We start from the raw sequence: 138,579 nt of genomic DNA, 5'->3' as shown, positions 1-138,579 counted from the left end.
AGCAAAGATAGCTTTGGACATGAAGTGACACAGACTTTGCCATCCGTCAACCGCTGAGAATTATCTGAGGAGTTATCATAGCAATTGAGAAGTGTACCCAAGGAAGAGATCAGCATGGAAAAATTAAAAGTGGTAAGGAAAAAAAAAAGAAAGAAAGACAGCACCACATAAACAAAGATGCGGGTTGCTACATTATTTTTCATTGAAAATAAAATAAGAAGTAATTGTAATACCCAGAAAGAATGAGGAAATTAGCTATTTTATAGTACTTTCACTTGAGAGTATATTATGTAGCCATTAAAAATTATAATAATGAAGTTTTTATAGCAACATGGAAATACTTATGCTTAATGTTAAATAAAAAAATAAAATGCAAAATTTTATTGACATTATGCTTATCTGCAATATAAATATATGTGTGAGTGTGGATGCAGACTGAAATAAAACATGCAAAAACTAAAGCAGTGATTGTGATTGAGTGGGAGACTTATGGATGGTTTTTTTCCCTTTACTCTCTCAGCTTTCTATAATATTTTCTATAATATTTTTTTCCATTTCATTGTTGTATTAGTTTTCTATTATTATTATTATGATGAAACAAATCACCCCAAAACCTAGAGGCTTAGACAATAAGCATTTGCTTTCTCACAGCTTTGCCAGATTCTTCAGTCTCAAGATTGCAGTGAGCTCCAGCCTCCACCAAGGGAAGGTTCACTTCCAGGCCCACTCTGATAGCTGTTGACAGGATTCAGTTCCTTCCGTTGTCATATGGAGAGCCTGGGTTCCTCCCTGGCTGTCATCCAAAGCCTACCCCCATCCTTGTCACATGGTCTCTCCGTGGGGCAGCTGAAAACGTGGCAGCTGGTTCTCATCAGAGCAAACATGAGAGAGCAAGCAAGGGCAAACATGATGAGAGCCAGTGTCTTTCTGCAGCATAATGTCAGAACCAAAATCTCACGCCTTTGCCTTATTCTGCAGGGTAGATGTGTGTTTCTGGGACCAGTCTGCACTCAAGAAATTGGGAATCATTAGGACCATCTTAAAGGCTGCCTACCACAGTTCTCATAAAATAAAATACTTATGAATAAGAACTCTTCTTTTCATCATCCAACAGTGTCTAAAATCAGCCCCATGAGCCATTTTTCTTTGGGACTAGGACTTAGCAACTCTATTTTAGCACAATTAACAACTCTTTTTTAGCACAGTTATCAGTGGGAGCCAATTAGAAGTATCTAAGTGTACTGTGAAGTTTATGCTTCTAGTCATATCAAGAGACCCCTCAAGACTCTTTCTGAAAGGGCTGCAGTGGAGGTGAAGGCTGGTAGGGAGAGAAGTGTAAAATCAAGCTGCTACTGGCACCCAAAAACGGAATGAGCTCCTCCTCTCCACCTGCCCCCTGAGAGTGAGGATTTCATTTTGTTTTTTCTTTGACGTGTCTTTGATGCTTTTGACTTGGGAAAGACCACCTTATATTTTTTTAAAGGGTTGGAAGGAGAATGAAAAGACAATCAAGAAAAACAACACTAACCAAGCCCCATCTAATAGTTTATCACAGCTACATAGAATTCTCCTATAACAGCTGCACAAGGCTTACAGGATGATAACATATAACTTTTCATACAGAATTATCTGATATCCATGGTAGACCAAAGACATAAGTAGGGATGAGAAAAGAAGAAGAATGGAAAATAAAGATGACCTCCTCTCCCCAGAGAATCAGAAAGAGCAAGAAAAAGATTCATCAATTATGGGGTGATGGTATCTAATTATATCCCACCTATCAATCAAAGCCACACTCCACAAAGTTGCCCACCCTGAGTTTCCCAGTCCTGAGGTTACTGTCTTTGCATCTCAAGCAGGTCATTGCAATGTGAATTTAAGAGAAAAGGGAAACATGCTGAGCTCTTTTCAGCCCAGGTCAGGTTAGAATGACACTTTTTAAAACCATTGCCTGCAGACACCTGCAACAAGAAATTGTTTGTCCTGGCTTACTGTCTGAAACACTAGGTGAGCCCTCAGAGGACTTGGAACCCTGTTCCATCTCACTGTCACAAATCTGGGAACTCTTCCTGAACTAGATAAGTCTCACTTGGAGTTTGTGATTCAAAAACAGTTGCTCCCGGGGCTGGGGATGTGGCTCAAGTGGTAGCGCGCTCGCCTGGCATGCGTGCGGCCCAGGTTCAATCCTCAGCACCACATACCAACAAAGATGTTGTGTCCGCCAAATACTAAAACAAAAAATAAATATTAAAATTCTCTCTCTCTCCCCCTCTCTCTCTCTTAAAAAAAAAAAAAAAAAAAAAACAGTTGCTCCCAATCCTCAAACCAGATGACAAATCTCCAACTAAGAAAGGTTTTCTATTTTGCTTTCTTGAAAAAAAAGAAATCTATTTTCTTTTGTTACTGTCGTTGTTGTTTGATTTGCTTGTTTTCTGTAATGAGTATGTGGGAAGATTTTTTTTCAGCCTTGTGGTAGGCAAAGATGTCTACATCCTGATCCCTAGTATTTATGACTATGTTGTGTTACAGGGTGACAGAGAATTCAAGATGCAGATGAAATTATGTTTTCTAATCATCTGACCTGAAAATAAGGAGATTATGCTGATTTATTCAATAATTGCAAGGGTCTTTAAAAATGGAACCAAATGGTGTGATGTGTCAATTACCTGGCTAATGCTAAACTTTGAAGATAAAAAGGTCTAGAAGCCAAGAAATGCAGTACCTCTAGAAGTTACTAAAGTGAGGAACAGGTTCTACCCAGTGCCTCTAGGAAGGAATGAAGCCCTGCAGACACCTTAATTTTAGCCCCCGTGAGACTCAAGTCAGACTCTGACCTCCAGAACTATAGGAAAATAAACTGAGTTGTTTTAAACTACTAAATTTATGGTAATTTGATAAGATAGTCCCAGACAATAAATACAAGCCAAACAAATTGCTAGAGTATATCTAATTCAGTCTCAGGTTGAATGGTTGTTTTCCTGGGAGAGGTTTCAGAGAAACATCAGGATGGTCTCAGCTTGGTGTAGGAATACCGTCAAAACAGGCTGAGCCTACCCCCTCCATCATTAGAAGTAGTTGTAGAAACTGCAGTCGTAAATTTCTCATCGACTTTTCACACTGAGTTGTGAGAGTAACTTTCATCTACCACAGAAATTGATTTCAGTTAGTGAAGAAATTGGAAAATGGAGGCCTGTTTATTCAATCAAAATGAATGGAAATATAAAGACATTTAACTTCTACTAATACTCTGAAAGCAAAAAGCCTGTTCTTGGCTTTCTTTAAGAATTCAGAGATATTTTGACTATTGTGGGGAAAAAAAAAGGAAGAAGTTCTTTAACATCCATGTAAATGAAAGGGGCTTAATTTTTAAAAACTTGTCCTTCATAAAATAAATTAGCTGAAGGGCTGCAGTTGTGGCTCAGCAGTAGAGTAGTCACCTAGCACATGCAAGGCCCTGAGTTCTATCCTCAGCACCACATAAAAATAAATAAATAAATAAATAAAAGTATTGTGTCCAAGTACAACTAAAAAATAAATATTTTAAAAAGTAAATTAGTTGAAATCCTATTAGTCTACTCTAGAAAGATGAAGAAATAATTCATCCTCCAAGGATAAGAACCTGTGGTTGTGGTTTAGCCATTTTAAAGCTAAGGCTGTGGTGTGTAGAACTGGTAAGTGTAGAGAGATGGACTCTTCTTCTTTAAAAGCCTTGATAATTCCATGGGAGTGTCTATCCTTTCCCAGCCCCCTTCAAGAGTCTGCCAAATGGAAGACTGGCAGATGAACGTGGATGTTAAGAGGCATATTCTTCTGAAGATGTACTTGCTGAGCTTCCAGTAACACTTAGGGGAATTATGTGCAACTATCAATGGGAGAATATGTCCCTAGTACTCTATTTTTAATTTTTTTCAATTAACAATTATGTTTAGTCAATCCCCAGCAGGATTTGCTGGTGAGATTGCTGGCTTCCTAATGCACATTTCTTTTCAGTTAGCTGAGCTAATGTTGATGACCTGTTTTCACTTGAGGATGCACTGTGAGATATATCCAGTGTCTACCTAAATGCATTTGTGAATTAAATCTTGTCTGGGAAGATTTGCTTATTCAACTTAGGGATTAGAAATTATATTGACCCAAGAAGCAAGTCTTGCTATATTTAGTCTGGGATCCATGCCAAAAATGCATAGCCAGACCAAGGGATTAAGGGGCCCTGATATTTTTACTCCAGCATCTTATAAAACATCAAGGTTAACAATTATACCACAGCGCTTGAAAGACACAATTCCCACGTTTCATTTATTTGAAAAAAAAATATTTTTGAAATTTCCTTTTCAGTTCAATGGTATTCAGTCTTGAAGGGAAAGGAAGGAATTGGAAAGGGAAAAAAATAAGCCCTTAAGCAAGGACCAGTTGATATTTTTATTCCCATTCTGTAATTTAAAAAAATACACAGAGAGGCTAATTAAGGAAATTACAGACAGGAACAACTAACTGAGTGGATAGCAAGATCAGTGTTCCAGCCTGTGTCTACCTGACTCCAGACCCCAGGCACTTATCTCTTTGCTGCTAATCCTATTTTGGTGTGAGAGAAAAAGGGGTATGTATGCTTCATTTCAGTTGGAAAAGTAAAGAAGTGAGACTATTATAATAATAGAATGGGTTCACAACCTTTCAAGGGCAGCCAAATAGCTTCTGACTCAAGCGTCCATCCCTTTTTTAGACCATCATTTTCCTCCCCTTCTCTTTCGACTTTCCTTCCTAAGAAAAGCACTGATTAAATTAAACATGAAAGCTCTAGGAGAAAAAAGTCTTCAGGAAGGCACAGATTGTCATTTATCTTTGTATCTCCAGTGTCTGGTACAATACCTGGCCCAGAATAGGTGCTTGTCACTGGCTCATCATAAGAAAGAAAGCGTGTGTTCATAAACCAATGAATCAATGATGATTGTTCTATTTATAATGCTTATTAGAAATGCTGTTTCACTTTCAAATGTAAGAAAGTATTTTGTTATTACGTTAAGTCAGATCATTTGAATATGTTAAATAATTCAAATTTCTTCCTTGTGTTACAAAAGACATAGACATGTATTTTAGTCAGTTTTTTTTTTTTTTTTTTTTTTTTGCTGCTGCAGCTAAAAGATCTGACCAGAACAATTTTAGGGGAGGAAAAGTTTATTAGAGTGCTCATGGTTTCAGAGGTCTTAGTCCATGGACAGCCAGCTCCATTCCTCAGAGCTCAAGGTGAGGCAGGACATCATGGTGGAAGAGTGTGGCACAGAGAAGCAGCTCACATGATGATCAGGAAGCAGAGAGACAGACTCCATTCTCCAGATACAAAATATATACCCCATAGCCATGCACCAGATGAGCCACTTCCTCCAGCCTCACCCCACCTGCCTTCAGTTAATTTACTTATTGGGTTAAGGCTTCCATAACCCAATCATTTCATCACTGACCTTTCTTGCATTGTCTCACACATGAGCTTTTGGGACACAGCTCACATCCAAACCATAACAACATGGAACTTTTTCCTTCTCACTATACACAGACATGCACATACATTTAGTACTGTCTTTTATTGCAATTCCAAAACAGATTTGAAATAGTGGATATTCAGAGGCTTCAGCACTCTGATCTCCTATGTAACATTCTCAGAGAGGATTTCTTTTAACTTCGTTAATTTAAAATAAAGAGATCTCTAAAAACAATAGTATTCATAGTTCTCTCTAAAATGTAGAAACCTCTGGGATAGAATTTCTAATTGTTCAACTATAATAGAAAATCATTTCAAAAACTTAGGTAGATGTGAATTAGCAAAAAGTTTCTTTTAAAAAAAAGTCACTAATATTTAAAATGTGGATGTATTTGAAGCAGTTGTTGTACCTCTGCTTGTACAACCCCAAAGAATGGTAAAACCTTCCAAAAGTAATCCATAGTGATGCTCTGAGAATTGTCAACATTTACAGCTCATATTTCTCACATTAGGTTTTCTTTAGAAGAAAACAAAGCATCTTAAGTGACTTTCATGCAAATATCAAACAAATTTTAGAAGTTTTCTTCCATAACATTCTATAAAGTATCTTGTTTCCAAGTGGAGAAAATGCTTAAAAATTGTAAAAAATATAAATTTTCCTTCAATACACATTTAGTGCCCAGAATTTTCTTGTTATCAAAGTGTAGAACAACTTTGCAAAACATTTCAGTCTATATTCTTCAGAATAGAGATTTTTTTTTTCAGAATATCACCTTTGGCAGATGTATTGGTATAATGAAAATGTCGATACACTTAGGTCATACGTGAGGTGTGTTTGGATTGATTATGTGTTCTAATAGCATGAAATCTAAATGAAGACGTTTTTTAATAAGAAGGTAATAGGACTATAGAGATCTTTGTATGGCATAAAAGCACATAGGAAATTATGTTGTAATGTGAATAAGACTAATTGATCATCTTATTAGAGAAACACTTATCTTGAGAATGAAAAATTACCACACTGTTGTTTGACATTTGGATTGTCAATGGTTTGACCAGAAGAAACCTTAGTTAAACGCTCCAGAGACAAAAGCAGTTCAAGGGAACAGTTGTTTGCCAAAGGTCACTGATGGAATAATAGGGTTTTTTCCTTCACAGTCTTAAGAAAGTCATCTCTTGCTGCTATATCCCAATGAGGGAAAAATAAAATGATGGCCAAAAGTCTTCCTTTTATTAAAAATAACAACACCATTCAATGTTACAACCAACACGACAGGACTAACCCAAATTTCTCCATGACAAAATCCCTAAATAGCATATGTAGGCATATCACCTATACTGTGTTCATCTGTAGTACATCAAAAGTAAAATATTGAACTGGGCCTGGCAGTATATACCTGTAATCCCAGCAATTCAGGAGGCCAAGGCAAAAGGATCGAAAGTTTGAGGCCAGTTTCTGCGACAGTAAGACCCTCAACAACTTAGTGAGACCCTGTCTCAAAATAAAAAAATGAAAAGGATTGGGTTGTGGCTCTATGGTAACGTGCCCCTGGGTTCAAGTCCCAATACCAAAAGAAAAGTACAATATCAAATTATTTTATTTTTGAAGAAACATAGGCTAAGAAAACAGTCAAGTTAAATCACTAGTTTTCTAGTTTAATCATCTCATCAAGTAGAATTTTTAGGATAAGTTTAGAATTCACATTTGTTTTAAAATTTCATAAGAAAAAGAGATTTTAGGTAGGCTTAAAAGTATTCATAACAAGAATATTCAATGGGCCCCTCCCCTCTACCTCAGAGCTAAGATTTTCAGACAGAAGAGTAAGGAGTATATTTTTATTCAATGCACCTTTGCTAATTTCAGTATGTCCTGAAGCAGCTCAAACTAAGAACTTTAATTTTTCAAATTGTTTGGGATTTTAGTATCACATTAACAAATACCACACAGATGAATTACTTAACAGATGCTGGCAATGGTGCTGAGATGCACTAGTGGACGACATGAAGCACTCTAAATCTTAGGCGTCTCACTCTACCAAGGAGAGGATTTCGGAAAACTAGTGATCTTGCCTCCTAGGAAGTGATACAGAATCTAGGACCATCTCTGGTAAAGTATTTTTTCTTCACCACCTCTCCAGCCCAGAATTTTTGCACAGTGGATTTCAATATAAACACATAGTATAGGCAGATGAGAGCAAAATGAAGTCAAAACAATACAGCATGAAACCTCAATTGTGTGCAGAAGGGAAAGAGGCAACTCCATTCCCCTTTTCTTTGACAAATTGGCTGTTATGGAGCTTCAGTGCCTTAACACTTCTCCCATGCAATAGATACCCACTCCTTTTTTGCCCATTTTGATCACTCTAATATCAAAGGGCTCTCCAAAAACTATTGCTCCAACTCATTCGATCCCCATGGACTATCCTAATAATTTATCTACTAGAATTTGGTGAGAAACTAGATTGACCACCAAACATTTTCTATCCACAGCAATGCAAAAAAAAAATTTTTTTTTACTTCTCTTAGGCAAGAGTAATTATGTTTTGTTTTTTTGTTTTGTTGGAGCTGAGGATTGGACCCAGGGCCAAGGATGAGATAAACACACACTACTACTGAGCTAGAACTCCAGGCCCTCTTTTTGATTAATGGAATTATTTGTCAGTGGGCTCTGAAAAACACAGTACAGTTTGGGTGGAAACAAAGGTTGACCTACTAAATTACTGTGAGATTCAAATTGTCACTGGCACTTCATTTATGATGCCTATGCCATCCCTTACAGCTTGAATTGCATGAGAAAAGCTCAACAACATCTTACCTGTTCTCTTCAATCAGGAATCCACACTTCTAAATCCCAGAGGGAAATGCATGGATGTCTGAACGAGTCTTTCTCAGATTCTATGAATACAGTTCTACGAATTCAGTAAAATTAGCCTATTTCTAACATTATGTTTGCAAATTGCTCTGCTATTAAAGTGTTACATGTAACCACAGATTGCCAAAACATCATATAACTTCTATTTTTCCCCCCTGATTTGGGGGATTGAACCCAGGGCTTTGTGCATGCTAGGCAAATGCTCTACCACTGGGCTACATCCCCATTTCTTATTTTTTAAACATTTATATTTTAGTTGTAGATTGACACAATACCTTTTTTTTATTTTATTTATGTGGTGCTAAGGATTGGACCCACTGCCTCACACATGCTAGGCAAGCACTCTACCTCTGAACAACAACCCCAGCCCCCCATTTCTTATTTTATTTTGAAACAGGGTCTCCCTAAGTTGCTGAGGCTGGCCACAAACAATCCTACTGTCTTAGCCTTCCAATTAGCTGGGATTATAAATGTGCATCCAGTTTACCTCATAACTTTTTATGGGCCATACATTAGATATAGCTGTAGGATCTTCTGCCATTCCAGAAATAGATCTGAGTCTGGAGAACCAATTTTCTTTAGAGATAAAAGATAGCTTAAACCTAGAGTGTCATGAAGTACCAAATTGAATAGTGGGATCTAGGAGCTGGGCAAAATAGCACACACCTGAAATCCCAGAAGCTCTGGAAGCTGAGGTAGGAGGATTGCAAGTTCAAAGCCAGCCTCAGCAACTTAGTGAGATCCTAGGAAACTTAGAAAGACCCTGTCTCAAAATAAAAATTAAAAGGGTTGGGTATGTGATTCAGTGGCTAGGCACACCTGGGTTCAATCTCTGGTACCAAAAAAATAAAAATAAAAAATAAAAGAAATTTGGGGTCTACAGAAAAATGGTAGCCTCCAATCTTTTGTTTCTACTTTTTAGTTAACTTTATAAGTTTTTTAAAATCCACATAATTACTTTCTGAACCTATCATTTCCTGGATTTTGTGTGTGTGTGTGTGTGTGTGTGTGTGTGTGTGTGTGGTGCTGGGGATTGAACCCAGGGACTTGTGCATGCAAGGGAAGCACTCTACCAACTGAGTTATATCCCCAGCCCTTCCATCTGATTTTGATGATGGTTTGCATCTTACTCAAATTATTCAATTGTTTGAACAATTTTATCATTGTCATCTCTGAATCACAATCTGTCATCTAAAAATGGCAAACCAGAGCTCCCAGAAGGTCTCTGTCTACCTAGTATAGGCTTTGTCATCAACTTCATCAATGTTTCTGCATAATCCTTAGGAAGAAATCCATTTAAATAATTTCAATCTATCTCTCCCTCCACATCTTTCTCTTGTCCACTACTTTTTCAGGAGTATAATAGTCACAGTATTTAATAATCATGTTCTCAACAATGAATATTTTACTATGAATGAAGAAGAGGCTAAATTTAATCTAGATTCAGATGCTCTCATAGCAGAATCAGGTAAACTTTCTGAACCTATCATTTCCTGGATGTTTGATCTTGGGAAAATTATTTAAACTTCTCTGGAATTATTTTTTTCATCAATAAAAGGTAGCTAATAATGCCTCCTTCGCTCAGTATGCTGTAAGGATTAATTGACATGTAATAAAGTGACTAGAATATTATTGGCATATAAGAGATATTAAACTTTTTTAAACAAAATTCAAAAATATTTACATATATGGATGTGTTATTCTTTTGTCAGAAATTTATTCACTGTCAAATTATCTTTTTTTATCATTAAAAAATGGAAATAATCAAGCTTATTTAAAATTCACATATTAAGGGCTGATTTAAAATGGTTATGTAAATATAATGCTACATTGTTTCTACTTTTTAGTTAACTTATAAGTTAACTTATAAGTTTTTTAAAATGCACATGATTACATATCTTTAGCATATTGATTTTGTGCATTCAATATTTCCATAGGGATATATATGATAATTCTTTCTTTCTGCTTTCTTTTTCTTTTTTTAATTTTTTGGTGTGTGTTTCGGGGGGGATGGGAAGGCAGGGATGCTTGTTGGGGATCAAACCCAGGGACTTGTGCATGCAAGGCAAGCACTCTACCAACTAAGCCAAATCTCCAGCCCTTTTTTTCTTTTTGCTTTCTGTTATTAGACATGTAGTTTGTTTCTTGTCTTTAGTGTTCACATCAATAATATTGGAAGGAAAGGGAAACTTTGTGCACAAGTTTATTCTAATTTGTTATTTGTTCATTTCTTAGGATATAGTTCCAGAAATGGATTACTGAATCAAAGAATAGGAGCACAGTTTTATTCTTTTTTATTTTTAAAATTTCTTTAGTTGTCAATGGATCGTTTTATTTTCATTTATTTTTATGTGGTGCTGAGGATCAAACCCAAGGCCTCACACATGCCAGGCCAGCACTCTACCACTGAGCCATAACCCCAGCACGAAGAACATAGTTTTATGGTTTTGATCTATTTTGTTGATTTTAAATGCAGGGAAAGAGGAAGCTACTGTGAAGTAGTGTAATCAGAGATCTGAATTTGCAGATTTGGAAGATAAGGAAAGGAATATTTCAGGAAGAAAAAAAAATGACTGGGAAAAAAAAGAACAAAACAAGGTAAGAGTTTACTATGAATAATAGGCAATAGGAAACTAACCAGACTGAAGTAGGAGGTTTGTTTTGGAAATAGAGGGAAATCAGTTTGGATATGTTGAACAGGTTCTCATTAGAGACCCTGAGAGTTACATCAAAGAGTCCGAGCTTGCTGTAGTATGCAGCCAGAGCAGCAGCACAACTCGGAGAGGGAGATGGTTCATGAAGAATCACTGGCAACAGGATTTCATCTGGATCAGATGAAAAGCACATTGAATCGTGGAAGCTTAGCTCTAATCAAAGATTCACATGTGATGTGGAAGAAGGGGGAAATGGAAAACAATTCAGATAACTTGAGAGAAAAGTAAATAAAGGACTTAGAAAGTAGTTAGTGTCAGAGGATAAAGAAAAGTATACTTCCCAATGGTTCTCACCTGAGTGACTAGAAGGGAGAATCAGGTGCCACTCAGGTGCCAATCAGGCAATTGGAAAGGGTCATCAGTTGACTGGAGGTGTGAAATGGGCAAGGAATATTGATTTTTAACAGAGTGTAGAATATTCAGAAAGAAAGGCCAAATATGTGTTGAAAGTGCTTACATATTTCAGGACTCCATCAGTTTAAGGAAGATTCCTTCAAAACAAGGAGTTCATATTGCACTACAAGATGTTTTACCAGAAAATTGGGAAGGAAGTATGGAGTTTCTGAGATGGTGAGATTAGCCAAGGCCTGGCAAATCGACCTATGGCTTGCTTCCTAGGACAAAAACATGAGTTCATAATTTCTTTTCTTTTTCTTTTTTCAAGAGTGAAAGAAGTAGAGTTATTCAAGTGTGAAGAATAGAAATAACTCTTGCAGAGGCAAGAGGGGACCTGATGGCAGGTTACCTATATTTCAGAATTTCCTTAGAAATCATGTCCCATTGCCCAGATATAGTGGCACATTCTAGCTCCTAGGGAGACTGAGGCAGGAGGATTGCAAGTTCAAGGCCAACCTGGGCTTCTTAGCAAGATCCTGTCTCAAAACAAAACCTTAAAAAGTGACAGAATGTAGCTGTTTCAAAATAATTTTTTAAAAAAAATGGTTGGCAATGTAGTTCTGTGATAGATTGCTTGCCTACCTGAGCAAGGAAACACTGGGCTCAATTCCCAGTACCACAAAATAAATAGATAGATAAATAAGTGAATCAGTGAATGAATAAATAAATAAATCATGTCCTTTTGCTATGTTCTTAATGTTTGGGTTCTCCCTAAAGATCATACATTGGAATTTTTATTTATTTTTGGTGCTGAGGATTGAACCCAGGGCCTTGTGCTTTCAAAACAAGCACTCTACCAACTGAGCTACACCCCCAGCCCCATACATTGAAATTTAACACCCAGTATAATAGTATTAAGAGGTGGGGCCTTTGGGAGGTCATTAAAGTGATTCATGCTCTCATGAAAGAGACCCAAGGAAACTTGTTTGTCCCTTCCACCATATGAGGACACAGGAAAAAGGTACCATCTATGAGGAAAAGAACCTTTACCAGATACCAAATCTGCCAGTATCTTGATCTTGGACTTCCTAGCCTCCAGAACTATAAGTACTAACTTTTAATCATTTTGAAGTCACTCCGTTTATGGTATTTTTGTTACAGCAAACTGAATGGACTAAGACATCTGTTGTCTAGTTCCCACATCAAATATGCAAACACAATTGTAAAACCATCAGGACACAAAAGAATAAAATTTTGAATTATTTGTTAATTATTATTATTATTAAAATAATAATTATTATAATTATTAAAATTATTAATTTTCTGTAACACTAGTAGATACAAAATTTACAACACTATTACAGACACAACTCATTTTATTTGGAGGTCAATGATATATAATTCATGGATGAGTTTTTATTTCAGAAGGTACCTGTGTGAAAAGACTTCTTTCAAATATATATAGAAAATCTTGTCTTAAGAGCAATATAAATAGTTTTGAAGATATTACACTATAGTAAAAATCTGGCAGGCCTCATACCTGCAAAACTTGCAGATGGGCTTCAGTGTCTACCAGGCAGTCACAATTCTGGATTCATCTTTTAACTACAGAAAATTCCACAAGAAGAAACTAATAATCCCCTGGGTCATCCCAACCACTGAACACATACTCTGTATTCTAAATATAATCCTTTGCATTTTTTCCTCAGAGGAATACTAATGACATGTGTGGACCATATGTTGCAGTCTAATATCTCCCTAATCAGCAAGGAATTTCCTTGGATTTTTTCATAGGATCCCTGAGGAACCAGAAATAGACAGCAAGAGAATTCAGTTTGAAGAAACTCTTAGATTGAATTAAATATAGTCATATCTGTAATGGTATCAAGATTTGGTAGAAAAATTTGGGTGCAGTAATTGTTCTTGAACTTGCATTTTATTTATTCTTAATTATCATTTTTAGTTTATGGGGAAAATATCCCCTTAAAACATTTTATATAATTCAAAAACCACAAATAAGACCATTTGCTTGAATAAAGCCTGGTTGCTCACCTCAAAAAAAAAAAATACATCATCTTATAAATGAAGACAAAATGCATCAGAATATTTCACAGCCAGTGGAACCATTTATAGCCCAAGAGGTCCCAAGCATAGTCTAATAGCTAAACATTTTCTTCTTTTCAGAGAAAGAAAGCTCTGGAAATTGCCATTGGTGAGTTACCCTAAAACCCTATGTCAAAATCAAATCATGAATGTGTTAGATACATGAATCTCCCAAGAGTTTTGAGCTATAGGTCTCCAAATCCTTTCGAGTACAAAAAATGATCTGACCCAGGATATTCTGCTTTCTCAAAATCTTCAGAGCTGGAGTGGGGAGAGAGGGAGGGGGAGTGGGATCACAAGGAAGTATACTTGCCTATTACCAGAGGTTGTTTTGATTCTTTAAAATTGATAGAAGATTCTAGACTATTTTTTTTTCTTTTCTGTAACTCCAGTAAATATGTTCATTGCAATTAAATAAGATTTTGCAGTCCATTACCCCGTAATGATGTAGCCTTTGGGTATTTTTGAAAACTAAAATTAAAAGAAAAATGAGCAAGTAAGTGTGTTGATTAATGCATCTATGAGGAACTTACACTATCTTTTAAATAAGCTAATGAACATTTACAACAAAATAATAACATGAAAATAAATATACTGTGTATTTTTAATGATAACCTGTTTTTCAAAACAACCACCAGTGATTTAATATTGTCTACCCCATTTCAAAGATGGAGACAATAATGCATAAAGAGACCCACCTGCTATTATAGCACACAGTACTTTAATGGGAGCAGCAGCAGCCACTATCTGACCAGATAGATGATAGTGATCACTAGGGATTCTTTCAAGAGTTTCAAAGTTGTTGCTGGGCATGGTGGTGCATGCCTATAATCCCAGCAGCTCAGGAGGCTGAGGCAGGAGGATCGAGAATTCAAAGCCAGCCTCATCAACTTAGTGAGGCCATGAGCAACTTAGCAAGATCTTGTCTCAAAATTTTAAAATGAATAAATTAAAAAGGTCTGGGGATGGGGCTCAATGGTTAAGATTGGTAGCTTCCTTCAGGGGTTGCTTCTACTTGATTCACACGGCCTTTCAGACCCTGTGGTAGGGTAGGAAAAGTTTGGTGAACCTCATTTGGGTCTTCTTACTTTCCCCATCAGGACCACTTCAAGGTTTCCTTTCAAACCAAACCTTGCCCCTGTATTTCTCCTATCCTGGAGTACAACAGATTGGAACTAGGTGGGTGTGGTAGCCAGCCTCCAACATGGCCACCAATGATCCTCTATTCCTAGTCTTCACATTCTTGTCGAGATCCTTGTCTAGTCTAGACTCTGGTCTTCTAGACCATGCATTGTCTAGACTCTTCCTACACTGAATCAGATTTTGCCAGTTCAGTCATTAGGTCAGAAAAGTATGGCAGCTTCTACATTAGTTTCTTGGATTGCTCATTTTGGAGAAAACCAGTAGCCATGTTATAAGTATACTCAAGCAGTCCCATAAAGAGGTAAGAGAACTGGAGAGAGCTGACCTGCCAGACTTGTGAATGAACCACCTTGGAAGTGACTCCTCCAGATGCAGTCAAGATGTCAGCTCAGCTGCATCACAAGTTGCATCACAGCTGATATGACTATAACTTATTGCAAGATCCTGAGCCAGAACCAGCCAGCCAAGCCATTCCAGAATTTTTTTACCCACATGAACTGTGAGATGTCAGTTTGTGTTAGAGCTCAGTGGTAGAGCACTCACCTAGAACATGTGAAGCACTGGGTTCAATCCTCAGCACCACATAGATAAATAAAGGTATTATGTCCATCTATTACTAAAAAACAAATTAAAAACTCTTAGATGTAACAAATAATTGTTGTTGTTTTAAACCATTGTTTTGAGGTGATTTTTTTACATGGCAACAGATAAATAATACAGGAAGTAAATATATAACCCCTCTAAAGGGACATTTATACTTTAACCAAGTTTTCTTACTAAAACAAACAAAACCAAAAATAATGGAATAACAAAGTATGGATGTAGGTGAAGATATCCCCCTGGCAGTCTGTCCCTCCCTACTCTCCGCCCTCCCCCCCCACCACCACCACAGCCATTCCTCTAGTTCTGCCTTCTCATAAAATTCACCCTTCTTCCTACTGTGGGGAAATAAAATGCAGAACTTTTGGATCAGGTGACATTTTTCTTTTTCCCCTCAGACTCTGGCAGAGAGATTCTTGATTATAACCTGGTGTTCTCCCCTCCTTCTGGTTTTAAGAAACCCCGAGGAATAAAAAGCACATTTAAGTTCTGGCATCTCCAGTCTTGGCTTTACACTGAGCCAGCAGTAAAATGTCTCTTGGTCTCATTTTTTTTCTCAAGACTAAAATGAGCCGTGCATGGTAGCATGTGCCTATAATCCCAGAAACTCAGGAGGCCGAGGTAAGAGGAATGCAAATTCAACTTATCAAGACCTTCATCAACTTATGAAGACCCTATCTCAAAATAAGAAAATCAAAAGTTCTGGATGTAGTTCCGTGGTAAAGCACCCCAGGTTTAACCCCCAAAGTCAAAAACAAAAAGACTAAAATGAAGGATGATTTACATATATTAAGTGTGTACTATATTCTAAAAACTATCCTTAAACAAGTTTTTAAATCTTGTTTTATTTAATAATTACAACAACCCAGTATGGTAGATACCATTTTGTCCTTTTCCCCTGTGGAAACCAAAGCACAGAAGTTAAATGACCTGTCCAAGCCAGATGTCATGGAGCACACCTGCAATCCCAGAGACATAGGAGGCTGAGACAGGAGGATTACAAATTCAAGGTCAGCCTGGGCAACAGATTGAGACCTTCAACAACTTAGCAAAACCCTATCTCAAAATAAAATTTAAAAATAGACTAAGGATGTAGCTCAGTGATAAAGTACCCCTGGATTAAATCCACAGTTCCACGAAAAAAATTAAAAATTACCTTCCCAAGATCACACAATAATTTAAACCCTGACCCTCTGGCTTCCAAACTCATGCTCCCTGAGTAAACTAGAAAATCTCTTTTCAACCCAAACAGGATTCTGGACAAGAAGCTCTACTTTGTCTCTCTCCTTGCCTATTGCCACATAAGCATCATTCACCTTTAGCAAGGTGTGATGGACCATTTAGCCACCCCACAGTGCTCATAGCCAATCTAGGTAAAGAGGAGGTTTGGTAGAACCCAAGTCTGCACTGGCCATACATGCCTCAACTCTTCCTTCATCAACCTGCTGTTTTCCTGAAGTTTCTGTTTCTACCTTGACACCAGAACGCATTTGTGGTCTATTTTGTTTTTAATCCCTGGCTAAAAAGTTACATCCCCAGCCTGTTTTTAAATTTTATTTTGAGATAGGGTTTTGCTAAGTTATTGAGGGTCTCACTAAGTTGCCCAGGCTGACCTTGAATTTGCAATCTTCCTGTCTCAGCCTCCTGTGTCTCTGAGAAATGCACAACAACCCCTTGTCACCATCTTTGACTTGTTATCAGAGAACACAGTTCAAAGAAAATAGGAGACTTGATAAACACATGTCAATCTAGGGGGAATTTAAGGAAGACCTGAAAATACAATATTTATGGGTGTTGAGAGGCAACTTTTACAGTGTAAGAATACCCAACAAGTGGGCTGAGAGTCTCTCTCTCTCTCTCTCCATACACACACACACACACACATACACACACACACACAGATACACACACACACATACACACACACACACAAAAACTCACACCATGCACACTCTGGATACAAAAGAAAAATTTAACTTCAATTATCCATAGTTTGCAATTAGAAATCACAGAAAAAAATCCTATTTTTATTTAAGTATGTACTAATTTGGTGTTATCTTGAAAAATATAGATTTATTTTAAGCAATTTGTAGAAGGCACAACACAATAATTGTTGACTTGAAAATATTATGCTAAGTGAAAAAAACTAAACACAAAAGAATAGGTAAATTATTCCACTGATGTGAAGTACCTAATGTAGTCAAATTCATAGAGTGGTGGTTATCAGAAATTGGAAGGAGAAGGTAATGGGAGATATCACCTAGTGGTACTGGATTTCAATTTGGGATAATAAAAAGGTGCTACCATTGGACAGTCATGATGTTGCACAACAATGTGAACATATTGAATATGTGAACATATTCAATGCCACTAAAGTGTAGTTAAAATGGCAAAAATAATACATTTTATTTTATGGATATTTTCCTATGATAAAAAAATTTTTCAATCATTTGTGAAGGTTGAAGTCTGAATCTTGTCTTATCCTTTTATTTCTCAGTCACCAACTCCCTCCATTTCTCCTCCAAAGTGCCTGTTTTATGTTTTTCTGTCTTCATTGTCTCAAGCCCTCATCATCTCTCATCAAGGCTATTGAAATTAATCCCTAAATGGCCTTGCTGACTCTCACCTCTTCCCCTCTAATCCATCTTACAATGTTGCTTTCTATGTCATCCTGGTGTTTAACACTCTCAGTGCCTCTCTCTTGCCTCTAGAAGAAGCTTAAAACATAGTAAAATGTCATCTTTCATTCAAAAGTAAATCCAGTATACGTAGGGATGAACATACTTTAAACATGTACATCATTTCACTTCCTTTGATTGTGAAATATAGCATGACCGGAGAGGAATGAATTAAATGCACCCATACAGTTTTAAAAACAATCATAAGCTGCCACTTGCCACAACCAGGTTAAGATAGAGCATGGCTGGTTAGTGCTCAGAACTCACTTAATCCACCACTGGCCAGAAAGTATGGATAGGTCTATAGAGAACAGCAGCAGAATAAACCTCAGACAAAGAAGAGACAGAGATAGACTTTCACACTTCATCATTTTAACCCAAGCATGGGTTGCAGTACCTTCTAGCAGGACCAGAGTAGGGCCCAAAGAAAATTCTTTAAGAAAAACAATCTGTTCAGTAATTATGATTATAAAATTCAATATCGTACTAAACAGCAAAAAGAAATATGGTAGAGAATTCAGTTAGAACAATTAATATGTTACAGCTTTTTCCTTGGAAGAGATAGACATGGATGTAGAAAACTGCAATAAACAGCACTCATTCCAGAACAAAGATGTGTACAAAATGTAATGTAGAACACGGAAGGGTTTGAAAATGAAATTAATATTAATCAACCATGAAACAAAGCCAGAAGCAACTGGTACTGGGATCTTTATCATCACTTAATCCAAAATTCCCACTTTGAGCTGAGAAGGTTCTTGAGAAACAAAAATGATGGAAGGAAAAAACATAGACTCCACTTCTCCAGTCTCAGAAGCAACCAGCGGTAAGCTCCCAGTGGCACTAGTGGAATTCCCTTCTCCAGAGATCCTTATGATCGACTGAAGCCCTATGTATTCAAGGGCTGCCAAATTTGTTAAAGCAACTGGAAGCTGGCCAGACTGCCACTCCATTTTGTGCTGGGTAGACAGAGTCTTAAGCATGTGAAGCTCCCATAAAGCACTTAATGTTATTTTTGGACTTGTCCAATCTTCCTTACTACTGCTTTTATAAGTTCCTTGAGGGCAGTGCAGTACACTGGGTTCTGAGAACAAATACGAAACCCACTAAAGCTAGTTTAAGCAGGAAAAAAGGTGCTGGGAGTGTAGCTCAGTGGAAGAGTATGTGCTTAGCCTGTGCAAGGCCCTAGGTTCCATTCTCAGCACCAATAAATAAACAAACAGAAAAAACTAATTAAGTTTTGTTATTTCTAAGGGGACTAGGTTTGGAGGAAACTCCACAGCCAGAGTCGGCAACCCTCTAAATTTAATGCGGACACTGCCTCAGAGCTGTACAACTGGCAAGAGAGTCAGTTATTCTTTGTCAAACTGAAAAAGTGAACCGCCTTTGGGAAGAATAAATACTGTACAAGCTAAAAGAGTGCAGCCATGGAGTAGATGCTCCACAAAATTTTAATCATTTTGGCCCAAATGAAGATATTTAATACAGTTAGAAAAACACATATTTTTTTAATCTCCTCAGATTTACTGAGGATTATTAAGCTGATAATGAAATAAGTCAACTTCAAAATAAAACCAGTGAAAGAACCAGGATTTTCTCATCGCCATTAACCAATTCTTACTAGCTTCTGTGAGGCTTAACTCACAGACCACTGTTGAACTTTATGGGTCTTTGCACAATGGAAACGAAATTGAGATATATATATATATGTATGTGTGTGTGTGTGTGTATATATATATACACACACACACACACATACATACATACAGATATATATATATATGTATATATATATATATTTTTTTTTTTTTTGCTGTTGCTGGGGATTAGAACCCAGGACCTTGGGCATGCAAGGCAATCAATCTATCAACTGAGTTCTATCCCAGGCCTTGCACAATGGAAATAAAAAAATATTTTTATATTATTTTCCAGAAGAAATAAAAAGCAAAGTTTATTTTGAATAGTTTTCTTCCAGGCATGGTGGTGTACACCTGTAATCCCAGCAACTCAGGAGGCTGAGGCAGGAGGCTCACAAGCTTGAAGTCAGCCTTGGCAAATTAGTGAGGCCCTAAGCAACTTAGTGAGCCCCTGTCTCAAAATGAATAATAAAAAAGGAGTGGTGATATGGCTCAGTGGTAAAGCATACATGGATTCAATCCTTAGTATCATATATATATATATATATATACATTCTGATAAAATGGTTACCTATATTTTTATAAACTTTCTTTTAACATTAAAGGTTTCATTTTTTAAGACTGGGGTTATAGCTCAGTGGCGAATGGCTTGCCTAGCATGCACAGGTATTTCTTTAGTTTTCCATTGTAAGTATGAAAAAATGATCATTTGAAGCATAATTTCCATATTTCAAAGAAATATGGAAATGGCTTCTCCATTTGAATGCAGCTAAAGGTGTACTTTTCTTATTCCTTTGCTAATCATGAATTCTGCTTTTATAAGCACAATTCAGAACTTGTTTCCAACTGGTAGGATGAAAATGGAACATATGTGACACCCAAATGCTGAATTCCCTGTTGAAGAAATGAATGATAGACCTTATCTATCATTTATTTGACTCATGTGTACACCCATGTATGTTACAGACATTTTTATTTAATTATTCAAGAATTGGCACATGAGATGCATTATCTAATTCCTCTGAGGCTTTCCATTGGCAAAAATAAATGCAAGGGCTGTGGCTACCAAATGCATTTTTCTCCTTTTTTATATTTGAAAGTGATGACTTTATTACCTCTACATTTAATGATGCACTATTTTAAAATTTTTGAGCAATACAGAAAGACACCACAAAGAAAAATATCAACAGAATCCTCCTGTGTAGAAATAACCATCAGTAACATTAGGTGAATATCTTTCTTGATATCTCTATGGAGACACGCATGGAGACACACAGATGTGAGGAGTGATAGAGTTAACTGAACACAGTTAACTTTGTACACAGAAATAATTTTTATAAAGTAGGTACACAGATTGTATGCTGTTTTTAAATTAAAATATTAAACTTGCATCTACTGAAATTCATCGAGAGAACCAGATGAAACTAACAGATCATGATTCCTTTTTTAATTTTTATAAAAGTCTCTCACACTATATAATCTTAGTCAAGGAAGCTAACTTTATTTGTCCTGTGTTTCAAAGGATAATTTTTTTTTGGTAACTAAAATTGAAAGGGGCAGAACTGGAAAGTCTGAAACCTTTATTCTTTATTTACGAATAACCTGGAGCTATATTCGTCATTGTGTTAGAGACATTGTGTTAGAGGCAGGTATAAAATAGTATCCTTTATCATTTTTATTCATGAAGCTCATTGATGTGAAGAAATATATAAGTTGCTATTGTTTGAAATTATATGAAACCAGTTTTTATAATCTTATAATATCTTTTTAGAAAATATGTAAATTTTTCAAATCAAAAACCAAGCCAAAAGTTATAAATCTTCCAAAAAAGTGGACTTTGATAATTCTCAGATAACTTCCCTATGTAACAAATTCTGAAGCATCTTCAGAGATACTAACACAGTTGTTTTTGAAGTGTTCAAAAGAACCATATGCTGCTAAGAAAAATTATTATTCTGGTTGCATATATGCTTTTATTTACAGTCAATAATAGAAGAACAAATTGGACTTCTTGGCAAATTAATCCCAGGAAGTTTGAATTGCTTTTTAAACTCAGTTTAAGATTTTTCCCTGATTGAACCCAGTGGCACTCTACCACTGAGCTAGTGCCTCAACCCTTTTTTATTTTTTTTATTTTTATTTTGAGACATTGTTTTGCAAGTTGCCCTGAGAAGCTGGCCTCAAACTTGTGATCCTCTCTCCCCAGTTTCCCAAGTAGCTGAGTTTACAAGTATGTACCCTCTTCCCTAGCCTCAATTTAAGGTTTGTAGAGACAAACAATATACTATCCTTGTCTGAATGAGAAATATTATAATTTTAATTTATCCTTTGGAGTTCATTTTATTTATTTACAGTGAATCTATCTTTTCTACTAGTTTCACAAGCTCATAGTTTCTTTTCCTGTCCCATATTTAAAACCAACACACTTCATTGTTTGAAACATGTCTCAGGTTTCAAATGTAAGAGGAAGTGTCAGAATAGAGTAATCTCTCAAACGGTCAACTAAGTGCTAACACTATTTTGACAATTTGGTCATAGGTAGTTAGGAAATAAGTAATATTTTTATAACTGTTCTTTGGCCATTAATTAGACTTTGAAGTGTTCTTTTTGTATCAAGCTTTTACTTATTTCAGTTTAAGGGAAATCTTTCATAAACCTGAAATAGAAATAATTGTGGTTTTGTACATAGTTTAGAAAATTCATACTTCTCTCCTGTCACAGTGTGTAGAAGAAAGAATTTCTTTTTCCTGTGGAAACAGAGTTGAAAATGTGATGGACTGTTCCCAATTTAACTTTGATGTCTACAGACTACAGCAAACATAGTCTGTATTCTTAAGAATGATAAATTCAACCCTGGGGAGTGCTACAATGTTGGAAACTGATGTAAATCATCACTGCATTTTATTTTATGACACCTGACCCCCAAAATACCACATATGTAAATTCACATGTCCTTGTGCATGAAAGAAAATTGAACAGAGGTGTGATGGATTTATCTTTTCTCATTGCCTGAAACGACCCAGTATACTAGAAGCAGTGTTTAATGGTATAACATCCCTTTCATCCTTTATTTCTCCCAAGCTTCTTCTAAGGTCTTAGACTCTTAATTCAGTGAGTGTTCACCCATTGCATTCATGAAATATTATATTAGCTTTCTATCACTGTAACAAAATACCTGAGGCAATTAACATGGAAAGAGGAAAGTTTGTTTTGGGTTACAGTTTTAGAAATTTCAGTCCCTGGTGGGTTGGTCCCATTTCTTTGGGGTTGTCGTGAGGCAGTACATCACAGCAAGGAACAAGTAGTTAAGCAAAGTTGCATACCTCATGGTCAGAACATGAGATTGAGAGAAGGAAGAAACCAGGGTTCTAAAATCCCCTTCAAAGGAACACCCCCAATGATCTTATTTCCTTTTGATAAGCCCTACCTCCTGAAGGATCCACTACCTTCATTCATATAGGGCCATAGGTTGCCAACCAAGCCACTAATACATGGGCCTTTTGAGGAACACTTATCTGAACCATGGTAAGTATCCATTAACTGCCATTTCACTTTCTTCTGTTACCATGTACCACAAATATTTTGCCAATGTCATCAATAACCCTAGACTTTATTCTCTCCAGATTCATATCCTAAAATTCTTGTTTCTTTCTCAATATCACTTTAATCCAGTTGTTAGTAGCCTATTCATGGCACTTGGGAACTCAGTAAATATTTGTTGATATATATTTCTCTCTCTGATTCCTTGTCTTTCCATGCTAGATGTCTATTGCAAGGTTTATCGCCCATCCTGTCTTAAGCCATCCACAAGTATTGTCTCTGTTCATCCTCATAGACCAATGAAGTAGAGGTGCTATTGTCCCCATTTTTAGAGAAGAAGTACAGCTGAATGACACTGAGTTATTTTCTTCCAGGATTTGTACCCACGCCTGTCTGTTTCCAAGGTTTACTCTCATAACCACTACATTTACTTGTCTCCAGATCTCTATTAAACAACCTCACAATTGGGACAAAGATGTAGCTCAGTGACAGAGCACTTTGCCTATCATGTGCCAGACCTTGGGTTCAATCCTCTGTACTGAGAGAAGAAAAAGGAGAAGACAAAACCTTACACTTGACCTCATTTGTTTAACGTCTTCTAAAAGTTCTGTTCCCATGAAATACTCCAGCCACTGTAGCAGGTAACAAATGCAATATACAAAAAGCTGCTAACAACAACCAAAATGCATTGTTAATTACACTCTGTAAGGATAAAAGTGATCATTTTAGATAACATTTATACTCTTTGTTGGTTTGCAATATATTCAATCAAAAGAATGTGCCATAAGTACAAGGAGGAAAATCTACAATTGTCCCTCTTTTGGCTTCCTAGCCTCCTACTTGTATTTTATAGTGTAGTCAAGAATCGCTTATTTAAATGATGAAATATAAAGAAGAGTTAACAAATAAGTCCTTATAGTTTTCTGTACCCTTAGAAGATACCATTATAGGACAGTAAGCCTTGATCTAAAATCAGGTTCAACATTCAACAAATAGTGTAGGTCCATTATTATGTATGATGTCTACTATGAGAGATCAATTGTATATGCATAGAAATAAGTTAGTAAGAGGTGAAGGGAGAAGGAAAGAGGGCAACAGATCTCATAATATGGCAGGAGATTCTGAGTGCTGAACAAGTAATACAAATAACAAATACTACAAAATGTTACACAGAAGAGTTCACTTTAAATTTGGATGGTACAAAAAGGTTTTACAGAGGTGATGGAATTAGAGCCAAGTAATAAAGAATGAATTTGGCCTAGGGATGAAGCTCCAATGGTAGTGCCCTTCCCTATTATGTAAAAGGCTCTGGGTTCAATTTCCAATATCACAAAATGAAAAAATAAAATAAATAAGTAAAATAAAAGATGACTTTGGATACACAGGGAAAAGGTGGGAGTAATAATGAGAGACAAGAATATATTAGAAAATGTTCAAAAACAGAAAGGCCCAAGTTTCTACAGGAAGAGAATGAACAGACCCCAATAAGAGTGGTGAAAATTGTTTGTCAGGCAATGATCTAAGATTAACAGGGAAAAGATGATTGCATTCAGTGAGTTTCTTGTCCTGGCATCCAGGAGCTACTGAAAGGTTGAATTGAACAAAAATGAAGGCACTGCTTTCAAATGGATTGATTTGGAAAAAGAATAGAGGCAAGAAAACTGGAGGCAAGGAGACAAGTAAGGCCATCAGTTGCATTCCTGACTGAGAGATGATAAAGCTGGAGCCAATGGAGAAAGAAAAATGGTGTAAGACATTTTGAAGAAAAAATAGGACTTGATGACTAATGAAAAGAAGGAGAAATCTGATTATTCACATCTCTTTTTTTTTCAAAGGCACAGAGCATCCACTTTGGAGTGTGTATGTCTGTGTGTATGTGTATTGAACCCATGGTCTTGCATTATGCTAGGTAGCTGCACTATCACTGAGCTACATCCCCAGTTAAAAGTCATATATTTTAAAGAAAGAGAAAGAATTCAGAGTCTTCTATCTTGAAAGTTTTCAACTTTAAAATATGAAATTAAAGGCAAGAAGTTTGAAAATCCAAGTGTGGAGTACTTATATCCATTTGAAAGGTCTCTTACTAGACTCTGTTTATCTTTTGAAGAGCAGTGGTAACTTTGGTTGTGGGGGAGATTATCACCATAGGTAACTTTTCATTCATCAGGTCAACAGGTCAACATGATCTTGTTCACATACACACTGTATAGCCAGATAGATTAATTTCTAAATCCATGGATAGTACCTTAATAACAGCTTCTTGTGGATGTTCATCTTACAGAGCAATAGTATTATTAAGTAATCTTTTCAGTAATAACCATCAGAATAAAGGACTGTGGAGGAATTCTAAATTCTAAATTCTCTGAGACCAGAGAATTTATTTTTCCTATTAATTAGAAAACATAACAGGATGAGTCATATTCTTTGCTTGAAGTCCTTTACCTCAGCCTCAGTGATTTCATGCTTTTAGGAAACACTCAGAAGCTAACAGTCTGGCTATGTTGTCTCCATCTAAATCTTTTTCTTCTGTTTGTACCTATGGGGACCTCCAGAATGAGGTGGAACTCCCATTCTCAGACAGTAGCCCAGAAGAGCATAGTGGTGTTGAAATGCTTTGAGAGTGCAACAGGGCATCAACTTGCCCTTGTCCCCACTATCTACTATGTGATGCATTTGAAGAAAGCAAACAGTGGCTCTGACTCCATAATGTTGGAGAAAAGCAATTATTGTTATCAATTTATAGGCAATGACTGCGCAGTAGGGAAAAAGCAACTGTTTCAGAGAAGGAGCTAAGAAAGATGGATTACCATGAACCCAAGGAAAGTTGAAATTCACTTTTTTTTTTTTTTGAGACGTGGATGCTAAGGCTGGCCTCAAATTCCCACAATCCTCCTGCCTCAGCTTCCCAAGTGTCTGGGATTACAGGTGTGGGACACCATGCCTCTCAGGGCCTTGAGCATGCTGGGAAAGCCCTCTACTATTAAGGTATATGAGCAATATCCCCTTCCATAAACTTCATTAACCTGTCCTCAGAGATGCTTTGGTAAATTGTATACATGATTTTGTATTTGTTTTATTAAAGAGGTCTCCCAAATTATGTAAGATTATGCTTTGCAAAACCCCTGAAAATGTGATATGTTAAATGGTCTTGTGTGCTCTCTGGAAATGCCTCAAAAGTATCTGTTACAAATCCAAATTATCACTGTTTGGCCCTCTGTATTAGCTTTTCCTCACTATGACAAAACACCTAAGATAAATAAATGAGGAAGGCTCACAATTTTAGAAGTTTCAGTCCATGGTCATTTGGCACTGTTTTTTGTTTGTTTGTTTGTTTGTTTGTTTGTTTTGTTTTGTTGTTTTGTTTTGTTTTTGATGAGGCAGAACATCATGGTGGAGAACATGTGGTGGAGCAAAGCTTCTCACCTTGTGGCAAACAGAAAGAAAGAGAGAAAAGGGCAGGTGTCCCAATATACTCTTCAAAGGCACACCCACAATGACTCATTTCTTCCAACTAAGCCCCACCTAAAGGTTGTACCACTTCCCAATAGTGCCTTAGGCTGATGACCAACCCTTTGGCACATGACCTTTGGGGAACACTTCAGATCCAAATCATAACACCTTCCTTTCCAAATTATATCAATTAAATTATCAAATGTAGAAGAGGTAATGCTAAATTCTTTGAAGCTAAGTAATAAAACTTTCTTTTATATCAATATTAAGGATTTCTTTTCTGTGTCTCAGTAGATTGGGTAGAGAGAGGTGATGGGAGGAGAGGAAAGGGGAGGGGAGGGATAGGGAGGACAGCAGAATACAACAGACACTAGGATTGCTGTATGTATATACGTGGCTGTATAACCAATGTGATCCCGCAATCTGCACACATGGAAAAAGGAGAATTCATACCCCATTTGAATCAAATATATGATATGTCAAGATCATTGTATTATCTTGAGCAACTAATAAAAAATAAAAATTTTTAAAAAAGGATTTCTTTTCTATTGGCTTGTTATTTAATTTAGAGTTTCTGTTGAAATTATTTTTTGAATAACAAGTATAACTTAAGAAACAAATTACAAATGGCATGTTGAATTGGACTATTTTGCATATTTGTTGCATTTTCATGCCTTGGAAACATGATAGAGGTAAAAACCATGAAAATCTTTATTTCTACTTAGATGGAGATGTATCATTATTTGTGAGATATGTCCACCATGGTTTTACTTTAAAACCACAAATAAAGTTTTAACAATGGGCATTTTTCTTGTTGAGAGGTCTGTGGTCAGACTCAACATCTCTCTGAACTGATTAGATCCTGAGGTTTTCAAATTCAATATTCAGCAAATACAGGGCATTTATTTGGCCATAAGAATAATTAAGAACTTCAGAGCTAATGCAACTCTCTTGAGCCTGCTTCTTTTTTCAGATGATATAGTCAGATGTAACCTAGTCTAGTACTGGTTCTCGCCATATTTGAGTTGGAGGCAGAATAAATCACACATAATTAATCTTTTGGAAAACTAGGTGATATTGCTTTAGGTTTTTACATCAGCAAAGCTTTCACTTGTACTCAAGTAATGGAAATTTTGTTATTAAACATTTTCTTTTTCCTCACTCCCAATTATCCTGAATCCAGAAAAGTAGACACATGGTCATTATGTGAAGACAAAGGAACATTGAATAGTTAATTACATAACAGCCAAAACTGTCCACTGTGTATTCATTCTTGTAACAGATCGCTGGAGAGTGAATTAGCATATTTAGTTTAAAATCTTGTAAAATAGAAATGAGTTTGTTTTAGCAGCTTAACAGTTTGCATAATAACCTCACACTGCATGGAGATCTTATGCAAAATAACACAAAGTTCTGAATAATGGGAAGGGGAATGTTCTGTAAAGGATCCATGTGACAAGATGAATTTGATAATGTCTAAAATCCACTTTTCTTGCATAAACGCAGTATCAATGTAATCCTAGAGACTATGTTTGCTTTCCTACAACCCAACTCTCTTCCAACGATAGGCCTAAAATAAAATATGTAGAAGTCATTGAATTGTTTGTGTAACATTTTCACTGCTAAAAGGGACCTCCAGAGGTCACCTAGTTCCTCCCAATCTCCAGCCAGGACTCTTCTTAATACTGAATATAGCTGCATAGTGATCTGCATTAAGAAAGCTTTTAAGGATCCCTGGGGTTGGTCAAAAAATAGCTAATATTGGCCTGATTCACAAAACAGCATTATACGTACATCTAAATAGCCACCTTCCTCAAGGAAGACATCCATCAGGGCTGGTAAGTGCTAGTACTGGCTTCAAAAGGAAAAGCTTTATTTTCTCAGAGAAAGGGTGGCAGATTAAGGAAATGACCAAGCATGCTGGTATTTTTTTTGTTTAGGTGTACATTTGAATGCTTATCAAAAAGGAAACATTGTCATGTCAAACACCACTGCAGGGGAAGCCCAGGAGGTGGCTGGAAAGGAGCAGATCACAGGTCTTTAAACAAGCCTTTTCAAATAGTTGCAGGGCTCAGAGGGGAGTTGTTGTTTTAAACCAGATCTGATTAGCATGAAGTTACTGAGGGACAGATAATGGAACAGAAGAATAATATTGGCAGACTTACATTTTAAGTGATGTCTTTCCATTTAAACAGCCGAGTTTGTTAGAGCTGATAATTTTATTTCAACTCTATTAGATTGTGGGTGCAGATGACAAGAATTTAAATATAATTTCAAACTTCTAAGACAACTAATCATGTTACTGTTTCATAGGAAAAGTCATCCTCCACTATTCTGTAGACATCTAAAGTATTAGATTTGAGGCACTGCTCTGGAATCTAGAAATCTAGCTAAAAGGAGAGCTGAGGTTTTTATCTCCCTTGTTTGGGCCTCTAAGCCTTTCAATTGAATTAACTATTCAGAGTTTAAAGATACAAACTGGTGAAAATGACCTAACAATCGTCTCAAGAATCCACTTGTTTTTGGGTCTTGGCATTGTTGTTTCTTCTTTTTTTCTTTTCTCCTTCTTCTTCATATTTCTGTGATGTTACACAAAAGTCTGGTCATCAATGACTTTAGGGATGAGAACTGTGGGGCCAACTTAAAATAAGATTAGAGAGATTTTGGTTTGCTTATTGGTATACCCTCCTGTCAACTTTCAGATTCTGTACCTCTTGCGAAAAATTGAAAATATTTCATTTTTAAAAAATGGAAAGGCACCCCCTGTGCTCTCTCTTAACCTGGGTTACAGGAAGTAGTAGAATGTGCTAACTACTGGCCTCTCCCAGCCTTCTTTCTAATTCTTGACTTTGGAAATGGGAATTCAGCCACTAAGTACTTTTTGATGTGCAGCTGTCTTTCTCAGAGAGCATTAACCAAGACAGTGTCTTCAGGTCTCCTTTCTTCTTCCTCTGTGAGGAAAGAAGAAAAAGGAACAGAGCTCTCTGAAGTATCTCCCTGGCTTCACAACATCCCCATAGTGGGCACCTAATCTTTGAGGTAGTGTGCAGTCCACATGCCTGCCATGAAAACTAAGGTACTTAAGCAAAGTATTTCCTTATTTACTTGGATATTTGGCAGAGTTTTCTCCCTTAATTAATAATTCACCATAATTTGCTGTGTGTGCTCCACGTGTAAGCATGGTTATTTTAAAAAGTTGTCAACATAAACATTCCCATAGCAGAATCAAGGAATTACAAATAGAAGAAATTGAATCGACTTCAAAGAAAAAATCAGGATGAAAAGGGTGTAAAGAAAAGCAGAGTACTTGATTCTGTAATTTTTATTACAAAACAAAGTTCAAACCCTTTACATGCTGACATTAAATGTCAAATAGAAGTTCATCACAAGCAAACCTTTTTAAAAAATATACATACTGTATATATTTACATTCAAGTTTGAATAAATGATGTCAAGGTGTAGTTCAGGTTCTAATCTTCACCCACTGTGTAGATTTGTTTAACTACAAACTAAATAGTGATTGTATCTTCACTCAGGCACATGGAGAGGTAGAAACTGCTTTTTAAAAGAAAAAAAACTGGAGTGCAAATGTAAAGATCATCATTGAAGCAGCTGAGCTACAACAAGGAGACTCTAACTGGCTTTGGTCATTCAAGAAGCTGAATATATGTAGCCTGTCCTTTAAATTAAACTAGAAAAACATTAGGAAGATGCACTTCTGAGTACATCAAAGGGTTGACAGAACTCAACAATTGAATGGCCTGCCACCCTGCACCCAAACCTTGCATATGATTAATTTAGGCAACATAGCAGTGGAGCTGGGCTGGCAGCTGGGCATCTTTTCCCTGATAAGATACAAATAAGATGCAAACAAGTTGCTTAAGAGACATCAAATATCTGTATACACACCGCCTGGAATTCAGAAGCCAACTAAGGTATTTCCTTTCCCAAGTGAAATCTCTATTAATTTTTGCCCATACCTGCCTCCATCCCAAACTGAGCTCTAAGTCTATATAGAGGTGGGGGCACCCCATGACTTCTGCTGGCCAAGACTCCTCAGACTCAAGACTGGACCTCATGAAGGCTCTTGGGCCTGAGAAGGGCTCCCCGGGCTCCTGCCAGACTTTGTGGGGCTTGTTCCGGTTCTTGAGAGGGGGAGTTGGAGGGAGGCCACAGAGGTGGCTGTGGCCAGAAGCCCTTCTCGTTCCCTTTTCTTCTGTTTCATCCTGCGGTTCTGAAACCAGATTTTGACTTGAGTGTCATTGAGCTGCAAGCAGTTGGCTATCTCGATGCGTCGGGCTCGAGTTAAGTATTTATTGAAATGAAACTCTTTCTCCAGTTCTGTCAGTTGTTTGGTGCTGAAATTCGTGCGGACAGCGCTGGAGGGGCTAGCGGCTCCGTACTCAGCGAGTTTGCCTGCAACGTAAAGACAAGGCGTTAGCGGGGAGGGCAGAGGATGCAAAGACTCCGGCTAGCAGTGGGGCTAGAGTTAGAATTCAAAGTCATAGTGCACTCCTCCTGGTCTCCATGAACACAGTTGTGCCAGGAGAAATACTCCACAAAGAGCTCCTTCCTCTAATATTCTCAAAGCCCGGCACATTTTCTGAGCCTGGGCACGCTTAATGAAATTGGCCCGTTTTAGAGAGGCATCAGAACGTATTTCCGATGGGAGGCACCGCCGCAAAACGCTCCCAACGCAGTTCCGCGGGGGAGGCTCTTACCCCAGCCCCAAGTGCCTCCATCCAGAGCCCAGCGACTTACTTTTCTTAGGGGCGTTCCTCTTCACTTTCATCCACTCGAACGTGCTGAAGGCGGCCGGGAGGCCAGAGGTGGGAGAGACGGACTTGGGATAGGCGCCCTGGGCTGGGGACGAAGAGTGGAAGGCCCTCGGGTGGCCATCGGCTGGCTCTTTGAGACAGGCGGGGAAGGAGCCAGGCTCGCTGAAGGGCGCGTAATCCACCTGTCCGCTGAGGAGAAGGGAGCCTCCACGGGAGAACACCGCCGAGGTGGCGTAGTGGACGTGCGCCCCGCCATCGTCGGCCGTTCGCCCGAGAGCGCCTGGGAAGTCATAGGCGGACCCGGGCCCCAGAAAGCCGTAGTCCGCGCCCCCGGCCGTCGCAGCGGCAGGTGCAGTGCCAGGCTCGTAAGCACCCTCCAAGGTGCATGGCGCGTACCTGGGCGCAGTAGGGGACGGCGCGGGAGGCTGAGCTGGGGCGGCTGGGGGCGAAGGCGTGGGTCGGGCAGCGGCCAGGGGCAAGCAGCTGACAAACGCGCCGTCGCCGCTGCTCAACGGGAAAGCGGGCTGCAGGGCCACGGGTCGGGCGTCGGCGCGGCAGAACTTGGGTGCGAAAGTGAGCACGTCGCTACCGACCCCACCGCCGCCGCACGACACGTACTCCAGGTAGGAGTTCATGGTTCCAGCACACTGTCCTGAGGAGTCAGGCCAGGATCCGGGTGAGGAACCCAGCAGAAGCCGGGCAGAACCGCCGCCGTCTGCGCCTCTCCGCCTCTTCTTTCTACCCGAGCTGCCCTCGCCGAGCCATGGCGAGCGAATCGGAGGTAAATAGTGGCCTAATATACTAGCCGGGGCGGCCACGTGGCACTGGCTGGCCAATGGGCGCCTTCTCCGCTCGCTCGGGTTCCGACAGGCGCGGCTCTCTGCGCCTGCCCTGCATCCAACTTAGCCCAACCAGCCAGGGGCCGCCGCCCATCGCCCCCAGCCCCAGGGAGAGCGGGCAAGGCCGTGGGGCTGCTTGTGGAAGGGCGGGGCGCCTGCTCCCAGACAGGTATTGGGCGAGGGAGGGGGAGGGAGGCAGGACTGGCCGCTCTGGAGAGGGCCAGGGTTGGAGCGGGTTGAGAGCTTGTTCTTCTGGATTGTGGGAGGCTCTACTCTCGGGTGTGGATTGTAGGTGCCGCTGGGTGGAAGGGGTTAAATGGGAGCGTGACTTTCGGCCTGTGGGACTGCTGTCAGCCCTTCCCCAAGGAAGGTAAAGTTACTTTCTACCCCTTTTCCTCTTCCCATGCTCTTTCGGGTTTTCTTGACACTGGTGTTATCCCTCTCCAAAACCTGGAGCAGATGTTTGGTTTTCCCTCTTTTTCGCCTTGGTGCGATTCATGGGACTTCCAGCTGTAGGTGCAGAGGAAATCTTCACTTTTTGACTAAGATTTCTTTTCACGTTGCGTTGCAGCATTCCCTTCAGCTTCCTCCATCCCTTTCAACTTGTGACAGCCTGATAAGGGCACATATAGTAGTGCCAGGTTTGGGTATGGACAGAAAATAAAGTTTCTGCCTTGTAGGTCGTCACAATAAAGAATCACCCTTGTGGGGGACCGCTTCTTGTGCACCTCTTTGGGAGGCTGGCACATGCACCGTGCTGCTCAGGCTTTCAATGAGGCTCTTGGCTCAAGGGCGTAAAGGTTTCCCAGGGACAGGTCAGAGCTCAGAGGTTTGGATGGGCTTGTATCTTGAAGCAATTAAAGCTTCTGTTCCATCAGATAAGTGCTGCGTTGTCTCTTGCGAGTGAAATCTGAGGGCTTGCAATGTTAATGGGCTCACATCTTTCCCTTGATAATATGGTTTTGTTTACTGAGTGTAGAGAGACGGGAAATAAAAGTGCAATTGGCACAGGAAACCAAGAGTAGAAGAGTTACAAAGAGAAGCTTTACATTGACAAACTTTCCAACTTCCTTGAGCATTTTTTAAAATGTGTTCTTCTTTGGGGCTGTGGGAAATTACGTTAAATAAACAAATAAAGGTTACTTGCACACATTACTAATGAAAGAGGATGGTTTCTTAAAACCTTGTATGAATGAGAACTCTAAAGAGCCTACTCTTAGCTTATTCAAGTACTCTTGAGTACTTGATCTATTATAGCCTCTAAGTTATGGTGACCGAGGTTTTATTATTGTTTTACTGGTCCACTTGTCATCAAAGAGTTATTTACCCTTGCCCAAAATTCCATTTTGAGGCAGTTTGAAGAATTGAAGCCATGACAATCCAGGGAGCCAGCTCCTGACTTGTGAATAAACAAAGCCACACCAAAATGTAGATGCTGGTGAGGTTAAAGGGTCTCCAGGTTAAGTGCAGGATGGACAGACACCCAAGGGTGAACACAAAACTTAAGGGATCTGGGTTCCTGCAGTGCTGTAGTTCTTGGGTTTGATTGAAAAATGGAGTCCTATGCTGAAAAATAGCTTTCAACCTTGAACTAGCCACACTATTTCCCTGAAGGAAGCACAATTTTGGAGATTTAGTAAGTAGAAAGTGTACTAAAAGAGGTTTTTTTAAAAAAATTTTTGTTTTCACAGCTGTGGTGAGAGTGGGGAGTCAGGAGTGGGGGTTAAAGTAAGAGTTGATATTTGTTCAGACCCAGTCAGCAGTTCCCAGATAATCCCATACAAACAGTTACATTCTGATTATCATTCTTGCTACTCTCTTTAATCTCTGAGTCCCTGGCATATCAGACACCTCAGGGCTCAGAGTTGCCATCTCCATTCCTGGATAGGTTCTTGACTTACTCAAGAAGTCCAGATGCTAGTCCTCTCATACCATGATTCAATACATGTTTGCCAACTAAGGTTAGGCAGGAAGTGGGGTGGGAGGAAATACTCTCAAACCAAAGAATCAAAAGATCCATTTTTTTATATAGGTCTTACCTCTACTATAAATCTACTCCAGAAGAATCTCTTTTGTATGTGTTCTGGGAATTGAACCTGGGGTTTCACACATGCTGGTCAAGTGCTCTACCATGGAGCTATGTCTCCAGCCCATATTCCAGAAGAAACAATCTTTAATTCTCTCAAAAGAGATTGGGAGATAGTATTGGGGAAAATGTATATAGGAATGTGAATATAGTGTATTTTGAGTAACTTTAAAGTTTGTCTTAGATGTTCACAGTGTATGAGGAAAATGTCTTATTAATTTTAATACTTGTTCAAGCCACGATTTCCCAAGGGTTACTTCTCTTCTGGGTCCTAATGGTGTGGGTTCTCTGTGGGAGGTGATAGAAGAGGAGCCAGACTGCCAGGTTGTGTTTGATGTAGGAATGCTTTGAAATCTCTCCTATCCTGCTCATCAGAGCAGCCACACCTTACTCATTACATACCCCTCTCCATGCCTACATTTCTCTCATTCTAATAGCAAACTTCTTTTCTACAAACAGAAGTGATGGAAGGTGGCAACTTAGTCTCATGTGTGTTTAAAGTTGTTCCTAACCAGCCCCTGGCAATTCCCTTCCACAAGACTACTGGGCTACCCCTTGGAGTCATGAGCACAAACCCTTGGCTCCACAACCCCAAAACATAGAAGGTCTTTTGCCTGTTGGGGTAAATATGGGTGGAGGGTCTTTTTTCTTCTGACAGATAAAAGGAAATGAGATTAAGATGCAGGTCTCTGTAGCACTTTTCAGACATCTGAGGATAGAGGTGGGAATAAAAGGAGTCCTAAGGACAAGAATTCTAAACCAATTAGAAGTTTATTAATAACACAACCTTCTCTGAGGAAAACACTTTAGAGTGATGTGCCTTTATAGAGCTTTATAGATGAAAGACTCAAGGGTCAAGCTAGTGTTTGACATACAGTAAGCACTCAATGAGTGTTTCTTGGACAGAAATAAAGAATGGACACAGTGGTATGCTTTACCATGACTGAAACTGGTTAAAGGATATCCTTGGATTATTGACTCCTAAAACCACTTTAGTGGGTAGGAATCACCACAGAAGCTTGTTTAAAAGTGCAGATTCCTTGGCCACTCCCAGAGATTTTAATCCAATAGGTCTGACTCAGGAATCTTTATTTTTAACAAGCCTCTTGAAGGATATTCAGCAAGGTTATTTGGAACCACATTTTGCAATTTTCTGCTTTGGGAGTTGGAGGGATGCAGTATGGTGAGAAAGGAGATGTTTGTGTGGGAAGAACCATGAATAGTGAAAACTCATGGCTAGCTAATGCATGAGTACATCTGTAAAGTATTCAGAAAGCTGTAGAATGACAGGGCAGAGAGAGAGGTCAATGTCAAGGGTAAACTTTGGTCCAAATGGGCTAAGGTTTCAGAAAATTTATCCTGAAGTTGCAGTCTGTAGGTATTTCCCAAGTTTTATGGACCAAACAGTGCTTTGCAGAGACCGGGCTCACTTCTGCTTCTTCCCATGTCTCTGGCTTGGCTTTGATAATACCAGTGGTTGGGGGGAAGTAAAAAAAAAAAAAAAATGTCTCTTTCAGTCTCACCAGAGAAAAATTAGAGGTTCTGAAGCAATGGCAAGAGGGAAGGAGTGAGAATGGTGGTCTTTTACTCTCATTTTCTTTCATTTCTCACTCAACCCTCATTTCTTCCATCTCTCTCATCTGGCAGGTACATTTGAGCCCCAGGGATACAGAAGGGGTAAAATGTTTTTGGGCCTAAGAATTAATTCTTGTTCTGGTTAAAGGCTGATCTTTCACAGTCTAAGGTGGCAAAGGTAAAAGGCACATTAAAGATAAACTACATCAAACTCTTGATTTTAGAGAGGTAGTCACTTTACTCAGAAGGCACTGCCATCCTGCCAAAAATAAGGGAGTTTTGACTCTCTACAATCTATTGCCTTTCTACATCCGGCAAAGAGGAAGAAGTAAGGCAGGCATCCTCTGTTCTGTGGCAGGCCTCAATCTGAGCAAACAGGACAGTATTAAAGGAATCATCCTTATTTCTGGGAGACCACACAGTAGGGCTGACTGAGAGGCCTACTGCCCTCCCTTTGGGATTTGTTTGCTAAACCCCCACCCTAGACTTCAGTACTTCTACCCTGAGTCTTCTACAAGACAAGTCAGACATAGACCTGGGTCTCTACCCTCTCCACCACCAAGCAAGGGTAAAATAGATCCCCTTTTCTATTGAGTTTGGCCAGCATCAGGGACCTGGAAGGACAAAACAAGAGGTGTCCCAAGATTAATTTCAATGAATAGAGCAAGTACAGAAAAGACATATATGAAAATGCACAGGCATACCCAAGTCAGTTATACTTGTACTAATCATTTACAATTTGTTCTTGTATCTTTAAAATAGGTAATAAATCCACATTTATATGGTTCAAAATTCAAAGGAGTATGCTGTAAAAAGTCCTTCTCCCACCCTTGACCCTAGCTGTCTAGTTCACCTTCACATCAGTAACCAATTGTCTTAATTTCTTGTGTATCTTTCCAGAGATACTTTACACCTGAACAGTTCATCTCCCCCACAGTTTTTTACACAAATGTAACATGATAAACAGATTCTATAACACATGCTTTTTCCCCTATAGTATCTTGAAGATCCCATATAAATACATACAGAACTTCCTGGCTGATTTTACGACTTCATCCTGTTCTACTATACACCTGCCACAATTTATTTAGCCAGTCCCTACTGATGGGCACTTAGCTTGTTTTCAACCTTTCACTATTACAAGCACTTATTCAAGCTTCTACCTATTAGAAAAATTCCTATAAGTAAAATTACTAAGTCAAAGGGTATGTACACTAGCAACTCATTTTGCCAAACTGTTCTCCTTTAAAATGAATCAGTTTATATTTCTAACAGTAACTTGTGAGAGTTGGTTTCCTCACACCCTTACCTAACAGTGGAATATTATGGTTTATTTTTTATAACCTGATAACTGGAAAAGAGTAACTTTTAGGCACTCTTAGAGCATCTCCCAGAATGTCATTCTTCCTTATCTTTTTAGTTCTGTTTTACCAATGGTAGTATATTGACACAGAAAAGGTAAACAGCATGTCACATCCAATGTAAATAGTCAAGGCCAGATGTCCAAAATTATTTTCTATACTATTCTGTTCCATATAGGGATTAAGGAGGTTCAAAGAGAGGGGGTGACTTCTAGTATCAGCTCTAGACATATGACATAAAAAGCACAAAAGCTTTTTGACGTTGGCTAAGAGGTCTCCTCTTAGTGGTCTGATACCAAGAATAAATTTCTGTTGGAATCCTCCTAAGAATACCCTTGTGGAAGCAGAGGGACTCTGATTAGCAGTCCAATGTGATCTAGCCCTAACCATTATCTTAGATTCAATATCTGGGAAGCAGTAGGGTGGTGGTGTAGTTTTTAATTTCCCTGAGACTTATTTATATCTGGCCACCCAGGATCTAAGTATTGATCAGCATGAAGTAGGATGTTTCCCCTAGGTTTTAGCTTTATATAGGATACTCACTTGGACCTGGTAAAGATGATACCCCCCACCACACATACACTTCTAATAATAAACCTATGAGGTTAGATATCTTTATTGACTGCTTCACTGATGAATCTGAAGTCCAGAAAGATTAAGTGGATTGCTTAGGGTCACACTATGTATCCGTAGCAAGGCCGAAAATACAATGTAGACCTGAAACTGAACTCCTTAGATTCCCTTGCAGTCTCTTCCCCCTCTGTTCATTCTGGTGAATATCCTGACTTCCAAATCAGACCCTCAAAACAGAAAACTAGGAATTAACATCTACAGCTCCTCTTTTACTCCTCCAACTGATCACCAAGCCCTGTGAGTTCTATCTCCCTTCAGTTTTATTACATTAATTCCTCTGTACTGGAATATATCAACAGCATCCTTATTTGTTCTTCTTGCCTTCTGTCCTTTTTCCAATCAAATACAATACCCCCAAAGAGTTAGCTTTCAAAATAGATAACATGTCCCAGCTTAAAACCTTCCCTGGTTATCTAGAGTAGATCCAGACTCTCTAATGAACCTCTTTTCAATCAGAACTACTCTCCTTGTTTTAAGTCCAGATCCTGTTCTTTTTTTCCCTCTTCATTTTTGCATGAGTTGCTTTCTCTGCCTAGCATGCTCTTCCCTCCTAGGCCTGAAAAACTCAGTCTTTAAGGGGAACCTCAATTCACCTCTTCTGAGTAGTCTTTTTGATACTACAGTACTGTTAGTGGTTTCTTTTCTTTATTTCAGGAACAGTTTGAGCACATTTGTTAAAGCACCTATTACATTGGTTTGTTTTATTTGAGTAGGTTTTTTTGAGGTTCTGTGGTAATGGGGATCTAACTTAGGACCTTGTGCATGCTAGGTAAATGCTCTACCACTATGCTACACCCGAGCCCTATGACATTATTGTAGGATTATTTCTCTGTTACTAGACTGAGGGGTGCAAACCATTAATGACTCAACTTTGTATTGCAGAGCCCAGCACAGGGCACACAAGACCTGTTCAGTGGTTTTGCTGAAAGGCAGGAGGAAAGAGACAGACTGAACCAAGAACTGCAAGACCAGAGTTTTCATTGCTCAGTGATATCCGGATACTGTGTAAAGCTTAATGCTTCAGATAGTCAGATGTGACAGGAATGGTGGTGCATGACTATACTCCCAGTTACTCAAGAGGTTGAGGGAGGAGGATGGAAAGTTTAGGACAGCCTTGGTGACTTAATGAGGCCCTAAGCAACTCAGCAAGACCCTGTCTCAAAATTTTTAAAAAGTGTGTGTGTGTGTGTGTGTGTGTGTGTGTGTATGTGTGTGTGCGCTAGGAAGTAGCTCCACTGTAAAGCCCCCTGGGTTCAATCCCCAGTACAAAAAAAAAAAAAAAAAAAAAAAAAAAAAAAGCTGTTTTCACCCAGCAAAAAGAGTGACTTGGCCAGAACTTTTGTATCTTTTACAAAGATGACATGTGGCACTCTATAAGGGGTATAAGAATACTTCACCACCTACTCCCCCTAGACCCTCTTTCTTGCAAACAGCTGTAAAGTTAATGATTGCCCCCTGAAATGTCCAGTCAATTCGTATACGGTGCTTCTAAAATGAACCTAAGAGAACTGAACTAAAAATACTCAAGAGTCTTTCCCTTAGTGTAGAAAAAGGAGACCTTTCATTGTACCTGGTGTTGTGTTTTTATTGTTATTTTAAATGGCATTCAAGTTTATCCCAAGTTCAACATTGGTCTTGTTACCCTACTTCCTCCCACCCAAGTACTCCTACAAGCAAACAGAAACTTTTAAACAAGAGTCTGCAAAAAACCTTCTGACCCTTTGGGATTTTTCTTGTATTGCCTTCAGAGATGATTTCGTCCCTTTCCTGGGAGAAAGCAGCTTGTAAGGGCTTCTGTCGCTGGGGCAAGCAGTGGGTGGAGAGGAGCTGGGGGAATGCAGGGTGTGTGGGGGGGGTGCGAATAAGTCGCCAGGCGCCTGGAGTAGCTCGAGGGCGGGGCTGGCGGGCGGTAGCTCGGGTCCCCGGAGTGCAGATCCCGCTGCCCCGTCTGCACCGCTCCCCGGTGGGCGGGCGCGCGATGGGTCGCGCCCTCCGTTAGCGCTCAGCCCGCGCGCCTGCGTCTCCCCAGCTTGCGGTTTCTGGTCGGCTCCCAGCTGGCCCAGACTTGCTCAGAAATAGGAGGAACCGCTGTCGAGCGAAAAGTGCACACCGGGTGATTGATGAACTCTTAATAGGACTAACCTCTCCCGCCCCCCACCCTGGAGAGACACACACACACACACACACACACACACACACACACACTGAAATCCACCCAGCCCCTTCCCGGGCCTCATCACGGGCGATAGGGGACGCGGTCGCCAGCGGGTAGGGTGATTAACTCACCGTTTGTCTTTCTGAAAGTGTTCCAGGTGGATTCAGGACCTCTACCCCCAGCCCGCGCGCACGCGCGCGCGCGCGCACGTCACGTGCTGCGCGGTCCAAGCGGGCTTTGTGCGGCGCGCGGGCCAAACCGCCCAGCCACCCCGGCCCGCTGCGCCTATTGTTCCCCGCGGGGGACCGAGGAATGCTCTGACTGGGGTCCGCACCAGTCCCCTCCTTGTGATGCCTCCAGGTCCAGAGGATGGGTCGGGGCTTCCTTTGTGTGTTCTCTGCGGCCACTGGCACGGCGTCGTCACTGCCCCCAAGGGAGCAGGGACGTTGGTGCCAGCTCCCTAGAGCACCGCTTGTCCGACCCCGTCCCCGCGTGGCCCTGGTGAAGGAGATAGGGAGGGCTATGGGATTTGTAGGGCGGCGCTGTGAACAATGGAGCCATTAGAAGGCCTTCTCCCATCTCCTCACAAGCCAGGGACGCTCGTCTCCCCACCTAGCCCAATAGGCCCTCCTGGCCTGGATTTAAGCCCCGATTCTCGGGCAAAAACATTCCATCTACCAGAGCTTTCCATGAATCCTGATTTAAACTAAGATCTCCTCCTCCCCTGGCCCTCACTAATATTAAAACCGCACTTCTTTTGTGCTTTTCCCATATCTTTTTCTTACATAAAAATGAGCCAGATAGCTATAGAAACTTGTCAAGTATATTATGTTATGGGCTTTGAGTGTAACTCAGTGTCAAAATGCAACCTGGGTTTAATCCCCACAACCAATAAATGAACAAAAATATATTTTGTCACAAAATCTAGACCAAGAGGACACATGTTCCTACCTCACAGATGTCCTGGGAACCCCTCACCCACCTCTGCTACTGCAAGGTACTGAACATTTGGCTCTTCATGTGTGGAAACCTTTTGGTTTTCTTCACACTGGATCTGTCCTAAAAATGGATCTTTGAACTTTACAACTTGCCAAGGTGGGTGTGAGACCTGAGAGAACTCCTTAAAAATAGGCTTCATGCCATTAATACAAGTTCATTTGACACCAACCTTGAACCCCACGAAATATGGACCTTTGTAGCTAGAGTAGAAAACAAGGTTACAATAGAAATAAGGTTCCATCCTCGGGGTTGACCTTTCTGTTCACCATCCTCCACAGCACCAGGAATGCAGTAAATGCAGGGGATTCATCTGCCTAGTCTTTCTCTCTCCATCTGGGCTTTCTCCGGTTGAAATCTGTGAGAGCCAACACTCAAAGATGGGAAGGACTGGGCTGCAGACAACCCAACCTCAGTTTCCTAAGTGTCTCATGGGTCTAGGAATAGGTATGCTTACCAAGGCCCTAAATATATCCTCTGAGAAGTTGCTGTGCCCAGGAGTAATTGGACTATAAGTCTCTGGGGACTGGGGCTTTCTACCTTTCATCTTGCCTACTCATAAACTTCTCTTCTCCCCATTTTTTTTTCTTTCAGTTCCTGAAAGAAGGATCAAATGCCAAGAACTCCCACATGAAGAGGACCTTCCTAGATCTGTAACTGGGATTAGCCACTTCTTGAATTCAGCAAGAAGTTTCAGCTAACTCTCAGGATAAAGCCAAAACATGCCTGTGACTGTCCCCCAGGTCAGGCAGAGGAGCACTTGTTACTAGAAAGAAAGCTTACTTCTTTGTTATTCAAACACACACCCACACATATCCTCTCCATCACTAATGAAAAGTCTCAACAGATGGAAAGCCTAAGCTCCCAAACCTGCAGGCTGAGATGATACACTTCACTCAAGGGCAAGTCAGCTGGTCCAGACTGGGGGAGGAGAAGGGAGAAGTAGCTAGTATAGGTAATCACTATCTCTTAATACTTCTTACAGATAGAAATTCGAAAAATCTTGTTCAACAAGGTTAGCAGCCTCTGGAGCCTTGGAAACCAATTTGGCTGAAGTGTCTCTGATAGGGACTGGGCTTCAGGCTGCACCAAGGGGAACATACTTGTTATGTATTCTCTTTCTCTTTCTCTCATTTGAAATCTTGTACAAAGAAATGGTATAAATGGATGGTTAGCTTAATGGTTCCATCAGAGGTGGATTTTTCTCTGTCAGTTCCCTGGATGAGGCTGAGGTCTGAAAGCCAAAAAACAGAGTATGTTCCTAATCACTCTTTCTTACCTCCTTACCAATGGCCTGGAGAGTAATCCTGGCCAAGTTCCTCTGCAACTTCCCCAAACTCCTGAATAGATCAGTAAGGTCTGGACACACCACTCCAAACTGAGTACTGATTTTTTTCCCCCGTTGTTGCAAGGAAAGCTCTCCCTCCACCTAAGTCTCTTCCTCTACTCCCATTGGTAACAAGCCTTTCCATCTGCTTCACTGCTACCCGGCCTTAATTTACACTTGATTGCCTGGACAGAACAACCAGGAAGCTCTAACGACTGCCACCCTTCATCTACACCCGTAGGCCTAGGCTTGTAGCCCTGATCTCTTCCGATCTCAAGAAATCCCACAACCTCCCTGACCCCACCTTTCTCAATACGTTCTCTGGAGTCAAAAGCAGAGCTGGCCAAGACTTAGCGAAACACACATATCCTCCCCTTGGGCAAACGAGGTATACCCCCCAGAGGCCAATGCCCCGAGCAAACCCAACCCTTCCCCGCCTCCAGGCGTCGGCCAGCGCTGCTTATGTGTGGCCTCCTTCGCAGCAGAACCTGTAGGGAAGCTGCGCACATAATGGCGTGCCTGCTCCCCTCGGACGGAGCTGCTCAGGGCACCCTCTACACAGTGCTGGTCGGTGACGCCTCCAACAACCTCGATCCTTGGTGCGCTCCCATTTGCTCCTAGTCCACTCGTCTCTGGAGAGACAGGAACTGGGGTGGAGATTTCCTTCCCTGCCAACTTCCTCCTGCAGGTCCCGTTGCGGGTCCTCGGCAAGAGGAGAGGCCAGGGCCCAGGGCGCCATCGCCGGCCGAGCTCCCCTCCCCCACTATTCTTTCTTTGCTTCTGAGACCCGGGTGGGAGGAGGCAGGCGCCTCCGCGGATAGAGCAGCTATTGTGACCTTCCCTCTCAGAGCGGGAACCCAGCCGAGTGTGCACCGCCAGCGGTGGCGGGGGAGGAGGCTACTGTGTGCAAACCTGGGATGCAGAAAGGGTGGCACTGAGAAATGAATGAAGGTTTGCAACTCGGGCAATTGGACCCTTCAGAGAGCGTACGGTTTTGTTTAGATTTGGGTCTTTCCTAACACTAATTGCAGGTTCAAGAGGAGCGGAATTTATGGCGAAGGCCAAGGCGGCTTGTTTATAATTTATGAAGTTTTAAATGGTTGTGCCGCGGGCCCAGCTCTAACCCGGGCGGGCGGCCGCATGGGAGCGCGCCCTCCCAGGACTCAACGCCTCCCCCAGCCTCTCGGAGCGACCGAGTGTTCCCCATCACATGACTCACACCAGGGACAGGAAAGGATGGAGTCTCAGGAACCTCCAGAGCCTGGAGATGGCCGCAGATTTAGTGAAAGGGAACCCTTGCACCCCCACCCCACATACTCAAAATGAGGGCCTCGGGAGGCTGTGGCTGCCTGGAGAGGGAGCCCGTATGTACCCCGCACTTCCTTGGAGCTTGAGTATGAGAGGAAGCTGTTGTCAGCCCAGCTAGACACCTTTTAAAGTCTAATCCATGAAACCCTAAGCCACAGATGACGCTTGGGGCTTTCCAGACACCCGCAGACTCAGCAGATACTCCTGCGGTAACACACCGCGCTGGAAAACGCCTGGAGCCGTGATGCATTATGTATTTTTATTATTATTTATGGTAGGAAGAGGAGATGAGGGAAAACCGGGCTGAATCTAAACAGCCTGACAATTCATCTATTTAATATTTAGCCAGTTAAGAAAGGTGGTTGTAATCCCTGCAAGGCAGCGAGCTTTTCTTTGATTTCCCTAATAGCTTAAAAAATAATTTCTTACAAGACAATTAGAAATTTTGCCTATGGATGCAAATTTCATATAAAACAATGTTAAATCTTGAAAATGGGTAAAATATGCCTTCGTTTGAAGTCATTTATTCTGTTGATACACTTCTACAACATATATACTTTAAACCCCGCTCAGATAAAGTGAAATTTAGCAAAAAGATATCCCCTCCCACCACAACCTAACATGCCATTTTAAAAACAGCACAAAGGAACAAAAAAACCTAAATATTATTTTGAACCATCATTACTTAGCGAAACACAAACATCCAAATAGAAACGATTGTTGTTCCACCAGAAGAAGTTAAATTATTTCCACACGATAGGAATTTCACCTCCTGTCACCGGGGATGTAGTAGGAGTTGCATTATTTGTCAAATCAAACAGAGATGCCTGGGTCGACTTTGCTGAAATACAAAAGAATTAAACCTTATCTGAATGCATTTTCCAAGTGCCCCCCTCCCATGGAATTGGGTGCAAATTGTCTGTCCCTAGCTTGAGCCACGCTAATATTTACAAAAACGGTTATAAATCTTTGAAGACATTTTGCCCCTTTTGTACAAAGAAACAGGAGTAAACAAGGTGTTTATACGTGTTATGTTCCATTAATGAAACTTTTATTACTTTACATCGTGGAGAACATTTGTTTTTCTTTAGAAATGAACTACAAACTACCACAAAGGAAAAATTTATGACAACGCTTCCTAGAGAAAAAGCTTGGGTGCCTGTCTCCAAATGATCGGATTTTTTCCCCCATGCACCTTAGCTTTTTCAAAGTACAATTCTTCTTACAACTTCTCTTGTATCTTGTCTTTGATTGTCAGTTTTCTTTCAAAGTTTATTTTTTATTACTTAATGCAGAAAAATGAGCTCTGGCCTCTCTAATGTAACATTAGATTGTATCTAGAAAGAAGGTGGTAGAAACAGCAAAGCAGGCTCTGCTTTAGCAAAACCCTATCCCAGTCATCCCACCCAGAACATTTCTAGGTTTGCATCCTCAGATCCCCCCACCATATCAATAGCTGGAATGAAATAATGGAGTACCTCCCAGACCAACTAGTGCAGCAGATTCCAAATTAATAGAATGATGTTTTTCAAAGGGTCAGTCTTTCATAAAGCCTTCCACTGGGATTGTGTGAAAGATATAGGCAAAGTGATCTGCTTGCAAGTGTGTGTGATTAACACAGATACACTTCCAACTGAGAAAATTTTTTATTCTAAATATTTGTTCAAATAGTACCAGACAATTTGAAATCATTAAACTGTGTCGAGTGGTGAGGGCTGTGGCTGTTGAGAAATGGCTGTTGAGAAATGACTAACGGGTGTCATGCCATGCCACTGGGCTGCCTGACTCTACCCATGAAGGACAATTTGTGGTCTTAATCCTTTACATCAACTACAAACACCAGCCACGGTTACAACTGTTCAAAACTACTCTCTCAACTAGTTCAGACCAAGGGACTAAAGAGGTGAAATGTGGCCCCCACGGCCTGGGAGCGCGTTCCTAAGCTCGGCTGGAGAATTCTACAAATATACATATAAATACATTAAGACGAGGATAAATAATCAGGGAAACGAAATGACTCGCTTCAAATAATAAATACAGATCGTTTAGTCCGATGCAATCCTTACAGGATGGGAAGGAGCATATAAATTAAGGTCTCAGAAACTAAGCTAGACGCGGGCCAGGCCCAGGACTCTCCAGGCTCTAGTGCCTCTGCAGGGCGCGCCGCCGATGGGTCTCAGACTTACCTTCGGGGCACTATTACCAGATTAGAGTCCCTCGGTCCGCAGTATATGGCACTGTCAGGCTTATGGGGGGAGTATTCTTGCGGCTGATTTATGGCGAGTCACCCAAAGGAGGACGCGCACGGAGGGGAGGCCCGGTCACCTATGCCTCTGGCCGCTGATGGTTGGGCCAGAGCGGGAAAGGGGGATCTCCGAAGCCCCCTGGGCCCCACTCGCCACCCCTCCCCACCACCACCAAAGCAAAAGAGGTAATTGCGCCGCGAATTCGGGCCCACGGCGACCGCTACAGATGTGTCAGTTTGGGGGCCTCGGGCAGGCGTCCCTGAGACGAGTGGTGGGCGGAGAGATCTGTGTAGGTGGGATGAGGGTCGCATGGTCCATGGTGGTGGTTGCCAGGAATTTGCGCGGCACAACTGTAGTCCACGCTGGCCGAAGATGGGTGCGAGAGGTGACCCAGATTGAAGACCGGCCCGGATGCGGGCGCCATGGAGTCGACGAAGTTGCCTCCCACATACACTGGGCTGCCCTGCAGGTTGGCGCTGGCAAAGCCGCCGCCGTTGCTCGCCATGGGGTGGGGCTCGAACTCGGGCGCCGCGTAGCGCTTCTGCTGTGGCAGGCAGCTGCTGAGCGGCGCCGTGTAGGCGGCCAGGCCATACATGTTGGGCTGCGATTTGGCGAAAGCGGGCGGGGAGGGCGCGTCGTAGGCCAGGCCAGGCACCGGCGGCAGCTGGCCAGAGTATGCCACATGGCCCGCGGCGCCGCCGAGCGGCGGGCTGCGCTCTGGGGACTGGCCGGCTGGCGAGTGCAGGATGCCCTTGGCCTTCTGGTCCTTCTTGTACTTCATGCGCCTGTTCTGGAACCAGATCTTGATCTGGCGTTCGGTGAGATTCAGCAGGTTGGCCATCTCCACGCGACGCGGCCGACACAAGTAGCGGTTGAAGTGGAATTCCTTTTCCAACTCCACCAGCTGAGCACTAGTATATGCTGTGCGCACCCGCTTGGACGCTGGGCCAGGCGGGCTCTTGTCCTCGCAGCTCTCTCCTAGACAAGGGAGGGAAAGAGAGTGGGCGCTGAGCGAGGGGATAAGGACCCTTTGGAATGGAGAGGGGTGCTTCCCTGGCTTCATTTTCCTCCACTACTTCCTTCATTTCCAATCCTGGGGCGAATAAAGGGCTGTGAGATTCCGATGGGGAGCTCGCTTTTCCGCATCCAGGCCTACCTATCAGTCGCACCTGAAATCTCCATCCGCCTTCTGAGGTCCTATTCACTGGGCCCTTCCTTCCCACTCCATCCTAAACCCATCATCTCATCTCCACCCAAAGGCCATGAAGGACTTTAATGAGAGATTAGGAGCAGCTGGTAAGGCCTCCCCCGTGTTGAAGAAAGGCCAGACTTCTTTGAACACTCCTCCCACCCTCTGCTGCTCCTGGGGGTGGGGGGATCTCCAGCCTGCCTTGCTTAGAGGCTGGCTCCTGGGCAAAGCACCCTGCGGGAGTAAATAATGGGAGCAGGGATCTTAATACCTCATTGTATCCCAGCTGCACCCAGAGATAAGGAGGTGATAATCCCACCCCCAAAAGTACTAACATACTGCCCCGGAGTTTTAGAGGTCCCAAGACCAAGCAGGAAGCATTTTGAGCATGGCAGTGCTAGGTGCAGTGCCTGGACACTGGCTTCCACCACCCCTGCCACCTCTCAGCTGCTTGTCTACTCCCTCACTGGGAAGACAAATGGATTTCTCCTGGGAGGGAGGGCCTGAGCCTGAGCCTGAGCTGAGGAGGGAGGAGCAGAAGAAGGAGCTTACAGGCAGGAAGACACCTTCCCCCTAGCAGTAGCAGCCCTAGGGAGCAGCAGACCAACCAGAGACCTGATAACAAGCCACATCCCAGGGTTCAAACTAGCCCTGGACCTGGAAGCATGTTCATCTATCTAAAAATAAACCCTGTTAGAGAACACAAGGCCAGAACATTTCAGGAACCAACCAGTCTGAGAGAAAAGGAGCAGGTGTCAGAGCTCCTGGCCATGCCCATCTTCTACATGCCCTGGATGGACCTAGAGAAAACCTTCTCAGTTCCAGGGTCTTCCCTTTTAAGGAGTGAAATCCAAGGCTGCTCCTGTTTCCCAAAATATCCTCTCCCCCTAGGACATGAGTTTCCTCATTATGGATTTGCTGGAATAGGAGAATTGGGCTGGGATAAGCCAAGTAGAGTCTCCTGGCTTTGCCTTATAGGCCTAGAAATCAAGTGGATTCAAATCCACCACTTTACAGTTTTGTGGACTTGGGCAAGTTGCATTTTTGTCTAATGATTTCTTTATCTATAAAAAGAGAATGTTACCACATACCTATCCTCAAAGTATTCTTTGAAAACATTAGAGAATGCTTGCAAAGTACTTGGTGTGGTTCTTAACACTCTTTAGACATTAACTCATGTTAATTTAAAGGAGTAGGATTCATAGGATATGGGCTACATAAACACCTGGACTTAGGAATCATATTACCTGTCTACAATTTTTAATTTTCTTTTCTTTCTTTCTTCCTTCCTTCCTTCCTTCCTTTCTTTCTTTCTTTTTCTTTTCTTTTTTTTTTTTTTGTACCAGGGATTGGACACAGGAGTACATAACCCCTGATCCACATTACCATCCCTTTTAATTTTGAGGCAGATCTTGCTAAGTTGCTGAGGCTGGCTTTGAACTCTCAATCCTCCTGCCTCATTCTCTCAAATGGGATTACAGTGCCACCATGCTCAGCCCTTCCTTTCTTTTAAAATTGAGGCAGGGTCTCACTGTTGCCCAGGCTGGCCTCAAACTCCTGGGCTTAAGTGATTCTCCTGCCTCAGCCTCCCCAGTAGCTGGAACCTCAGGCAGGTGCCACAGCACCAGGCTCTGTCTTCAAAATTTAAAGAGATGTTGGATGGAAGTGGGTGGGAGCTGAGTTATAACCAGAAGCTCAGGAGAGCAGATAATTTGTCAGTATAAGCAAAAGCTCTTATTAATAAATATGAGACCTGTCCAGCAATGGCACTAGCAGCCCAGAGTGGAAGTGAGCACCTTGTCACTGCAAGGGTATGACCCCAATCATAAACATTAAAAGGAGTAGGATTTTGGACCTTGACCTCCAAGGTTGCACTTAAAAGTCCTGAGTCTTCTGGTTCCTAAGTGACTGGGGCTTCCTGGGGCCATTCTATAGGGGACCTGGTCTAGGGGTGGTCCCCTCAGAGAGCTACCTGCAGTGGCACAGCTGTTCTTCTGCTTGGAGTTCTGTCGAGACTCTTTCATCCAGGGGAAGATCTGCTTGCTGATGGTGGCTGAGGAACTAGAAGCATTGGGCCCACCCTTGGCCTTCTTAGCAGGAACTCCTCCTCCAGGATTGGTGGGTGAGGAAGGGGGCAGGGTGGGTGGTGGAGGTGGGGGTTGTGGGGGCTGCTGCTCTGAGTTCAGACCAGGAGGCTGACTGCCACCACCCCCACTCTGGCTGTTCCCAGTGCCAGGTCGCATGCAGCTGCCATTGAGTTCAGCCCCCTTGTGGCCTGGGACTCGAAGAGGTGCAGAGTTCTGGATGGAGCAGGCAGAACCTGGATAATCAGTGTCCAGGGAGTTGGCAGCAGTAGGGGGTGGATAGGGCTGATGAGGGTTGCTGTAGCCATAAGTATCAGTGGCTTTGCTGTAGCCATAGCTGCTGAAGAGTCCTGGGTTTTCATAGTATGCAGCCTTCTGCATGGTGCACTCCAGAAGCTCCAGGGCCTGCTGACCCTGCTCAAATAACATTGACTACCACTGTGTCCTTGGCCACCACTTCCAGTGTCTGCTGAATCCTGAGAGAGCTGGGCCAGGCCCCGGACTCCAGGTGACCTGACAAGAAGAAAAGTGAGAGGCCCCAGAGGAACTGTCATTGGCAAGACCAGTCAATATAGAAGGACTAGCCCAGGTTCTCTGCCTCCTACCCACTTTGTGTTGGAGGAATGGGCAAGGTTCTAAATCTGGGATTTACTTATTTGAGCCCTAGAAAAGTCTAAAGGAATTTCACCTAAATGTAAGAAAAGATCTTTTCTTCCCTTTAGTTCAACTCTAGGGAAGGGGCTTCCTCCCACCCCCAGATATAATTTTCTTTCTTCAACACTGTCAATTCAGGGGCTGGAGTTGTGGCTCAATTCAGCCTTTGAGCCTTCATGAAAATAAACCTATGGCCTCATACATTTTACTATCTCATTTAAACCCCTAAATTGTGAGCTTCTTGCAGGCAGGGACTGTGTCTCATTTATCTATGTAGTTATAACATCATCTCAATGCCTTGCATATGCTAACTGCAATAGATGCTTGTTGAATGAATCAGTGAATGAATGGGTGAATCAATCAGTCATTGGGTAATCTCTCTCTTTGTATGTTTCCTGCTAGGGATTAAACCCAGGGCCTTCTGCATGCTAAACAGGGCCCAACCACCAAACTACACTACACCCCTAACCCATAATCCTAGTGTTTTAATGCACAAAAGAAGCCCTACAACACACTCAGAACTGTCAAAACCCTCCCCCCAAAGTATGTTACCCACCTAGATTCAAAATCACCACATCTTTCATGAAGACACAGAAAATTCACTTTTTAATGACAGGGTGAGAATTCGCTCAATTAATTCTGTGGGTCAGCTCTGTGAGATCTACAATGCAGAAAGCTAGAAGATAAAAACCAAGAAGAGCACTTAAAGATTCCCAGACTTATTTTGAGGTTAAAAAACATTCCTTTTATCTACATTTTTCTAGACCTGATACAGTATGTTCCTACTACTTTTAAAGGGACACCATGGAAATGGTTAAAGGGTTTTCGAATTTTAAATGGATGTAGCATGGGTAAATGGAGAATAATTTATATTATAACTTTATCATATTTACCCTGGATCTATTCTATAAATAGATATAATTGACCTCTGCTCTGGATTATCTATTCCACCTACTTTTCACTCAGTCCACACAACCAATAAGAGAACCTGTCATGGCATAATTGAATGGACCCAGAATTAGAAGAAGAAGAAAAAGAAGAAGAAGAAGAAGAAGAAGAAGAAGAAGAAGAAGAAGAAGAAGAAGAAGAAGAAGAAGAAGAAGAAGAAGAAGAAGGGAAAACACAAAACAAGAAAAAGTCTACCCCTTTTGTATCCCCTGACTTTTGATGGGAGATTTCTCTCCTAGATCCCCCCTCCCTTCTTCTTGAAAGACCCCTGAGGAGTTAAAGTATAACTAATACCATTCAAATACTTTTGTCTGTTTGATAAAGAAAACTCACAGGTCAGCTCCCTGGTCTTAATTCTTGATCTCATCCTTCAGACAACTTTCCAGAAACTCCCCCTAGCTTCATCATGATAGACCACATTCTGTAGACAGCTTATGTGGCTGAAGTGATTTGACCATATACCAACATCACTTCTCCATGCACTCATTTTCCTTCCACTTTCACCAAAAAGCCTAACCAATTTGAAAAGTTCTTCAAATTAGCTGTTGTTTAGTAGTATTGTCCCCCGTTTTGTTTTAGAATCTAAATGAATGTGCCATTTATCTTGATGTGAGACAAGTTTTTTCTCAATGGGATTCTAAAACACTAAGACATAACTGTTGTAGGAATTGTTTCCATTAGTGTTTGTAAATGTACACAGTTAGGCTATCTATTTAACAAAGCTAGATTTAATTCTTTTGATGAATTTTCTTAGTCTCTGACTGTTAAAGTTACTGAATATCAAATGGATGCTAACTCCTCATTCTGTGACTAATATTTTCATGTGTTTTCCCCCAGGGCCAAAAGACTAGACTGGTTACATTTCAGGACTTTCCTAGGATGTTGCTTCCAGTCTTAACTCTCTGGAAGTCTAAATGGTCACATCAGACACCACCAGAACTTGTTACTGCTTCTGTCATTCCACTGACAACTTTGGAACCAAAACATCCCCTTCCTGCCTCCCAACTTGACCAAGTTTGCCTTAATACGTGGATCAGTCACATCAAAATAGCTTATTTATGAACTGAGCAGGTCTATGGATAGATAACTGTGTTCATATTTCTTCCTGTAACATATGCCTGGAGAAAACTCTGTGTACAGACCTCAAAAGTACAAGCCCTGGGTAGCTTCCTGAGTAACCATAGTCTGTTCTTCTGCCTGTTTGCATGATCCACTACCTTATGTCCATGGTCCATGTCCATTTCCCCATAAGGGCACAAGTTGTGCTGTTCTCACTGGGAAAAGACTATGCAGTGTCCCAAAGAACTCCCCTCTCCTAAAGCAAAACCTGAGATTATTGTTATGAAACTGGTTGAAGGGCTTATTTCTTTCCAGAAATCACTATTCCTTGTGAACTCTGCTTGAACCTAAAAAGCAGGAACGGGTCATAAATCACTTGGACAATGGTCAACTGTTCAGTGGCTCATCTTTTCCATCACCCACCCCCAGCCCTTTTTTAAAGGCTTTCTTTTCTCGCCCTTTGGTACCTTTGCTCACTTGGGATCCAAGACCCAAATGCCTTGGGGTAAAGACAAGCCCCTGGGGGGAGGGGTGGATGAACCGGGATTGGTATTTTTCCCAAAGTCCTCAGTTGTCCTTTCCTCTCCCTCTTCCTCCTCCTTCTCTCTCCACCCCTCCCCCAGCCCAAGGAATGGGACGTAGCAATCGCCCCAATCCCTTCCCGCTCAACCCCCTGTCCCTGTTGGGGAAGAATGCCAAATGGGTCTGGCTAGTCCTTTCTCCAGGTCCCTGGAAATTGCTCAATTCAGTTTGGAGACCTAACCGCAGGCCCGGAACCCAGGGCCAACCGTCTCCAGCCAGAAGAATGGCGTCTTCAAAGCCACCATCACCCGCTCCCTGGCCGCGCCGTCCTGCAGTTTCCGCCGCTACTCCTAAGCAGCAGAGCCCCGATACTTGCTCACTGCACTTAATTCTGCCCAGGATCAATACCTAATATGATACCGAATAAATAAAAGGCGCTCACAGCGGCCAGGGGACGGGGTTATTAAGCAGCTGGAGCTCTCACGGTGCATATCAATGCACCTGTCATTGTGGTTTGTAACAAAATTTATGACTGCGACCACGGCGGCAGTAAACGCTTCAGTAAGGAATGAAAAGAAAAACACTTCCCAAGGCCGGGCACTTTTCAGAAGTGGAAAGCAGGCTCCGCGTAGGAGGCAGCGCAGCAAAAGAATTCCCTACTCCGCACTTTTCCCGCTCATGCATCCTACGAGCAGCGGGATTATATAAAGTAGCCGGCGCCGGCCTCTGCGAGCAGCTCTGCTCCTCGGCCGGCCGGAGTCGGGATGGGATGCGCAGCTTCGCAGAGGACCAAAGACCTGCTGCCCGCCATGGTCTCGGACACCGGGAGGCACCACCGACACGCACCGAGGCCTGCTGGCGATCGCTCGCCCGCGGTGGCCGTGGGAAGGCCGGGGGAGGAGGTTTGAGAAGGGAGGGGATGACATACAGTCGCCGGTTTTGTCTCCTGTTGCAACCTAGTAAATTCGGACGGGTACACTCAATCTGTGCAAGCCGAAAGAGAAGGAGGAGGTGATGGTGTGCTGGTTGAGTCAGTTTCTCTCAAAATTCTTTAAGGTTCGAGTTGGCCTCCGGCTTCTCTCCCTGCTCTGCCTATCCCAGGGCCTCAGAAGCCCGCGGATCTCTTTCTGACAGCCAGTATTCTTGATGGACATCCCTGTTAAATTCACTGGAACCGAGCAACGATTCTCCTCTCCCCGATGGCCTGGCCACTTCAGGTTTTTCGAAACCACTCCTTTCCAGGTTTGCTCAGAAGGAGGTTTGTTTATGTTTTGTCCAAGTTCTCCCTCTCTTGCAGCCCAAGCCTCTTCTGTACTATGGGATGCACATTCTAAATCACTCTTATATAGCCCAGATAACTTAATACTGTACTATACCCTGCATTTAAGGCAGTGTGCTCACCCCATTAAAGTGCCATAAATTTGAAGGCAGATGATCAGTTATCATGTAACAGGCGACAGTTCACACTGAGGTGATCCACTTCAAAGCTGCCCTTTGTTTTATGTCTTGATGTATGAATCCTGAGATGGCTACTTGAGTTGTAGGACAAATGAAAAATGTAGTGGAAATTATTTTTTAAAATCATCCCCACTCACCACAAATTTGTATGTGTGTTTTCTTGAATTTTGTTTCTAACTCTTTTTGTAGGCTCTTCAGTTTCTTTTGATATTCTGTGGAGGCAGATCTGGAACAAAATGGAAAACTCAATAGCAGCCGTTTCTTTCTTAGAAACACACGCGGAGAAGCTTTACCCCCTTTAAGAGTGCCATAATCAATGTGACTATTGTATGTGGTGCCTGCAGCCATTCCTGAAGCCTTTTCCCCAGCAGAAAGAAGACTCAGTGGGCTCCTGGGGAGCTAGAGGCCTTAAACACCAAAGTCCTTGGCTGAATGGGGGACAGCTTGGACCTGAGGAAAGTGCCAGACTCTCTGTCAGGGGGTGACCCTAGTGGGTCAGAGGTGTGCCATGGAGTGGTGGGGGAAGCAGTCAGCTCTCCTCCTGCCCCCACCAAGCTAAATGCTCCTGCTTCCAAACCCAGAGACCAAGCCAACCCTCTAAGGAGCAGAAGAGAACTGTGCAGAATCATGGAGGGAGAGAGCCAGGCTACAGCTTAGGACAGCAGGAAAGGAGAGTAATTCTGTAGATGTATCTGGGAGCATCCTAGTCAGGGGCTACACTATTGAGAAGGAGTTGCACACTGTTTCCCACGTTTTACATTTTAATTTTATCTTAAATGGTTTTCCAGACATTTTTCCAGTAAGTACCCACCACATGCTTGTCCTGGGCTGCTCACTCCAGTATTGGGATTAGGCTGCAAACCACCAAAGATACAAACATCCTTTCCACCTACACTCTCAACACAAGAACAGTCTAACCACCACCGCTGCTGCTCAGCGGGTGTTGGCCCCCTGTCAGGTGAAAGGAGAGAGACTCAATATCCCTCTTGCATCTGCCCTGTGCAATTTGTCGACTCAGTAGTTTGCAAACACTAAACTGCACCCGGGAAAGCCCCCACACAAAGCGTTCAGGGCGCTCTAAAGACCAGAGCACGCAGCCATAAGCCTTTGAAGTGACCTTTGGCTCGCACCGCAATAACTCACCCCTTAATGAACACCCAACGGAAGCGCCTCGGAGAGATCCCAGCCCGGTAGGACTCCTAACTTCACGCCCCGGCTTCAGCTTCCCAGACGACCCGGGGCCCAAGGGCACAAGTCACTCGATCGCTCCCCACCCCCAGGTGGTTCGGCTGGGCCGGGCCCTGAGGTCGCCGAGGCAGAGGTGCAAAGTATCAGGGCTCTCAAGCCCGCGGGTCCTGGAGCCGCTTTATATAATACATTCACGTGGGCGGACGTCAACTCTCGACGCTTGATTATTTTTTATTTATTTTTGAAAAAAGGGTTCTTTAGAAGTAGGAGCGTCCCCTCAGAAGAGCAAAGTTGGGAGGCCACCTAGGGCGGTGATCCCCCTGCGCCTCTAGCTAGATTTTGTTTTCCAGCTGCGGCGGAACAGGGTAAGTTTGCGCCTGGGTGTTGGGGGATGCGCCGGTACGTTCTGAGCTCCGAGCGCAGAAGGTTTGGGAAGGGGAAGGGAAAGAGGACCCTAAGTTAGTCAAAGTTGAGCCTCCAGACGAACCCCCAGCGCCTTCTTCAGCGCTTCTTCCCATGCCCACTTACCACCCAGCGTTGACCCAACTTTGGCTTCTGTCGTGCCCTAAATCCGAGCTTAACCCAGCTGGCTCTGGGCCACCAGTTGTAATACCTTTTTCATAACCAGAAACTTGGAGAACGGGAGGGAGCCCCCGTCCTCCAGTTGTCAACCAAAAGCTAGCTCCAGGCAACCCCGGGCTCCATAACCCCACCCCCCAGCAGCACCCCGGGAAAACACTTTAGGATAGGGCCAGCGTGGAGCCTTGGTGGGGATTATTGAAATTTTCGGGGAAGTTATAAGTGAGTGCTCCATGGGGCCAAATGAAATGCTGCTAGCAGTAATTGGATTCAGCTGACTAAGCTGGCAGGCGCGCAGCTCCAAGGCAGTGAACGAAGAAAAATGTTCACCGACTTTAAGTTCTGATGGAGCCAAGCTCAAGCAATTGACAAAACAACTTTACTGCTCTCCTTTGATGGTGAGGCTCCTGGAAATCAGTCCTCCCAATGGGGCCTGTCCCAAAATAGTCTTTGGGAGTGCTCCTAGCTTTGGGGGGTCCCTTCCCCTTAAGGTTCAGTCTGGTTTGGCTCAGTGGCCTTCTCTTGAGTACACAGCAACTCACTGGATTTCATGAAGCAACTCAGTCTGGCCTTAACAGGGTAAGACCCGGGCTGAGTTGTCCTGTCTTCCCCCAGCAAGAAGCCTCAAGGAACAAGTAAACAAAAGGATAGGTGGGATGCAGGAATCAATACATGATTTAGCTTTCACTCGGGGTTCCTTGGGGAGAAGGACCCAGAAACACTAAACCTTTTCTCTTCCACTGTTGCAATCAAACCCCTAGATTGGTGAGAAGGAGAGTGGAGAAGCCTCCCAAACTCTTTAGGGTAGTTTGGGGGTTCTTTCAAATTTGCAGGGAGAAGGTTGGGAGCATTTTACTCCCAAGGGGGGAAAATACTAAGCCAACAGCAAGAGGCAAAGAATGAGTGTGTGGAGCTGGATTCCAGAACAATGCAGGGAGCTGGCTGGCTGGCCACTGAGTTTATTTTAAATACATATAAATCAACCCGCCTGCACCCAGCCCGGCAGCCCAAGACACAGAATTAATATGATGCTCCATCTTACTTTGGCAGTGACAGTGTAAAAAAAAAAAGTTTCTTTTTATTCATTTCATTTTCAGCTCATTCTCATAACTGCATGTTACTTTCAAAATACTAACTCCGGCCCCCAACCCCCTCACAGAAACCCCTCCTCAAATTGCCTCCACAACCCCCAGTACTGCCAGCCACCCTCCAAGCCTGGCAAGGTAGTGTCCTCCTAACCTTTTGGTAGGCGGGGAACGTCCCCACAAAGCTCACCTCCTTACGATTAATCACAGTCCTCGATGTATATGTAGAAGTGTATCTAGGTCTACGCAGGCTGCCTCACCAATTGGCAATAATCAAGATCACAGATTACACAGAATAAATCATATTTAGTATCCCGCTCAGGGCAGCAAGCAGCCCGGTGCCCAAAGATTTCCATTTTGTCATGCAATTGCTTACCTGTATCCCAATTTATCATAAACCTGGTGTCCTCGGCCTCAGACTGGGCGCCAGTGGGGGGCAGAGCTAGCCTTCCCCCTTTGTCTGCAGACAACACTGTCCCAACCCTCGTCTTGCGCTCTCGCAGACGCGGCCATATACCCGAGCTCACGGAATTCCCGGTAGAACGGAACCAGTCTGAGGTTCAACTACCAATAAACGCAGGAGGAACGAGTTCGCAGTCCCCGAGCTGGCTTCGCCTGCGCTGCGCTCCGGTCGGTCCACCCACCCACCGGTCAGCTCTCGGGCCCAAGCGGTGGCCACTCGCACCCCCACCCACTCCTAGGTTCCTGCCCAGCCCTCCCAGGCCCCCCAGAGCTCAGGGTTTGTTTTGCTTTCGGAACGTAGTCCTTTCTGGATTTGGAGAGAGCCCCGGAAACCCCCTCACAGTCGGGAAATACAGACGCTGCCTTCAAATGTGAGCATATTTGTTCACGTGACCCCAAGGGAAGATTGTACTGATTGAGGCTGAAACTTTCACGCCATCCAGCCCCGGAGCGCAGCCAGGCCTGGGGGGATAGGAGGAGGGGCGCAGGAGGCGTGGGACACGGGCTTCTTCTTAGCGGCAGACTCGAGTGGGTGTGGGACGAAGGGAAAGTCTCTCTTTCTCAGGTTGGGGCTTACCCGGCCACAGCCTGGCTGCATGCAATGGGATGGGGACTTGATAGTCTCCCCTCAACGATAAATGACCCTGGCTTGGAGTTCCGCCAGACTAGTTCGGGGGTTGGAAATTAAAAAAAAAAAAATTATCTTCCTTAGAGGCATCTATGGAAAGGGCTGTGAAGCAGCATTAATTTTTAGGATTCCCTTAGCTCCCCGGTCGCCTTGCCCGGTATTTGGTATTCGGTATCCAAATGCACCGGGGCAAGACTCTCTCCTGTCGCCTAGGAGGACGCTTGGATCTTCCCAGTGCCTTGGTGAGGCACTGAAGTTGTGGCACAGCACAGGCTGTGGGATTCGCTGGCTCTCATCCCTGGCCGGTCACCCCGGGGAACCTTGCTACCAGCACTATTCCCTGGGGCCTTGGCTGCTTCCGCGGACTCCGCAGGCAAACCACCACTTCGGAGACAGAAAAGTCCCCTAGCAGCTGGCCAGGACCGTCTCTGAACCTTGAGCACCCCACCCGGGTCCTTCGAGGCCTGGAGTTGCCTAGGCGCTGAGCCGCAGCCCGGGGTGACCTATATACATCTCCAGATCTGAGCAAGGCCTGCGGATCCCGCAGGCCCAGCGACAGCCAGGCCGCGACTTCCCCGCTTCCTGCGGTGCCTCCGGGAAGGCAAGAGGGTTTGCGGAATGAGTCCCTGCTGGGCTTACCTGGGGGACAAGGAAACTTCTATTTTATGAATATTAAATCATAACAGAATCCCACCACGCTCTAAGAGGTTGGGTGGGATTCACGGTACCCATTCTGATTGTAGGAAGAAGAATTAAGCACACCTGGGCCAGCGGCCAGCCTCCAGTCTCCACCTCCTGGATTGTAGCTAGCTCCCAGGGATCTCCATTCTGCCCGATCCACATCCCAGATCCCTCACTAAGAAAAGCTCTTCACCCCATCCCCGAAAGGGATTTTCATTGCCAATGTTGCTTCTCAGCGGCATCAGCCATGGAGCCCAGTTGCTGCTTAGAAGGTCTCAGACAAGGGAAAGTGCCCAAAAGCCGTAGATGAGCACAGGAACAAGGGAAGACCATCCTCCGCATCCCTATCCCAGAGACTCTGGGATGTCCCTGAGGATGAGTAAGGGTCCCAGCCTCCAGACCTGTTGGCGAGCCCCTCCTTTTGTTCACCTGTCCCAGCCAGGGCGGAGACCCACTCGGGGTGTCTCTCCCAGCCCGACCGTGTATGTCCCACTCCACTCCCACTCGGAGGACCCCGCCCCCAAACCTCCCGCTAGGGGCCAAGCCTGAAGCCCGCGGCAAGTGTTAATCCCCAGCCAAAGAGGGGGCTGCTTTGCGGGAATTTGTCTCCAGGAAAGGATCTAAGCCTTCTTCAATCGGAGCATATGTTCATAGAGCAATAAACCGGAAAGATTTACAGTCCTCGCCCGGCCCCCAACAGCCTCACACCCTTTCAGGAATTACTTACGATGATTTATCACACCAACTCGGGCAATTGTCACACTGATAAAATAGCCCGGGCCGGTGCCCGCCAAGCCCAGGCCTTGGGAGGCTGTTGGCTGCCGGGCTGCCCGGCCAGGGAAGCTTTTTCTGGGTTTCTTTCTGGGCCTACAAGGGGATGTCTGGGTGCGTTGAAGTGGGGTGGGGGTGGGAGGGGAGACCATTCTCATTGAGAAAAATGCAAGCAGCTCAGAGAAAGCGCCCAGAATCTGCGCTGGAGTCACTTGCTAAGCACATAAACATTTGTCATCTTTGAATAATTGAATTAATGTGTTATTGTTTGAATGTATAATTCATAACGGAGGAAACTTTGTTTCTTTCCTGACGGGAAAATATACACACACCAAAAAAGAATGAAAACACATATAGTCCCAAAACAACCACCGCAGACAGCCAGTCCCAGCTTGCTGAAATCATCCTCAAAGCCAATGGAGGCGTCTCAGGAGGAAAGGAGCCGAATAAAGAGACTGTTCTTTGGGACACGCAGGTCAGAGCTGAGAGTTAGAGGAAGAGAACCTTTGCTGCTGCCCTCAGCCCAGGTCCTCAGCAAGCTGGGAGTGGGGTGTGGCGGAAGCAGAGGACTCCAAATTTTGGAGTGCGGTGGAAAAAGAAGGCTGAAATGGGAGCAAGCGAAAGAGATGGCCTTTTGCAGTTCTCCCCGGCCTCCCCCGCATATCCCTTTCCTGGAGGAGCCCTTCTCGCCCGGCTCTCGCACTCAAGCTTTCTTTTGCTTTTATTTTAGATCTAAAAAAAAAAGTAAAAATACAAAAAATACAGGGAAAATAAGAAGAAACTCCTCTCTGGGAGAAGGAGCAGAGCTTGGGTGAGGAAAGTGGAGAGTGGGAGAAGCAACTCGGAAATCATTATCTGTTGGTTAAAACCTGCCTGGGGTAAAATTTCAACTCAATTTTATAGCCTTCTATTATGACGCAAAGAAAAATTTACGACCCTCGCTTGAAAAGAGGGCCGGGGCCTTTTCTCGCCGGTTTAAGAATAGGCGGCAGATGCCGTGACAGCGACCATTGTTCCCGGTAGACACAGGCGACCGGGCAACCTCAGCCCGCGTGCGCCAGGCGTGTCCCCAGCCAGGCCGGTTTCTTACAACTCTTGTTGTCTGGGAGCAGCCTGCGCGCACCCTCTCCCTCACCCCTCGCACCCTCGCCCTTTGCACACCCTCACATCCCCTCTCTCTCTCTCTCTCTCTCTCTCTCTCTCTCTCTCTCTCTCTCTCACACACACACACACACACACACACACACACACACACACACATGCACGCACACACTCGGCCGCTCTCAGTAATTTTTCATAAGTGCAAAGCTTTGCTGAACCAAGGGTCACCATCCAAGCCACAGACAACTTCTCGCCGGCGCGCGGTTCCAAATCAGGAAGCAAAGGGAACTATTTGTCAGCGGCCCTGACAGCTAAGTTCATTAAGGATTTAAATCTGATGAAATAAAAGTCGCCAAATATTTACCTGCCGGCCGCGCTCCCGAGCCCGCCGCCTGGGGCCGGGGTGGAGGGCCGGGGGGCGCCACGCGGGGCCCCCCTCAGCGGGTGATATTCTTGGGATCCCTGCACTTTCCAAGTCGGAGAGAGCCCTTTGCGTGGCAGATTAATGACGACTCCTTGTTTCTTAAGGGACGTGCTGAATTAATTATTTCGCCAATCACGTGGTCGGGACTTGTAGAAATCTATTCTTATCATCTTCCTTGCACTTTGAAAATTCTCCGGGTTATGAAAGGCCCTCCCCCGGCTGCCAGCGAGCCCCGGCCGCTCAGCCCGGCGCGGGGGGCAGGGAGGGCTCCCCAACATGGCGGGCGGGCGGGAAGCGCCTTCTGCTGAGGGTCCCGATTTACTGTACTGTACTCAGCGGGCTTGGCTAGGGACTCGCTTCCTCCTTCTCGTCCCTGCCGGTGATTCAATACACACAACGGTATTGATGTATTGGTGGGCACAGGAGGAGCCATTAACCAGAAGACGGGCAGAGGACAATCATAAAATGTGTCTGAATATTTAAACTTCTGTCTAAGCACTTATAAATACACATGTCCACGCGTCTGGAGCGAGTCCTTCCATATATTAAGGACACATGTCTGATTTTATGCATTCTATTCATTTCCTGTCTCTATCAAGACCCCCATCTATTTTGGGACTCCTGTCTTGGCCCCCTTTTCAAGACTGAGGCCAAGATGAGGAAAAGCCCTAGCGATAAAAATAGTGCACGGTACTTTTTTTTTTTTTAATAGTGGGAGTGTTTATTGTTGTCTGAGGGGTGGAGAGGTGCTGAGAAGGAGGGGCAGGTGCTGAAGGCCCCAGGTGGAGCTGAGCAGCACCAGAAAAGTAGAGGGAGCCCAGGATTGGAGGCCAGCCCGGTCAGATCAGAGGAGCTACAAGACAGCCTCGGCTCAGGTCAGCCCAGGACCAACACTCTCTCCCAGCTTCTGGACAGCTGGAAGTTTTCTTATACAAATTACAAAGGCTTCCTCTGAGGTCCTAGACTGAAGGAGTCTGGGGCTGGCCTGCACCAAGCAAAAAGCCAACATGGAGTCCCCTAATAGCCCAGGCAGTTACTTCTTTTCCTTTTAATAAATAATGCCCAACACCCTGCAACCTGAATTCAATCCCAGACTTTCCAATGCTCACAAAATAATGGTGGCCAAACTGGGAGAGTGTTTATACTAGGAGGGGGTAATAATAATTGCTAAGCCTTATACCCCTTAACAATCACACCTTAACACCAAGTAAATTGGTGCCATTTTTTTTACAGGAAATAATAAGTTGTTTATCTTGAATGTTAGCTTTTAAAAGAATTAAAGAATGCTTCTGTCGAGGCATCAAACAGGAGGGAGATTTTGCTACACCTTTTATTATTTCAAATATAGATCAATGGATTACATCAAAACTACAGGCAACAATTAGTATAAATAATACTTTAATCAGTGGCAGCAAAACATTGGTCAATTCTATTAAAAAAGCATCTCATGTGAACAGACTCCATGGGGCTGACTGACAACGTCATCTCACAACAAAAGGCTGCAATGGACAAAGTGAGATGGGAGTCTGAGGAGCAGTGTCCTCAGCAAACACTTCACCTCCCCCTGTCATGACCCCAACACAGGTTTAAAAAAGTAACACCACAAAACCAAACACTACTGGCCCATATATGGGGGGAACAAACTGGAAATAAATAATAGCAAAAGGGTTCTGGAGCTTTCCACACAGAGCATATTCCCAGATGGAAACTGATTTCCTTCCCTGCCCTAGGTGGTTGGAGGGCCTTTCCCCTTTCCTGGCCCACTCCTGTGGGGCCCAAATGGATACTGAGGTCTGAGTGGGATATCAGGGTTGGGAGCTACCCTCTGGGTCATCCAGGCTCCATTAACATTTCAAAAGACAATCCCTGGAAGCTGAGAAGAAGAGCTGAGACTTATAAACAAAGAAGTTGTTTCTCTGATGAAATTACTTTCCAAAGTAGTGGGGCTATGTTTAAGAAGAATCTGGGGGTTTTCTTCAGGAAAACATGACTCTTGCTTGACTTTCCTTTGAGACAGGGGAAAAGGCAGTTAAGCAGTGTGGCATTTGGTCTGAAGTTAGGTGAGTGACCAAAACTTTTTGGGAAAGGAAAATCTACATGTTAATTCTCCATAATAGATTTGTAGTTAGATGTTGTGAAAATATATACTTTTTTACTTCTCCCCAGGGGAAGGTTCTATGTATGCACAGAGTAGGGTTTTAGGAAAGAATCTTAGCAACTCCCCAATTTGCTTAAGGATAGTGGCTCTTTTCAAATGCTACATCCAAAGACTGCTCTCTACGTTAAAGGGGGGGGGGGGGAGAAGGGTAGTTAGAGTCCAAAAGGTTAAGGGTTTAGAGGTCAGTCCTCCCGGCTGAAATACAGCTAATCGAATAGAAAATTTGTCCTCTGGATGAACCTGATTCTGTAATTTAGCCGAACTTCAGTAAAATACCTTTTCAGCCTCTCAACGTGGGGCATCAGAAAAAAAGACGTCTTGACTATGTATGAACTCTGTGCTTTTTGTCATAGAAACAATGATGCGAATAATGCAGGAATATCCATCTTTAATATCCCGACGTGGCGATATTCAAGTATTGCCATGTGCAAGTCTGAGAGCCAGGCTCACCCCAAAGAGGAACAAAGAGCTGTCCCTAGGGTCTAATACAAAAGACCAAGGCTTGGAAGACACTTTAGAGAAGCGGAATTTTCGCCTAGGGACCTCAGTGAATACCTGCCCTCAGCTCTCAGGAGACACAGCACCAAAGAACACGCCTCTTTTTCCCTCTTCACTTAAGTGTATATTAAGAATTACTACTAAAAGCTAAAGCATTCTAAAGTACTAGGGAAAAATAACTTCATTATGGATCTTAATATTAAGTTTTTAGCTTACCCTTTTTCTGCTTTCCCACTTGGGTCACTTATAACTAGGGATTTCTTTTTTGGAGGCTTTTCTTTTTTGAAGGCTTTGGGATTCAAACTTTTGAAAACTTGTTTCATTTGAGTATATGAACTCTGAACATTACCTTTGACTCTTTCTCACTTATCCTTAAGGGTCAACATTTTTAGAAAAATGAGCTTTAAATTCTTCCCAAACATGGCATTTTAAAAAGTGACTAAAGAACATCTCTTCTGTGGTTCAAGACTGATTTTTTAAAAGCACTATTCTCAAGGCAAAGAAGAGGGTCTGAAAACTTTTGTACTTTTGCAATTTCTGCTTCTAATTAATGGATTGAGAAAAACTTCCTTAGGGTTTTTTTTTTCCCCTTAAATTAAAACTTCAGGGGGAAAACTTCCTAAGACCAACTTTTGTACACTTCTAGATTCAATTAGTTTCTTTCTTAAAGCAATACTTCCTCACCTACCCACTGTTCCCAACTGCACAAACCCTCCACCATATAGGCCATAACACCAATTCCTATGAAATCCTGCTATGCAGGATTTTGGAGCTATTTGGAACCCAGTTGGAACAGAAAATTCAGTCATTATCTGATGGCCCAGAGCATAGAGGTTTTGTTTTCCTTCCCCAGAAGGAAAATGTTGAACCATTTGTTTCCCCCACCACCACCCCTTTCCTTTAATTACCCAGAACTGCTTATAAGCACTGTGCTGGAAAACAAGCACATGTGGAAATATATTTTTCAAGAACTCAACTTCCAGTAGATCCTTTGCTTTCTCTAGAAGGGTTAAGGGTCCCCTATATTTCTTTTCAAGGAATGGGGAGGGAGTGGAGTTCCAAAGGCAGGTATCTGCCAGGAGTGAGTCCACACACATATCTGATCCAGCTCTCTGAAGCTCAGCCCCTTTGGCCATCTAAAGATTTTTGGCATGATGGTGTTAGTTATTTCTGTACCCATTTCCAACAAATAAATATTTAAGCAAATATAATCTAAACATAAAATAACCCGTTTCCTTTCCTTCTTACACTATTTCTTTGGGCATGGGACCATTGGGAGCAAAACATTTTCTTTTTTAATCACTCTGGAAGTATGACAACCCAGAAAGTTCAGAAATCCTGGCCCAGCTTTCCAGCTCCCATTGAAAGCACCTAGCACAGGGGTGGCCAACCTTCTGCCTCAACTCCCCCACATTACTAAACCACAAAGCTCCCTGGAGGGGTGGAGTGGGGGAGGGTGTCCAAATTCATACTGGGATAAAGCATCCAACCTTCATTTGCAAAGTCAAAATCCAACAGCTGAGATTTTCATGAGTTTAATGACTCGCCAAGATTTTATGTTCTCAGTAGCTCCTGCCATATAATATACGTAGAGAGAATCCCGCCCATCCCTCCCACCCCCTTCCCCACTCTAGGGAGGGGGCTGCCCTCGGGCGGGATGCTAACCTAGTCCGAGGGCGGCCTGCAAGTCCCAGGTCCACCCCACAGTACCTTAGAGCCCAGTGAGGTGACAGCAGGCCCGGCCTGCCCCCGCAGCTTCGGCTCAGCCTGGAGCGAAGGGAGGGTTGGGCCCAGAGTCCCCACTTCTATAAAGTCGTCAGGTCCGTGTGGTGGTCCTTGGTCATGGGCTGCAAATGCTGGCCTGGGGTGGCTGAGGAGGAGCAGGAAGAGGAAGAAGAAGATGATGATGACCTGCCTTTGGTGTTGGGCAGCTTATGGTCTTTTTTCCACTTCATCCTCCGGTTCTGGAACCAGATCTTGATCTGGCGCTCCGAAAGACACAGGGTGTGAGCGATTTCAATCCGACGGCGCCGTGTCAGATACCTGTTAAAATGAAATTCCTTTTCCAGTTCTAGGACTTGCTGCCGGGTGTAGGCCGTCCGGGAACGCTTGGGCTCCCCGCCGGTGTAGTTGGGGTTCACTGCGAGACAAAAACGGACAGGACAGCCAGGTCAGCGCCAGGCCACTAGTTAGGCCCCTGGCCTCTGCCGCTCACTTCCTGGAGCGCCCGAGGCCGCGGCCCTCCCGAGCGCACTCCCAGGCTCGCGGCTTCCTCCCTCCTGTCCTCTCCCCGGCGCGCACACTCCCACCCACCGCCTCACACCCACTCACTCCCCCCCAGCGCCTCACAAAATCCCCCCCAAAATGCTCCCTTCTCCATCAAGAGCTCCGGAATTCCTCAACATTTTGGAAATGCCCTTCTCCACTGCCTTCCCTCTCCTCTGAAAATGGAGTCCTCCCCCACCCCACCCCATCCCCACCCCCTTTTGCGCCCACAGCTAAGCATCCAGCCACATGGTCCCAGCCTGCTCCCTCAGCTATAAAAATTTATGGAGAGAGTAATTGCAGCGCCCAAGGAAGCTCCACCCGTCCCCACATACATCCCCATCCACACACACCCTCTCCCGGGGGGCCCAGGCCAATGGGCTGTGGTAGGGGCCGTGGGGGCACTGGACCCCTGCCTTACCCGAATTCACGTGCACCTTCTTCATCCAGGGGTAGACCACAGCAGGCTGTTTGAGTGCTGTCCCGGGGGGCGGCTGCTTGGGGCCGCCGGGCTGGCTGCAGGCCCGGGCGCCAGGCAGGGGTGCAGGCGGAGGCGCCGGGCACGGCTCTCCTGGGGCGCTGTAGTGACCACCAGGGCCGCTGGGCTCTTGTCCGTGACCCCGCGCAGGCAGTGCTGAGCCGGGACCGGGGCCGCCTCCTCCGAAGGGCTGCTCACCGAAGTCGGGACGAGGGTAGAGCCCCGGGGGCTGGAACTCGGCGCCCTGTGCGCTGCCGTAGTAGTCGGCGCCCTGCTCGCCTAGGTAGCCGCCCTGCAAATACTCCTCGCACGGGGGAAACTTGGGGTCCACATACTTAGAGTTCACCATATACGAACTCATGGCCATTAATTTCAGAAGGTAGAAAATACTAATTTTTCTCGTGTTGTCTTTTTTTCTCCTTCCATAGGGCCCTCCTACTTGCTGTCAACTGAATAAAGTTGGGCAGCCATGTGACCAGGCCAACCAATGGGGAGGGAGGGAGTTTATCACTGGGTTGGTGAGCATCTCATAATTTTCACAAATTTAACTAAATAACATACATGTAATCAAGTGACTTGCCATGCCACATTTGAGGGCCCCCGCCAGATGTTAATGTAGTTACAAATCCCCAGCACCCCTAATCCCCAGCAGGTAATCTCAGCTTTTGTCTACCACTGACTTTGCTAACCTTCTATGCCCTCTCTACTCACCCTCTCCTGAAAGCAGCTCCTCCAAAGTGGGCACAGTTCAAGGAAGAATGAATCCTTCTATTCAGATACAGGGCAACGAAGTGTGGGTAGGCAAGGTGACCTCTGAGTTGGGCAAAATGTCCCAGGCAGGCAGACTGCCTGCCCAACCCGCGGGAGCCGGGGACTCTGCCATACAAAGACGGAGTAGGGCTTTGTCTTCATCAGGGTCACCCAAAAGTTACCAGAATCCGGTAGGCCTGAATTAAGTTAGGCAATGAGTAACTGCCATGCTTTTCTACCAGTGCTCAGAATGGGCTATTCCTAGCCAAAATGTTGGGCCCTGCTGATAAGACAGGAGGTCCTCAATGCCCAGGTTCTTACAGCTGAAGGTTGTAGTGGGAAGGTGGCAAGGGGACCCTCACCTCACCCAAAAGCACTCCAGAAGTGACCACTATCCTTCCTCTCAGTTTGCTTTCTTCCCACATAGGGCTCTAAAAGCCACTGAGTCCCCATTTGGGTACCTACATCTCTTGTCCCTGGAGGAGAGAGCAGGGACTAGAGTCAGCTGGCCATTCACTTTATTCAATACTCCAAAACCTAGCCCTCTAGCCCTGCATTTGTACAACCAATCAGGGTTTCTTTCTGTAGCAATATCCACCGGAGTCTCCATTTAAAGGTGAGGAACTTCTTGAGGAAAAGCCTGCATGATATCACCAGGCACAGTCCGTCCTCCTGGAGTCCAAGGTAATGAAACAGAAAAAGGGAGCCGACCCATACCAGCTGCTTTCGTCTTTGATCTTTGGCTATTTCAGAGAAACTTGAAGTTTTTGCATCGACCATATATTCCCCTAGAATCGAATCTGTGACTATGTGGATACCACACAAATTCGGTTCTACAGGGTATATATAGACAACGTTACAACCTCGGGTCCTACCCAGGGAGAAACTCAGACGGCTGCCAGCTCTGGCCTCTTCCTCTGCATCACCACCAGCCCAATGCAGCCACCAGCATTTTCGGAGACAATTTAAGTAGACTGACAGGTTTGGTGGCAATTTGCAGCAACCAGTTCCTTAATTCTTTGCCAGGGATGGGTTATTGAGCAGCAAGAAACCAGGACATTCTTCTTAAAAAAAAAAAAAAAAGAAAGAAAGAAAGAAGAGAAGAGAAAGATAAAGCATCCTAGAGATGGCGCCTTTATTACCCCCTCTTGGGATCCAAAATACCCTTCTCCTTCCTCATCAAGTGATATTTTCCAGAAAGGAGTAAATGCCTTCAGCAGCAAAAGCAAAAGAGGCAAGAAGGAAATCTCTTTTGCCTGTTCCTTCCCCCACTGCTTGGCTAATTCAGGTTGGTGGCCAAGCTAGTTGTCCCAGAAGCCACACATTTACCTTCCTGGGCCCTCAGCCCGGCTGGCCTCTCCGTCCCTGCTGCTCCTGCAGACCCCAAGGCAAAGCACTGCTCACAGGCACCGAGCTGACCTGAGCTGAGGCCGGAGTGCTAATGGTGAAGGGTAGGGTGAGGGGTCATTCAAAATCATTTACAAACATATCACAAAGTTTCATTATTTTTGCTTTGCCGACAGCAGCACACAAGAGTACAAAAGTTCACGAATTTTGCCCGCCCCAGCGCCTCTGTGCTGTCCGGGGCTTGCCCCTCAGTTCAGGGCATCAAGAACGAAGACACATTTAGAAGCCAGGCAGAGTTCAGAGACAGAGAGATTTCCTGGCTTGAATGAGGTTTTTAGGTGCATGATAGTAGGCCAAGGGTATCCAAATTTTTAATATTGTTTTGATCCACCCCACCTATAATTCAAAAATTAGTTTTTCAGTCTCAGACCTGGGTCTGTGGGGCAGGGATACCCCCACCCCCATCATGCCTGGCAAATTCGGCTGCTTACTTCTATTCTGCACTTGGTACATGCACCAATGCCTCCAACTCTTTGGTTCTACTGCTTTAGTTACTTTACAGGAATTTCCTCTGTGTCTCTTTTAACAAGGGCTTTAAGGCTACTGAATCTCTTTGTCCCAAGAGAGTATCACCAATTTCCCCTAATACCAAGTGCTTTCCTCTACCTGGCTTCCTAGAATAGTGGGCCTACCTAGGTATTGCCCAGGCAAATTGGGGGAGTCTGATGAGGTGGGTGAGGACTTGGGCCAGCGTACACATTTTCATATTTGTTAGACGCTGTGACCTGCATTTCACCTTATTGCTCGACTTGTTCAGACAGGTCAAAGCCAACGAGTTATTGATGAACAAAAGCGTTAAATATTCACCTCTCGCTCAACTGCCCATACTAATGCTTTTGATCTCTCAGGCTTTTTGTGCTGTGTTCAGCTACCAGGCACCAAATGTGAGTTTGCAAGTGAGCAGCATTGGCAGAGATAAGCACCTAGAACCAGGGCAGCAGGATAAAAGGCGGCAAGACCAGGAGGTTCTGAGGACACTCTCAGCCTGGAGCCCAGTGCCCTGTTTTACTTGAGCCAGACTGGGTCAGAGAGGAACTAGGTGAAGTGCTGGGTAGATCTCAACATCTCAGGGTGAGCACAGCCCCAGGGAGTCAACTACTACCCAGCCTAGCAGGGCAAAGAAACTCAGCCCTGAGACCAGCACTAGTTTCTCCAACCATGAATAGAGGGGCGCTCACAAGAAAGGGAGGATGCCTGGTTCCTGCATCCCATTTTCCATTATAAGAAAATCACCTCCGTTTTGCAGTGAGGGAGGGGTCATTATTGTTTTCTTGACCCTCCCACCACTACCACAATCTTAATGAGATGGTCCTCCTGGAGACTTCACAGATATCAGAAGTGTACCTGTCTTTCACAGGCAGCTCAGAGAGATCCAAACTTCCGAACCAAGGAACCCAAGAGTCCCTGGCCCCACTCCACCCCTACTGTTTCCTTAGGGCACCAGCAACTCTGGCCCAGAAATTCTTACACTGCTGTTACAGAAAAGCAGAGGTGAACAAGAGGAATCTGTACTCTCCTCACCCAGCTCGTGTCGGAAACCCAGAGCCCACACTGCTCAAGTTGGAGCAGGGGGAGGGGTGGAAGAAGGATGTCCGTGTAAAGCTCCAAATTCTCAGCCCTTCCCGGAAGCGGGCCAGCTGAAAACACGCCAGCCCATTGAGGGTTTTTTGTTTGTTTGTTTGTTTTTAATTAATGAATTTAAATGGAGGGGGCAGGAGAAGTCTGGGCGAGATTGGGCCAGATTAAGCTGGACTGGGCTGAGGGGGATCACTTGCTGTTTACTGTGTTGTTGGAGCTGGAGGGGATGCTCCCCGCTACTTATTAGGGTGGGCTGCTAATTAGCTGCATGCTTCTTGACCCAAGCGACCGCTCCAGCGGAGCTGCACCTGTGCGAGAGAGAGGCGAAGCCTGAGAAGGCCGGGAAGAGCCAGGGAGGCCCAAAGAGACCAGGGCGAGACCCCGCGGCAAGTTCCCTTAGGCAGGTGACTGTGAACTAGGCCCCAGAAAAGCTGCCCAGGAGCTCAACTTGGAACCTCCACCTCCCAAAGCGAGCTCTTCTCCACCGGCCAGGCCCGGGGAGGCAGGGCCGTTCTTCCACCCGCCCACTGCGCTGGCCCTTCACCCACCATCTCCCAGGATCAGGACCGCCTCTTCGCAATTCGGAAGAAACGGGAAGGTACTTACAGCGGCGCTTTCTCACGGTCCTGAACCTGTTGCAATGAAAACGGAGCTCACTTAAATTCCACAGAATAATAAAAAAGAAATAGATGACACAGAAAAATGACAAGACCCAGACCTCCTCACCCCAGGCCATACCCAGACCTTCCTGCTTTGGGCGCGGGTCCCTGGGAATTGCGCAAAGTTCTCCTCGGACCGCAGCGCCCAAGGGCAGACCCACAGAGAACAGGGGAGAGTTCGGTCCCCACCACCTCCCCCACTCCCCGCACCCTTGGGCAAAACCCTACTGGTTGTTTGGCCCGCCTCAGACTGTCTTTAACAGGGTTTCCGCAGTGGGAAATCGGGAAGCGAGGAGAAAATGGGCCTTTGTGTCTTGCCTTCAGCATAATCAGCCGGGTGGGTGCAGGTCTACTGGAGGGAATGACCGGTCCATCTGTCCCCTAACCCAGCTCCCCTTCTCTCTCTCTCTGGAAGTAATTCAGCTTTCTTTTCTAGTTTCAGATCGGTTTCAAATTCCTCAACCCCAACCAGTGACCCTCCAAAACCTGCCTTCTCTTCCTCCCTAAAAAAAGGATCAGGCATAACTGGGTCTTGCCTTTTCTCTTCTCCAATCTAACACAAAGAGCAATTTCCAGGGGGAAATGAAGACCCAAATGATAATCAGGGAGGAAGAAAATCAATGGGTTTAAAGGTAAATGGCAATTCTTTAGATTGTTACCTAGCTCTCTGGGTATGACATCAATGTTTCAGAATTGCTGCTGGAGAACCCACAAACCATCTTACAAAGCAGCGGTCCTTTCAGGGATTGGTGTTCAGCTTTAAGTATTTAGTCTTTTCCAGTTTTATTCTAGGATAGCAATCTTCTCTGAGAAATCTGAGGGGCAAAGCCATTTCCACACTCATTTTCTCTCCCCACCCAGAATACCACTGTTTTACTCCACTTATGAAGTAGATGCCCCATCTTGGGGAGGGGAAAGGCAGTAAGTTTCCCTTGTGAGTTAGAAGCCTTCAATTCCTAACTTTCCATGTTCAGAAGAGAAGGAAAGAAAACTTAGATTCCCATCCTATGTGTCAATTTAGGGCTTAGGCTTAAATTAGAATTAACTTCAATGAGGCTCCCTAAGCAGCAAAGTCAGGGCAGAGCAATCCTTCCCCCACCTCCAGTTGTTGTGGAAAAAGTAAGTGACTTACTGTTTTTCTTTCCTAGTGGGCAGGGGAGCTGGGAGTAGAACTGTCTCCTTCTGAGCCCGGCGCTGGCTGGAGCCTCTCACTTTCCTATCGCTGCTCCAGGAATCAAGCATCTGCACTTGTATGCTCTTAACCTAATTTATGGTGGGAATTATATTTTGGCTTGTCAACTCTCAAGCCATAAAACAAAGTTTATTGGAATCACGTGCTTGTAAATAGCCACTCAGGTCCCATCTCTGCAGAACCATAAATAACCTTTGCCTTTAAACTTTTATTCACTAAATAAAGGTTCACTGCAACTGTTCCCTCAGATTTAAATAGTTCCAAATATCCAGAATGCAAGGGAGGTCATATTCATATCAATACCCCAGGCTTTTCAAATAGCATCTTTTCAGAGAAGGCTCTTTAAATTGGGAGATAGTGCTATTTGGAAAAGGCTGGTTGGTGGGCATGTCTTATGATTCTTTGGCTGCATTCGCTGTGAGTACCATCAACTCCTTTATTTCAATCGTTTTCTAGCTTTAGATGTGGTAAAGAGGAAAGTCAAAGGCCACTTCTTATTTGCTTAATGAAAGAAGTTGGAAATTATTTGAGATTTTGTTCAAGTTTCAATAGAGAAAAGAGTGGTTAGGGAGAGGCTGGGTGGGCTTCGGGTGGGGATGGCAATTGGCTTCATCTGTATTGTTGTGGATGGGCTTGGAGAATGTTGAAGATAGCCACATGCCTAGAGCTTTCTATAATTTCCTTAGATCTGAAAGAGAAGACTTTGCAAGTGACCAAACTGCTTAAAACAGCAAGACTTGGGGTTTGGCAAAGTGAGAAAGTGGAGAATAGCCCCATCGGAATCTTTGGCAACTGAAGCTCTAAAGAAGGTTATAAAACAATAAAAAGGTCCTGGTGTGAAGGGGAGAGGGTGTGAGGAAGCAAATGAGGCTCTCAAGGAACTCAAGCACAGGAAGTCAGATGTCCCCACTCCCACCAGGCCCCCAACCACAGGGCTCAGGGCTCACTGGTCCCAGAAGGTCCAAATTTGAGTGGGATCTTCAGGAGAGCTCCTCTATCCTCAGCCCCCACCTAGACATTGCTGTCCCCACCACAGGGACAGCCTAAGAGAGGAGAAGGGAGTGTGAAGCAGTCCTGCTGAGAAAGCCTGGGAAAGGCAGAGGCACTTGGGCCCCAGTGCTTGGGGGAGGTGGGAAAGGTGAGAGTGAGAGGAGGCAGTGGGGAAGATGCGCACAACTCCAATTAGCGACACACAAAAAGAGAATTGACCCCCCCCCCAGCATCCTTCAATGGCCTGCTAGAGTTGCCTTCAAACAGTGTGCAAACACATGATTTTGGCTATTTTAATAAGGTAATTTGTGTTCCTTTAGATTTGTAGAGCACACATCATACTATACAGATTTCTAAATCAAATTAGTTGCAACAGTTCCATCTGAAAGTCATCTCTTTACAACTTCATTTCCACCCCATTCCACATGCATTTCCAAACTTATTTCCTGTAAGTTTGGCTTTTATTAGCAGAAAATAGGGGGTTGGCTATTAGCCCAGACAATAGGACATCCATTCCTCACCCTTTTATATTCCATTATCCACATAAGTAAATTTTATTTTGTTTGCAGTATGTGGCATCTGTTATCAAAATAATGAGTATAGATAACCCTTCAAAAAGTTGTTTCAAATTCCATTAGCACCAAGTGAGCAGCTTTGAAATTAATCTTTATTTATCACCTGTTTAAAAAAATAAAAGTTTGAATATTGAGAAAAGTTTGTTTTTGAGTTAATAACATATTAATGAAGGGATTAATCATGACTTTTTAGGCAATTATTATGAGATTTTTATGGGACTGAGGTAAGAAGAAGGCAAGCTGAGGAGAAACAGTGCTTGGAACAGTGCCTTCTCCTAATCAGGGCTCAGTAGATATTTTGGGGTGAATAGTGATGAAGGATGGCAATTGAGACTTGCTTGCAACCTTCACTGTAGCTTACACCAGAAGATAACATTTTACAGTCTACTGTGTGTATTTATACAATGAGAGAAAAGGAGTAAGAAAAAGGAGGGAAGAATAGGATATATTGAGACAAACATCTTCTATCATTTTCTGATCTTAGGACACTCAGGCAAAGTTATTAAAGCGAAAGTGTCCACTTCCTACAATTGTCCTTTGTCTCCCCCACCCCCAATGTCCTGGGATTCTGTAGATGAAAGAGAGTGAGGGAACTGGAAAGACAAGCTGAGCATGAATGGGAAGAGCACAGCTAGCAATGTGGGAGCTTGGGAGGTTCCCAAAGACTCAATGGTAGGAGTGGTGGTAATAGTCTGTATGTGTTAGGGGGAGAATGAGCCTTTTTAAAAATCTTTAAGGAATTAGTTTCTGAGTAAAGTAGAACTTTGGTATTGTCCCTTCCCACATACTTAGAAAGAGCAAGTCTTGGGAATTTCTGCCTGGTCAGCTTCCATAAGACAGGGCCCCTTGTATGACTTCTCCAACATGGAAGCCACAGCTGTTCCAGGGCGAGAGAGGAAGGGATTCAGGAGGCTGCAGCTCTATTGAAATGTAATGCAAGTCAGCCCTCTGCTATGTGGCCCCAGGGATCTTGACTGTAGGAGGCCTTTTGCCTGGAGATGGTGTTGAGTTCTCCTCTTAAACTAAATGTTTGAACAACCAGAAAGGACAGGTAGAGACTGGGGCTTTGGATGAACTCCATGAACTTCCTGGGCAAAGGCAGAAGGAGTAAGGAGAATGCCCAGAGTTAGTACTTTAGGCACAGGCTGGGTTAAAGCCAGAGAAGGGATGAGCAGGATAAAAATGTGGTTCAGGTACTATTATTATATATTACCAGTACATTACTGGTACTGTACTATTCAAAGCATAACACCTTCCTCCCCTCTCCTCCACAATGGAATCATTGGAGCTTGTTTGGAGTCCTATGGGAAGAAAAGTTGATCCCAGCAGAAAAGGCCAATTGTGGGATATAAGACCCCTTCCCAAAGAAAAGGATGTCTGACTCAGGGTCAGGGCCAAAAAGGGTTCCAATGGTTCCAAGAAGGGTAGGAGTTACAGTAGCCATCTAAATTATAATAAGAATACTGAGGTTAGATGGCACAGAAGTTGGAAGTGGCTAGGGAATTTGAGTGCTCTCACCCAAGGCCATGGACAGACTCCACCTGACAGGGCTTATAGGTGAAAAGACTCTTTTCAGAGAACATCTTGCCTACATGGACTTCTAATGAAGTCGAGAGAAGCAGCTCAGCCACAGCTGTGGAGAAGGCCTTGTGTAAAAATACCTATAGGGAGATGTCATGAAGCCAGAGCTAAGGAGATACACCTGGTTGCAGATGTATGCATATGTACACACTGAAGTAGTATTTATATAACTCTGCATAAAAGATATAAAAAGTCATGTGAGGATCTCATGTTTGAGGTCAGCCAGGGCAACCTGTTTCAAAATAAAAAATAAATGCCAGGCTTGATTGTGCACACCTGTTATTCCAGCAGGTCAAGAAGCTGAAGCAGGAGGATCACAAGTTCAAAGCCAGCTTCAGCAACTTAGTGAGGTCCTAGGCAACTTAGTGAGACCCTGTCTTTAAATAAAATATAAAAAGGTGCTGGGGATGTGACTCAGTGGTTAAGTGCCCCTGGGTTCAATCCCTAATACCTAAATAAGTAAATAAAGGGCTGGGGATATAGCTCAGTGGTAAAAGCACTCCATTCAATCCTCAGTACCAGGAAATAAAGTAAATAAATAAAAAGATACAAAGAATTGGAAGAGCCAATAGAGACTGTGAAGAATAAAGTCTCTCTAAGACACACCTTGGCATAACTCTGGCCTGAGTTGTGATCTGGGGCTCAGTGATATCAGTGCACAAGCAGATTAAGGGGTGGGGTGGATGGAAGGGGGTGGTCCCTAGTTTCCTCTGCTGTTGCCCATTGGCCTTTTGAGTTCCTTCCCCACCTCAGATTTCAAGAGACTAAAGAAAGTCCTTCCTCTGGAGCTACAGAAGAGTAAGAGAACCAGCCAGGTGGGTGTGACTGATAGGAGGAAATGGTAGTGATGAAGATGACTGTGGGGGCTAGGAAATGGGACCTGCTCTCAGGAAGGACCTGAAGCCCTCTTTGTTAGAAGACATGCCTGTGTGAGATGAGACTCCTTCACACGAAGAAGCTAGGTACACTTTCCTCCTAGGTATAGCCCTGATAAAAGTATGTGCTAGGCACTGATTCTCAATAGGCCAGGTTCTATGCTGCCCACTGCAGTAAAAAGATAGAACCCAGAACTTTGTCCTCTTGGGACTACTTCCTGTGTGGCCAAGCCTCTTTTGTTCTTTGTAGAATTTAAGGATTTGATGAAGGCTAAAGGTGTAGCTCAGTGGTAGACCACTTGCCTAATGTGCATGGAAGTACTGGATTTGATCCCCAGCAGTGAAAAAACAAAAAACAAACAAACAAACAAAAAACCCACCAGGATTTGGTGTTTGGACCAAGTCTCTTTTGGCTGGTAAGTCTGATTGCTAAGCATAAAAGGGATAATAATAATTAGGAACATGATTTGAATTATTGTCCCCAAATACCACTGTAAATACTTAAGTAGTGAATTAAAGTAAAGCAAACAGTGCCTAACATATAATAGTATAAGTAAAAATCCACACAACCACCCTTGAAGGTACTCATTATCCCTACTTTTCAAACTAGGAAACAAGCTTAGAGAGTTTGTCCAACTTGCCTAAAAGTCACATGGCAGGTAAGTGTTAGAGTGTAGGTTAGAATTCAAGGTGTTTTGAATGCAGAACCAGCTCTCTTTGAAATTTCTTAGCCAAAAGTAAGGATCTAGGAGACTCCCTGAATGAGACAATTACTCAGCCTTTGTGGTAGTCAGTGTAAAAAAAAAAAAATCACAGATGGAGCCCCAGGATCTCTGGGAGATGCCTAGTTGTAGAGACAGACAATTAACACAGCTTCAGGAGAACAAAGAACCAAGCAGGGGAGACATTTGACCAGTGGTTCTTAAACATAAGTGTGTATCTAATTTGTTCTGGGGTGGGGCGTTTTAAAACTGCAGGTCCCTGGGTACCATATCTGGACATTCTGATTCAGATAGTCTAGGAGGGGACTGAGAAATCTTCAGTGAAATCATTGCTCCGGAGTAGGGAGAGAAGGGGGCAAAAGTCTGCATTGCTAGGAGACAATAGGTCATCAGTGGGGTTGATCAGAGCCAGTTGTTAAAGTTGGGTGTTAACTTCTGGTGCAAGAAATGCCTGTAGAGCCCACCAAAGGCCTGAAATGAGCCAAATGTTGGGTAAAGGGTGTATGCATGGTGTTGAGAAGAGTAGAAACACACAGGTGTAGTTCTCAAGTCATGAAATAAATGGGTTTTGCCCAGGAGTTCTTAAAGTCTGTTAGGAGTCACAGGATCCAGGCCTGGTTCTAAGTGAGCAGGGGCGAATCCCATCAGCTTGTTGTAGGAGGCTCTGCACAAAGTGCTTTTTGAAGGCAACAGGAATCTGAGGGTAGGGCAAATGACAGGAGAAGCAGCTAGAGGTAGTCTGGCTGGAAACCAATGGGCTGGGAGCAGCTTGCCCCATCACAGGATCCTAGTTGATGGTTCCTAGGAGCACAGCTTTCGGAAATCGCGCCCCCTCTGGGAAGGCGGAGAAAACGAGGTGGTCCCAATATCCCAGCACTGGCTTTAAGGCCCTTGGGGCCTCGGAGCTGTCTCCTCTGCTTGTCAGAAGAAGAGACCCCTGAGTATGGGCAAAGCATCTCGGACTTTCGTCCAAGGCTCAATGCACTTTGCTCGCAGAGGCGGAGAGCTGGGAGAGGGAGGGGCGGCTCACGTGTCCTCTTCTTCCCCCCACACCGCCCAGTCAGCTCCCGCCCGGGGCATCAGCGGCGTCGCCGCAGCCCGCGAGACGCTTGTCCTACAGCGCCTCCTCCTGGACAAGGTGCTAGACAGCAGAGCAGAGAGACAGGCAGCCCCGGAAACCCCCGTTCTGGGGCTTCGTCCAGCGGGTGGAGGTCTCCCAGCACCAGAGGCTCGTCCTCTAAGGTCCCCGAGGGCTGTCTCTCACCACCCCACCCCCCAGCACAGAAAACAAGCCCGTGGCCCAGAAGCGCGCATCCCCCATTAATTAGACGAGCCCAGGCAGAAAATCCGTCCAGTTTGTCGGTTTATTTATTTATTTACTTGACTCCGCTGAGCCGCTCTCCCCACCCCAGCCCTCGAACGTGCTGCGCTGGCGTAACAAGATCCGGGAATGGTCTGCCTGAAAGATTGGCCTTAAATTTGGCGGTTTGAACAGGCGCCAAGAGGAAAGGCCTCTTCCCAAAGCAGACGCACCAGGCTGAAAAAAAAAACCGAAATCTATACACTTCCCCGAGGGTCAAATATATCTATGTCTATAGCTGTAGAAATACCTTTTAAAAAAAGATCGTCTCCATGGGCTACTAACTGGTGTTTGCAGCCTGTTTCTAAAAATACAGATTTAAATCGGGGTGGGGGGTGGTAAATCACGATTGAAAATAATGTAGCGAGGCAAAACTCTTTGGCTATATTTAGACGGAAGGCTGGAATAAAGGAATGGAGAGGAGCGAATCCTGAGGGAAGGGGTAATGGAGAGATCCGGTTGTATCTTCCTGCCAGGAGTCCACTGGCCCCCTCCCCCCACCCATGCCGCACTGGTTGAATCCCTGGGCTGGGCTATTTCACTGCACATGCGCCAGACTAGCGCGCGTGGTCGACGTTGCGGGGCACTGAGCTGTGCCCGCTGCGTGCCCTGCGGAGTGCGGTATTCGGCACCACCCTCTACTCCTTCGCTTGGCTGCAAAGGGGCTTCGAAGCCCCGTCTGGAAAAGGCAGGAAATGTACTTTTCTTTTTCAGGAAAACCTGTACTAAAAAGCCTCATCCATTCCGATTTGCAAGCCCTGTACCACCAAACCAACAAAATCGTAGTGTTGTCAATGATAACTCTGTGTTGTCATTCGGATCTGAAATTTCATATCTAGGGCACTTCTTTCCCTTAGTCGTCCATCAACACGGGGAAAACCACCTTATGTTCAGAGAACACAACTTTTCCCTCTTTCTGCAAAAGTATCAAGTCTAAGGGACCAATCCCTAACAAGACGATATCTATTTACATCATTTCCCAAAACATGGCTCTAAATTGGATTTAAATCGGAATCTGAGTTCTTGGTAGCTTCTCCCCAGCTTCCGGTGCCCCCCACAATCCCTGCCTGGTCGCCGCAGTGCGGCGAGGCCGTAAATACCTCTAACAGCTGCCTGCCAGCCCAGGGTGAAATACTGTCTTTGTTCCGATTTCTCCTGCCTCACGGATTCAGAGAACAGAACTCTGGTGAAATATATTTGTTTGGAAAAATATCTGATGGGAAAACACAGTTGGTTTTCAGTTCTAATTCTTGGCCACATTTTTAAGAGTGAGCTTGGCTCTTCTTCCTGGTCCTCCCAGAGATCACAAGCCGGACCACAGCCTGACCCAGAGACACACTGAGGCCCCGACAAGTTTACTGGCTTCCTAATCTATAAATGGACAAAGGTCTGGTCAAGGACGCTAGGAGCTACATTTCCTGGACTCTGAGCTCTTAGGGTACAAGGGTTTTTAAATTTCGTTTCATTTCAGTTGTTGTCGGTTTAACAGAGACAACAGGGCAATTTCGTCAGTGGCAACAACCCCAACTAGTTTCCTCGTGGACTAAATGGCCTGAGTTGAAATATAATTTGCATTATTCCTCTAGATACAATCAACCATATCTTTCAAATGAGCTCAGTGCTATTATGGGGCTTACAAAGAGCTCCTCAATCCTCTATATCTGCCCATGACATCACCTTCTGCTGCATAATGGAACCTGCAGACTACCTTGGTTCTTTGCAGCTTGAACTCACTGGGCCATGAACCTGGAGAAAAGTGTTTGAAGCTCTGAACCCACAGCTTGTTCATTAGAGCCACAATTTCACTCCTACCCCCACCCTTGCTCCAGCTGACCTCCAGTTCCTGGCCGGGCCTATGAATGAACCCTGCTCAAGTCTACTTTCTACAGATATCAAAGAATGATCTCAACATCATCAAACTGGTAAAGAAATAATTACAAAATACAGAAACTCCAAATAAAAAAATATCACTTAAGAATTCATTATTTGTTAGTGATCAGAGTTAGTGACTTAGGACAATCCTGCAGATGTCACTGACCACAAATTGTGGCCCGCCATTTTGAAATGAACATAATCCCATAGCTAATACCTAAAAATATCTTTCTATAAATATGGCATATATTGTTCAGAAATGCTCTTCCAGCCAACACTGTTACACTGAAATGTTTGGGGGAACAATAAGGATTTGCTATTAGGTGCTTTGGGGATGATACCCTGACATGCGCAGTTAGACCCCATGCGCAATGCGGCAGATTGTCTAAAGGTTTTCATATTTCACAATATTCATGAAGGAATTAGGCAATAGGATTTGCAAACTGCATCCTCAAGTGCCATTCAAAATCTGTGAGGGAAAAGCAGTATAAAAATTTTCTACGTTTTTCCCCCCTAACAAATGTGTGGTTCAGTAGTTTTGAAGCAGAGAGGAAAATGTTGCTATGTAATGTTTATTGGAAGGCAAAACCCCCCAATACATTTAGAAAGCCAAAAGACCTACTCTTTTGCTACTCTGGCAAAAGACAAAAACACCCGGTGTTTGAATTTACAGTGCTTTGCATTTCTGAAATGTCTGTTGGGTTTATCCTAAGATGTGCTCCAGTTTTTTTTTTTTTGACACTATTAATTCCCAAACCTTGCATCCATTTTGTAGCATAAAATAATCCAAATTCATCTGAGAGACTATCAGATTCGGAAGAAACCTATTTTGAGTTGTTATTTTTTTAAAAAATCCCCTGAGCACTAAAGAAATATTTAAAATTTTATCCCATACCCAAGGCCCAATAAACCTTAAACCCTAGAAATTAACCAGCATCATTATCAAAGCCTCGATTAAAAAAAAAAAAAAAAACAAGCACACTCTGAGTACACAGAATCCACCCCACCCCCATCCAAAGCTCTAACCCTCAAAAAACACCTGTCAGCCTCTCAGGTACCTCGGAACATAGACAAACCGCAAAACCAACGTCTTATTCTACAGGGTGCCTTTATTGACCCCCCACAATTCCAACAAAGCTAAAATACTCAGGAACCATCTTCACACCATTCATCCAAGGTCGGGATTGAGGGGCTCTTGATTTAGTCAGTGGGATCCTATCTGCTACTGCCCACCTCTGGAGGAAACCAGACTTTCCCCCTTCGACTTCTGAGCCCAGCAGGTCCCCACCCGGGCCCCAAGGGACATCCTGGGGATGGATTAGAGGGCAGGGGTGCATACAGTGACCCCTAGGTTCCAGGGATGTATAGGGGGCTGGGCTGGGCTCCTCGAACCGCGCTAAGCGGTTGGCACTTCGAGCTCTTCGCTGGCAGCTCTCGGGGCGCGGGGAAGGGGTGACTCTTACCCGGAGGCTGTCCAGCGGGAGCCGGCGGTCGGCCTGGGCGGCTGCTGTAATCCACTAAGCACAGCCTGGCTGCGCGCACTCTGGGCAGCAGGAACTGGCTCATGTTGGAGAAGAAACCGCGTCGGAACCGCGCGGCTAGTCACTCGGAGCAGGCCTGCTGCTGCCGGCAGGCGGTGTCAGCGCCGGCGGGGGGCTCGGCGCCTGGGGCTCCTTCCGGGCTCCCCACCAGCTCCGGAGGCGGCCGCGGTGCGTCCGGAGCTAGCGGCGGTAGGGTCAGGCCCGGCGCCGGGCAGGAGCCGAGGCCGCAACGGACCCCGCAACCCCGCAGCCGCCGACTGGAGCCCACCTCTGCAGAGACAAAGGTTAGAAAAAGAGGGGGTGAGGCTCTGGGAAAGCAGAATGCGGGGGGAAATTCGCCTGGGAAATCAGGAAAAAGGCCGTGAAGGCGAGCGGCGCCTGCACATGACCAGCCGCAGCCAATGACGACCGCAAATAGGTCATAAAAAGGTCTATTACCAAGTTGTAAATTTTCTTCAAACAAAAAGGAATTTACTGCAATTCCTTGCGGATTTTGCACATACAGCTCGCAAGCGCCATGTTTTTTCCTCTTCCCCGTCTTTCTTTTTCTCGCTTTTTGCTGTTCTCTCCCTCCTTTCTCTCTCTCTCAGTCTCACTCCTCCAGTCCTTTTTTCCTCTTGTCTCCCAGGTCTGTTGGTCTTTCTCTCTTTCCTCTCCACCCTCTCTCTCTCTTTTCTCCCTCGCTCCCCGCCTCTCCTCTCTTCTTTTTCTAGGAACGTGTGTGTGTGTGTGTGTGTGTATTTAATTTGGCTTAAAACCTCTGTGCCTTTGGCTGCCCTGTTGGATATGGTTGGCTCAGGTGCTAAGGAGGTCATTCCTCCTGCAAACCCCCAATGTCTTCCACTACCTTGATAACTTGGCTTCTCCTCCCTTCCCTTCATAAAAGGCTTGTCCAGAGGGGTAGCCAAGCACTTTCATTTTTACCCTCTTACCTAAGGCAAGCCTACCCCAGTGATCTTGCCCAGAAAATCTGGGCTCTGCAGACCAAGAAAGCACAATCTCCCCTCCCACTCCTCTCCAACATAAATTCAGATCTTCCATTTGCTGGGGATTTCTTTGGTATAAGAATTACCAACCAGTCCAATAGCTAAAATGGTTTTAAGTACTTGTCAACCTCTCCAAAATAACAGTTTGGGCATCCACTGTTTGGTCAGTGTCTCCGCATAAACATCCTCCTAGACAGTCTTGGGTTACAAGTGATCATTTGGGATCCCCTCTGAAATTCCTTGCTTTAGGTCCCCTCTGAAAGCAATTCTCATTTCTGTGAAATTCAATCCTAGCTCCTCTTTTTCTCCTTGAACCCCAAATATTTGCCCATTGAAAAGTCTATTTAATGCAGTTGTGAAGAGGAGGGCTCCTTTCTCCTTTTTCTGTTCAGAAAAGGAGTGACTCCCCAAAACCAGTCAAAAATAATAATGTTTTTCCTCAAAGGCAGGTGTCACATCTTTGGATTTTTCATAGAACTCTGCCTGAAAGTAAATGTCTTCAGCTGGCCTCCAGTATTCCCCTCATGGGCATGGTCATCCAGGTTTCAGTATGTGCCTGAAAAAGGTTATCTCTCCCCGCCTACCCCGCCAGCATATTGCCAATCTTTTCCTTAAAGATAGCCTTTAAGGACTACTAACAATGTTTATATTTTATATTGGTTATGTGTGTTTAAGTTCTCTACTAGTACCATCTTCACACTAAGTACCTCAGCGAATGTAGACTTCAGCAGGAAATGGAACACCATCCTCTGGAATAGGCAATTTGTAACCTATGAGGAAATTCAGATGACCTTGGATGTTTTTTATTAAAGGACTTCTGTTGCCATTTGTCAGCAAAAGTCATATTCTTTCTAGAAAAGCCAATGGGTCCTAATTTTGCTAAAGGGAACCACAGAAGCAGACAAGAGTTCATTCAAATATTCTCTCTTCCCCTTCCCACCCCCAGATGCCCAAGGACTCAGAAAATACCTTGGAAGTAGAAGACAAAAGCTTGAATGTGAAATGGCAACACTTTCTGCATTGAAGACTAAAAAATGTTTTATTACACAAGGAGTTGGAGCAAGTTGTTGGGCCCTCTCAAGTCTAGAACACTTTCTACTGATCTATACACATGAACTGAGAAAAGAGTGTTGAATTCTAAAAATTTTCTGAGAAATAATCTCAATAATCAATTTGTCTTTTTATTTTCTCCCCTTTTACCCAAATAAAGCAGAGCTTCATGACCCTCCTTTTCAACTTGTGGAACGAGGACTGGGAAGAGACTCTTGGCACTAAGTGGCAGCCATATTTGCTTTTTCCCCTTCTGTGCAGAAGTAAGCAATGCATTGATCTTTGTGGAACCTTACAAAATGGCATCCCTGAACTGTCTTTTCTCTTGACTGAGACCTACATCCTCTTTTGTGTTTCTCATTCTTGCAAGTACAAAGCCTAATTCACTTGGAAAGCTTAGCTTTTTCATTGTTAACATTGGAGGGTCCTATTTTTTCTTACAGGCTTAGGCATATTGCTGCAGCTCTGGGCACAAAAAGCACTGCCTGGATTTGCAAAGGGTTCTCTGAAGATTTATGCAAATTTTTGCAGCAAAAAATGTTTGTTTGTTGCTACAAAGCTTGAATGTTTACCGATCTGAGCCAATTAGAAAGGCAACTTGGGTGTTCGTCACTGTTCCTCTGTCTATATGAGCTACCATGATGGAGGGGTGGAGATGTCTAGCCATTGTAAGAGAAGGTGGCGAATATGTGTGATGTGTAACTCCTCAGGGTCTTTATTTGGAGACAAACCTATGTGTTTTCTAACTACAGAAGAAAATACATATACCTACATTCATAACTAACACTTTCTCCATGTGTATAATCTATGTATATGTACAAACTAATTTCTCAAATATATCAGTTATTGAAATGAAGTCATTTTCTGTATATGAGCTATGATCATGGTTTAGGGGACCAGCAGGGTCAGAAGGTTCATTTCCAGATCAGCACAGAATGCCAAGGAAGGGATATTTTTACCTTCCCTTCACCTTTCCACCTCTACTCATGCACTAGGTCCCTCACCTAATAAAGAGACTTGCTCAAATCTATAGCTCTAAAAGTGATATTTGGGGAGCATTTTTGAGTGGGAGATCAAGTTTTGCTAATATACAGAAGACTCCCTTAAACCAACTAGAGTTTAGATAAGCACAGGTCTTTGGATAGTTTATGCTTGGGGCTGCTCCCCAGCCATGCCATCAGCCCTAGGCATCCTTCTCTGTAATAGCCAATATTTCAGGCAGCAGCACACAATGCAAAACATTCTCAAATCCAGCATGTGCATTTGCAGCTGTCTCCTCTCATCCAAGTGTTTTAGCCTTGGCCACCCATGTTTTAAAACTGTCTTTCCTGGATTAAAGAGCCTCTTCCCAGGGTGGAAAGCCAGGTAGGTGGTGCTTCATCTCTGACCTGGCCAATACCAATATTTCTCTGGTTAGTGGAACAGCAGAAAGATGCCTGGCAATACCTAAGGGGGCAGGCAAGACTGGCCCCAAACTAAAGATCATCTTTTCTTACCTGTGCAATAAAAACCACTCTGGAAATTAAAATGTGTCTCTAATCTATTCCCAGCACCATGTACAAACAGACAAATGTGCCTCTTTAAAAATAAATGGCTAAAATAAAAAGAGCTTTTCAACATCTATCTAATAAAGATGCTTTCCATTTTGGGGGAAAAAACAATACTTTTCTTAATTTTCTTCCCTCTCCCTTCCTACATTCCCCCCACCCCTGTAAAATGGCAGCTGCAAGAGCAGGCTCCAATGGGAAATGGATACCTTGTTAATAACAGATGCCAAAACCCAGCATCAATGGGAATCAGGGGAATTAAATTGTGGCATAACCTGGACTCTGGGATGTCCCCTACCGGGCCTACAATTTGAGTACTTTGCGGAAGTTCAAAGCTTTCATAACATCTTAGCAGGATTACCAGCAAGATGAAACACAGATAGTATAGCCAGCTCTCTTGACTACAAGAGCATCCCCCATCCCAGCTTTCTTTTTTTATTTTTTAAAAAAAAGCATGGGAAGTGTGTTACCCCCAACCCTTTCTTATCAGACAGAAGCCTTGAGCAAGTTGCTGCCTTATAAGGACACTGGCTATTGTATGTAATTCAGTAAAAGGAACATTTGCGGCGCTCAAAGACATTAGCTCTAGAAAGATTCATTTCTTTATTAAGGAGCTAGCTATGTTCTGGAGACGTTGTTTACACTCGAGTTTTCTGCATTTGCTCTCAGGGTTTGTTTCAAATATGTGAGGCCATAGTTCTCCTGAAGAACAGCAGAGGACCATACCAACCGTCATCTGAGATACCCATAGCAAATTGGCTTAAAAGGAGCATGCGAACAGAGCGAAGGAAATACAAATAAATATGGCACATACTCAAACAGAATCACAGTGGTGGCCCTAGTGTAGAGACCAAGCAATTTCAGGCGATTACAAGTGAGGTTCAAAATGAAAGCAAGGCGACTTGCCAGAGTGAAAGGTTAATGAGTGAAAATGTTATAAATGGTTTTTCAAGTATTAATTCACTCTAGATTATTTAATTGCCATAATTTGTATGGACTATAGAAAAATGATTAAATGTCAATTGTGACGTCCTGAAACTTTTGTCACTGGCCCAACATTTTCCCGAAGTTCAAGGAAGCTGCCAGAGCCTGGACTACAATTATACTCTTTAGCTAACATGTGCTTTTCAAATATTTGGCCCAGACTTTTCCCTGATATATTACATCAACAAAATACTCAGAGAAACCTTTAACTACTTTAGAAGTAAACAAAAGGCACCTGAACCATTCATTATAAAAGCATAAAGAAAAACATAAATAATACATTTTAATCAAATAATATAAAGTAAAAATTCTTCAGGCATAATTTTTAAAAAATTAATACTTAATTTACTCACCATAAAGAAAAGATTTAAGTTGTTCAAGTGCACTTGTTTGATTAATATAGCATTTCATATTCAATTATTTGTGCTAATAATTAGGAAGTTTACGTTGTTGAGGCAAATCACCAGTTCAGACATTAGAAACTACCATTATAAAAATATAGCTACAAGGTCAGTATCAAATTACCCTTTCATAGGACAGCCCAGGTATTGCTTCTATGCAATACTAGAAAATTTATTTAAACACCCAAATCCCTCTCAAAGCGCAGAAACCTCAAGAGCAGTGACATGAAGGTAGCTTGAAACACAGGTAAGGTCCTTTCCAAAAAAAGAAAATAGGTGGTGTCCACCAGCATATGTTGACCATTAGTTTTAATAGTCTGTGGTAAAATTTTAAAGGTAGAAGTTAATTTGTCGGGCCTTCAGCTCTGTCTTCCTCCAGCTCTTGGACTTCCTTTTTAGTTTCCCCGTCCTTCACCTCCTGCCGGGAAACGGGAAATTTGTCCTTGTTGTTCTCCTTTTTCCATTTCATTCTCCTATTCTGAAACCAGATTTTTACCTGTCTCTCAGTGAGGGCTAGGGCGTGGGAAACCTCAATTCTTCTCTTCCTGGTCAGATAAGGGTTAAAAAGGAATTCCTTTTCCAGCTCAAGGGTTTGGAAGCGACTGTAGGTTTGTCTTCCTCTTCGTCTACCAGGAGCTGCTGGTTAAAACAAAAAGGTGGAAATCAACGTTTAAAAAACTGCAATGGCATTTGTCTCTGCAAGTTGCTGGAGGTTTCTGAAATGGGTCTAACGGGTGAAATATACAGAGTGCTCTTCAGCTCTGTATATACAGAGTGTTGCAGGCAAGAGAAGCAGAGACAAGGTCTTCACAACTATTTTGTCCCTATCATCTTTACTTTTAAAAAAACCTTATTACTTTATGAATGAGAGCCACCGCGGCTAAACAAGAAAGAAAAGGAGCGGGAGAGGGAGAGGAAAGGGGAGTTTTAAAGCTAGAACGTGAGATGAAAGCAGATTTCTCCCCTCTTAAAAAAAAAAAAAAAGGCATCCCAACCTTGTGGTCTCATCCAGGGAAACATTTGAGAAGGAGACGAGCTCTGATTTAAGTGGTCTGGGTCCTCGCCAATATTACCACTGGACGATTTACAGTCAGGATATTGTACCAGCTCGGCCTCTTGCTGGGTCGTAAAAATCGGCTGTCTCTGTAAGTTATCGTATCCGTAAAACTTCGCGGGCTCCCCGTGACAGGCAATCCCGCCGCAGGGGGGAGGCGGCGGCGGAGGCGGAGGATGCGGAGGAGGAGGTGGGGCGGCCTGGTAGGCAGCGGCCGGGCTGCCCCCGCCCGGGTGGAAGTAATCCTGGCCCGGACCCCGGCCGCCCCCACCGCCGCACCCAGGCCCCGTGGGCGGCGGGGACTGGTGCGGGTGCGCGTGCGCCTGCGGGGGCGCGTGCGGGAAGCCCGCGGCGCTGTTGCCATAGAGCTGCAGGGCGGCGGCGGCGGCGTGGCGGCCGCCGACCTCGGGCGCGAAGTGACAGTCGTAGTAAGTGGGATTGATGGCCTCGCCCGCCGCTGCCGCCTTGTACTTGGAGTACAGCGGGTTCACGAAGTACGAACTCATCCGGGCGGCGGCGGCCGAGGACCGACGTAGGACGGCACAAGCGGGCGGCGTGGAGCAGTCAGGGAGCGCGCCTGGGCTCGGCCGCAGTGCCGCGGGGGCCTCTGGGGCGGCCGCTCGCGCCGCTGTGGCCGCCGGACTACGTCGCTACTGCCGCCCGCCCGCCTTGTGCGCGTCGCCTCAGAGGCCCAGCAGCCCGGGTGCTCGGCTACTGGGCATTCATGCCCGGCTGGGACGCCGCCGCCTCGGCCTTGCGCCGCCTCCCTCGCGGGTCGCGGGGCCTGGCCCAGCCCCCGCGCGCCGCCGCCTTCCCAGCCTCTCCTGGCGCGCACCGGCTCGGCTGCAATATAATCGCCGACGCCCTGGATGACCTGCCCCGCTGCCTCCACTGTTTCCTCTCAGGCACCAGGCGGCCCTAGCGCACCGGGACAAGAAAAAAGTGCGCCCGGCCTGCGGGAATATTCTTTTTTTGCTTCAGTTTACAAGTCCTGCTCTGGAGGCAAAAGTGGGGTGGGGAGAGAAACCTTTGCCCGTTGCTACCTCTCCCCTCGCCCCCCCCCGGGTCCCACCTCCCGCCGGTCTCGCCGCCGCCCCGGTGCGCGCCGGCCAGGCATTTTCGTACCCCACCACTGCGAGGAGAGGTAGCGAGATGGGGGCGAGATAACCGCGCGGAGGGATCCACGCGAAGGCGAGGCGAACCGTATGTCCGACGGGACTCCTCACTCCATCCCCGAGATGCCTCCGCCAGCCTTAAAGGGGGCCCATAAAGCCGCACTGCCAAGGGCTCTCAGTGCCCCCGGGCCGAGAGGACGCCTGCCTTGGCCCGCTGAGAAGGGGCGCGGCAGAACCTTAGACTTGGGGAGGCAGGGAGGACACTCCCAGGAGGCTGCAGAGCAAATGACTCCCTTCTAGAGCCCCTGGAACAGCCCTATGAAGACTGGCCATGAGTTTTGCATTTCTGAACACGGGGAACTTGGACCAGCAAAGTTGACAGACCGGACCGTGCAATTGGTTGGGTCTAAATAGTTTGATTAAAGGTCATAAGTATGGTCCCAACTCTTGGCGTTATCAAACGAATCAAAGTCCTTTCCAACAGAAAGGGCCTTGTGGAAACGAGAGGTACATTTACAATTGACGCACTGCATACCTGGCTGAGGCTCCTAGGTTAATTGATATTTAATGAAAATCATGCCCATGAATATAGTTTCCATCATTTCACCCTTGATAGACGTCAGTACTAGGAACGGGGGAGACTGTAGAATGTGGGAAGAGGGGCATTAGTACTGCTGAGGGAGTAAATAGAGGAGCGGACCGAAATGTTTCTAGCCGAGAAAAGAGGACTCACGCTGGGATGGGTGGCATTTCCTAGGTCAGGACTTGAGACCCCCAGGTCTCAGCCCCTACGCCTGCGCGAGCAAACCTGAAAAGACTGTCCCCCCCGCTGGCGCACCGGGAACCGACACTCGCGAGTCCCCCTTGGAGCCTTAAGACTGGCATTCGGATCGCGCTGGTTCCAGGCTGCTGCAGGCGGCCCGGTGTTCTGCTAACTATTCTAGTTAATTCACCTAACCTATGAGATAAGCTGTGTGAAAGTGGGCTCCAGGCTTATCTTAAAGTTGCTAATTTTTCCCGAAAGAAAAGAAAAAGTTAAGCCTAGTTTGTGATTAAAGAGGAGGAGAAGCAGCCAGAGTTATGTATGAATTGTTGAGTATGAATCGGTAAAATATTCCTGATTTTAGCAGCTCTCTCCCGAGTTGCTTGGCATTACACCACCCACTTTCTCTCCACACTTCTTCGCTCTTCTCCCGTTTTAATAAATGTAAAACATTTAATAAATGCCATTTAATATGTGTTCCAGTAAATGTAATGGTTCTCCGCTGAGTATTTTTTCTCTCTTTTACTCAGCCTTTTTCGTGAGTTCCTTGGATGCTGAGCCTCTTTCCCTTCTAGGTAATCCAGTGTTGAGAGGACATGAGACCCACTGGCCTTGGGAACAGACCTCAAAGACACGCCCAGCCCACCAAGGACGATCTGGTTTAAGCTACAACACACCACGCCGGCTTTCCACACCAAATGTAATGCCTAAAAAACCCAAATGGCTTCGAAGTCGCAGCAGGCCAGTGATTTCAATTATCCTGGCATTCCTTGTGGGTTGGCCCAGCTTGTGTGATTGGGCATCCTGAGGGTCGGTCCAGCGGACCATTTACAAATGGAAAAAATTAAGGTTGAAATGGAAAGGCATAGAAAAATAATATTGTCTGACCCAACTATTTCTACAAGGAATGGCTGGAAATGGTGAGGTTACACAGATTGTTAATGAATCTGGAAATAAAGCCCTGCTTTATTGAAATTTTAGTAGAGAAGGCTGAAGACTTGTTTTAGGAGTGACAGGGGGGTAAGATTATTAAAAAAAATTTTTTTTTGTTGTTTTCGTTTTGTTATTGCCAAGCATCACCAGATAGCTTTCTTTGAATTCAGAGGGGAAGGAACTGATTCTAACAGTTAAGGGTTTATACTTCTATTTTGCAAACATCCAATTAAAAGATTATTTTCAATAAAAACTATAATGGTAACTCTGTAATGGTGCCTTTTTATTTCACTATTTGGAGTGTGTGTGCGTGTTTGTGTGTTTGTGTGTGTGTGTGTACGAGCACCCTTGCATGCTATGTGCCCGCTGGTGTTTGAACCCTGATAAATGAATGGGTTTGGGAATGGAATTGGGAACAAATAGAAGAGATAACCCAAATCTCAATGATATAAGACACTTTTTAGAACTGTATGATTCATGAGGTGGGGCTGGGAAAACAACACTACTAAATGCATTTCTACACATTCAGGCCTAATTTAGAAAATATTAAAATACAATTTTTGGACAAAACACATTTTAAAAAATTTTTATATATAATCATTTTGTTTATAATCTGGATAGAAAAAGAGCAAAATTAGCTTCGTAAATAAAGATCTATGCTGTTACACGTTTTCGTTTTGATAGAATGAATTAATTTAGCATAGCGTTTTGGAGTTTCGCTGTACCAAAGTCCAAATTTTCCGAAATCCTGGCTGAGCCAAATTTTATGCCTGGAAAAAACTGATGGACAAGTTAGCAGTGCACACTATTTGCTTTTGGTTAAATTTATCTTAATTTGGAATTAAAAATAAGATTGTAATTATTTTTAATCAAAACCTTTCTCCACCGTAACTACAGCTTTATGAGATCAGAAAATGGAGCAACAGCGCTCTCTAGTGGCCAAATGCCAATCGAGCGGACCGAGTTCAACTTCGTTTTTATTTCTCTCAAACCAATTCTAGTCTTGTTCATTAGTCTGACTGGGGTTTGGACCACTGACACAATAATGCTTCTCTATTTGATTGTCAACAAGTCGACAGAGCCTCCTCAAAGCTGAGAATAATTTTATTAGTGCTCCCAAGAGCTTGTAGTAGTATCTTTGCCAAAAGCTTCCAGCACTTTTGTTGGATACTTTAGGTCCACATTCTGTAATAGCCCAGCTGTGCCTTTTAGCACAATTATAGGACAGGCTAGATTTAACAAAACTCAACTTTTAAAATATCAGTTTTCGAGAAGCTTTATTTTCCCTCAAAGGAACCAAGCACTTCAACAACAAAGAACTCAGGAATTGTAATTTTTCTTTTAAAGCTGTTGCTTTTAGCATAAGATAATAAACATTTCTATTTTAACTTTCTAAGTTTGATGTTCTGAGCCCATTTAGTTGGGCAATTTGGGAGGAGTGAGGCCAAATTGAAAATTTTTTGCTGGATTTCTGAATGGCTGTCTGGAAAGTCCCTTTTGGGCTTGTGTTCCTTTGAAATTCTATGGACAGTAATGGGATTTTAAACTTTTATAACAAAAGTTACCGACAGAGCCAAATTGACTAAACATTCCACTTGAATTTTTTTTTTAAGCTCAAACTATTAAATCAGCTTAGGTGTTTCCTGATAGGTTAATCTTTTTCCCCCCTCATTTTAAAAAATGCGTTCTGCAAGTTCAGGTGTAATGGTTGTATTTTTGATAAGTGAGTATATTTCAATATTTTTGCTGTGAAGTTTGGAATGAAGGGCCCTATACGTTTTTGTAAAGAGGCATGAAACTTCATCTTTTCCCACAGACTGTATTTCTGGAGACTCTTTTCTGAGTAAATGACCCAAGCTCACTAACCTTCCTACTCTCAAGTAACAGAGTGTTGTTGTAGTGTTTTGCTTTGTTTGGTTTTTGGCTTTTTTTTTTTTTTAAAGAACCAGCTAGAGTGTGGCCACAGTCAAAATATTATAAAGAGCCAGTCGCCTTAAGCTACTTCTAATGCTCAGCCCATTTTAAAAACCAGAAACACATCACCTTCTTCTTCCTATCTCTCATTTTTATTTCCTATGTGCTCACACCTCACTCGGGGGTCCCTAGCCCCTGCCTTCTCGGTTCAACACAGTCTTGTTTATATTTTATTGTCCAGATTTTAAGACCCAGTTTTGTCTGCATTTTTCCTTTCCTCTCACAAACATCAAAATGAGATGGTTTCAAAGCGAAGCGCCTGGCCTGTCGTAAACTCATTACCTCCAGACGTCTCGCCGGCTCGATGGCTTTATGACACCTTGGCTCTTCCTGTTTTCAAAGAGCTCTAGGTATCGGGCTGGCTGCAGGGGTGGGGGGTACACAGCACCTCCGCCAGATCTGGGCCTTGGCTTTCTGTCCCAGCCCCCCTCTGCTTTCTCTTCGAGTCCCCTCTTTCATCAGGATCCCCAAGATCTCTGCCACCGCCCCCGCCTTCCGCCCAGCCCAGGCCGCCCGGCGCCGCCGCCTCCTCTAGGGCCTGCAAAGACTATGCTCCGCCTGAACCCTCGCTTACAATGACCTTCATTTTAGCCTCTGAATGCGGACTTTAGAGGGCCAATCTGGGGGCTAAACATACACAGAAGCTGGGTGGAGGGAAGGGAGCGGCGGAATGAGGGTGGCCGGGGAGTTGTTCCTTGACCATTTTGATCCGCTAAGGTCACTTTGGGGCTCCTGTGGGGAGGGGCGAAAGCTACGGCTTAACCAGCTTGGACCTCCCGGAGCCAGCTAGCCACGCTGAGCTGGGAGAGTAGCTCCAGAGCGCAGAGTTGGCCTTTCCCTTTTTTGGAGACCGGGGTTGGCGGCTGGGGCTCCATGGGTTGAGGCAGGCGTGGGGTGGGTTATGTCAAAGCCTTAGCAAAAGGGTGGTTAGTTCCTGGGGCCTGCCGGCTCCCCCAGACGTTGCTGTGGTGCTGACAACTGGGCCCGGAGCACAGAGTTCATTGAAATGCTAGCACCAAGATGAGGGAGGCGCCAAGACTCCCTCAGGGGCTGCACTCCAGGCCAGGTCAACCCACACAAAGGAAGTTCAGAGGAACATCAGAGAAACCTGCCAGTTGGAAGGACCCCGATTATTAAGCAATGTCTCCCAAGAATAGAGGCAAAGTCTGGTGAGGGTGATATTTTGTAGAGACAGAGAAGTGACACAACGTTCAGGACCAGCGTCTGGGCTCCATTTGATCAGGTTAGCATTTATTGGTAGGAAGCATTAACATTTACAACTGGTCCTCGAGCAGGAACCCTGAGGGCCACAAACCAAAGCAGCCCACGTGAGCCCAGCCTTCCCAGAAAGAGTAACTGCTCCAAAACATTAAGAACAGACCCCCACCCACGCACCCGAGGCCCCGGGCTGCTTCCTAGGCCTCACTGGAAGTCTCAGCCCGCAGGGTCCCTGTTGAAAGTGGGCTTTCAAAACCCGGTGGGTGACCGAACCACTCAGGCTTAGGCCTGGGCGAGCAGCCAGGGTGTGCACAGTGTCTTCCTCTGCCTTCAGCTTCTCGGATTGGGGCGCGCTTGGTCCGGTTTGGCGAGGCTGCGGGAGCTAAACTACAGCACTTTTCAGAAACATGGGGCACATTAACACATTGAGAGGGCTCCTCAAGCCAGCGTGCACTCACAAAATATAGCATTTCCTAAGGAACCGATGAAGCAGGAAAGGGAGGGAGTGGAATAGATGAAACCCCAAAGCCACTTGGTTTCTCCAACACAGAAGCGAGCAAATACAGAGTTCCCCAAATACCTCACAGAGACCAACCACACAGTCAATTCTACCAAGAAAAAAAAAAAAAAAAGTCTGAGTCGCTGCAGAGTTTTTGGAAATCAAGCACCCACAAAGAAAAACTCCGTTGCCTTTGAGAGCTCCTGCCGGTACTGAGCTGGGTCAGTCTCCTTTGGGGCATTTCTCCTTGCTCATCTTTTTCATTTTCATTCTACGGTTCTGGAACCAGATTTTGACCTGTCTCTCTGTGAGGTTCAGAATCCTGGCCACCTCGTAGCGCCGGTCTCGGGTGAGGTACATGTTGAAGAGGAATTCCTTCTCTAGTTCAAGCGTCTGGTATTTGGTGTAGGGACAGCGCTTTTTCCGGGTGGAGCGAGCGTGGATCCAGTTCGCTGCGGGGTTGTCTACGAAGAGGGGGGTTTACAGAGGAGAGCGAGGGGCGGAGGGGAGGCAGGGAGAGACGACAGGGTGGGGAAGAGAGGTCGTTAAATTAATTTCACCAAGGATGGCCGCTTTTCACAACTTGGGGGGAATTATCATAAAAAGCCTTAATGCTCGCGCTGTTTACCGTACAAACCGCGCGCCCAGGGTAGGTGGTTATGGGAAGCTTTTTTATGGATGCGTGTTGCTCGCCTAGGCATGGGTAGGCGTCTAGACGTTTTTATAGGTTAGTAAAACTATCAGTTTTGCACATTCGAGCCTTACAGGTTTCAGCAATAAATCAGAGGGCAATTTCTTTTGCACTTACTTGGGTCAAGTTGCTGCTGCGGCGGCTGCGGATGCTGCTTCTCCTCCTCCTTCAGCGGGCAGCCCGGGCTCGGGTGATCACTGCAAGCCGAGGGCTCCGACGAGCCGCCTGCCCCGGGCCCCGACCGGATCCCCGCCCCGGGCCCAGTTCCCCCCGCCGCCGCTGCAGCCTTGTCCCTCAGGAACGAGTTGCACGAGAAATCGGTGCCGCCGCTCCCCTGGGACTCCCGGGCCGCAGAGCACTCAGTCCGTTTGGAGGAGGAGGACGAGGAAGTGGAGGAGGAGGAGGTGGAGGCTGCGACTGGGGCCGGGGCCGCTCCGGTTTCAGGCTTAATCCCGTAGTGGCGCCCGTTGGCTGGGCCACCGGGGCCAGGACTGGGACCAGGGCCCGGGGCGCCGCCTCCGCCACCGCCACCGCCACCACCACTGCCCGCGCCACCGGGGAAGCCGGGCAGTGGCTCCATCCAGGAGCGCACGTAGCGGCCAGGCTCGGAGGCGGCGGCAGCGGCGGCCAGGGGCGGCGGGGGCACGTACGGGTGATACAGGCCGCTCATCGCCGCCGCCGCCGGGGGCTGGGCGGGCACCGCGGACCACGAGGCAGAGAACACGGCCGATTTGGGGGCAAAACTACACGAGGCGAACTCGGCGGCAGACGCTGCCGGGCTGTCGGCCACACCTGCAGGCCGGCCCTGCGCGCCTGGCCCCGGTGGCCCGAAGCGTGCCGCGAACACCTCGTCGCCCTCATGGCCTATGAGGGAGTCCACGTAGTAGTTGCTGAGGGTGCCACTGGAGGACATTTTGAAGCGCCGTGCGCTCCCACCCAAGGTTACACTGCCCGCCGCCGAGCCGCTCCCCGCCGGCTCCGGAGCCGCCGACTAGTTCGCAGGCTGCAGCCTCCACCATTGGTCGCGCGGCCCACGTGATCATATTTACCAATACCGGGAGTAAATCAGTCCGCTAAACTGGGGGCTGCTGTGATTTAAAAAAAAAAATCATCATCAACATAAGCGCGATAATTAGAGTCCGTAGGCCCAGGTATATGAGCCCGCTCGGCGTGGCCCGGCCCGACCCGGCCCGGCCAGCCCGGCGGTGGCTGGGACCACAGGCCCATCAGCGGCCGGAGGAGGCGCTGGGGACTATTTGTTCATCTCCTCTTGCCACTCTGGGTCCTGCAGTGTCGACCGTGGCTCTGGCTCTCCAGCTCCTGGGCTCAGAGCCGCGGGTCGCGCGTCCACAGGCTCACCTAGCACTTAGCCAGAACCTTGAGCAGCCGGAGGCAGGCGGGCCTTTAAGGGCGGCCCCCTGGCGCCCAAGGGGAGTTTTCTCCCCTCGTTTCTCTCGCTACCTAAACCCACCCCTCCCCACACAGACACACACACACACACACACACACACACACACACACACACGCTCTCTCACAGCTTGTCGTGTTGTTTAAAACAGGTGGAAGACCTCTGTAATGATATTATGCCTTTCAATAAAAATTTTATGAGGTGTATTTGATTATAGATTAATGTGTCCCTAATAAAACGGACGGATGGAGCAGCTCGGAGCGCCCCCTCCCCCTACCACATTCACACACGCCCGCGCGCAGCCACACACAGCCTCGACGTGAGGCTAGGCACACGCCGAGGCCGGAGGGGAGAGTTGAGGCGGCCTGGCTCGTGGACAGGCCCAGCCAGGCTCGGCGTCGTCGGCGGTGGCCGTGTTGGGGATTTCTGTCAGCCCTCGGAAGGGCCAGCGAGCCGTGGAGTCTACCGCGCAAACAGTGTCGGTCAGGGTCCGTGTCTTCTCCCCGGCTGCTGGAGAGGCCCTGAAAGAAAACACGCCACAGAGGGAAGAACCCAAATGCCAATTTGGGCCGGTCCCCACCAGCTGCCCTGTCCCCGGCTTCAGTGAGGCCTGTGGGAACCGCGTCTCCCAGGTCAAGGCTGTTTTGCGCCTTTCTCACTAAGAGGCCTCCAAGTAGATTCCCGAAATATGTGGGGGAAAAAAAAATCCAAAGGGCCAGATCCTTGGGCCACTCCTTTCCCAATTCTTTTTCTTGCTTCCAGAGGTAAGGCTGGGCAGCCTTGAATCTGAGGGAGATGCCCATTGTCACTCCCAAATCCATGGTACAAAGCCTCTGAAGCCTGGCCGGTAGCCGAAACAAAAGCGGCCTGGGTGTCGCCGCCGGCCGGAGGGCATATTACTCGCTCTACAAGTTGCCCAGCACCTTTGAGGACTCCCAGCCCACCTCCAACCCCGGAAAGAAAGGGGGTAAATGGCTACTTGTGGTCTGATTGATTGCCTTTGCCAATGGCTTTCTGATTTTGTTTCAGAGGGAATGCCCTTTCCTGTAACATGGAAAGGTTTTCCTCCCTGACATGGCCCCCAATCAACAACTAATGGCGCTCCCCACATCGCTGGGAGAAATGGGGAAGTTAAAAGTACACTCCATCTTTTGCCCAACCAATGTAAATCCGGGACAAATCTATTCCAGTGTTCCCAATCTAGCATGGATGCAGATCCCTCCTCCTCCCATCCTTAGGAAATGATGCCTCTAAAGGATTCTGTCTGGGAGCTTGGGATGGTTCCTGGTCTGGGGGAGGAAGTTTAAAACTGAATAAATACTGAGTGTCCCAAAGCCTCCCTGGCTGAGGACTCTGAGTCTCAGAGCTCCTAAATAGATATTTCTTAAGGGGGAAAAAAGGACCTGTTTTCCGAAGCTCCATTAAGCTATTGGAGATCCTCTGAAATTGCAGCCAGTACCTGGAGCAACGAATTTTCTGTCAAATTTCCCCCATAATGTTTCTCCTCCCTTTTCCCTGGCAGGACTGGATAAATCTGGGTTCCATGATATGGATTCTGCAGATGCTAGTGGGAATTTCCCAAGCCATGCCTATAAAAGGAATATTGGACTTCATGGAAAGTCATGTTCACTTGCATATTCTTTCAGTCATTTTTTCTATACCTTCTTGCTTTTTATAGTAGTTCCAACTGCATTTTGTAATTAAATACTAAGAGATTTGACTAGAGAGAATCTTTTCATTTCTTCCTTTAAAATTTTTCATATGAGCCACTAAAAGGTAATGACTGAGCATAAAATCCTTCTACAAGGAAAGCAAAGCAAAGTGTGCTGGGAAAACTCACCCATCCTTTCCTTTCACTGGGGCCTGGCTGTCTTGCACTTGAGATAGGGGTGGGGTTGAGCAAAAGGGAGAAAATTGGATGCCATGCAATGCTAAGCTGTTGTTTGTCCTTGCTTCTGTAATGGAGGCCCGGTAGTTTCCAGGTGGACAAGACTAGTTTCAACCTAGCCCCTGAGGATGACTTCCCAGCCAGAAATCACCAAGATCTCCCTGAAAGCATTAAAAATAACACAACCAAAACCACAGAAAAAAAATCTCTCTCTCTCTCTCTCTCTCTCTCTCTCTCTCTCTCTCTCTCTCCTCACACACATGCACACACACACACACACACAGGGGCAGCTAAGAGGAAAAAGCAACTTGTGGCACAAGCTTACTTACTAGGCTCGGGCTAGAGGAAGCTCACACCCTTTGAGAGTGCAATTATATTCTATGGTTGGGGACTGGGAGAGGAGAAAGGACTCTCTTTTCTCATTTACGAAAAATGCAAACCCAGGCGATTATCACTCTTCTTCTCCCACCACTGTCCAATTCTAGCACCATCTCCTGCTCCCGTCACTTCCCCCACCCTACTGCCCCAAAAGCAGTTTAACCAGAAGAGAACCTCCCCAAAGGCTTTCATTTCCACCATAATATTTTTCCATTTCAGAAAGCAGAGGGAGCAAACTTGTTTCCAGAATTTATTGCATTATACATGCTACCAGAACATGCACAGAAAGGACAGGTTGCTGTTGTACTTCTACCAAACCACAGATGCACCACAAGGGAAAGGCTACAAGGCATAAGTTGTCAATATTCCATCTCACCAAGGACAACTGCTAAATTCATTTGTGAAAAGATACATTGTAATGTGCTTTTTAAGTCCCCTCCCCCCAAAGCTTGTGGGTTTTCTTAATCTTTTTTAAATATATATATATATGTGTGTAATTTAAAAAGTACTGGATGTTTTCAAAATGTCATTAGTTCATGATTAACCACACACAGAGAACTTTTGTGTTAGAAAAAAAAAACATGAAAAAGGTCACATTGCTGGATGGATGGATGGATGGATGGATGGTTAGATGGATGCTCTACAGTTCCAATAAGTTAAGACCCAAATGAAAATGTGCAGTAATAGTTACCCTGCATTATGATGAAAAAATAATAAATTACACGTGGTAAGTTTTTTTAATATATATATATATATATATATACTCAGGGATTACAGATCACTTGCAGCACGAACAGAATGACCCCAAAGTCACATTCTAGCAGGAAAACAAAACAAAACAAAAACAAAAAAACAAAGAGCAATGAAGGTTTTGTTTCCACCTTCCCAGTCCTCCAGCACTGGGCTCTGGAACGCGGTGCCCCTCTCTGATCCTGGCCTCCCACCGGCCTCCGACCTAAGAAAAGGTGAGGTTGGCGGTCAGTTCTCGGATCCGGTTCTCTCGGCTCATCTTCTTGAGTTTCATTCGGCGGTTTTGAAACCAAATCTTGACCTGCCTGTCGGTGAGGTTAACGCTCTTACTGATCTCTAGGCGGCGCTCGCGGGTGAGGTACATATTGAACAAGAACTCTTTTTCTAATTCCAGCGTTTGGTGCTTAGTGTAAGGGCACCTCTTCTTTCTGCCACTCTTTGCAGTAAGCCAATTGCTGGTTGGAGTATCAGACTTGATTTCCTCTAACAAAATTAAAGGGAGAAGAAAAAAATCAAGAAGTTTTTTTTTTTCTTTCTCTCAGTCTGTTCAAATATACCCTTGGCCATGACCTGCTGGCAGGCAGGCTGCTTTGGGCAACCCTGGTATTAAACATTACTCACAGAGATGGACCCTGGAAGGGATTTTAAATCCATGCCAAATTTCAAACTAAATGCCCAAAGTGACACAATGGGAAGATAGTCTGCATCAGTGGGGTCTCTCTCTCTCTTCCCCCTCCCTCTCCCACACATGCAAGCACAGGCACAACTTTCTGACTCAAACAAAACATTAGTATAAAAGTAAACTTTTCTGTATCTCCTAGTGACATTCTCAGTGGTCAGCTCATGACAAAGCAGGAATGGAAGAAGCCATAGCCTAGACAAACCTTCCAACTCCATTGCTTCTTCAGGTCCCCAGATCTGTTGCTTCTTCTCCTACCTACCCTAGGCAGGCAGGGAGCTCCATAGCCAGGTTTATAGGTGCCTAGTCTCTAAATATAAATGAGGAAGCAAGGATATCTTCTCTACTCTGCCTGAGTATTGTTGCATTTACCCCAGAATTTCCTGAATTCTCATGCCTTCTTGCTCCAACACAAAAGCATTCCCCCAGAAATGTAACCTGCATTGTGGCCCACCTCTGGGCACTGGGAGAGAGGCTCAGGGGATAGGGTTCCTTCTCAAAAACCCAGATCCCTGGTTCCTTGACCTAGTCCAACCCTAAGGCTGGCCCTGGAAGTGGGCAATACGGTTCTGTTCTCCCCCCATGTGCCTTTGCCCTCTTTGTAGATGGATTGCAAAGCCTGCGGCACTTTTCCCAGACAAAGCCAAGGTTATCCAGCCCGGCAAAGGCAGGAAGCCCTGATCCCCCACTCAAGCACAAGCAGTCCAGCCATCTCGTTACCCTAACAGACCCCAAGCTCGCAGGATGCGGGGTATATACACTTGAACACGAACACGGTGCCTTGGGCCACCTTAAAATAATCATTTGGGTGCAAGGCAAAACTGAGATTCCAAGTATGAGCTGGAGAAAAGAGGTACTGGGGCCCTGTTTACGAGCTGCAGGTCTCCTTTGCCTCTTTTGTTGCGTTTCAGGTCTAGCTAAGGAAAAATAAACCCGGCAAGCCTTTCCTCTGCCCAGGCGCCATCAGCGTGGGGCCAAGACCGGCGGGGAGGGCCAGGCAGCGGGAGAGAAGCAGGGACCATCTCAAAGCTGAGATCTCCCTTCTGCAAGCCGGGCGGGAGCAGCACCTGCAAGTCGGGCAACCGACTCCGCTGCCTGGGCTCCGCGCTGGGCACCCAAGCGCTCCCTCTCCGCTGGGTTTCCAGACTGCGCGCCCCGCTGGGGTGGCAACTCTGTTCATACCGACCTTTGCTTTCCTTCTCCTGCACTTCGGGACTGGACACGGAGACCTCAGCCAGGCAGCTCCTCTCTTCGGGAAGGCCGCCTTTGGCCTCAGGGCTCTCCACCTGGGAGACTTTGGTGGGCTCCTGGCCGCTCACGTTTTCATTCATCTTCTTTTCCATCTGCAGCTGGGCAGCGGAGAGCTGCGGCTTGGCCGCGCCACGAGGGTTGAGCTGGAGCATGACAGTGGAGCTGCCTTCGGGGCTGTTATTGTACTCTTGGGTTTTCCCGGTGGCGTAGGTCTGACTCAGTCTAAAATATCCAGGGACAGGAACCTCGGGGTTCTCAACGGGACAGGACTCGGGGACCAGCCTCTGGTACGAAGGGACCTCGGCAGAAATGAGTTTGTTGCGCTTATCAGAATACATGCAGCAATTGGATTCTTCTTTAATGTTGGTGGTGAAAGAGCAAGTGGGGACTTGCTGTGTAACAGGTTGCTCTATTCGACAAGATCTGTTCGGGTCTGTCCAACTGTCTACTTGAGGTATATAAGGATGCACATTCATACCCATATTTTGGTGGTTCACTTCTCTTTTGGCCAGAGACGGGAGCAGTCCACAGGTTTGCATTCCATAGGTCCCCATGTCTGCGCTAGGTGGTGGCATGTACATGCTGGCGCTGCTCGAATAAAAACTGTCACTCCTGCAGGCACTGATCAAGGAATCTACTAAAAAAGTATTAGCAGCAGGAGAGCTGTTGGGAAAGGACATTTTGGGGAGGAATTTGAAGAAGAGAGATTGTGTCCTTTGTAGGCTGACATCTCTAGGAAAACATTCCCCGTGTAATTGTGGATGCCTCTGCCGACCACATGACAACCAAGCCAATGAGATTTGAAAATGGCCTTGAGCCGCAGCCTCCTCGCAGGTCACGTGCTCCAGAGCCCGGCCGGCCGGCCGCGTAAGCACGGACAACAGCGACATCTACTACGCGCCTGCGATAGTGCGCGCTAGAGACGACTGGCCCAGAGCTCTCCGCCGCCCGCTCTCCTCCCCGCCTCCCCGCAGCTCGTTCCGTCTGCCTGCCCCACTCGCGTCCACCGCCTCGGCCACCGGGCTCCGCCGGCGGAAGGAAAGGCTCGGTCGGAAGGACCTCGGGGAGGACACGCGCGGGGAGGGAAGCTGGAGCTCTGTGGCGCCTGCACACCGAGGCATACTCCAGCGCACACACCCAGGCAGAAACGCGCCCAAAAGGGCCGGGTCCGGGGCAGACGGTTGGGGCCCGGCTGATTAATTTAGTGCCGGGCAACCCGGGAAGGTGAATCATATTACCCTGATCCTGAGACATCCCACTCCAGGGGTCCAAAGGAAAGATCCCGCGTGCAAAGGTGCGGCCAACGTGTCCCTGGAAGCGGAGGCGAAAAGGGCCGCGAGGGCCGCAAGGCCACGCAGCTGGCCGGCTCCGGAGCCCCAAGGATGAGCCCGGCCCAGCGTTGTCCTCTCCCTCGGCCTTCCCGCCCCAGCTCTGAGCCCCTCCGCGCCCCTGCGAGCTACTGGAGCCTTTGGTTCTCAGAGGAACCACACCCTGACCTTTGAAGGGCCGGGCCGCTGGGAGCTTTCAGCCTGAAGACAGTCCCTGGCCAGCCGTTCTCTATCGGGAAAGCGTCCCTCGGGCTCCCAGCGGGGGAACTAAACGGAGATTTCCTTCCTCACACACCCTGATAATAGAAGGCAGAGAGGAAGGGAGGGAGAAAGAAAATAATTTTCTAAAGGAAATAGGAAAACTCTGACCCTCAGACTCCAGAAGTTTTAGAAAACTGACTGGGCCAGGCATGAGAGAGAGAAATGCAAAGGTGTCATTTGGTTTTTCTGCAAAGAAAAATACGTTTTCCTTTTATGGATTTTGTAAAAGCATTGGTTTCTGACAAGCGCAAGGTACAAAAGGTTGTGGAATTTATTAATACATATTAAGAAGAATCAGGGCGATCAATAAAATTCTCATCTACATTCTTGAGCTACTTGGTAATTTTCTTGCTTCTGAAGGTTTTTAAAGAGTTATACCCGCTGTTGCCACACACGGGAAGATATTTTATTAACAAATCAATCGAGACTTTGTAAAGGATAAGATTAATAGTTAAGATTTAGCATAATGGCGTTCGCTTTATGAATTATTGAAAATTATACTATTGATTTTTCCCCTTCACTACTAACCAAGAAGGTCAATTTTTGTTTTAACACAAATCGTCAAATATTTAAAGCTATACTTTTGTGTCAAAAGTTGAGTTCTATAGTTTGGGACAATCCTTAAAATTATTTGACAAGATTTTGATTGGATAAGAGGGGGAACAGATGGGGGAATCTGTCCTCTGTTTCCTCTGGTGAGGGAAAGTTCTATAAAGAGGATATGGTCTGGAGTTGTGGTCTAGCTCATTAAAGAACAACCACCGACCACTACCAGCATGGAAATTCAGAGTTTTATGAGAAACTTGAACAACTTCCTCCCTCCTCTGGTTGCAGGCGGGTGAGCCGCCCAGCGGAAGCCCTGGCCTCGGACAGCAGCAGGGAGCTTTAACCTTGATTTCCAAAGACTTTCCTTAGGTGAGGGGCCCTTCCAGCACAAGGGAGTCATCCTTCCACCTTCCGGATCCCCTTCTGGGCAACCAAGAAAGTAAAGCGGCCCGGGGAGACTCTGATGACCATGAACCAGTTCTCTGTTCCCGAAGGCATCCGTGTTCTTTTCCCCACACTCACTCAGGCATGGGCTGGCCTTGGATTTCAGGCCCAGAGACTGAACTTGTGGGTAAATCGGGTTTCCGCCTCAGCAGAAAATTTCCTTGGGGTCCAATGCTCATTAAAGCACCTCTGCATCCTGGGGACCTAGTAGCCTGCCTGCTTCTTCACAAAAACCTTTTCCAACAAGCCCTTTGGCCCCCTCCCCAAAAGGAATTTCCCCTGGCCTGGTGAAAACAGGCATTGGACATTATTTTCGGCCTTGGGACCAATTCGCCTGTCCCCTCTCAGTGCCCTCGCCCAAACAATAACCCCTTTTAAAAAACTCCGCGGTGGCAATGAGACAGACCTTTTAAACCTTTACGCAGCTGTTCAAATACAACATCATTGTCAGGTTAAAAGCCTGGCGCCTCTAACTGCTCAGGCTGAAGCATCCTGGCTTAGGCGGAGGTTTAAACATTACCTTTCCACAGGGTGGGTATTTTTAAGTTTGGGGATGGGAGTTAAGGAAGGCAGAAGAAAAACAACTTTGGGCTCAAGCTTGCAAATATTCTGTTCAAAGATAACAGCAACTGATCAGCTCCCCAAAATTTCCTTTCTCACACTGTGGAGATCCTAATCTGAGCCACAGCTAACCATGCCCAGAGCTAAACAAAGTGCCCGCTAGCTATACTTGCTTTCGGCAGGCGCCCTGTCGCCAGCTTGGCGCTCCAACCTTGTGTTCCTTTGCATCTGGGCCAGGAGTGCTGCCCAGAATTCGGTAGCCCAATTTAACCTATCTCTACCAAGGCAAGACTGTTCAATCTAATCAGGAATTTTATGCCCATCAAATGCCTTTTCATAATCCTTATTTATACATGAAGAAAACATCCAGGCTAAAAACAAGCAATTGTTTTTTTGCAGAGCGGGTAGGTCTTCTATGAACCAGGACAGGCAAGAGCTGCCTTTTGCATTTGGGAGCCTTTTTGCTTTTAGCTCTCTGTGATTTCAAGCTCAAAGTCTCCCACATTGAATTCGATGTTAAGAAGTCTTCACTCACGGGGGGAGAAAAGTGTATATCAGAGTTTTAAATTTATTCTCACAAAATTCTGTTTTTTTTAAAAAAAATTTCAAATGTTTACCTTCAGACCCGTTCCTTGGGGCCAGAGGCCATTAATATTTTAGAGATTTTATCTTAAAAATCAAGAAAAACAATAATACGAGAGAATGATTTGGATGGAGGATAATAAAAAATGAACCTTAAGACTTAAAGGCTGAGATGAAGCAAATGGAATTAAAAGGCAGTGGCTTTAAAGGCAACCTTTATTTTGCTTAGAGCATTAATGTAGTTGCTGGTTTCGATCATATTTAGATCAGTTGGGACAGTTACCATTAATAATAAATCAATATTGCATCATAAAAGAGATGGATACTCATATTTGTATCAAAACACCCTTCTCCCTGGCACAGTTATTTCCAGGAAAAAAAAAATTAAAAGGGTCGCCTTAGCAAGAAATTAGCGTTTGGAAATTTTTTAAAAAGTGACTTGCATCTGCACTCTTCTGTCTCTGGAAAGAAGAGTGGAGCCCCTGAGCCTGAGAGAACCTGGGGGTTCTTAGAGTCGCCTAGAATTAGTCCTGAGCAGCCTCTAGGCAATGTCACTTTGGGGGACAGAGTGGATGGGGACATGTTAAAGGAGACCTCCCCAAGACAGCCCCTCCCGGTTGCACTGTGCACCACCTGGCTAAGGTGAAAAGAAATCCAGGGGGCAAATGGGGAGACTACCACTATGGCGATAAGGAGTCCACGGAGACGTGCAGAAGGGCCGCGGCCCTAGAGCCTCTTTCTGTACAGACACAAAAGACTCCTACTTCGCGCATTTTCCCTCCACTTAAGAATCTGCGTCTTTGGTGCTTCAGCATCTATGGCTACCCTCTGCGAGCCCCACACGTTCTGAAAGGTCGGGGGGAGGGGAAGGTCTTCAGTCTCCAGAGGTTCTGGTCGGACCCCCCCCCCATCTATGTCAGGCCTATGTTGGAAGCTGCCAGGAGGAAAGGAGCTACAGACAGCCCTGGTCGCTGGCGGCTGCCAGCCAAGGCCAAGGGGCCCCCTGCATAGCCAGATGCGCAATTGCTGGGGCCGCCTACCCAGGAACACAACGACATTTGGGGAGAGACTTCTCACCCCACGCAGACTGAAGCCCGGGTTAAGCACCAGAAAAGGTCGCTTCACAATAGCTAAGCTGGACCGGCGGCCAGACAGGCGGAGCCCGGGATACCCGCGGGGAACACCCACGCCTCTCCTTGGCGCCTTGCCGGGGAGTCATGGCGCCCCAGCCTCCCGGAAAGCCAATGCCAGCTCCCCTCCCGCAGGCGGGGGAGCGAGCGGACAGGCGGGTCCCAGAGTCTTAGGTCCAGTGCTTGGAAGGCGGGATGCAGAGGCTGCTGACAAGGAGGCCAGCGCTAATTCTCAGAACTGCAAGCTTTTCACAATGAACTTCTGATGGGAAAAGAGGGCAGCCATCCTCTCCTAGAGCTGCCCATGTCCTGTTGTCCTGTCCTCTCCCTTTTGGGGTTACAGACACTCCCCAATGTTAGGGGCTTTACTGGGTGGGGAGGGCACGCAGTGAATTCACTGCTTCTGAAAGCAATGCCAAAAACAAGCTTAACACCTCAAGGCCAGAGGGCTGCTTGGAAGGGTGGCTTAGGATCTGTCAAATGCAACACCCCGTTTGCCTCAAATACATTTCCGTCCCACAACGCCTTCAAGTATAAACATTTCCCCCCAGAGAGCCCGCTGCTTCCTGCAGCCTCATCAGCCCAGCTCGGCACCCGCACTCCAACTCATAGCCCTGCCTGCGCCTCCCCGGTCGCCTGGAAGAACCCTGTGCCGGGCATGACTCGAGGCTCCCTAACCCAGAACGACATCCTTGTCCCTCAATGCGTCTCATTTTTTCCCCCTGCATATACACTCAGCTAAATTACCAAAGCCTGAATGTGTCTTAAACAAAACCCCTTTAATCATCCCAGAGATCTGAGGGCTCACAAGACCGCATGTGGTTTTGGAGAGCCGGGAAGAAGGATTCTACCCCGGGACATCACTCTCCACACTCAAACCAACAAGAAAAATTATTTTTGCTAACTTAATAAACTCTCAGTGGTTATGACATATTTCAAAATACCTAATTTATCTGTTAAAAAATCTCGACACCATCAGATTATACCAAGGTATCATTTGCAACAGCTTTATCTTCAAGGAGACAACGATTAAGCAATCTCCTGTTGCAGGAATGTAGTTGCTCCCTTTGTTCCGTCTCCATACAACTTCTCACACTTAGGAGCTGCTTAGTACAAACAGCAAAACACCTTAGCTGCCGCCTGTTTCTAACGGGCCGAGATTGCTTATTAGAATCCAGTATTGGAAAGATAAGGTACCGCAGCCTCTCCGCCAAACGCGGCTTCTGGAACGTGAGCGCGCCCTCGTGTGGCTGTCCAGGCCCCTGCAAAGGCGAAATGGTACCTCTCGGTTCGGTTTACCTATGGTGGCTGGCGCACAAACTTGCTACATTTAGATGCAGTTAAAAAAAAAAAAACAGACGGAGAGAGAAAAATAAACTAATGTTAAGCTCCTAAGAAGATCATACTAATAAGGCATTCAGATTTTAACTGATACCCAGAATTTCAAACAAAGGAATCCCCTTCCCAACGAAATCATTTGTTCGCCTTGTTTCTATTACATCTTTCACCAAAGGCTGAGAGAGGCTTTTAAAGACCATACAAATATATTTTCTTTTGTTCCATAGCTTAGAAAGTGCCATAATTTATTTGATGGGTGGCAAATTGCTTTCAAATATAACAAAGGTGTAAGTCTGAACAGAACTTACTTTTTCAAATGCCTGCTTTTAATACTGCAGTTCTTCATTAGAGCAAAGGGAAACATTTCTTAAGACCCCCCCACATCTCCAGCACATCCTAGATGTAGTGAAAGCTAATAAGCATTTTAGTCTACCAGTATTTTCAAAAAAGAAGTCAATAGCTACTGAATCGCTCAAATATTTGAAGGGAAATTAAGGTTATTGATCCTGAAATTAGAAATTTTCTTAGATTTATGGGGAGCACCCAGTAGGATTCTGTGTGGTCATAAATGTGTGCATGGGTCTGTATGTGTGAGCATGTATGTATGAGAGTGGGTGGCAGTTGAAAATCACAGAAGAACCTTAAGGCGCCTAATTATTCAGAGAGGTTAAAGGTGATGACCTTGACATTTTGGAAGTTCAAAGGCATACACTTATGCACTTATGTTTTTCCTTTTCCCCCAAGAGCCTTAGCAATTAAATATTACTGCATGTAAAATGCATACTGCCTCAGAAGATGCATGAGGTGCTGTGCATCTTATGGATTTATATTTTGAGTTTGGGCTTATGAGAGGTTAAGAGTCATAAGATTCAGTTCACTCTTTTCAGAGAAAGAGAAGCTTTTCTCACTTCTCCAGTTTATTGCACATTGCGGAAATCTCTTTTGGGCCCACCAGAAGGTGTATAATATAACCCAATTAAGCTGTTTAGAACTTTGGCTTTTATGGTGTTGTCTAGACAGTTCAAGGTTTTGTAAACAGCCTGGCCTGGCCCTGCAACATAAAGTGCAGTGCAGCCCTCACCACATTCTTTAACTTAAAGCGATAAATGCAGGAAGAAGCAGGTCTGCAGACCTTGGCCCTCATCCAATGAGGGGGGCTTACATTCCCTGGTACAGGCCCACTATGACACTAGCAAGGACCCCAAACCCTTTCCACTCACTAAACCTCATTTTAGCATCCCTCCACTTACATATTAACAAGGAGGGTTCTAATTTTGGTTTCTTCTTTTAAGGAACCCTGGCTCCTTGTCACCTTGTTAAGAGATAATTTGGATTTTCTAATCAGTTTTAAATTTTTGTTTGTCTTTTCAGAAATTCCAAGTTCAGTAGACTAGAAGTGGGGGTGGGGATTCACTTCTTAGGTTCCTTCTGCTCCAGCCTCACTGCCTAAAGAGGACAGCACCAGCATGGCTGGGTCACATCTTTGTAGAAATTCATCACTAACATGATTTTTAAAAACAGTGTTCCCAGAGATGGGAGGGAACAACTCCTATTTTTAGAGACTAAAAAAGTATTTCACTCGATTTTCAGAGAAGGGTTCTGGCCACTAAAATATCCTAATCAGTCACTAAACTTCTTCGAAGAGGAAAATTCATACAGTGTATTGAAGCTGTGACCTCAATTTTACTAGAAACCATTTATTCACACACAAAAAGACAGTGACTCATGCCTTGATATGACAGACCAAAGGTACAGTTCCCAGAGTTTAAATAATCTGCGTTCAGGGAGGGGGAAGGAAGGGATATCTTAATCTCAGAACAAAACGCCAGCGCCTTCTAAGCCCTGTGGCCTAACTCCCTACAGATCCCGCTGGGTCCCCGCGAGGACTCTGAGAGGGGGAGGGGGAACGACAGCACATTGGCGGTAAAATTGTAAAGGGACGTTTGCATTTACCATTTTCCCCTTATTAGGATCCGCTCGGCCAAGTCCCCGGTCCGCAGGCTGCAGTGGTCGCTGGGAGGTCTTGAGTTGACCGTGGGAAGTAATCGTGAAGTTCCACAGAGAAGAGGCGTCATTAAACCCAAGGACATAGGGCCTGCGGAGGGCAGGCTGGTGGGGAGGAGGGTGGGTCAGTGGGGCTCTGGGGAGGGGGCGCTTCCTGCAGCTTTCAAAATAAGGGGTTTCCAGTGAAATACTGCAGACGGTCTCTGTTCAGTTTCTTTTCTTTCATCCTGCGATTCTGGAACCAGATTTTGACTTGCCGGTCAGTGAGGTTGAGCATCCGAGAGAGTTGGAGTCTTTTCTCTTTGTTTATATATACGTTAAAGAAAAACTCGCGTTCCAGTTCGCGGATCTGGTACTTGGTGTAGGGACAGCGCTTTTTCCGGGACCTCTGGGGGGCCACTGCAAGGGAAAGAGATCAAGGGGTGAGAAAGGCCGCTGTCTGCCGAGGGGGACCCCGCCCGCCCGCCACTGAGCTAGGGCCAGGCCCTGGCCCCGTTAGGGACGTCCCCTACAGTCGCTGAAAGGCCCTGCCTGAGTCGTGGGGGATGATATATGGGCGGGCACAGGAGAGTGCAGGCGTGGACCTATGTTCACACCCGGACGGACACACACACACACACACACACACACACACACACACTCTCTCTCTCTCTCTCTCTCTCTCTCTCTCTCTCTCACACACACACACACACACACACACACACACACACACACAACCAGCCTGGCACGGATATAGGAAAGAGGAGGGCGAGTCAGGCTTTTAACTGGAACCCAAGAGAAGAGAGACACGAGTGCGCCCCGCGGGGGCATCTGCTCCATTCCAGCGGTGCGCGTCAGCCAGCGGCTTGGATAAAGTCCAGTGCAAGGATCACCCACCCCTCCTCCCTTAAAAGCCGGAGGCTGCCGTGTCCACACTCAACAACTGGCTCAAAATCTCCCTCCCTCCCTCCATGGTCTTCAGCACCCCCTCACTAAAACAGAGGGAAAGCTCTCTACTGCGATTAATGTCCTCCTCGAAGTCTACCTTAAGCCCACCTAAATTGGTTTCCTATCATAAACACGCTTTACAACGACCCGGGAAATCTTATAGGATGTATAAACCCCTTCGAATGCTTATAAAGTAGCACATAAAACGGCGCAAGCAGAGGGAGGCCCCCGCCGCCGCCCCCCCGCGCCCACGGCCCCCGGGCTCAGCCCCTCGCCCTGCATCCAGTTGCCTACCTGCGCCGCCGCTCTTCTCGGCCCCCGCCTCCCCCGGGGGGCCCTCGCCATCTCCGCTGCCACCTTCCGCTGCCCCCTTGGGCTCCGAGCCCGGGGTCGCCTTGGCGCAGGGACTGCCCCCGCCGCTACCAGTCCCGGTCTTGGGGTCACCCTTGTCAGAAGCACCCTCGGGTTGTGGCGGCGCGGGCGGTGGCGCGGGCTGCGGTCCGGCGAATGGGGGCCCGGGAGCCGCTTCATAGAACTGATCGAAACCCTGCGGCAGGATGCCATTGCGGCCCACCGCGCTGTAGAAGTTGGAGGCGGCGCCCGCGGGGCCGTGTGGTGGCCCGGGCGCCGCGCACACCGGCTCTGGCGCCTTGAAGAGTACGTCTGGCCGGCGACCCGCCGGCGGGAGCAACTCGCGCTGCATGGCCGCCTCCTCGGCCGCCGCCGCCGCCGCCGCTGCAGCCGCCGCCGCCGCGTAGTAGGGAGCGTAGCCCCCAGCGGTGCCGCCGCCCCCGCCAGGGCCACCCCCGCCGCCACCGCCCCCCGCGCCGCCGCCGCCACCGCCGCCGCCACGGTATGGCCACTTGGCGCGCTCCAGGCCGTAGTCGCGGAAAGCCACTTCACGCACGGGCTGGACGTGCGGCGCCAGGTTGGAAGAGTAAGGGAAAGTCATCTGGCAGGACGACGGTTGTGAAAGGAACGACGGCTTGCTAGCGAAGTCCGACGGGGCCACATAGTAGGCGCAGCCCGGCAGGTACATGCTGGCTGCGCTCGGGCCGCACTCGTCAAAGTCGTTCATGGCTCCGTGGCGTGCACGCCGGCAAGCCCCGGGCCGCTCCCCGCGCCGCCAACCTGAGCCATCGATTGCACAAGAGGCTTGGGCCAGGATCAACTAAGCAAAAATCCCCACCGGGCGCTGACGTGCAATTCATCTTGATTGATTCTGGTGGTAATTATGTCACGTGACGCCATGGAGAGAAATGTCCTTATATCTATATCAGTGCTCGCCAACACGCCCCGGGACGGCTCCTGGCGCCGAGACGCGCGCACGCTGGGGGCGGATCGGCCTCCTTCTCCCGCCAGCTCTCCCCAGGCGCCCCCTGACCAGGCTGTGCTGCAGGCCGGTCACCTGCGCGTCGCCGGCGGCTGCCACCGCTGGGCGCATCTGCCACCGCCCGAATGGGCCGCCCGCCCGCATTCGCCCGCCCGCGCGGCTTTAAGTACGCGGACCTAGGCCGGCGGGGAGGCGGAGGGAGGGGGAAGAAGGGGGAGGAAGGGGGAAGGGAGAGAAGCGGTAAGCGAAGGGGGGAGCCCCTGCCCTGGCACAGGGGACTAGGTATGAGGGTGTGAGGTTCCCACTTCCACCCCCTTTCCTGCAGCCGTTCCCTCCCCCGCGATGCCGCCACCCTCTGCAGCTCACCCGCCTGGGAGCTTGTTGCTTCTTGTTCTAGGGGTGTAATTGCGCCACTCTCCAGGGATCAGGGAACCCTGATTTACATATTTCTCTGCCCAGAGCATTCACCTCGGAGTAACTTGGCTCTCTCCGGTTCTGACCCAGGGGGCGCGAGAGCTGGCCTCAGAAAAACCCACGCCAAACGCCTCCCAGGCTCTGGTCCAGGCCAGGACCTCGGTGCCCATTAGATCCTCTCTCCTCCTTTCTGGTTTCCCTCCTCTTGTTGTCTCCCTCCTTCTTTTCTTTACTCTTCTCCCTTTTCTCTATCCAGTCCTCTCTCTTTTCAATCTCTATTTCTTTTTCCCTTCTTCCTTTTCTTTCCCCTATCTTCTTCGGTCCTCTCATCCTCCCTCCTTTTCTCTAAACTGTGTCACTGTCTCTTTCTCCCTGTCGCTTGTCTTCTCTCTCAGTACTAACGGGAGGAGGGAGCTCAGCCAGCAGAAACACCCCAAAGCCGTGGCTTCCCTAAAAGCTGGGAGGGGGATTGTCTTATGAACAAAAGAATCTGGTGTCCTACCTTCACTGTACCTGGCCTTCAGCTCACCCACCAGGAGAGAGAAACACCCAGGTGCTTCAGGCCCTCCTTACCCCCACTGATTTGAGGCCTGGCCTGGGTCCAGTCTGCCGAACACCCAAACCCTTCACTGCTGTGAGAGCCCTGCCAAGCAAGGCCTGCTCATCCACAGGGCTCTCCCTGAACCTCCTTTTGCCCTTTGGTTGGCATGGCCACTGCAGCCTACCGGGACATCTGTTGGCTCTCCAAGGGTCTCACTATCGCCTGCCTCGAACTAAAACCCCTCTGTACCACCTGGCGCTAAGGCAGATTCTTCAGCACTTCCCATACATCCACTCGACCCAAGCCTTCAATTTCCTCTGGCTTCAGCAACCCTCTCCTAGCTCTGGGTTCCAGGCAGGCAAGGCCTGGGTTCCCACATCCCACCCGGGCTTTTCAAAGGTAAACCAGTCTCTACTCAAACCCGAAGCCCAGAACCAGGGCAGGAGACTGATTCCATCCCCAGGATTTCTCTGTTCAAGCAACACAGCACTGAGGCCTGGGCCTCAGCCCTATGTCCAGAGCAGGCGGTGCTGGCTGTGATGCTGGTTTCTTCCCCGCCCGGGCTGCTGAAGTGCTGGTGCTGTGCTCTCTGTCCACCGTGCCGACAGAGAAAAGGCGGGTGGTCTGAGCTAATATCTATTTTCTGGCTGATGTACCCCCCCTTCCTCTTTTTCTCCTCCCTCCTTTTCTCCTTCCTCTTATTCCTCCGCCCCTTCCACATCTGCTTCCCTCCCCCAACACTGCGCAAACAGGTCAGTGGCTACTGGAGGGCATCAAGCCTTTCCCCACCTAGAACTGTCCATTCTGTGCCCCCTCCCGGCAGCTGGCACCCCAGCCCAGATTTCAGCTTGCACCCTTCGCCCCAGCCCAGATCCCGGCACACTTATCTGCTTCTCTATCTCCATCCCAGCCCCAAGGCTCTCCCTTTCTGGCTCCTGGTCGACGCCCCTGAATCTCTCTTCTAAAATGGCTCCCCGGACACTGCACACTGGCCCTACGGATCGGATTGTTCAGGACCCAGGGCAGTGGCGGGGCCCCCCAGTATGGTCTTCGAGTGTCGGGGAGGAATGCAAAAAATCCTCACACCTTCTTTCCTCACCGCACGGAGTGGGGCTCAGGCAGTCCGCCGCCCCCCAAATGAAGCCTGCTGGTCGCCGAAAAGGGAAATGGAGAGGACGAACCATTCAAGTTCAACGACATGGCGACGGCGGCTCCGGCGGGAGCCGCGCTTTGGCAGCAAAGGGTGCGCCATCTGCAGAGGCGCCGAGGTGCATAGGGGAAGGGGGCAATGGGCCCCCTTGGCGCATTAGCACAGACACTCGCCCCCCCCCCTTACCCAACCCAGGGCATTCGTTCTGGGCCCAACCCGATTCGCTCTTGGCCCCAGCTGCCTGCTCTATCCTTACCTCCCCCCCCCAAAAAAAGCAAGGAAAACCACAGCCTCTGGACCCGCGCGTTCCCCGCTCTCTCGAGAACCTACCGTGAAGACCCGGGTGCTGTGGCCTTGTCCTTGCCTATGCGGCCCCACCCGAAACGCAGAGAACACACCAGGCCTTCGGGGCGCAGCGAGCAGCTCTACAAACGATAGCTTTCCGCGCAGCGCCGAGACGCGATGCGGTAATTTTGAGCCACCCAAGATAAGACACTAACTTGACCTTAACTTTGTCAGGGCGCCCCTGGTATCTGGAGAACGTGAACAGACACTGTCTGGCAGCCCTCGTAAAAGCTGACTGGGGAAGGGATTCTGAGTCATTTCATTTATTGCCACTACAGTTCTGCAAGAAAGCTTTTCCTCCCTGCCAAACTTTAATTATTTATGCTCTTTTAGGAAACGAAAGAAGGGAAAAGCAGGGAAAAACACCCAGAGCCAGTCCCTTCCCTGCAGAGCCTTAGAAGAGGACTCCTGAAGTCGAGGGATTAGAGAACAAAAATGTGGGGAGATCACCTTTGTCCAGGGACTGTCGGTCAGGCGCCTTGCCCCCACCACCACCGCTGGGGGAGGAGGGGGTGGATGCAGCTGGTAGAGGCCAGTGATGGGGCACACATACACCTCCCTCCTTCACCAGAAGACATGAATATTTACAATGATTCTGGATTTCTCCTCCACCGGCCCGCATCCCGGAAGCCTCCCCAGCCGCCTCCCTTGGGGAGAACCCCCAGGACTTAAAAAGCTTCCGTGGTCGACCCTCTGAGCTAGAAGCCGATTGAATACCAGAATAAACAGTCTCCCCCACTCCCCGCCTCGTTTTTAAAAACCTTTTTTCTTAGTCAAGAGGCCCAGTGGACTGCAGCATTTTGGAGGACACATTTATCTTTCTACGAGGGATTGTTGAGCACTCGTTTCAGCATCATTTCTCTCTGGCATTTATTTCTTACAAATTTCCTCGTGATTCCAAATCTCTGCTGGGACTTCAGCTAGGGAAGGAAACACCGTGGTATTTGTATTTGTGTGGATCAGCCAAAGGGATACATATGGAAAACACCGCTGAACCAACAGATAAGATTTTACACTTAGAATAATTTCTCTGTGGGAGTGGTCTTCATGAATATGAACCCCATCCCAGACTAAAGGGAAAGAACATGGAGATTTAATAGTATGTATTTTTAGAGAAACAACCTACATATGTTGTCTTAGAGCCTGGATCTGAATAAGTCTGGTTTCTTCTTCCTTTCCCCAGCCCTCTGGACCCGAGGTCTCAGTGTGGCTTCCGCCTTTGTTCAGTTGTTTTCAAGAAGGCAAACCTTTGAATACAGACTGAGACTGAGACCAAGCTCTGGAAACCACCACCTCCCAGTGCACAGCCAGGTGGGGAAGGCTTCGGCACTTCGTGTTTTTCCCCCCATTGTGTATACATAATTTTAAAAAACACCAATTAAGATATTGTTTAAGATAAATAAAATTTGCTCCAAAGAAGAGGAGTTACAATGTAGAATACTCAGTATTAGGAATTTATCTATTTTACTAATTATCTGAGAGCCAGTTAGGAGTTGGGGGTTTGCCAGGGAGTACCAAGCAGGTTCTGGTTTTACAGGACTGAATTAGAGGCTGCAAAAGCATGGGGAGCGGGTCTTGAAGCTGCGTTTCCCCAGGGCCCACAGGGATCCTGGCAAAGGTCCTTTCAGGTATCTTCAGCAGGCGTAGCCTCTTCCAGAGAAGCCTGACTAAAACTTGGCAGAAAGATGTTTTGTTTTGAAATATGAGGAACCTCAAATTTTGGCACCCCACCTCTTAATAGCAAGATTCAACATTGAGAATTTAGGTAAAATATAGAAACCTCAACACACAACAAGCTGAGTCCCCTTGGTATTGAAGATACACTCAAATCTGTCCAAGGTCGCCTTCCCCCCTTTGGATATTTTATACATATTCTGTTCATGGGCTTTTATAAATCATTCCTGAATGCCTCAGAAGCCCTTTTCCCATTTAATGAACAGTCAACACCTGAGGTAAAACCACAACCAGTGGGGAAAAACGAATTTGGTGGCTTGGAAAACATTAGAAGGGAATCCAAAGCATTTTCAAAAATCAACATCAGCCCCTTAACAGTTTGGCTGGGGCCTGAAAATTTATTTCCACTCAAAAACATTTCTGTGTCTAATATATACAAGAAATTTTTTCGACAAAATCAAAACAAAATTTCATGACAACTATTAGCACAGAAAATGAAATAGTCTAAACATCAAGCCTCCCTGTAAGATGCCCTCCCCAGGTACAGGCCCTGGTCCTCTGCTGAAAAGAAATCACAGGGACTATGGGAAGGAATCATGAACCCTTGGCCTATCCTGCATCTTGCTAGGAGTTGGGAGGGTGCTACATCTCAGAAAGAGAAAAGTCAGGGACCATAGTAGTTTGGGAAGGGGGAGGCTTGGGTACATTAGAATAAGGTTGGAAGAATAAGGTTACAAGCCCTAGCACACCCCGAACAACACTGTCTGGGATTCAGGAACCCTGGCATCCACAAGACAAACCTGGTAGGGCCCAGGGCTTCAAAGGCTTCAAGCAGGGCAGGCTGTATATGTCTTAGAAGGGACATAGTACAAGGGCCTTTGATGGAGTTGGTGGGTGATGGAGAGGGTAAGAGAGGAACTTCTGGTCCTCTCTGTTCTTCAAGAGCAGCAACCAGGGACTGAGAATCTCAGAGGTCTTCTTCCCATCCCTTAACTTTTGAGGAGGAGTTTTTACCTCTCCTTGTGGTAACACACTAAGGTACTTCAAGAAAGACACTTAGACATCTTTTCCACCTCAAGAGGAAAGCCTTATTTACAGTCTGAGTGTAGGACCCCTCTTCCTCTTGTTTAATCCCTTCTCTTCCCCATGGATATCTTTCTCTCCTACCTGTGCATCAAGCCTCAAAGCAGACCAGCAGCTCCCCTAAGCAGAGCTCAGCTCTGGGGGTCCAAGTTATAGGGTGCATGGGCCTGGTTTAGCTATATGTGAAGAGTGGGAGAAGTAGCGGAATTTTGCTCATCTTGTTAGGAGAATGCAGTTTGCTCTGAAGTCTCAGCCTCTCTTCCTTCCCATGTCTGGGAAGGAAGTCTCTAGCCCATTCTACCCAGCTGGAGGGCCCTGTCCAGTCTGCATTCTGAGAGGTCGCTCAGTTTGTCTGGCCACCCAGTCCTTCTCCTCCCACCACCCAAGTCTGAATGTCTAGGGCAACTTTTGTCCTCCCAAATCAGCCAAGGCAGATGGGAGGAGGAAACTGGCCCTCTCCTTCCTCTAGAATCCAGATCTTGGCTTTGCCACAAAGGACTTCAGTTGCAAAGGTGTATCCACAGCCCTTTCCATTGTGGCTGGATCCTGAGGTATTCCTATGTTCACTTCCATCCATCAAGCTAGGCGTCTGCTAAATGCAGAAAAGGTTGGATAAGAGGGGAGAAAGGAGAACTAACTAACAGAAAATCCAAGTCCAAGGGTTCAAGAGTGAGTCCTCATGGCAAATGACCCAGACAAGAGCAAGTACAGGTGACTCCAGGCGTCATATGGAAACCTTAAAGTTAAGGGTGCATTGCAACATCCAAAGGCCCCAGGAGCTTATCAGAGAGAGGAGAAAGCAAAAAGGCCCAACTGGCTTCATCTCCAAATCTCCTACTGTCCTCTGGGGCTGTAGATTGAGCAGGAGAGTACCCGGGATCAGTAGGAGTAGGAGCCAGAGGAAAAGCCTCAGCCCCCAGCACCTCCCCCGCACGCAAGCCAGGCCTCGGTCCAAAAGGGCAGGCCTGGCTCCTCAGCCCGCCACACTAGCGGCTAATAGAGCGCCAGCGCCTGCTCACGCAGCACCACGCGCTTCTTCTTCATACGCCGGTTCTGGAACCAAATTTTGACCTGCTGGTCGCTGAGGTTCAGCCTGTTGGACAATTCCTTGCGCTTCTGTCGGTTGATGAATTCGTTGACAAGGAATTCGTTCTCCAGCTCCGCAATCTGCTGCTTTGTGTAGGGTTTCCGCTTCTTGCGGGCCCTCCCAGGGGCCGACCCCCACGGCAGGCCTGCAACACAGCCCCAACCTAAGTCAGCTCTGCCGGCTCCCAGTCGATCGCCCGCCCTCGGCGGTTCCCCTCCCCCTACAACTCCTCCCTGCATCCCACCTCCCATCCCGGCCCAAACCGGCCCAGGGAGTATGGGCACCGTTTACCGTCGGGCAGCGAAGGTCGCAGGCAAGAGGCGACGCCCGCCGCCTGCATTGTCATGTTCAAGTTGAGCGGGCTCTTGGTGTCCTCCTTGAAGCTGGCGGCGCAGGGGGCACCCTGGAGCAGGGTCGCTGAGCCTGGAGCCACACGGCTCATACCCGCGTAGTCGTACTTGGCTGCTTTGAGAGCAGCTGCTGCAGGGGCCAGGCTAGACTCAGGGACGAAGGGCTGCCGCGTTCGGCCGCGCTCCTCTGGCCCAGAGGCCGCATCCGGGGCATAGAATTTGACTTGCTCTTCGGGTCCATCCTTGGCCCCCGGGGGCTGTAAGCCAAGAGGCCCAGAGCCAGCCAGGTAGGGCTGCGAGAAGCCGCCAAAGGCAGTAGCGCTGGCAGGCTGCGCCGGAGTGCAAGAAGCAGGCGTGGCGGCCCAGGGCAGCGCGCCGCGCGGGTATGAGATGGGGGGAAGCGCGGCCAACTGGCCGCCATTCGGCCGCAGGTTGGAAAAGTAGAAAGAGTCGGGCGACTGCAGATTCAGAAGCGAACCCACATAGCCCGCTCTGTAGAGACTGCGCTCACACATCTCCAACAAAGGGCTTCGGCTGCGTTCGCCACAGTATTTAGTTACAACCGGGAATAAGAGGACAGGCTCAGACGATTGGACGAAACTTTGCCTGCAGGTTCTTCAAAGTCGGTCATTTCAGCACCGCCTACATCCCCCGACCCGTTTTCCCCCCCTTCAGGGTATTATGATAACACCAGTAATGTTCGATGGCGAAGGACGAGGCTGCGGGCAGAGCCAAATCATGTTGAGCAAGGCGAAGCTTCTGCGAGTTTCCGGGCCTGGCTTCAGAAGCTGGAGACATTGAGCTGAGGGTGCCTTTGCCCAAGTCCCTTGGGACCCTTCCTAATCTTGATTGGCTTTGCCACCCTGTCTTCCGCTGGCTACCTGGGCCGGGCTTGCTTCTACGGGCTTTAAGTTGCAGCTTTAACATTTTCAGTAACAGGCACCTCTGGGCTTGTCTGGAGAGAGTGCGGTCTGGCGCGGCCACTTCTGTCCCTGCATCTGAGCATTGCCTCTCTTATCCCAATATACAAGGATCTCTCAAGAGGCCTCCCCCCAGGGATTCTGGAAGCAAAGATTCATTGCCTGAGCCCTGGGTCCCAGGCCGCAGACAACCTGAGAGCTTTACCAAACACAGAGAAAATGTATCACAAACTCTGCCCAAATTTGGCACCTGGAAGGAAGGATGCTTCACAACAGTCCTGGTGTGTGTCCCCATAGCCAGGAACTCTGCTCCTAGAGAAGTTGCTGTCCAGGTCCCTGGAGACTGCTACCAGGGAATCCGGCATCTTGAGTAGCCAATCCTAGCCAAAGTCTGCATTCCTTTTATCGCCAGGAGTCACCTTGGCAACTATGCCCTGCAAACCAGAACTCCAAACTGTTTATCCGCCTCGTGGTAGACAGTGCAGGACAAACTCCCACCACCAAGTGGGAAAAGGCAGAAGAGCCAAGGCACCTGGCCAGGGAAGAGCAGGGCGCATGGAGGCTACCAGCTAGCGGTGTTTCTTGCCTCTGTGCTTCCAGGGGCGCGGGCCGCGGGCGGATTCACGGGTCTGGCAAACAGAAGCGGGAAGGGCAGCAGTTCCTCGCGGGGAACAGTATGCGCAGCCCCATTGCAGGCCCTCTTGTCAAGTCTAGCTGGAAGACTACGGGTCTTCTCATACATCGGGTATCAAGAACTCCCTAGATACCCCGTGGTGGGCGCCAGCCCCAACCTGCAGCAGGCCCCGCAGTCCCGAGCCAAGCTGGAACTGGTTAGATCGCCAGCTCCAGCACCGAGACCACACAGGCGCCGCCAGAGGGCAAGGCTGACCACCGCGCTGACTTTATTGTGTGAGTTATGGCGACCAATTGGGCGGCTCTGGAGAAAGCAGTCGGCCTCTTCCTCCTGCACTAGGGCGGGGGTGGGGGATGGAGGTGGGGAGATAGGGAAGTGAGGAGATGGGGAGGGGAGGTGGTGTTGGGAGGTGAGCGGGGAGATGGGGGTGGGGAAATCCGGGGGCTCCTTGAGGGCGTGGCAGAATTTTCTTAGGGCCGTCCTTTTTTTGGGAAATAGGGATAAGCCCAAGCTGTAAACCCTGTAACTAAAGGCCTAAGGGAACCAGGTATTGGGTCCCTAACAATTCTCATCTTGGGGGACTCGCCCTGTTTTTCAGGAGGTGCAGCCTCCTCAGGCCGAAAGCTCCAGTTCCAAGAGTGCCTGTAGTCACCTCATCTCTGGTCTTCTATGCACAGCGACTTCCTTGTATTCCCAAACCCAGGGGTGTCCCCTTTGGACTCTTGGGACAGTCTTAGAATGGCTATTTGCCTCTTAGGACTCAATGCATAAAACAACCAAGCGAGAAACAGAAAAGACTGTAACATCCAATCTTCCTCTATTGTTTCTTGCCCAGTCACCCAACATCATCCCCCAGGTTTATGACTTTCGAGGGCTGGCAAGCAAAGCCATAGAGAGCTAGGAGCTGAAGAACCGAGGGGGAGGTGGTGGGGGGAGGCTAGGCAGATGAGCGAGAGAATGGGAAGGGAGCTTTTGGCGGAGCTAAACGGTAAGCTCTGCCAATGCCGCCGACCGCCCAGGAGATGGCGAGCGCGCTCCACGCCTGGCGAGGCGCTTCCGCACGGTCAAGATCAACAGTGAAGGGCGGTGCAGCCTGCCTGGGGTCGCCAATCCTCCCGGTCATGGCCCGCTGCCAGGCCCTGCAGATAACTTCGTAAAGCCAGAGATCGTCGCAGCGAGGCTGATTCAAAGAGCAAAACCAAGGGACCCAGCAGGCTGCCAGACTTGAAGCTGCATTGCGGCCGCCTCTTTGTCTGGCCTTGCGTCTCCAACGCTTCCTTCGCTTCTTGAACCACTCTTACACGCGGATCCTAGAACCCCACCAGCGGAGCAAAAAATGTGCCAGGTTTCAGAGTAACTCTCCCAGAGGGTTCTGTCTCTTACCGTAGTAACAGCCTCTCAAACTCCCTTTGCCTTCCGGGCTCCCTGTGGGCCTCGCTTCTAGGGCCTTGGCCACTTACCCATTCCTCTCCTGCCTCCGCAATTCGGAATATAAAAGGAACACATAAAAATAAGAAAGCCTTCATCTGTTATTGATTTAGCCGTCAATCCAAATTCTACCAGAGAGCATTTGGGCGCAATTTTAATCTTCAGTCAACCTCCCATTTCTCTTAGGCGGAGGGAAACTGACTTGCAAACCTCAAATGGAAAGAAAACGTGGAGGCAAACCTTCTACTCACGATGGGAAAGCCGAGAAATGGACCTAGGAAACGCAGCGCGGTCTTGAACATATTAAAAAAAAAAAAAAAAAGGAGGGGAAGGAGAGGACACCGATTGGAAGAAGGAAAATTAGGCCAGTTTCTGATGAAATATATCTTGAGAGAAAAATATTGAAAATTTCAGTGACCCTTTCCAAAGTGTACTGTCGGCGACTATTTTCAGGGGTGATTCTATATACTGAATGGAGAGTCTATCTTTCTTTCTTTCTTATAACGAAGTAGGCCCTGCAATCGGCTGTAATACTTGGGGTAAAAATAATAATCAAGCTGGGCCAGAGAAAACGAAAGTAGTTCCTAACTTGAGGTCCCTGCGTTTTCTCGAAGAACCAAACCCTGACAGAGAAGTTTACATTTGTGGGAGATTTTAAAAATCCGTGTTTAACTAACTTGCATATCAAAAAGTTCGCCACCACTTGTTAGGAGCTAACAAGGAAGAGTGCCCAATTTTCCACCGGCCATTTCCCTGAATGGCAAAAAGGCCTCAAAGAGAAAGTTCCCAATTCCTAAAAATTGTGTCTAGAAGTTAGAATGTATAATCGTGTTTCTAGTTTCTAGTTGTTAAGTGTTGTGCATAGACTGCCTGAGAAAAGGACGAGGGATAAGAAATGTTCCTTTTTCGATTTCCAAATATGGATATGCCTTTATAATTTCAAGACCTTCCTATCAAAGGTATTTATAACAGCTTTTCTGGGCTGAAAATTTCCACGTGAGATTTCCCATAGCCAGGCACAGTACTATATATATATAGATTTTTAAGTAAGTAAAACTGGATTGAGGATGTAGTCCAGTGGTAGAGTGCCCTGGGTTCAATCCCCAGTATGAAACCAAAGTAAATTAATAAATAAAAATATTAAAATAAATTTATAATGGAAGAGAAATAAAATTTTATTGGAAAATTTTAAGGCTAGGGTGGGAAAATACCATTTTAGACATTGCAAATGATATCCTTATTAAAAAAAATCACTACTTATGTTAAGGGGAGGGGTCGTGCAGAAGTAGAACATGGAGTTTTCAGAGACCAGAACTGGTGCTGAGTTTCCTTCATTTATAGATAACATCACAGTGTTCAGGAGAAGAAGATTTTATAATAAATAAGAACAGTTTCTAGAGGCAAAACAAACTTGAAAAAAAGAAAAAAAAGTATAAAGACTCGAGAAAACAAGAAAGTTCTGTTTATTTGCATCTCCCTAGGAGTAAAAAAAAAAAAAGTGAATTTAAATGCCTGAGGCACTGCTTTATGTGTTCCAGCTCACAGTCATTGCATCTAAAAAAATAATCTCTCAGTTGTATAAATATGCAGCACTTTAAAAGTAGTTATTTTGCATCAGTTTCAGAAATATCACTCTTTTCTTCTTGGACCTTACAGTTACACATTTTAAAAATTTGTTAGATGTTCGAAAGCTCTGTGGGAGTCTCAATGCATTTGTTCAGACAGTTAAGTTCTTCATTGGATTCTGAATAAAAGTTCCCACCCATGGCCACATTGGTTAGACTCTTTCCAGGGATTGAGGCCAGTTGCATATTCCTGAGTCCAAGGAAAGGGGTGCATTTATACCATCATGGGTCACTCTACCAATTGCAGTTATTTAAGCATTTGCATCTAGAGTTTGAGAAATGAAGGCATCCATGAAGACATATTATTTTCAAATAATTGAAGATTATAAAAGCCCAAATCTACAAAGTGTGTTACAAGTATACAACTAAAACAGAAAGTAAGACCCAAAGTTGGAAAGATTGTCCTCATTTTCATATTGATACAAACACTATTTAATAAGGTAGCTGCTTTTGAAGTCATCACAGTGCCTTTAGCCTCCGATTTTGAGACTTTCTGGGTGACCCTGGGGGCACTAACTGCGGAGAGCTGTTTCTACTTGCCTCAGGGCAACTGCTGGGAACTAATGATTCAATTAACTAATCACAGGATATGAATGACTGCTAATGTTCTAACCTAATGGGTTATGAAGATAATCAGTGCTGGAAACACAGATAAAGTGAGTGATTTTAAAAAATTAAGACCTTAAATCAGAATGGCACTTCTGAAATTCATTTTGGGGATTATTAAGAAATACTCAAGTCCTTTATACTGGCCTGGAGGGAGAAACAGAACATTTAAAAACATCATTTAAAAACAAGCCTAGACAAGAACAAAACCAATAATAAACAAGTAGAAACAGAACTACAAAGTCAAGTTGGGAAGCAAAAGGTTTGGGAGCCAGATAAGAGTCAAAAGAGAGAAACAATTCACAAAATTTGCCATCATTGTTAGGGAATAGGGGAGGGGAATTAAATACATATTCAAGTCTTTCCAATGGTCTTTTGGCGACATTTGAAAGCATTTAAACTGTCTGTGGCCAACTTGGCCCACATCAGGAGACAGTATCTTTGAGCTTGGAGACAATTTTCTTGTCCTTCACTCTTCGGTTCTGAAACCAAATGGTCACTTGTCTCTCGGATAGGTTCGTGGCAGCTGAAATCCGCCGCCGCTTGTCCTTGTTAATGAACTTGTTAATGGCATACTCGTTCTCCAGTTCTTTGAGCTGCAGTTTGGTGTAGGGCACTCTTTTCTTCCTTCCCCGTCGGTAGACACACATGTCCGGCTGATTTAAAGCCACATCCCCTGGTACAAACAACAGCATGGGGAAAATTAGACTGGGATATTTGGAGCACTTAGCTGGGAACTGTGTGTGTGTGTGTATGTGTGTGTGTGTGTGTGTGTGTGCATGCACGCGCGCACACGCGTGCACACATGCACACATGAGCACTTGGAGGGATGTAGAAGGAAAAAAACAGATTGTTTACATTTTATTATTATTTACAGACTTTTTTTACACGTTATTAAAGAAAGTCTATTTGTACTTCAAAACAAAGGCTAATTTGATGGATCATCATGGTTTCTCAATCCGGCATCTTAACAAGCCGGTGATTTTATGGCCTGGTTATTGGGGACGCTCATAGGACAGTTTTTCTACAAATGCCAGTTGCATACATTCAATCACACACAAACACACACGCACACAAATTCAGATATTTTGCTTAACCTTTGATTCCTAGGTCCCCTGTGTTTGGAGTTTGAGCGCTTTAAGAAGCTTTAGTAGTTACCCTGGGGACAGTCCTTGAAAAGTGGGGGCGGAATTCTGTAACACCTCTTAGGAAAGAGGCCTCTTCAGAAGAAAGACAGTCCTTAGCAAAGGGCACCCAGAGACTCTCAACTTTAGGAGAAAAACTCACTTGCACCGCACACACGAAGGAAAGGATTGTGAGAGAGGTGGTTTAAATCAGAGGAAGATTTTACAGCTTTCAGAAGAACTGGACAAACTTCCACTGGGTTAACCCTGATCAGGTTAGCAGCACAGGCATCTACTTCCAATTAGGGAAGTACACTCCTAGTTCTTTTCTCCTCTTTCCCGTCCCTGGTTGTCTTCCCCTTTTCTCCATTGTCCCTACCTGGAAAGGATGATTTCCAAAAGTGGGACCCCTGTGGCTGGTCCTTGGCGCAGTACACCTGGCTGTTCCACCCGTTGGCCAGCGTCCAGGACTGGTAGCCCTCCATGGAGATATATGCCTCGTGCCGAGGCTCCCCAGAGCCGAAGGTGGACACCATGTCGATATACCCAGGCACGTGTTGGTAGGGGCTCGTGTAGCCCTGGTAGAAGGACACTTCCTTGGCTCGTGCGGGCACCTCATTAGTTGGTACACTGCTGCTCGCCAGGCCTGACACGTCCATGTACTTCTCCACCGGGAAGCCTCCCAGAGAGGCGTGCGGGGACGACTTGAGAGCATTCTGCTGTAAGCCCACGCCGTGCGACATACGGCAGCTATAGTAGCCGTTGCCGAAGTGGTAGCCGTAGCCCAGCGCTGGAGCGCCCGGTGGTGCTGCAGCGGCCGCTGTGGGTGCAGGCGCTGTGCACTCTTTGGCTGGGGGAGCCTCTGGGCGCGCAGCAACCACAGCCGAAGACGATGACGATGAGGCAGAGCCGGTGCGCTCAGAGGTCCCCGGGTATGCAAAGCTGGAGGCCGCCGCCGCCGCTGCCGCAGCTGCCGCCGCTGCGGCTGCCGCCCGCCCTGAATGTGTCCCAGCGAATACTGGAGCGGAAAGGAAACCGCGGCACTGGCCGGGAGCCGCTGCCGCCGCCACCGAGGAAGACGAGGAAGCCGGGGCGGCCCCGGCGGCCCCGGCGTCCGCCCGCAGCCCGTCCATGTCCCAGCTCCCAGCACGGATCATGGCCTGGCCTGGCCCGGCCCGGGCCCTGGCCCTGGCCCCGCACAGGACACCATGGCGCGGTGCACCTCCTCCCTCCTCTCCTTTCTCTCCCGTTCGCTCGCTCCCGCCCTCTTCCTCTTGCCCTCTCTCCCTCAGCGAGCCTCCCGCCTCCGCCCGCCCGCCCGCCCGCCCTCCAACAGGTTAGCTCATCGCGGGACGTTTATAAAAACGAAGTTCAGGTTGGGAGGGGGCTTGGGCCGGTCGGGGGGCCGCCTCCCGCCCCGAGGGCGCCGGCCGCGGGCCGTGCCATTGGCTAAGCGGGGCCACGTGGGGGTGGGGGCGAGGGGGAGCCAGACTCCAGGCGGGGGCCTGACTGGACCCACCCACCCGGCCCCCACCCCTCCATAGCTCCGTGCGGGGCCCACCTCCCATTCCCTCCCTCCCCCAGACCCAAGCGTTTGCGCCGCAGCCACCCCCACGAGTTGATTGCGCGACGGCCCATCCCAGGCCCTGTCTGCGACCGAGGCGGGCGCCGAGGCCTGCGCCGTGTCTCAGTTATGGCTGTTTTTGCCACCTCTCCTCGGCTCACTGGAGCTGCACAACCAAACGAAGTAAGGACTGAGATGATCAGACTGAAAACAGACCAATTTTTTATTATTATTATTCTGTTGCTCAGTCTTTCGTTAGTCTATCTCTAGACCTCAAACCAATGTTCTCTAACTCGGACATTGTTAACCGGCAAAGACATTTCACACTTATTAAATAAGAGTCGTTGGATCAGACCCTTCCTCTACACGTACTCAATCTCCACCCAGAAAATACCCACGAAGCGCTCCCAGGGCGGCAGCAGGGACTCAATAAGAAAATCAAGCAGAGGAAAGACCCACCTCACTCGGTGCGGCAAGCCTTGCAATCTGCCCCAGCGAAAAAGTTCATGGATGCCTGTTCCACATTTTTACACTCAGGCCGGCCGGGAATCTCCTCCGGAGCTGGGTTTCCCAGTTCTGGCACGGCCTTTCCAGACTGGTAGAAACACCCTGGAAGAGCCGCAGGAGAAGAAAGTCACTCTGCCGCCTGTCGCGAAGCTTCTGCGCCTCGCCCACAAGCCTACCGGCCTCTTGCATTTTGCAGCCACCACCCACCTCCGCCCTTACTCACGCCAATTAATTGAAAACTTCACTTTCCCAAGAACCTTTGTTTCGCTTCCTTTTTCAAGTTATCAACTGCATAGAACTAAGAGGGGCAAGTTAAGAGGGCACTTTTCACAAGTGAAAACTTGTAATGGGAGCAACCAAGAGCATCTAGGTCTGATTTCTATGGGATGAGGTAGGCTTCCAACAGCTCTGGTGGGGCTTAGACCCACCTCTGGGATACTGTTGCCAGAGTGTTAAGAATTACTGTCCCTGATTCCTCTTTATCCCCCCTGCCATTCCTCTATGCCTTAGAGCGCCAACCCATCATCCCCCTGATCTTAGCAATTAATATCCAGTATGGGTCCTGTGTCCTCCCAAGCTCTGTCTTAGGAGCAGTATTAGTTAAGAACGACCAATGGTGCTAGGATGGGTGTGGAAGCCCTCAGAGTGACCCAATTTGTTTTTGTGGCATTAACTCTCCAGGCTAGCCTATCTCCAAGAAAATCACTCCCCTAAACCTGTGATTGGTGAGGTCAACTGGTCACCCAGTCCCATTGCTCCCAGACCGAAGACAGGCCCTGAATAACATGAAGAAAAAAAGCCAGCAAGACTCTCCTGGGCCTGGCCTGGCATTGCAGGGTGGGCTGCTGGTGTTGAGAGTGTTGACATGCAAAACACAGTAACCATAAAAGGCTCAAATAAAGGGGAAAGTTATGAGAGAGGTGCTGGAAAAGAAAAGCAAGAGAATTAGTTTGACCTTTTTGAAGTCCTAGACATGTTCATGATCAAATTCAAGACAGGGGCAGCCTGAACTTTGCAGAATTGTAGATAATAGAATTTTGCTGATGAGAACAATTTTGACTACTTGGGAAAAAAGGCAAAAGTTAGCAATGAAATCTGGATTGCATTTTTAAAAGGCTGACTAGAACAGGTGACAGAGTTGTGGACTTTTTGGAAGGGACTAGCTAGGGATTTACTCAACCATTTTAGTACCACATCACTAACCACAGGCCACCTGAGACACTTTTTGTTACTTGTTCTTTTTCTCAGAGCAGGAAAACATTGAGATACTTTCAAATTTTCTCTGACCTAAGAAACAAAACACAACCCCAGATTTATTTAAATATGTCTAAAGCATAACTGGAACTAAAGAATTTTAGTTTCTTAAAACTAAACACTTTGGTAGTTTTATGCTCTTGGATTTCAGTACCATTTTCTTTCTGATAAATATATTTAAACAACCAATTGTAAAAAAAAAATTTAAAAAGTCAAATCAAATAGGAAGGAAGAATCCATCAAGTTTCTGCTTGCAGGCGGACCATTGCTTTAGACTTAAATTTCCATGCGGTGCATTAATTTTCCTAGAAGGAAAATTTGAATTAATGCTTAGGCTGAGACTTCTCAATCTTAGGCACTGCTTCCAAATGCCCTTTGGATCCTTTGCAAGACTTGGGGTTTCTCTGTCCATCCCAAAGGGCAGAGAGGGAGATTTTGAATAATAAAATTTGATTCTCACTATTCTGATGCAAGCCTCCTAATTATTAAAGGCTCAGCCCAGTAGGAGGGGGTTCAACCTAGGAAAGAGGCTCTGAATCAGCCCTACGTGGGCCTTTTAAGTTCCAGAACCCAAGGGCAACTACTACTGTTGGATAGTAGGGCCATGGCTGAGTACTAGGTAAAGTCGGGACTGTTATGTTACTAAAGTATGATGCTCATAGTTGAATTTGCAGAAACATTTCATTTAGCTTATATATCCTGTATCTGAACTGATTTTGGATTTAAACGTAATGGGAATCATTTTCTTTGGTTTTCCTGAAGCACAGACTGAGCCCTACATAACTCTCTCTCTCCCTCCCCCCATCCTTGTGTATCATGTTGAGGTTTTAATAACGGAAATAGGTTTTGCTAAACGAAAGACTTTTGCAATGACAAATGGCTCCAAATTCTTTCATGTTCTTTCATGAAATATTTTGATGCATTTCCTGATTTGGGTGAAAAACTCATAACTTTCTTTGTTGCCCAAAGTCCCACTTTATTCTTTCAACATTTGCTCCTCTTCCTCCTCTCTCCACAAACACCTTTTTTTTTTTTTTTTTTTTGTCATGGATGCTGTTATGGAAGTAAGCCTTGCTTTTCTTCCTTGTAGATGATCTTTCAAATTATGCTCCTGCCCTGGGTTGAAATGGGTAAACATCTAACGCAATTTAGATTTAGATTTTTTTTTCTGTGTTGCAGATTGAACTCAGGGAACCTTTGTTAAAGTTGCTGTGCTTGCCAAAACAGCAATGAACTCAATTAACCACATAATCAGTGGCTATTAAGACCAGGATGACAGGGTCCTATCAAAGTGGGATCCTGGGGACTCCTTTGAAAGCATTTACCTTGATGGCCACAACCAGGAAGTGCAGGACACCCTCCTAATTAACCAACCTGTAAGAAGTCAGAGTTTGTACAAAGAGACTTAATTCCAAATAAAGTCTTAAGTCCAGTGGAACTGGCTGGACAGTGTTCTCAACCACGTCTGTGTCCTGCCAACTCTGGAGCTAACCTCCCTCTCTAGCCATACCCAGTGTCTCTCAGGGTGGAAATTTCAAAGAAACAACAACCAAAAAAGCAAAAAATCAAAACCAAAACACAACCTAGGATGCAGAAAAAGGGGCTCTAGCAATAGGCACAAAGTGGAATCCTGCATTGGGGTAGTTGGCATGTCTAAGATGTAATCTGTTTAGGTTTAACAACAAAACTAGACTTTATTAAATGAAAATCGTTTGTAACAACAACAAAGACCCACTCCAAACACAAAGCAGCATTTGGTGAAACCTGGTTCGCCTTCCATAGGGCAGTAGCCCTCCTTTGGAACTGCGAAAACTCCTCCAGCCTTGGAGGGAATTAAACAGCGAGGATCTTCCTTGGCAGAGAAGCACTAATCTCACGGGGTTGGGGATGATGGGAGGGGGGGAACAGGAGGGTGGGGCCATAGCTGGAGGACCTGGTGACTTGTTGCCCCTCTCGCTTTTGATAAATAAAATAAAAACTGGGGCAGCAATTTGCTGTTTTGTCAGAGCTCTCTCAAGGTGTGGAGTTGATCTAAAAGAATACATTTTCCTAGCAAAACTATTGTTAGTTTAACCCCAATAAATGCTCATTATGCAATCGCTTGAGGCAAAAGAAAATAAGTCTATCTACCTATCTTCATTTAGCAGAACTCACGGTCTTCACGGGGAATCCACGTCGTGATCACCAGCAAGGTAGTGATGAAGGCTAGGAAAGTGCCTAAACGTGAAGGTGGAGTCCGGAGGCTGGCGTAGGGATGCCAGTGGTCAGAATCCGCTTCCCTGACTGGCGGCGCGCAATTCCCCACGCCTGGCGCTAGATGTCCCTGCAAGTTCTCCGGTCGCTTCTGAGGACAGAGGAGCTTGGGGCAGGCGGTGGGTCTGTGTAGCCCCAGTGTCCAGGGAAAAAAGTACCCACCCAACCCCTCACCCATAACTGTCCCAGGTGTGTCGCGGGATTTCAAGGGAAGGGGGAGACGGAAGCAACTAAACTGACCCAGATGAGACAGAGAACCAAAGGCTTGCCTGCTCAGGGATGGAGCATGAAGTAGTTAGTACCAAGTCAGGCCTGGTTCTTCAACCCCTCAGTCCTTCCTTAAAAATCGAAACCTCCAGCCGTGGGGGATTGCGCTTAGCCCAAAGAAAACGTGCCACGAGCTCCCCCCAGACTGTGGTTGTTCCCGCTGTCCCACCACACTCTGGCCCCAGCTCTCAAGAAAGCATGCGTTTTCACTGGATGGTGGCTGCAGCTACCCGAAACCCTTGGCTAGGAAACCGCCGCGAGGCTCTTCTGTAGCTCTAGTTTTACCCGCTCCACTCCCCTCTGGCAGCTGAAATAGATTTTTATTACCTGAAGTCTCAAGCCAAAAAATGTTTATTTACCACTTCACCCCAGAGGACCCGCTGCAAATATTTAGTCTGGAGGCCCAACAAAACAAATAAACAAAAAATTAGGCTTCATTAATGTTGTTCATTCTTTCAAGCAAAAAGTGCTTTTTAAACTGTATGGAGAAAAATCTTTCCCGCACTCCATTTCACCCCCATCTTAAAAATCACTGCCAAGCTATGCCTCGTGGGTTGGATTCTTGTCGTACTGAGTGGGCCCTGTACCTTGGTAGTGGGTAGGAGAGCTTGAAGGAACCAGAGGCTGCATCTAAAAACTTGGAACATTTGACAATCCTGTTCCCAGCCTTAGCCTCTAGATTCTGGAAGAGGTGTGAAATTTCATCCATAAACATTAACAGTACTGTGCTGTTCTCTCTACTCTTACAATTTTTTTGAAGTAGGCCTGAATTTAAATAAGACAGGCAAAATATGAGAAAAATAAAACAAAACAAAAGCTATTCAAAATTTAGAACTACCTTAAGGCTTTTATATTGTTGGAGATAAATTTAAATCACGAACAAGTCGCTAAACTTATGTGTCTAAGAGGGAAATGTAATTAATTTCAGAGTTGCTGTGAGATTTAGAAGAGATAATAATACAGGTAAGAAGCACCTGCAATTACATATAAGGACTTTATGTAAATTAGCCAATATTACTACAACTAGTGGGTATGGAGAATAAGTAAATTAAGGGTCACTAAATACTGAAATGGAATATTCACTGCGCTCCAGGAAACATTGTCTGCTAAATGCAGTAGTGAAAAATGGTAGGTGTCTTTTACTGTGAGTAGTTTCCCTGACATGGTCTCAAATATACTTATTGGAATAAACGTGTTAGAAACGCAAACTTAGTGTTATTTAAAAGGTGCAAAATAGTTTTCTAAACCACTAATGAATGAAGGTGCCGCCAAAAATGGTTTTGTCCCTTTTCAATAGACTCAGGTCGGGTTTGAAGCTGCCTTTGGAACTAGAGACACCAGATCCCAGAGGAAGCGAGGAAGTGGGAGACCGTGAGCTGGCTGGGTGATAGAGGAAACGGTGCCTGTCTGCACCCCAGACCCCAGCGGCTGCTGTATTTGAAAAGCCTCTCACAGCCGCCTAAACCGCGAGGAAAACAGATGGGGGCGCCAAACGACAGCAATAAAGGCATCAGCGGATTTCCGCTCAGGCAATGCCTCCACTTCCCCCCACCGCCGCCAGGATCTTGGCCCCCCACGGACCCGAGCCTGGACCAAAGTGCCCCATTTAGTCCCTAGAGCAAGCGAGGATTGAGTAGCGGGGCACCTTTCCTAGATCAAGGGGACAGCGCCTGCCAGAATTCGTGGATCTGGCTGTTGGAGTTGGGGAGCGGGTGGGGGCGTCCACAGGGCTGGGCTCCTGACGAGCTAATGGCCCCAAAGTCTTCATGATGAGAACGTGAGAGCTCGGTGTTGAGTGGTAACAGGGGCACGGGAGGAGGTGGATGGCTGATAGAATCCTCGGAATGTTGCCGAATGCCCAGCGGTCTCTCTGCCCCCAGCCTCAGCATGCCTATTGAGCTTTCCGTTTATTACCTTAAAGAGGTGGAATTGATTTTCCAAGCAAAGCTCGCGATGTTGAAGTAAGTTGGCGCCAAGGGGAACAGTAGAGAAACTTTTGGCAATGACTATATGTGTATATATGTATATAAATATACTTCACACCTCGCCTCCCCTTTCATTCCTGACGCGCCCCCAATGGGTCTAAGGTTAAAAGGAAAGCGCCAACAGACAGATGGGCAAATAGACCCTGGGTTTGCCCCAATGCACCTCGATGTGTTGGGTGTGTCAGAAGGAGGAAAGGAGGGGGCCCAGGTTGGGGTCTGAGTTGGCTCTGGGGCGGGGATGCAGGACCCGCGCACAGCGCCCAGACTGCTAGGGTCTCCTGGTCGCTTCAGAAGCTCAGGAGTTGGATCTCGGTGTCCCATCCCTGTTTTCGCCCTGGTGCCACAGGCGGGCGGGCATAATGCATCCGGAGGTCGGGGAAGGGTGGGGCACAAGCGCGGGAGGAGATGAGGAGCGGCCTTGAGTGAAGATTGATCTTCGTTAAAATGGTTGCCACCGGCGTCATTATGACTATCAAAGTTAACGCCAAGAGGCTCAGCCGCCAACCTCAGGCCGCAAGGAGCAGCAGCAAGGTTGGTTGGGAACTCTCATCGCCCGGACTCAGCGCTGGGAACACGAGGGGCCACAGGTAAGGAAGGGACTAGGGTGTAAAGGGAGGAAGGAGGAAAGACAGAATCAAGGGCAAAAGAAGGAAAGGCAGAGGCAGAAGGCGGCTGACGCTCCTCTAACCCCCACCCCCTTTAACCTCGAAATCCACTTACTTGGGCACAAATAATCAAATTTGAGGAGGGAAGGGGGAAACTGGCAACCATAAAAAGTGGATTCGGTGCGGCCCCGTATGGCACTGTAAATCGCGACTATGTTTAAAGTTAGCTGTCGAATTCTGCTTTCAAGTCGTCCAGTGTAGTTCACTTCCCCCAGGGAAAATGAGTAGGTGAGAAGTCTATCCATCAGCAGAAATATAAAAGTTAAAAACAAAAACAAAACAAAAAAACCAAACTAAGGACTTCGAGTTCAGAACAAACCAGGCAAACTTAGAAAAATCAGGGAGGATTTAATGATTTCGGTTTGGAACAGCGGGCCCAACATACTTCCCTGGCCACGTAGCAAGAAAGCGGTTTCAAAACTCTACAAATCTACAGATCTCTCTCTCTCTCTCTCTCTCTCTCTCTCTCTCTCTCTCTCTCTCTCTCTCTCTCTCTCTCTCTCTCCTCTTCTCTTTTCCCCCTCCCCCTCCTTCCCTCCCTTCTTCTCCCCCCTCTTCTGTGGGAGGAGAACACCCAGGCTGAGACGAAGAAGTAGCTAGGCAGAGAACTCAGCTTCCTATTTGTTAAATAAAATACATATTTGGTTCTGAAAACAGAAAGATAAGTAATCCAGTCAGGAGCCGCGCAAGGTCTTCTCCTTACGCAACTCTTCCTGCATCCTCCCCCTTGTCCCCCCCCTTACGCCCCCAGCTTGTAAATGTTTTTAAAAAAATCTTCCTGAGGATCTACTCTGGAAAAAATCAAAGCATTATCTATTATTTAACACATATCTGTGTCCATGGAAAAATGAGGAAGGCGCTGCATGATTAGGACCTAAGGGGCAACCCAGCAAACTGAGAGCGTAATGATGCCCCTAAATGAAGGGGGAAATGTGCCGCGGCGCGCTCTATTAATCAGACTGTCAATTTCACCCCCGAGGCCAAACCCCCGGGCGAGCAGAACTGGCTCCGAACGGGCAAAGGACCGGAGCCTTCTTCCTCACTTCTTGTCTCTTCTCATCTTCTACCTGGATCTATTTGTCTGCTCTGAAGTCGCCTTCATTACCCACTGACAGGAGCGTGTATTTATTTGCTTATAAACCTGTTACAATAAATGATTATTCGAACGGCGTCATTCGTACCTTAATGACGAGCGGGCGCTACTTTTTGATGAATGACATCTCGGGCTCGGAAGGATGTATGGGTCATTTTGACCAGTCATTCCCTCGCTCTGGCATCCCACAATTTTTCCGCCTCCCTCCAAAAGAGATAATAATATTTAGAGGCGCTTGCTGGGGCTGAATGAGAATTAGCCCTAGACGCAGAGCATCATTAGGACGGGACAGCCGGGCCACTGTGACATTTTTTAGAAAGCTGAGATGATGGAAAGAATAAGAAAAGAGATGATTCTGATGGAGAGAGGGCTCCACAGCCCTACCGCCAGCAAGAGGTTCTCCAATTTGTCCGACTCCGCTGGCAGTGCTGTGCTGGAGGCCCTGGAAAATTCGCAGCACCCAGCTCGCCTCAGTCCGCGCCTACCTTCCGCCCCCCTACACGGCGCTCTGGGAGACCTCCCCGCCAAGGGCAAATTCGAAATAGACACTTTGTTCAACCTGCAGCACCCGGGCAGCGAAAGCACCGTCTCCTCCGAAATCGCCTCCGCTACCGACAGCCGCAAGAAGCCGAGCCATTATTCAGAGGCGGCCGCCGAGGCCGACATGAGCAGCGACGTGGAGGTGGGCTGCTCGGCGCTTCGTTCCCCCAGCGGCCTCGGCGCTGCGCCGCTCAAGGAAAACAATGGCAAAGGTAAACGCTCAGCCCGCGGACTCTACAGTCCGGTCTTCCTTGCTTCTCCGCGGCCCTCACTAGTCCTTCCCGGTGGCTTTGCCCTTCTCTGACCCTCCGCAAGCAAGCTGTACCGAACTTGCGAGTGTAGGACGCATGCTAGGGACTGCCCACCGGTTCCACTCCTGGAGCCCTCTCACGCGGCGCAGGCCTGCGGAGCCTGGAGCTCCAGGCCCCGCTCGTCCTGGCTCCTGCGTTCGAGAAAATATTTCTGTGTGCGGGTCTGAGAGGTAGAGCGAGCTGACAGACCCCTAGCGAGAGGCCAAGACGTCTCGGGGCAGGGTACTCTGAACAGCTTCTCTGAACCCCGCCACCTCTGAGCTCTCAGGGCCGGGTGGAGGGAGTTATTTTCTGGGTAAGTCAGGGAGTCTCTCCCGGCGCCTTTGCTCGACCGCTTAGGCCCCGGGAAGAAAGAGTTGAAAAGTAGATTCCACCCCCTAACGGCTCTGGTTTGAGCTGCTGTTTTGGAAACTTCAAATATTTTTTTTAACCAAATCTGAAACAAACAAACAAAAACTGTCAAAGAAAGGCTAGAGGCTGTACAGAAAGCCACCCTGGGGTCTCAAACTGCGCCCCGAGGTAGGCATTTTCTCTCTGCCAGTTTTCCTCCTCAGTGGAAAATTTCTAATTACTAAAAAAAAAAAAAAAAAAAAAATCCCCCAATTCCATTTCTATTATTTGGTTATGAAGGGCTCCTCAAACTTTATTGATTCCATTAACGGCAGCAATTTGTAAGCATGACAGACCCCATCAATTCCGGCAGCGACTTTCCTTCCTGACGCGACTTCCCCTATTGCAGGGCTCTAGGCCCCCACAGAAACCCATGTGCTGTCGCCTGTTTGTTTGCCAGGGTACACGGAGAGCGGCTCGGCGGCTGGAACCACGACGTCAGCGTCGGGCTCGGGCCTCGGCAGCCTGCATGGAGGCGGCGGCGGCGGCGGCAGCGGCGGGGGTGCGGCGTTGGGCGGCTCTGGCTCTGGCGCAGATCAGGTGCGGCGCTACCGAACTGCGTTCACCCGTGAGCAGATCGCGCGCCTGGAGAAAGAATTCTACCGAGAGAACTATGTGTCGCGGCCCCGCCGGTGCGAACTGGCCGCTGCGCTCAACCTGCCCGAAACCACCATCAAGGTATCGATTCCTACGCGCGCCTGCTTTGGTCTCCCCCGGGGCGTCTGGGTTGATTTCTTTTCCCTCTTTCTCCTTTCTGGGTGGCTAGATTCAGCGAGGGCCTGGAAATCCGCGGGGGTTGTCACCCAAGGAGTTGGCTTATTTCTTCCTCCTATGCCGAATCCTGACGGCTACCCGGCCTGGCTGGCCTGGGAAGACCCCAGAATGGCGGCGCCGGTGGCTCAAACCCGCCCTCGCTTCTGCTTGATTCTGCCCAACGCCTGCCTCCCCAGTTGCCTCCTCGCCCATGCCCTGGTCCCACTTTCCCCTATGCGACAAAGCCAACTGGTCTTTGTTCCTCTGGCACGAACCCGAAATGAAACTTCATTTGATTTTAGAGATTTATTTTTCACATAAATCGTTAATACATGGAGAAAAGGATAGTCTTTTAAAAATCGATTGGGCTGAGAACGTAGTTTCCTAAACATTTTTTTCCCCTCTCGGGAAAAGGTCAACCTCCTGGGGAGAAAACGCAACGAAATTGTGTGTGTGTGTATTTATATTATTATTTTTTTTTTATTATACGCCTGGCTGAGAGAGTCGGCAGGTTGGGCGACTTGGTAAACACTTAATGGAGCATTCAACCCTCTAGAAAAAGAGCAAACTTCATGGGATAAAAGGATGTGGAGGCCCTCCTCCAGTTTGATAGGGCTTTCTTTAATTTAGGGTTGTGACAAATGTCTTTATTAGACACTGTGTTAGGAGGGGTAGAAAAGTCCCCTTCCCAGTTTATGGGGACATTGCTTTCGCCACTCATTTAAGGCAAATGATTCCCACAAAATCATCCCTTCAATACCCTAATCGGACCCGTGCCCCCAGGGGCAGGTCCTTGAAACTCTGAGGGCTCAAGACCTGGCACCGCGACCTCTCAGAAAAACTGCGCCACAGCCTCTCTTCAGAGGCTGTTCGGAATCCCCGTGCAAATCCTGGGATTGAGAGTCCGGGTGCTCAGCGAGGCTGGACACCGGTCGGTGGGTGGTGGGAGGGAGAGGAAAGGTTGGGTTGGGACGAAAATATGCAGCAAGAACTAAGAAAGCCACAGTCCAGGAGCCGCAGCAGGCTGACTTGAGATAAAACTCTTCTTCGCTGAGGAAGGTGTGCCTACGGTGATCTACACATTGCCGTCCACACTGTCCCAACTGGGAGAGCAGAGGGCACTTGGGGCTAAGCCCAGGGTGAGAGGAGAAGGCCAGACCATTCGAAGGGCAGGGAGGGGCTGGGAGGCCCGGGGCGGGGACTGGGGAAATGGGGCGCTCCCTAACTCGGGCCGCGGCGCGGCTCTCCCCGCAGGTGTGGTTCCAGAACCGGCGCATGAAGGACAAGCGGCAGCGTCTGGCCATGTCGTGGCCGCACCCAGCCGACCCCAGCTTCTACACCTACATGATGACGCATGCGGCCGCCACCGGAAGCCTGCCCTACCCTTTCCACTCGCACGTGCCGCTGCACTACTACCCACACGTGGGCGTCACGGCGGCAGCAGCTGCGGCCGCAGCTTCTGGTGCAGCGGCCGCAGCTTCGTCGCCCTTTGCTACTTCCATTCGTCCACTGGACACCTTCCGCGCCCTCTCTCATCCCTACTCCCGGCCGGAGCTGCTGTGCAGCTTCCGCCACCCGGGTCTCTACCAGGCGCCCGCGGCCGCTGCGGGGCTTAACAGTGCTGCCTCCGCCGCCGCAGCTGCAGCAGCTGCAGCGGCTGCGGCCTCCTCGGCGGCTGCGGCCGGGGCGCCCCCCAGCGGCGGTTCTGCGCCCTGCTCATGCCTCAGTTGCCACAGCAGTCAGTCCGCTGCAGCGGCTGCAGCTGCAGCCGCCGCAGCCCTGGGCTCCCGAAGTGGAGGTGGCGGCGGTGGCGCTGGGGCCGCGGGGGGCTCGGACTTCGGCTGCAGCGCCGGGGCGCCGCGCTCCGAGAGCGGCTTCTTACCCTATTCTGCGGCAGTGCTTAGCAAGACCGCCGTGAGCCCGCCAGACCAGAGGGACGAGGCGCCGCTCACCAGATAACTACGTCGTGCCGCCAGGGGGCCGTGCCTGTAGCTCTGCGGGTGTCCGGGAGTCCCCTGTGCACCCCCTGCCCTTTCGGCGCGCTTCCCGCTGCTACCGCTGTCGCCAGGGGGCGCCCCGGGGTGCAGGAGGTTGAAAGGAACCTGCCGCGAATTGGAGGGAAGGAGTCAGCGCGAAAGCCTGGCGGGCGTCCCCCCAAATTATTTCTATTTTTGTATTTCCCAACCGTCTCTCCCCTCTTTTCCCTCCTCAAAATGTTTCCTGCCATCTGGGTCCCGCTTCCCACCTCTTTCTGAGCTCTTGGTCTCCCCGAAGACAATCCCCCTATCCCCAAAGAAGTTCTCCCGGGTCTTGAGCCCTGGCTGTGCGCCCTCACGCCTGAGTTTCTCGGTAGAACCACGTGGCCAGAAGCAATGCAGAACCACGACGAAGAGGGAATAGTGTGCGCTAACGCTTGTGGGAGGCGGAGTCACCCCCACCCCCAAGGTTTATGCTGCTGCTCTTTTTTTTCTAACATTTCCTTCTTTTCTTTAAACGAGGGTGGGAGGAGGTGGCAAATTTTCTCTCAACGTGAGTTTGTTGAGGGCTTTGTCAAGGAGAGCCGGAGAATAAAAGTGTGAGAAGTCCTGGAGGGTGGATGGAGAATGCGGGGTGGCTGCGGTGTGCTCGTGAGATAGTTAACTGCGTGCTGGAAACGAGATCCGTAAGACTAGTGACGGCCTTTCCGGGGAAAGACAAAGCCCAGGTGGGGAGAGTGGAGGTCGCGCCTCTTCCTTCTCCGTCCACCATTGTTCGACTGTTTTCTCTTTGGTGTTTGGTTTCAGTGAAATGAAAATGTCTGGTGTATTTT

At 46.4% G+C, this 138,579-nt stretch overlaps 10 protein-coding genes and 4 long non-coding RNA genes across 21 annotated transcripts; 4 read left to right on the top strand and 10 right to left on the bottom strand.

Moving 5' to 3' along the window:
- Nucleotides 1-29,853: 29,853 nt before the first annotated feature.
- Hoxd1 (homeobox D1) lies at nucleotides 29,854-34,371 on the bottom strand. Its single transcript, XM_005324634.5, has 2 exons — nucleotides 31,308-34,371; nucleotides 29,854-30,962 (listed from the first exon to the last, which is right to left on the bottom strand). The coding sequence occupies exons 1-2, from the start codon at nucleotides 31,957-31,959 to the stop codon at nucleotides 30,622-30,624; spliced, it is 993 nt and encodes a 330-aa protein (XP_005324691.2). The 5' UTR covers nucleotides 31,960-34,371; the 3' UTR covers nucleotides 29,854-30,621.
- On the top strand, nucleotides 32,156-42,154 carry LOC120893062 (uncharacterized). Its single transcript, XR_005738018.2, has 2 exons — nucleotides 32,156-32,332; nucleotides 41,564-42,154. It is a non-coding gene; the product is annotated as an uncharacterized LOC120893062 (long non-coding RNA).
- Nucleotides 39,378-41,569, bottom strand: LOC120893061 (uncharacterized). Its single transcript, XR_005738017.2, has 2 exons — nucleotides 40,105-41,569; nucleotides 39,378-39,906 (listed from the first exon to the last, which is right to left on the bottom strand). It is a non-coding gene; the product is annotated as an uncharacterized LOC120893061 (long non-coding RNA).
- A 1,695-nt stretch (nucleotides 42,155-43,849) lies between the features above and the next one.
- Nucleotides 43,850-49,556, bottom strand: Hoxd3 (homeobox D3). 2 transcript variants are annotated; one of them, XR_005738016.2, is made up of 3 exons: nucleotides 49,012-49,556; nucleotides 45,791-46,828; nucleotides 43,850-44,445 (listed from the first exon to the last, which is right to left on the bottom strand). XR_005738016.2 is itself a non-coding variant. In XM_040294505.2 (2 exons), the coding sequence occupies exons 1-2, from the start codon at nucleotides 49,550-49,552 to the stop codon at nucleotides 46,071-46,073; spliced, it is 1,299 nt and encodes a 432-aa protein (XP_040150439.2). In that variant the 5' UTR covers nucleotides 49,553-49,556; the 3' UTR covers nucleotides 43,850-46,070. The 2 variants fall into 2 exon arrangements, 1 of the variants encoding a protein (XP_040150439.2); XM_040294505.2 differs by having other exon boundaries at nucleotides 43,850-46,828.
- Nucleotides 49,557-49,569: 13 nt separating this feature from the next.
- Hoxd4 (homeobox D4) lies at nucleotides 49,570-67,895 on the bottom strand. 5 transcript variants are annotated; one of them, XR_013424156.1, is made up of 4 exons: nucleotides 66,026-67,635; nucleotides 65,050-65,479; nucleotides 50,334-50,453; nucleotides 49,570-49,636 (listed from the first exon to the last, which is right to left on the bottom strand). XR_013424156.1 is itself a non-coding variant. In XM_078017636.1 (3 exons), the coding sequence occupies exons 1-3, from the start codon at nucleotides 66,447-66,449 to the stop codon at nucleotides 65,005-65,007; spliced, it is 726 nt and encodes a 241-aa protein (XP_077873762.1). In that variant the 5' UTR covers nucleotides 66,450-67,895; the 3' UTR covers nucleotides 64,859-65,004. The 5 variants fall into 5 exon arrangements, 2 of the variants coding, with proteins under 2 accessions (XP_077873762.1, XP_005324688.1); XR_013424158.1 differs by lacking the exons at nucleotides 49,570-49,636; nucleotides 50,334-50,453 and adding an exon at nucleotides 53,908-53,990 and having other exon boundaries at nucleotides 66,026-67,636; XR_013424159.1 differs by lacking the exons at nucleotides 49,570-49,636; nucleotides 50,334-50,453 and adding an exon at nucleotides 62,065-64,475 and having other exon boundaries at nucleotides 66,026-67,637.
- A 13,431-nt stretch (nucleotides 67,896-81,326) lies between these two features.
- LOC120893063 (uncharacterized) lies at nucleotides 81,327-84,748 on the top strand. The gene is made up of 2 exons (XR_005738019.2): nucleotides 81,327-81,468; nucleotides 83,117-84,748. It is a non-coding gene; the product is annotated as an uncharacterized LOC120893063 (long non-coding RNA).
- Nucleotides 84,749-85,351: 603 nt separating this feature from the next.
- On the bottom strand, nucleotides 85,352-88,257 carry Hoxd8 (homeobox D8). 3 transcript variants are annotated; one of them, XM_078017635.1, is made up of 3 exons: nucleotides 87,148-88,257; nucleotides 86,649-86,791; nucleotides 85,352-86,570 (listed from the first exon to the last, which is right to left on the bottom strand). In XM_078017635.1, exons 1-3 carry the CDS (start codon nucleotides 87,710-87,712, stop codon nucleotides 86,496-86,498), a joined length of 783 nt encoding a protein of 260 aa, XP_077873761.1. In that variant the 5' UTR covers nucleotides 87,713-88,257; the 3' UTR covers nucleotides 85,352-86,495. The 3 variants fall into 3 exon arrangements, with proteins under 3 accessions (XP_077873761.1, XP_077873760.1, XP_013213730.3); XM_078017634.1 differs by having other exon boundaries at nucleotides 85,352-86,788; nucleotides 87,148-88,255; XM_013358276.3 differs by having other exon boundaries at nucleotides 85,352-86,791; nucleotides 87,148-88,253.
- A 10-nt stretch (nucleotides 88,258-88,267) lies between these two features.
- LOC144365570 (uncharacterized) lies at nucleotides 88,268-90,290 on the top strand. The gene is made up of 2 exons (XR_013424160.1): nucleotides 88,268-88,828; nucleotides 89,660-90,290. It is a non-coding gene; the product is annotated as an uncharacterized LOC144365570 (long non-coding RNA).
- A 2,931-nt stretch (nucleotides 90,291-93,221) lies between these two features.
- Hoxd9 (homeobox D9) lies at nucleotides 93,222-95,788 on the bottom strand. The gene is made up of 2 exons (XM_005324630.3): nucleotides 94,517-95,788; nucleotides 93,222-94,172 (listed from the first exon to the last, which is right to left on the bottom strand). The coding sequence occupies exons 1-2, from the start codon at nucleotides 95,310-95,312 to the stop codon at nucleotides 93,931-93,933; spliced, it is 1,038 nt and encodes a 345-aa protein (XP_005324687.2). The 5' UTR covers nucleotides 95,313-95,788; the 3' UTR covers nucleotides 93,222-93,930.
- On the bottom strand, nucleotides 95,670-112,813 carry Hoxd11 (homeobox D11). Its single transcript, XM_078017633.1, has 3 exons — nucleotides 110,169-112,813; nucleotides 108,897-109,346; nucleotides 95,670-96,328 (listed from the first exon to the last, which is right to left on the bottom strand). Exons 1-2 carry the CDS (start codon nucleotides 110,950-110,952, stop codon nucleotides 109,111-109,113), a joined length of 1,020 nt encoding a protein of 339 aa, XP_077873759.1. The 5' UTR covers nucleotides 110,953-112,813; the 3' UTR covers nucleotides 95,670-96,328; nucleotides 108,897-109,110.
- Hoxd10 (homeobox D10) lies at nucleotides 98,311-102,194 on the bottom strand. The gene is made up of 2 exons (XM_005324629.5): nucleotides 100,689-102,194; nucleotides 98,311-99,306 (listed from the first exon to the last, which is right to left on the bottom strand). The coding sequence occupies exons 1-2, from the start codon at nucleotides 101,641-101,643 to the stop codon at nucleotides 99,029-99,031; spliced, it is 1,233 nt and encodes a 410-aa protein (XP_005324686.4). The 5' UTR covers nucleotides 101,644-102,194; the 3' UTR covers nucleotides 98,311-99,028.
- Nucleotides 112,814-117,407: 4,594 nt separating the features above from the next.
- On the bottom strand, nucleotides 117,408-118,366 carry Hoxd12 (homeobox D12). The gene is made up of 2 exons (XM_005324628.3): nucleotides 117,793-118,366; nucleotides 117,408-117,646 (listed from the first exon to the last, which is right to left on the bottom strand). Exons 1-2 carry the CDS (start codon nucleotides 118,364-118,366, stop codon nucleotides 117,408-117,410), a joined length of 813 nt encoding a protein of 270 aa, XP_005324685.2.
- A 3,709-nt stretch (nucleotides 118,367-122,075) lies between these two features.
- On the bottom strand, nucleotides 122,076-125,345 carry Hoxd13 (homeobox D13). The gene is made up of 2 exons (XM_013358275.3): nucleotides 124,568-125,345; nucleotides 122,076-123,740 (listed from the first exon to the last, which is right to left on the bottom strand). Exons 1-2 carry the CDS (start codon nucleotides 125,343-125,345, stop codon nucleotides 123,490-123,492), a joined length of 1,029 nt encoding a protein of 342 aa, XP_013213729.2. The 3' UTR covers nucleotides 122,076-123,489.
- Nucleotides 125,346-134,101: 8,756 nt separating this feature from the next.
- On the top strand, nucleotides 134,102-137,729 carry Evx2 (even-skipped homeobox 2). Its single transcript, XM_078016402.1, has 3 exons — nucleotides 134,102-134,528; nucleotides 135,418-135,695; nucleotides 137,025-137,729. The coding sequence occupies exons 1-3, from the start codon at nucleotides 134,102-134,104 to the stop codon at nucleotides 137,727-137,729; spliced, it is 1,410 nt and encodes a 469-aa protein (XP_077872528.1).
- Nucleotides 137,730-138,579: the final 850 nt, after the last annotated feature.

This window comes from Ictidomys tridecemlineatus, chromosome 7 (assembly GCF_052094955.1).
Source record: "Ictidomys tridecemlineatus isolate mIctTri1 chromosome 7, mIctTri1.hap1, whole genome shotgun sequence".
Taxonomy (NCBI): Eukaryota; Metazoa; Chordata; class Mammalia; order Rodentia; family Sciuridae; genus Ictidomys; species Ictidomys tridecemlineatus.
Note: the sequence above shows the minus strand (reverse complement) of the source record. Positions and strands in the feature narration are given on the sequence as shown.

Coding starts and splice junctions, on each gene's coding strand:
- Hoxd1 (XM_005324634.5), bottom strand. CDS start 31,959: ATGAACTCCTACCTGGAGTACGTGTCGTGCGGCGGCGGTGGGGTCGGT. Junction 30,963..31,307: donor GAGGAACGCCCCTAAGAAAA/GTAAGTCGCTGG, acceptor TTTACGTTGCAG/GCAAACTCGCTGAGTACGGA.
- Hoxd3 (XM_040294505.2), bottom strand. CDS start 49,552: ATGTTATTTGAGCAGGGTCAGCAGGCCCTGGAGCTTCTGGAGTGCACC. Junction 46,829..49,011: donor GAACAGCTGTGCCACTGCAG/GTAGCTCTCTGA, acceptor TCCCTTGTCTAG/GAGAGAGCTGCGAGGACAAG.
- Hoxd4 (XM_005324631.5), bottom strand. CDS start 66,449: ATGGCCATGAGTTCGTATATGGTGAACTCTAAGTATGTGGACCCCAAG. Junction 65,480..66,025: donor GAAGGTGCACGTGAATTCGG/GTAAGGCAGGGG, acceptor TTTGTCTCGCAG/TGAACCCCAACTACACCGGC.
- Hoxd8 (XM_013358276.3), bottom strand. CDS start 87,712: ATGAGTTCGTACTTCGTGAACCCGCTGTACTCCAAGTACAAGGCGGCA. Junction 86,792..87,147: donor TCCCTGGATGAGACCACAAG/GTTGGGATGCCT, acceptor TGTTTTAACCAG/CAGCTCCTGGTAGACGAAGA.
- Hoxd9 (XM_005324630.3), bottom strand. CDS start 95,312: ATGTCCTCCAGTGGCACCCTCAGCAACTACTACGTGGACTCCCTCATA. Junction 94,173..94,516: donor GCAGCAGCAACTTGACCCAA/GTAAGTGCAAAA, acceptor CCCTCTTCGTAG/ACAACCCCGCAGCGAACTGG.
- Hoxd10 (XM_005324629.5), bottom strand. CDS start 101,643: ATGTCGCTGTTGTCCGTGCTTACGCGGCCGGCCGGCCGGGCTCTGGAG. Junction 99,307..100,688: donor GCAGGAGAAGGAAAGCAAAG/GTCGGTATGAAC, acceptor TAATTTTGTTAG/AGGAAATCAAGTCTGATACT.
- Hoxd11 (XM_078017633.1), bottom strand. CDS start 110,952: ATGAACGACTTTGACGAGTGCGGCCCGAGCGCAGCCAGCATGTACCTG. Junction 109,347..110,168: donor CGAGAAGAGCGGCGGCGCAG/GTAGGCAACTGG, acceptor TTTCCCTTGCAG/TGGCCCCCCAGAGGTCCCGG.
- Hoxd12 (XM_005324628.3), bottom strand. CDS start 118,366: ATGTGTGAGCGCAGTCTCTACAGAGCGGGCTATGTGGGTTCGCTTCTG. Junction 117,647..117,792: donor GCGACCTTCGCTGCCCGACG/GTAAACGGTGCC, acceptor GCTGTGTTGCAG/GCCTGCCGTGGGGGTCGGCC.
- Hoxd13 (XM_013358275.3), bottom strand. CDS start 125,345: ATGATCCGTGCTGGGAGCTGGGACATGGACGGGCTGCGGGCGGACGCC. Junction 123,741..124,567: donor TTGGAAATCATCCTTTCCAG/GTAGGGACAATG, acceptor TGTTTGTACCAG/GGGATGTGGCTTTAAATCAG.
- Evx2 (XM_078016402.1), top strand. CDS start 134,102: ATGATGGAAAGAATAAGAAAAGAGATGATTCTGATGGAGAGAGGGCTC. Junction 134,529..135,417: donor CAAGGAAAACAATGGCAAAG/GTAAACGCTCAG, acceptor TTTGTTTGCCAG/GGTACACGGAGAGCGGCTCG. Junction 135,696..137,024: donor TGCCCGAAACCACCATCAAG/GTATCGATTCCT, acceptor CTCTCCCCGCAG/GTGTGGTTCCAGAACCGGCG.